The 144,179-nt window shown below is 45.2% G+C and overlaps 2 protein-coding genes and 1 long non-coding RNA gene across 8 annotated transcripts; 1 reads left to right on the top strand and 2 right to left on the bottom strand.

Annotated features, from left to right (window-relative positions):
- Nucleotides 1-26,234: 26,234 nt before the first annotated feature.
- rfc5 (replication factor C (activator 1) 5) lies at nt 26,235-98,696 on the top strand. Of its 3 annotated transcripts, none has more exons than XM_038791099.1 (11): nt 26,235-26,363; nt 34,407-34,471; nt 52,104-52,240; nt 58,005-58,084; nt 58,610-58,683; nt 66,159-66,318; nt 72,530-72,611; nt 72,700-72,829; nt 78,991-79,068; nt 84,803-84,857; nt 98,535-98,696. In XM_038791099.1, exons 1-11 carry the CDS (start codon nt 26,323-26,325, stop codon nt 98,629-98,631), a joined length of 999 nt encoding a protein of 332 aa, XP_038647027.1. In that variant the 5' UTR covers nt 26,235-26,322; the 3' UTR covers nt 98,632-98,696. The 3 variants fall into 3 exon arrangements, with proteins under 3 accessions (XP_038647027.1, XP_038647035.1, XP_038647045.1); XM_038791117.1 differs by lacking the exon at nt 26,235-26,363 and adding an exon at nt 27,120-27,139; XM_038791107.1 differs by lacking the exon at nt 34,407-34,471 and having other exon boundaries at nt 26,287-26,363.
- On the bottom strand, nt 84,695-90,208 carry LOC119962889. The gene is made up of 2 exons (XR_005459987.1): nt 90,084-90,208; nt 84,695-84,904 (listed from the first exon to the last, which is right to left on the bottom strand). It is a non-coding gene; the product is annotated as an uncharacterized LOC119962889 (long non-coding RNA).
- Nucleotides 98,697-104,266: 5,570 nt separating the features above from the next.
- Nucleotides 104,267-136,616, bottom strand: wsb2 (WD repeat and SOCS box containing 2). 4 transcript variants are annotated; one of them, XM_038791060.1, is made up of 9 exons: nt 136,314-136,616; nt 134,102-134,276; nt 130,347-130,567; nt 125,562-125,693; nt 115,951-116,051; nt 114,196-114,368; nt 113,426-113,539; nt 106,100-106,207; nt 104,267-105,784 (listed from the first exon to the last, which is right to left on the bottom strand). In XM_038791060.1, the coding sequence occupies exons 1-9, from the start codon at nt 136,348-136,350 to the stop codon at nt 105,622-105,624; spliced, it is 1,224 nt and encodes a 407-aa protein (XP_038646988.1). In that variant the 5' UTR covers nt 136,351-136,616; the 3' UTR covers nt 104,267-105,621. The 4 variants fall into 4 exon arrangements, with proteins under 4 accessions (XP_038646988.1, XP_038646994.1, XP_038647004.1 ...); XM_038791066.1 differs by having other exon boundaries at nt 134,102-134,273; XM_038791076.1 differs by lacking the exon at nt 125,562-125,693.
- Nucleotides 136,617-144,179: the final 7,563 nt, after the last annotated feature.

Here is a 144,179-nt window from a genome sequence, read left to right as displayed (position 1 = left end):
AGACAATGGATATTGGAATTGAACCTGAAATGGTGGCCTTCCTGCTAGAGGGCACAGCCCTGGGGGATGCCCTGCGACTGTACAAGCTGGCGCTGCTTGTGGAGGAGAAAGTTGAAGCAGCAGAGCGGGCACAGAGTGGCATGTGGCAGCCGCCCAGGTTGGAGAGCCGGCTGCCCAAAAGAGCGAGGAGGAAGAGGCTTTAAGGGGGCGTCGCATGAGGCCTCGTGTGCATTGGCACCATCTGTCATTCGAGGACCTGCCGGACCAGGAATGCCGTCAAAGTTTCTGGTTAAGCAGAGAGACAGTGCGACATATTTGCCAGATGTTGGCACATCTGGTACCGCGGCAGTATGAGGGAGAACACCCGCTCCCAGTGGCCGTCAAGGTGATGACTGCCTTGAGCTTTTACATGATGGGGTCCTTTCAGGTGCCCAGTGGGGACCAGTCCGGGATCTCACAGACCTCGGTGCACAGGTGCATCCGTGCTATCACAGAGGTCCGATATTCCCAGGTGCCTCAGTACATCCATTTCGATGTGGACCGAGCAAATCAGGATGTCTGGGCAGTGGAGCTTACCGCCATCGACAGGATTCCCCGGGTCCAGGGGGGGGGAGATCGACGGGATGCATGTCCCCTACGGGCACCTGTGGATAACAAGTCGCTCTACACAAGCCGAAGGGGGTTCCACTCAATGAACGTGCAGCGTTTAGTGACCATCAGCTGCCCATGATACACGTCTGCGCCCGACACCCGGGCGGTGTGCACTACTCCTTCATCCTGGCACACTCGACGATTCCTGACATGTTCGAGACGTCCCCCCGGCTGGGGGATTGGCTACTGGGTTACAGTTGTTATGCACTGCGGTCGTGACTGATGACACCTATCCAGAGGCCACAGATCAACAGGGAGACCCACTACAACAAAATCCATACAGCAATCAGGAGAGTGATTGAGCAGTGCGTCAGCCTCCTGAAGGTGCGGGTCAGGTGCCTAGACCGTTCTGGAGTGGCCCTCCAGTATAATGCTGAGAGGGCCACCTGCATTGCATCCTCCACAACAGCACACAGCAGAAGGGCGATGTGTTGGAGGAGGAGGAATGCCAGGCCTCGTTCGGCGAGGAGTACATGAGGGAGTTTGAGGGTGGGAAGAACATGGAGCCAGGCAGGCACGGGAGGCCGCACGTGTGCCATTGCCAATGCGCACGGGATGCTCTGATCACCTCCAGGTTCACAGACTATGGGGGTGGGGGTGGGGGACTGGCCAGAAGCATGGACAACGCATCCCAACAACCCCCCCTCACTCCAGCCATCACCCTCCACCACCACCACCCTCCCTCCCCCCCGCCACTGAAACCCCCTCCAGTGATACATATCTGCCACACTACAGGTTGAGGGCCTTGGGTTGGCAGTAACAGCGTGTCTGGTCGATGGGATGGAGGATGATGGCAACTCCCTTTACGATGAGCTCTGGTGCTCTGCATCGTTTGACAACGTGTGACTCCTGCCCACTGTGCAAAATTAAGAGCAAGAGTAGGCCACTTGGCCCTTGAGCCTCATAAGACAACCTGCCTATCCCTGGTATTAGTCCAGCAGACCTTCTTTTAACTGCTTCTAACGCATTTACATTGTCACTTCAATACGGAGACCAATACTGTACACAATGCTCCAGATGTGGTCTCATCAATGACCTGTACAACTGAAGCATAACCTGCTTTTGTAACCAATTCCCCTCACAATAAATGACAACATTCTGTTGGCTTTCTAATTACTTGCTGTGCCTGTATACTAGTCTTTTGTGATTCATGCACTAGGACACCCAGATCATTCCACACCTCTGAGCTCAGCAGTCTCTCACCATTTAGATGATATATTTCTTTGTTGCCACAAAGAGAAAAGCTATGGAGTTGCCCACACTCTGGACTCTTGTAAACATGGTGAGAGGTTTATTAAGGGTGTTGCGCATACAATCAAGATTGTGATCTTCCCAAAGCCCACGCAAACACACTGTTGATGACGCTGCACATTACACGATGCATAACCAGCAGGAATGTATTCCCAGATACATAACACCTTCCTCCTTCACTTCATTACAGTGCAATGACAGTAATTAACATTTATCCAGCAGAATCACTGATATGTTATTTCTATACATATATACAATAAGACAGCCTTTATGGTGGACATCTATTCCTTTTTGGTAGAATGCTGCCTTCTTGAACTTGGCTACTTGTGACCATGGAAGTGTCCTCATTCCTTTCTGTAAATGGCAATTCTACAGTAGTAATTTTGGTGGCTGTCGAAACCAACCTGTTGGACTTTAACCTGGTATTGTAAGACTTCTTACTATAGACACTGAAAAGTCCTCAGAAACAGAATCTGAACTTGTCATTGTCTCTGGTTCCTGTTCCAAAGTATAGCTCTCTAGATCTTCTAAAGGTAGAACCTCTTGAGAAGTTTCTGCAACTCATTTTTTGCGGCAAGTAACTCAGCATGACATCGCAAAACTCTAACATCACCTGTCTGTACTATAAAAGACATTGGATCTGGCTTTGTTAGGGTCTTTTCTCATTGGAGATGTAATTCCTAGCAAACACTCTCTTGCTGGTTGAATACTCACTTTTTAGGGATTTTTTTTCCGCCTAACAATTTGTGCTTGTTGTCATTTGACAATTTCTGAAGTATCAGGTAGAGTTAACAAATCAAACTGTTTGTAGTTTCCTCTCGAACAACAGCATTGCCAGTAACCTTTGCATGACAGCATGTACGGTGCTCCAATTTATGGGTGGCATGGTAGCACAGTCCCAGGTTCAATTTCCACTTGGGTCACTGTCTGTGTGGAGTCTGCACGTTCTCCCTGTGTCTGCGTGGCTTTCCTCCGGGTACTCTGGTTTCCTCCCACAAATCCCAAAAGTTAGGTGAATTGGACATCCCGAATTCTCCCTTTGTGTACCCAAACAGGCGCCGGAGTGTGGCGGCTAGGGGATTTTCACAGTAACTCCATTGTGGTGTGAATGTAAGCCTACCTGTGACAATAATAAAGATTATTATTAAAAGATTAGACATTTGTTTACTCTTCATCATAATGTTCCATATGCTTTGATGCTTTGGCAGAATGCTTTCATGATTACACAAAACGCTTAATCAATCCCTTTGCTACGGGATGTTATGGAGCTCACTTGATATGGTCCATACTGTTCCCTTTCAAATAGTCCTCAAACACCTGACAATTTGCCCCGGTGTTCCGAATCTTGCGAATAGTTTGCCTAGTTTTTCAATGGTCTGTTCAGTTGTTGTTGACTTCATTTTGACTGAGCATCTAAAATCACCAAGAACATGTGATGCTCCAGTGAACCAACATAATCAATGTGTATTCTCTGCCATGGTAGAATCAGCCATTCCCACTGATGTAATGGTTGTAATGGTGGAGTGTTCCTTAGTTTTGCACAAATTGGCATTGGCCAACTTTTTCTTCAATTTGAGCATCTAATCTTGGCCACTAAAATAGCTGTGTGCCAATTCCTTCATCCTTACTACATCAGGATGTGCCTCATGTAGTTGGTAAAGGATTCTACTCGGCAAGTACGAAGGAATAATCACACAGATTCCCCACAATAGAACTCCATTCTGGACTGTCAACTCAAATCTTCACGTGATGTCGGGCTTGAGGTCTGGCTTTTTCCTATGTCTGACATCATTCTTTTTTGGACCAAGTCCATCACCTTCCCCATCACTGGATTGGTTCTTGTATATCTTTGAACTTGAGATGAACACGGGTACACTATCCAAAAGCGAGAAATACAAAATATTGATTAAATGTTCTTCAGGGTCATGCTTGACTTATAAAGGCAATCGTGATAAAGCATCAACATTTGCATGCTGCTCTGACTTGTGATACTGTATTTCGTAATTGTGCATCAACAATATCAATGACTATCTCTTCAATTTACTAGCTGCCAAAGAAGGTATACCTTCACATGGCCCTAAGATTGTAATCAAGGGTCAATGTCCATCAAAAGAGGAAAATGACCTCCATAAAGGTAACACCGAAAATAATTCTCAAAGCTTCTTTTTCTAACTTAGCGTAATTCATTTCGATGCTAGTGTGTGAAGCAATGTTATTGGTCATTCCTCGCAGGAAGGCATGATGTTCAAGACAACTGCACCAACCCCACAGGGCAAGGCATCGCAAACTAGCCTGAACTTCATTTTGGGATCATAATGAACCAACAGTTCTGACTTCTGTAAAGATTTTTTCACTTCTTTGTATGCATTCTCATATTCTTCTGACCAGTGTGTAAAGGTTTCAATTGTGTTGCTAAATTCACACGGATATGCCATAATTGATCAATCCTAAAAACAATCTTAATTGTGTCACAGTTTGAGGATGTGGTGCTTCTAAGATTCCTGACATTTTCTTTGATTCTTTGTGTAAACCATCTTTGTTCATAATTTGACCACGGTAATTTATTGGTGACTTGAAAATGTCATACTTTTCCTTCTTAACTCTCAACTTGTCGCTCTGTATCCGCTTCAGGGTTGCTTCCAAATTCAGCAAGTGTTCCTGTTCACTCGAAACGGTAATCATAGAATAGAATCCTTACAGTGCACGAAGAGGCCACTTGACCCATCGAATCTGCACTGACCCTTCAAAAAGCCCCCTAACTAGGCCCACTCTCCCACCCTATCCCCATTACCCAACCTTTGGACACGAAGGGCAATTGGCAAGGCCTATCGACCTAACCTGCACATCTTTGGACTGTGGGAGAAAACCGGAGCACCCGGGAAAAACCCACGCAGACACGGGGAAAACGTGCAAACTCCACACAAACAGTGACCAAGGTCGGAATTGAACCTGGGTCCCTGGCATTGTGAGGCAGCTGTGCCATTGCACCGCCATCAAAGTATGTAATCGAAATAACATTGCAGTCCATCCAATCCACTTAGAATTTGATCCATGGATCTTTGAAAATGAGCAGGTGCAGATGTTTTTCCAAAAGGAAGTCTTCTGTAATGAAACACACCCTTGTGCATGACATAACCCCCATGAGGCCAATGGAGAAACCATAATCAATCTCCCTGTGGGGCTTGTGGAGTACAACCTTTCCCGGTGGCAGGCCTCCTGGGGCTTGTAAAACCAAGCATAAAAACCGATCCGAGCAGGGACTGGCATGTTTTTTTTTATTTTTCCAATTAAGGGGCAACTTAGCATGGCCAATCCACCTATCCTGCACATCTTTGGGTTGTGGGGGTGGGAACCATGCAGACATGGAGAGAATGTGCAAACTCCACATGGAGAGCGACCCGAGACCGAACCCGTGTCCTCGGCAGTGCTAACCACTGCACCACCATGCCGCCCTGGGACCGGCATGTTGGCTGTCCCATCTAGGACTGTGATGAGTACATAGTTACTGCCGTGGGCAACTTTATGCTTAATTAAATAGATCTTTTGTCATTCCTATCATTGGTCTCCTGGTCATTAAAGTGCATCACAATGGTCAGTAGTGGCTGTGATTCGACAGCCACGCACATCTGTAGATATGCCGATGAAAGATCAATTTTACGGTGACGTCCGGTTGCGGCTATGCGGAGCTAAGCCGCACGTTCGGCAGCTCCCGCCTTAAGAGGATTTGTGGGCTCTTTTAAGGGCCCCAAACGGCGCTGATTCGACGATTCCCGGTGGATAAAGGGGTCTGGAGCAAAACCGCCCGGGATTTATGGTGTGGACTCGAAGTGGGGCGAGGAGAAAAACGGCAGCAGCTCCCCTGGAAAAGCGGGTGAAGGTGGACAAAATGGCGGCTGGTGGAGCCCCTGAGGAGTGGAGGAAGTGGGCTGAGGAGCAGCAGGCGGCCCTCCTGTGCTATTTCACGGAGCTGAACGGGGAGTTGTTGGAATCCCTGAAGGTGACGACGAGTAAGCTGCTGGAGACCCAGACAACCCAGAGTGCAGCGATATTTGAGTTGCAGCAGCAGGCCTCTGAGCGCGAGGAGGAGGTTTCGGCCCTTGTGGGGAAGGTGGAGATACACGAGGCGCTTCATAAAAAGTGGCAAGATCGGTTCGAGGAGATGGAGCTTCGGTCACGGAGGAAGAACCTGCGGATCCTGGGCCTCGAGGAGGGGCTGGAGGGATCGGACCTGCCGGCCTATGTGGCCGTGATGTTGAACTCGCTGGTGGGGGTAGGATCCTTCCATCTGTCCCTGGAGCTGGAGGGGGCCCACAGAGTACTGGTTAGGCGGCCTAAGGCGAATGAACTCCCGTGGGCGGTGCTGGTGCCGTTCCATCGGTTTGTGACCGGGAGTGTGTTCTCCGATGGGCCAAGAAGGTGAGGAGTAGTAAGTGGGAGAATTCGGTAGTGCGTATCTACCAGGACTGGAGTGCGGAGGTGACCAAGCGGAGAGCCGGGTTTAACCGGACGAAGGCGGTGCTCCACGGAAAGCAGGTGAAGTTCGGCATGTTGCCGCCTGCGCGCCTGTGGGTCACCTACAAGGACCGGCATCACTACTTTGAGTCCCCAGAGGAAGTGTGGGCCTTTGTGCAGGCTGAAAAACTGGACTCGAACTAGAGATTGGGGGCTGTGGGAGTTTTTCTATTTCTGTATAATTGTCTATGCTGTAGCGGGCACTCAGTTTGTTTCTGTTTTTTCTCTCGCTTTCGGACGATGTGGGTTATGGTTTCGTGTTCTAAGGGGGGTACTGGGGTTTGTGGTTGATCTGGGTCTTTGTTTGTATGGAGTTGGTGGTTGGGTTGGGACTGCGGTTTGGGAGCTTCGTTGGTGGGGTGGGGCAATGTGAAAGTGCGGGCTTTTCTCTGGTTTTCCGCGCTGCGGGACGAGGGGGTGGAGCTGGTGGCGAGGGGCGTGGTTATTAGACCGGGTTTCCCGCGCTGAAGCGGTGCCAAGCAGCTGATGCAGGGGAGGAGGGGGGACCTCATATTGGGAGGGGTCGGAGTTAGAGCGGGAGCTGCCGGGGCCAGCACAAGTCAGCTGGCTCACGGGAGTACAGTGGAGGGAGAGTCGCGGCTAGGAGGGGTCCTAGCCTGGGGGGGGGGGGGGAATACCGGGTTGCTGCTGGATTGGCCAGGGAAGAGTTGGTGCGGGTCGGGGGGGGGGGGGGGTCGGGGGGAGATTCTATCGCCGTGGGAAACGGGCCGAATGGGTGCTGGCCAGGGGCAAGCAGTCGATGGGCTATGGCTAGTCGACGGGGGAGGGGGGCGGGGTGCCCCCTGATCCGGCTGATTACGTGGAACATGAGGGGGTTGAATGGGCCGGTTAAGCGGGCCCGGGTGCTTTCGCATCTCAAGGGGCTGAAGGCGGACATGGCCATGCTCCAGGAGACCCACCTGAAGGTGGCGGACCAGGTCCGTCTGAGGAAGGGGTGGGTGGGGCAGGTTTTCCACTCAGGGCTCGACTCAAAGAACCGGGGGGTGGCGATCCTCGTGGGGAAGAGGGTGGCGTTTGAGGCGTCAGAGGTTGTGGCTGATAGTGGAGGCAGATACGTGATGATCAGTGGTAAGCTGCAGGGGGAGAGGGTGGTGTTGGTTAATGTGTATGCCCCAAATTGGGATGATGCTGGTTTCATGAGGCGTATGTTGGGCCGCATTCCTGGCCTGGAGGTGGGGGGCTTGATCATGGGGGGGGACTTTGATATGGTGCTGGATCCCCTACTGGATCGTTCTAGTTCAAGGACAGGCAGGAGGCCGGCGGCGGCCAAGGTGTTGAGGGGGTTTATGGACCAGATGGGAGGAGTGGACCCCTGGAGGTTCGGGAGGCCGAGGGCTCGGGAGTACTCTTTTTTCTCCCATGTGCACAGGGTGTATTCCCGCATTGATTTCTTTGTTTTGAGTAGGGGACTGGTCCCGAGGGTGGAGGAGGTCGAGTATTCAGCTATTGCGATTTCGGATCATGCTCCGCATTGGGTGGATCTGGAGATGGGGTAGGTGCGGGACCAGCGCCCGCTTTGGCGTTTGGACGTGGGGTTGTTGGCTGATGAGGAGGTGTGTAGGAGGGTTCGGGGATGTATCAAGAGGTACCTCGAGGTCAATGATACTGGGGAGGTCCAGGTGGGGATGGTGTGGGAGGCTCTGAAGGCAGTGATTAGGGGGGAGCTGATCTCCATCCGAGCCCATAGGGAGAGGGGGGAGAGGAGGGAGAGGGAGAGACTGGTGGAGGAGCTGTTGAGTGTGGATAGGAGGTACGCGGAGGCCCTGTAGGAGGGATTGCTGGGGGAGCGACGAAGCTTGCAGGCCAAGTTTGATTTATTGACCACCAGAAAGGCAGAGACACATTGGAGGAATGCGCAGGGAGCAGTCTATGAGTATGGAGAGAAGGCGAGCAGGATGCTGGCGCACCAGCTTCGTAAGCGGGACGCGGCTAGGGAGATTGGTGGAGTGAAGGATAGAGATGGGAAGGTGGTGCGGCAGGGGGCAGAGGTCAATGAGGTCTTTAGGGACTTCTATAGGGAACTGTACCGGTCGGAGCCGCCGGCGGTGGGAGGGGGAATGGAGAGTTTTTTGGACAGGCTCCGATTTCCAAGGGTGCAGGAGGAGGGACTGCGGGTGCCGATCGAATTGGAGGAGCTGGTTAGTGGGATTGGCCATATGCAGTCGGGGAAGGCGCCGGGACCAGATGGGTTCCCGGTGGAATTCTATAAGAAATATGCAGACCTGCTGGACCCCCTGTTGGTTAGGACCTTCAACGAGGCATGGGGAGGGGGTGTTCTGCCCCCGACGTTGTCTCGGGCGCTAATCTCCCTGATCCTGAAGCGTGATAAGGACCCCTTGCAGTGCGGATCATACAGGCCGATTTCACTGCTGAATGTAGACGCCACATTGCTGGCGAAGATCTTGGCCACTAGAATAGAGGACTGGGTGCAGGGGGTGGTACATGAAGATCAGACGGGTTTTGTGAAGGGGAGGCAGCTGAACACTAACGTGTGAAGGCTGCTAAATGTGATAATGATGCCGGCAGTAGAAGGATAGGCGGAGATTGTGGTGGCATTGGATGCGGAGAAGGCCTTTGACAGGGTTGAGTGGGGGTATTTGTGGGAGGTGTTGGAGAGGTTCGGGTTTGGGGTTTATTAAATGGGTGTGGTTGCTGTACGAGGCCCCGATGGCGAGCGTAGCGACAAATGGGAGGAGGTCCGAGTACTTCAGGCTCCACTGTGGGACGAGGCAGGGATGCCCCCTTGCTTCTTGCGCTGGCAATTGAGCCTCTTGCCATGGCTCTTAGGGAGTCGAGGAGGTGGAGGGGTTTGGTGCGAGGTGGGGAGGAGCACCGAGTGTCGCTGTATGCGGAAGACTTGCTGTTGTATGTAGCAGACCCGGTGGGGGGAATGCCGGAGGTGATGGAGATTCTTGCTGAGTTCGGGAGTTTCTCGGGATATAAATTGAACCTGGGCAAGAGTGAGCTGTTTGTCGTACACCCGGGAGATCAGGAGGAGGGGATTGGTAGGCTCCCGCTAAAGAGGGCAGTGAGGAGTTTTAGGTACCTGGGGGTTCAGGTGGCTAAGAGCTGGGGGACTCTGTACAAACTCAATTTTACTAGTTTGGTGGAGCAGATGGAGGAGGAATTTAAAAGGTGGGACATGCTGCCGTTGTCATTGGTGGGTAGAGTACAGTCCGTTAAAATGACGGTGCAACCGAGGTTTTTGTTTTTGTTTCAGTGCCTCCCCATTTTTGTTCCGAGGGCCTTTTTTAGGAGGGTGAACAGCAGCATTCTGGGATTTGTTTGGTCGCACGGGACTCCGAGGGTAAGGAGGGTCTTTTTGGAGCGGGGCAGGGATAGAGGGGGGCTGGCGCTGCCCAACCTCTCTGGGTACTATTGGGTGGCTAACGTTTCGATGGTACGTAAGTGGGTAATGGATGGGGAGGGGGCAGCATGGAAACGGATGGAGATGGCGTCCTGTGGAGGCACGAGTCTGAAGGCACTGGTAACGGCGCCGCTGCCGCTCCCTCCAACGAGGTACACTACGTGCCCGGTGGTGGCGGCTACTCTCAAAATTTGGGGGCAGTGGAGACGACACAGGGGGGAAGTGGGGGGCTCGGTGGAGGCCCCGCTGCGGGGGAACCACCGGTTTGTCCCAGGGAACATGGATGGCGGGTTCGTGGGGTGGCACAGGGCGGGCATTAGGAAGTAGGGAGACCTGTTTATCAACGGGAGGTTCGCGAGCCTTGGTGAACTGGAGGAGAAGTTTGAGCTCCCCCTGGGGAATATGTTCAGGAACCATCAGGTCAAGACGTTTGCTAGGCGACAGGTGGAGGGGTTCCCTGTGTTGCCCCCGCGGGGGTAAGGGATAGGGTGCTTTCGGGGGTGGGAAGGTGTCTGACATCTACCAGGTAATGCAGGAGGTGGGGGAGGCGTCGGTAGAGGAGCTGAAGGCTAAGTGGGAGGTGAAACTGGGGGAGCAGATTGAGGAGGGGACATGGGCGGACGCCCTGGAGAGGGTGAATTCCTCGTCTTCATGTGCGAGGCTTAGTCTCATCCAGTTCAAGGTGCTGCACCGGGCCCACATGTCCGGATCTAGGATGAGTAGGTTCTTTGGGGGCGAAGACAGGTGTGTCAGGTGTTCGGGGAGTCCAGCGAACCATGCCCATATGTTCTGGGCATGCCCGGCACTGGAGGAGTTCTGGAAGGGGGTGGCGAGGACGGTGTCGAGGGTGGTGGGATCCAGGGTCAAACCAGGCTGGGGAGTCGCGATATTTGAGGTTGGGGTGGAGCCGGGAGTGCAGGAGGCGAAAGAGGCCAATGTCTTGGCCTTTGCGTCCCTAGTAGCCCGGCGGAGGATCTTGCTGCAGTGGAAAGATGCGAGACCTCCGAGCGTGGCGACCTGGATTAACGACATGGCGGGATTCATTCAGCTGGAGAAGGTCAAATTCGCCCTGAGGGGGTCGCTACAAGGGTTCTTTAGGAGGTGGCAGCCTTTCCTTGACTTTCTGGCTCAACGATAAGGTACTAGGTCAGCAGCAGCAGCAACCTGGGGGGGGGAGGGGGGAAAGGCGGGGGAGGGTTTTAGGGGGATAGTGTTTAAGTTAATTTGCTTATTGTTAATTCATTCTGTTGTTTATTGGGGTTGGGGGGGGGGGGGGGGTGGGGGGGGGGGGGGGGGTTTGTTATATGCGTTGTTACGTGTGCCAGGGGGTGTTTATTACTATTATTGTGATTATTGTTTTGTTGATATATATTTTTCAAAAAATTCCAATAAAAATTATTTTAAAAAAAAGAAAGATCAATTTTACTGATTTTAAGTCCTCCAGAAAGTTCAGCAAACAAGTCTTCATTCAAGTTTCCACAGACAACGTGAAGAGGCAACTTCGCCATCTGTCCATTTCCTTCTACTTTCACCATAATGCATCCTTTTAATGGTGCAACCTCTTCAGTGTATATTGTTAGGATCACATTTGATGGTTTTAAAGTCAGATGCTTCAGCTTTTAATGATTAGTGATGCTGCTGTGCCCGCATCCACTTCGATTTTAATTTCATGACCATCATGTTTTGGATTTGCACAAAAATATTGTTGATCGCCCTGCATTGACAAAGCACCGAGCTTTAGCTCTTGTAGTAGCTCAGTTTTGCTATCTTTTGAGTGATCTTGAGCTTCATCCACTAATTTGTAGACATGACTAGATCGTTTTACTGTGCTGTTCTTCTTGCCCTTCCTTGGTGTAGAAGTTTTCTAAACCCAACATACCTTGGCAATGTGACCCTTCTTGCTGGAGTATTTGATTTACTCCAGCATTCCCCGCTGAGTGTCCAACCTACGTACAATGATAACATGGTTGCACCTTTGCGGCCTTGTTCCTAGAAGTATCCATTTTGTAGATCTTTGCTCTCGCCCCTATCTGCAAAGCTTCTCTCGTACCAAGCTCCATTGATGTGGCAACTTCCACTGCAGTTTTTAGAGTTAAATCACTGACAATAAGCAGCTTCATCTGAATAGGTTACAGCGTAATGCACAAACCAGCCTGCCTTGAAGAGTATCACCAAGTATTGTACCAAATTCACAACATCTATCTAATCTTCTTAAAGATGCTACAAATTATAAAATGGTTTTGCCTGACTATGGCTGTGGAATCAAAATCTTTCTTCAATCAATAATGGTCTTGAAGAGAAATGCCCCTCGAAAGTTTTCATTAATTCACTGAAGGATTTGTTTCATGGTTTTGTTGCGTGAACAAGATTCTGTAGCAGCATAAACGTTTTTGGGCTAACCGTACTGAGAAATGTTGCGACCTTTAAGTCCTCCGGTCTCAAACGCATCCATGGCACCTGTTTTTCCCGCTATTTTTGGATCTTGACTCCTGGGTTTACCCTTACTACCTTACGACTGTGTTGCAAAGTATGGCACAAACAATCTCTTGAACAAGCAACGAGGAAATCGTTCCCGTTATTGCCTGAGCATTTTGACTTTTTTGCCTGAGTTGTGGCCTGTACAGTCAGCAAGGTACCTTGAAAACAACTTGAAATCTTACCTCAGCAAGTGGAGGTGGTGGCATGGTGATATTGTCACTAGGCTAGCAACCCCAGAAATCCAGGGTAATGTTCTGGGGACCCAGGTTCAATTCCCACCACTGCAGATGGTGAAATTTGAATTCAATAAAAATCTGGAATTAATAGTGTAACGATGACCATCAAAGCATTGCCGATTGTCGTGAAAACCCCTCTGGTTCACTAATGTTCTTCAGGAAAGGGAATCTGCCGTCCTTACCTGGTCTGGCCTACATGTGACTCCAGGCACACAGAAATGTGATTGACTCTTAACTGTCCCTTCAAGAGCAATAAATGCTGGAACAGCCTGTGCTGCTCCCATCCCATGAACAAATTTTTTGAAACTGAAAAATCCCCGTTCTGGCAGCCCAGATCCTACTGCATCGATAGAGCTGGTCTGCCTGAAAGACCCCTCTGTAAGGCCTGACCCCATTGGGAGCAGGTGTTAAGGTGATATGAGTGCACTCCTGTCGAGGTAAGATTTCAAGTTGTTTTCAAGGTGCTATGCATATGGTCATGGAAAAAAAATTAATTTAAATTTACAGGTGCCCAAGGTCGCTGGAGAAGAGTGCTGTGCAGGTTCCAATATGCGGATTTCGAGCCAGCACAGTTTGGTGCATGCAAAGGATCAAACCAGCAAGAGGCCACACTTTAAGTAATGCAATTGAATTCAGTCATCATAAATCAAGTTACATAAGAGCAAAATGTAATGTTGGTTGCAAAAAAGGAGCTGCAGCTTGCCAGCTAGCAGAGGATAAAAATCTTAACAGTAAAGGGAATATATCAGCAGCTTATTCTGCCTGGAACCTGTTAGCTATCAGATTGACAAGGACCTCTCTGTTGTGGCGTATCCTTGCAATGGCCTGTGCACTTGCCGCCATGACATTATGGACTTTGTCATCATCAGTTCCTTCACGAACCTCATCATTGGAGGAGACATTTCGCCCCTCCACGGCTTCCTCAGTCGAGACATCTCCCCTTCATAGCAAGTGGCAATGCAGACCGCAGCAAAGCACAGCAGACAATTATGATCCAGAACACGCTCCTTGGTGAGTATTGGAGAGCCCCACCTGTGCAGTCCACACATCTATACCTCAGCTTGAGGAGGCTATCATCTGCTCAATCATAGCTCTTGTGAAGACAGGTACAGCATTTCAGCTCTCTTCAGCAGTATTCTGCGGATGACAAACTGGTGCCATGAGCCAGGTCTTCCTGGGATATCCCTTGTTCGCAAGGAGCCAGCCCTGCAATCACCGAGGTCCTTCAAAAACTTGTGGCCACCGGGAGGCAGTTCACAATGGGGCATCATGAGAAATCCCTGGGAAGAGAGCACAAATGTAAAGGATATGCCTTCCGCGATCACTTTCAGTGTATGCTCAAGTGGAAACTTCCTATTGATGAGTGACTGGCTGATGCTGGGGGCTCTCAACGCCACCTGTGTGCAGTCAATAGTTCCTTACACTTGTGGAAAACCTGCGATTGCTGCGAAACCCAACAGTCTGCAGCATGGCTTTCAGGATCCAGGCAGAATTGGACAAATTGGTGCACTCTCCCAAAGAAGGCTTGGCACCTCCCATAGGCCCTTGTGCGTCATTGACTGGGAAATGCCAAATGGGTGGAATGGAGCCTTAGAAAGAGCCACTAGAAAAAAAGTTTAGTACAGCAGTAATCGAGGGCGGCATAATGGTGCAGTAGTTAGCACTGCTTCCTCATGGCGCTGAGGACCTAGGTTCGCTCCCGACCCCGGGTCACTGTCCGTGTGGAATTCTCCCCGTGTCTGTGTGGGTCTCACCCCCACAACCCAAAGATGTGCAGGTAGGTGGTTTGGGCATGCTAAATTGTCCCTTAATTGGGAAAAACAAAATAATTGGGTACTCTTAAAAAAAAAATTTTTAAGTACAGCAGTAACATTTAATGCCGCTGGCATAGGATTGCCTCCATCTCCTTGCAGCCACAGATCCTCATGGAGAAGTTGGCAGATGTGAGCAACAACATTCCAGGACAACCTACCTCCGGTATTGCCTTTTGCTTAACTGTAGATAGTTGTACCACCTTCCAAATACTGGAGATTAGGCCAAAGCTCACTGTCATACTGGCTCCTAGTCGCAGCAGCCTGACCTTTTTGAGGGCCTGCTGCCTTTTGCTGCTCAGAACGTTGCTCCTCCTGATCCTGTGCTAACCTGCGCCGGTTCTCTCATCTGGATGAGAGCCAGGAGAAAGGCAGGGTAATCTGAAGCTTGCATCATTGGGACCTCATTCTTTAATCTATGTAGTGAGCATATGCTTTGTAGATTAGTCTCCATCTCTGAGCCATCAAGCCAGTGATCAGCTCTGTGCCTGATTTCCACCTAGATATGGCATCCCCACAGCACACCTTCCAGGTGAAGGGCACCTTGGAGAAGCAGAGGTGAGTGTTCCTCCCATTAATAGTTGACTGCATGGAGACATTGCGCATTGACCTGGGTGAAGATGGCCAAGATACCCTCCCTCAGACACTATTCAACCTGTCTCCATTACAGTTGAGACTTTTTTGAGAGACCTTTGTCTTAGTGTCATAGAAAGGTTAACCGCATGAGCCCTTGTTAGCCACGACCATTTACCAGGGAGAATATAGGTTTGGAGTTGGGTGTTTTCTGTCGTCCACCACCATTGCCCCTTGGAGGTATTCACCTCCCTTCCTGCCTCGGACAACAGTAGATGGCAAATCGCAGAAATTGAATGGCAGCTCCAAACCTTGATGGGTTCTCATGGAAACGCAAGACATTAATCATGGAGCAATGCTGCTTTATTGAGCGTTGCAACCGTGGGAGCATAACTCAGCTAAGCCCGGTTCCTCATGGAGTTGACTAATAATTAATTTGTTTGGCCCAGAAAATGAGGCATTAATTCCTCCCAACCATTTTGAGACCTCTCACATATCAAATTCTTAAGACGTTTTACGAACTGCAACCACCTCGAGAGCTTTAGCATGACACGTGAGGTTCATCAGTGCATTGAGGGCCTTCTACCCTCCCCATGTTACATAGCAAGGTCCCTCCATCCTCCTCCAAAATCACTGCCTTCTCATTCCTCTCACTCCAATAACCATTCAGCCACCCAGCTTACCCTGGACCCAATTATTACTTACATTGCCATTCCTGCTCTCTCCAATGTTATCTTCACTGTTAACGTATCTGTCCCCCTCCTAACCCTGACCCCTCGATGTTAGCTGTACGACTTTCCACAACAACCCTCCCCATGAGGCCTGCCATTACCCCCCTGCCCCTCCCCCCATGAGCTAAGAAACTTCACCCTACCTGATCCAACTCCCTGCTGACTGTGACTGTACCCTCTGAGTCCCAACACACTCTTTCAAACCCCTTGCGACAAATTCAAAGCCTCACGGACCATGTTCTTAATTCACATATCTCTACGGACAATGAAATGAAATGAAAATCGCTTATTGTCACGAGTAGGCTTCAATGACGTTACTGTGAAAAGCCCCTAGTCGCCACATTCCGGCGCCTGTTCGGGGAGGCTGGTATGGGAATTGAACCGTGCTGCTGGCCTGCCTTGGTCTGCTCACTGCCCAGAGAGTCCTTCTGCTGCCATACAACGGGACCAGACATGCATGATATGCTTATCCTTCAAACACCAAAACAGTCCAGTTCTCTTCCCTATGTATCCTTCTAATGAAGGACGGCCACTTTGTCTTCCTTCCCTAGACACCCTTCAAAAAAAAAACCCTGATACTCTATTTTCCTGCCACAAACACCCTTTTAAATAAGCCCTTCCTTCCCAGAAGAGCCTCCCAATCTTCTTTGTTTAGCCTCCCTCCCATGTCCAGCTTTCATGTAGATCAGCCAAGAGGCTGACATTTGTGAATGGTCCATAAGATAGACAAAGCAGAGGCTACTCACTTCAAAGTAATTGAAAGAGTCAACTTCATCAGGACCAAGCCACTTATGCACAGTTGTAAAAGTGAACGTTCTAATTTCTGACTGGTGGGGAATTTATATGGAGGGGAAACTTTATTCCAGTGAGCTGGCCTATTGACGAGCATGCATTAGCAAAAAAAAAGGCTTCCCGACATTGTTCATTGGGAAATTCGACCTGCCTTTAAAGTCCCAAGAACATACGACCGGCGGGATCTTCAAATCATTTTGGTGGTCTGACCGCATCTGCCATGGGGGAACCCGCCGCAATGAGGCCAGAAAATCTGGACCAAAATTTCATCCCACCATGTGAAATTGGTTTTTGGCCTCACGCTGTATTACGTTTCCCCCTACTTCCCAAGCTTCCGGAAGATTCCAAGCAATGATCCTTGTGTGGCCCTTTACCATGCTCTTGTTGATTCACAAGAAAAAAAAGAGGTCCACTTCTCTGGAAGTTTATTCCGCCCAGTTGAACATCCAGGTCATCCAGACTCGCAATGTTGGGCACGATTTAACTGAAAGGGTTCTAAGGGCGGATTTACTGGTTGTTCACGCTGGCAGAAAATTCCGGTCCCACATCGACGCACGGGTTTTCAGGCAATGAAGGGTGCTGTCACTAGGAAATCCCGCCCATGTGGAAGCCATGTGTTGTTCCTGCTGCTCCTACTTCTGTGGCCTGGACCAGGTGCTGACTGGAGCAGGTAACTGGATGTTGGGACTGTTATATTACGTGATTGTAATACGTCGTCATTCTTTGCTTACTCCCAGAATGGTCTGATGGTTGTGGTTCAATGAAACTATCAGTCTTCACTGTAAAGCAAATAACATTTAATGAATAACAAATATAAATACTAATGTCCCATTAGTTTTTTTTATTAGTTTGTTCACTCTTCACAACTATAACTGATGATAAAGTAAATCAGAAGAAGTATTAACTATGTTTTACTACATGTGCCAACTAAGCCATATCTCTTTAACACTCTGCTGTCTAGTCACTCCTGGTTCGAAGAGGTGGGAAGATCCTGAGTTCAGTTTATATATATGGATTTAGTGCTGCCATCTAGTGGTTCTCTGACACTATGATACAGTTGTTAACCCTTTACATACCAACAGATATACAGGTCACTACATTCCCCTTTTTCTTTAACATATTTTCTGTGTATCAAAGGAAATTGTATAACTATGTAACAATGAATAATGAGATATTTGTACAAAGCAAAAGTAAGTAATGACTATACACAACAATTGATATATTACACGTTCAGTCTGTTTGATTTTTTTTGTCGTCTTGTCGATCTTCTGAGCTGACAAGGTGGTGAAAGTGATGTTTTCACTGGCTTGTGCATCTCATCAGTATTTCAGCTTTACATCAAAGTGTCACGAAAAATTGAATCCGTGGAATTTAAATTAGAAAAAATTTGTTGGTGTCGATGAATTTTCTGTAATGCATGCCTATTCCAGCGTAGAATCGTGCCTTCCGCTGATTTCGCTATCTAGGAGCATGGAGCTGCTTGCCTTATGATTGTTGCTGGAGCAGACCAACCTCCACTTGGAATTTTTATACTTACAAAGTCATCTGGAATGAGTGGTTCCAGTTTAGATGCATGCCTGTTGTAATATGACTGTTGATGTGAATGTTGCTTTTCTATCTTCTTCAACGCTGGCAAGTGATCTGGATTCTGCAGTTGGTAAAGTTGTTCTGAGATCCCGATTCATTCACATCTGAGCCAGTGAGTCCAGAAGATAGTGGTGTAGCTGTATAAGATAACAACGCAAGATGGATATCCGATGTTGAATCAATAGCTTTACTGATTAATTGTTTGACAATGCGATCACCCTTCTCTGATGTGCCTTTCTGCTGATGTAAGATCGGCGGGGGGGGGGGGGCTGGGGGGGCGGGAATGGTGGTTAGTGTGTTCTGGGTGCCAAGTTCTTGGTATCCTTGTGGTACTGTCTTCTGTATTTTGATAATGTTAATAAACTACAATAGTTTAATTACTCCTTACCCCTTTATAACTTACCACTCAAACTCCCAGTTTTCACCCAACTCCAAGAAAGACTCTCACTCAGCCGAGCCCAGGCAGCACTCCCAGTACTCCTCTCCCTCCTTGCTCTCAATTCCATTGCTGAGAGGCTATTACAGGCATTTGTAAAAGAGAGAGAGAGAGGGACAGAACATTATGCTGGTAAGGCCTGGCCTGCAGTTCAGCCTATGGCAAGATTTAACAATTGCCATGCCTCCCTTTCTGCTTGTTTGATGGACTACTGCTGCTGACACTTGGAGGAAGGAGAAAAGGGTAGTTGCTGGTTCATCTGAATGACTTGTTGCAGGAGAGGGAGGAGTCAGGTGCCCTGCTGCCGGTGCTTCGAGTGAAAGGGTGGCGGCCGATTCAAATGCAACATGCTGGAGGTTTGGAGAATTGGTTTACCATCTGATAATGCTTTTGTTTGGACTGTTGACTGTTCACCGTTTCTAAGTTGGGAGCCATGTGTTGTTCCTGCCGCTCCTACTTCTGTGGCCTGGACCAGGGGCTGGGTGGAGCAGGTCACCAGATGCTGAGACTGCAGGAGGAGGAGGGTGGATGGTTAACCTCAACTGGACACCTTGAAACCGTGAAGACGTGTCTTTGAAGGATGTTCACAGCTTTTGTGTGATAATGACTGTTTTGTTTCAAGTTTGGAGGCCATGTAAATGGCTGGTGACTTTGGTACTATTGCATATTGTTGTTTAATGTTCAGAACTCATATGCTTGTTCTTATATTGTTGCTGTTTCTCGTTTAATGTTTGGGGCATGTCTGTTGCGACCCACCTCACTTTTATGGCCGTGTCCCCCTGGCGAATAGCCAGTGCTGGAGAAGGGGTGGGGTTCCCACTCTCCTTCCTCCGTTGTGCCCCGTGTCCACGTGATCTTTTCCTGTGGTCTGTGCAGCTTGTTTTCACGCACATCTACTCTAACAGGCATCCATGCGCAGTCATTCACTTATATACTCTATAAGCATGCACATTCTCACTGATGTGCACGCACTCGGCGCATACCTTCCTGTACATGTACTGAGCGCTTTTCCACTGATGTGTGTCCACCACTGGGCGGAGGGGTAGTTGACTCGACAGCTGGTGAGATAGTACTCCTTTTTGTTTTTGTCTCAATTTTGTCTTTGCTGGGCAGCTGGTGTCTTTGTTATGTTTCTGCCCGTTCTGATGCTGGTCGGGTTAGGGGTATTCCCACTCCTTCTTCCACTATACCCCATGTCAGCGAGACCTTTTCCGGTGGACTGTGGTGATCGTTCTAACGCACGCATACTTGGACAGGCATGCACGTGCAGTCATTCATGTATATACTCTATATACATGCACAATCTTATGTATTTTCACAGTAACTTCATTGCAGTGTTAATGTAAGCCTACTTGTGACAATAATAAATATAATTATTAATAATATGTGTCATAATATCCACTCATGTATATCATGAGATGCAGAAAGGCAGTGATTGACACACAGGATAACCAATGAACACACATGACACAGAACAACCAATCACCAGACAGGACACCACCACTATAAAGCCCACAGGGCTTAAGGCTCTCCCTCTCTCACAGGACACGGCTAGGGAGATAGTCACAGTGCACAGGCCAATGAACATCATCACCATACGGTAGAGAGCTAGTCTGGTCAAGCCAGTAGGAGGTTATCAGTTAGTTTAATAGAGTGTCAACCCACAGCAGATTATGTACAGCAATCAGCAGGTTCAATAAAACAGTGTTGGAAAAACTCCTGTGTCAGAAGCCTGTTTCTCGTTTTACTGCATCCAGTTGCAGTCGATGTTAGACCAACACAGATGACACATCATGGTACCAGGGAGCTATTAACTCTAACAAACCTACCTCGAGTGAATCTGCAACGGCCAGCATGCAGCAATCCAGTGGCATGGAAATGATCCAACCTCCTCCGCAGCTCCGGATCTCTGGCAACCTTGGCGCCAACTGGAAAGTCTTCAAACAGAAGTTCCCCCTATATAATCGAGGCCTCCGATCTCGAGGCAGCATCGGATGCCCGAAAGATCGCGCTGTTCCTGTTGACTGCGTGGGGATCACGCCATCCACATCTATAACTCGCTCACGTTTCCCGATGACGAAGACAAGATGAAGTTCAAGACGGTTCTGCTGAAATTCGACAACCACTGCAACATTGAGGTGAATGAGGGCTTTGAACGGTACATCTTCCAACAGAGGCTTCAGGGTAAGGAAGAACCTTTTCAGTCCTTCTTGACCCATCTCCGCATCCTAGTGCAGTCATGCAATTATGACTCGACGGCTGATTCCATGATCCAGGATCAGATCATTTCTGGGGTCCAGTCTGACTCCCTGCAGGAGCAGCTCCTCAAAATCAAACAGTTGACAATCTTCATCGCCATCGAAACGTACGTTATCCATGAGCATGCCAGGAATCGTTACTCCCGCATCAGGGCGGCAGAAAATGCAAAACTAGCCCCCCACGAGGCAGAAAGGGTGCAGGCCATCGCAAAAATGCAAGGCCTGAGCATCGAGGAGAGTGTCCGTTTTGCGCGCTTTTCCCGGGTCCCTACGCATGCGCTCCACGACCGGGTGGACGACGATGCCAAAGACCCTGATGCGCCTGTGCAAACGTCGGCCGACCACACTGCGCATGCTCGATGGCGCACAGAATGCGCTGACGTCAGCGTCATGACGTGTCCAAATTGTGGCTCCGCCCATTTAAAGCAGCAATATCCAGCCAAAGGAAGGCAATGTCTACAGTGTGGAAAGCCTGGGCATTACACGGCCTTATGCAGGTCCGCTCCACCGACCAACAGCCAGTGATCCCAGCTGCAGCGCAGACGTGTCCGCTGTGTACAACAAGGCATGCAGGATTCGGATCCCGACAGCCCAACGGACCCTGATGCTGACTGCCTCGAGTCTACATACAGGGTGGGCATAATCACCACGCGCGAGCTGGTTTCCACCGTGCCTGCAAACTGCCTTTCAATCCTCACTGTGGATCCTAACGACAAGTGGTGTGCTGTCATCAGGGTTAACCAGTCTCGCATCCGATTTAAATTGGACACTGGCGCATCTGCAAACCTCATATCACAGTCGGACCTCGACAGTATCCGAGACCAACCCAGCATTCTTCCACCAGCCTGCCAGCTCCTTGACTACAATGGCAATGCCATAGCTGCCAGTGGATCGTGTCAGCTAGGTGCATCTCACAAGGCAATCAAAGCGACGTTACGATTCGAGATCGTCCGGCCTGACAAGGCATCCCTGCTCGGTGCTCGCGCATGCAAACTCCTAAATCTGGTCCAGCGCGTCCATGCCATGTCCTCGATACCGGCGACTGCCTCGCCCAAAGTAAATCTCCAGGCTGAGATAGACGACATTCTCATGCAATACCACAACGTGTTTGATGGAAAGGGCACGCACCCATATCGTTACAAGATCTTGCTCAAACCGAATGCCATCCCAGTCATCCATGCACCATGCCAGGTGCCGGCTCCTCTCAAGGATCGTCTGAAAATGCAGCTACGAGAGCTCCAAGACTAGGGTATCATCTGAAAGGTCACGGAACCAACAGACTGGGTCAGCTCCATGGTCTGCATCAAGAACCCCTCTGGTGAACTCCGCATTTGCATTGATCTCAAAGAACTGAATCGCAACATCATGCGCGAGCACTACCCGATCCCAAAGCGTGAAGAATTAATCTGTGAGATGGCTCATGCTAAATTCTTTACCAAGCTGGACGCCTCCCGTGGGTTCTGGCAGATACAGCTGGACGAGTCCAGTCGGAAGCTGTGCACGTTTAACACTCTGTTCGGCAGGCTTTGCTACAACCACATGCCTTTTAGTATCATATCAGCTTCCAAAGTATTTCATCGCATAATGGAGCAAATGATGGAGGGCATCGAGGGGATGCGAGTCTATGTGGACGACGTGATCATCTGGTCGACGACGCCCGAGGATCACATAGCTTGCCTCAAACAAGTTTTCCAGAGGATTAATGAAAACGGCCTCCAGCTCAACAGGGCCAAATGCTCATTTGGTAGGTCCGCTATCAAGTTTCTGGGTGACCACATTTCACAGCAGGGTGTGCAGCCTGGCGCTGACAAGGCGCTGGCAATCAATGCCATGAAGACCCCAGAGGACAAAAAGGCAGTCCTCCTTTTCCTCGGGCTGGTGAATATTCTCAGAAAATCCATTCCCAATATGGCAACCCACACCACAGCCTTCCGGCATCTCGTTAAAAAGTCAACAGTGTTCCAGTGGCTTCCCGCACATCAAGCTGAGTGGCTTGAGCTGAAGGCGAAGCTCACCACAGCCCCTGTACTGGCATTCCTTGACCCAACCAAGGATACCAAGATATCCACAGATGCAAGCCAGGACAGCATTGGGTCGGTGCTCCTCCAGTGAAACGACTCCTCGTCCTGGGCTCCAGTGGCATACGCCTCCAGGGCCATGACTCCGACCGAACAACAGTATGCCCAGATCGAAAAGGAGTGCTTGGGTCTCCTGATAGGAATAGTCAAGTTGCATGACAGCCATGCCAAAGTTCACAGTGGAAACAGGCCACAGGCCTTTAGTCCACATAATCCAAAAGTATTTAAATGACATGACACCTCGGCTGCAGCGAATTCTTCTTCGTCTCCGCCGATATGACTTCAAACTCGTCTACACACCGGGTAAGGAGCTGATCGTCGCGGATGCCCTATCCTGATCCGTCACCACGCCATGTGAACAGGGCAACTTCATTCGCCACATTGAAGCACAGGTGCAGTTGTGTGCCAGCAACCTCCCAGCCACTGATGAACGAGTTATACAAATATGCGAAGAAACTGCCAAAGATCCTCTACTGCAGCGCGTGATGAAGCACCTCGCCCATGGCTGGCAAAAGGGGCGGTGCCCCCAGTTCTTCAACGTTAAGGACGAGCTGATGGTTGTTGAGGGGATCCTTCTTAAACTAGATAGAATCATCATTCCACAAAGCATGCAAAACATGGTGCTCAGACAGATCCATGAGGGTCACCTGGGGGTCGAGAAATGTCGCTGCAGAGATCAGCAGGCAGTTTACTGGCCTGGCATCAGCCAGGACATTGCCAACACAGTCCTCAACTGCACAACATGCCAGAAGTTTCAACTAGCTCAGCCCAAAGAAACGCTGCAACAGCACGAGATTGTGACTTCATCATGGTCCAAGGTGGGGATATACCTCTTTCACACCAATGGGCGTGTTTATGAGCTCCTGGTCGACTACTTCTTCAGCTACCCGGAAGTGGTGAAACTGTCAGACCTCACGTCCAACCCCATCATCAAAGCCTGCAAAGAGACGTTTGCCAGGCATGGGATACCACTCACGGTAATGAGTGACAACGGTCCATGTTTCTACAGCCAAGAGTGGTCCGACTTTGCACGATCCTACCACTTTAGTCATATCACATCCAGTCCCCATTACCCGCAATCAAACGGGAAGGCCGAGAAAGGGGTCCATATTGTCAAGCGGTTGCTGTGCAAGGCTGCAGACTCAGCCTCGGATTTCAACCTGGCTCTATTGGAATACAATGCAACCCCTCTGTTGACTGGTTTGTCTCCGATGCAGTTGCTCATGAACCGCAACCCGAGGACGACTGTTCCAGCCATCCAATTGTTCCAGACCTTGACCACCTCACTGTGCTGTAGAAGGTGCAGCGATCCAGGGACCAGCAAAAGATCACGTATGATGCTCATGCCAGGGATATGCCTGTGCAGGCTCCAGACGATGTTGTTTGCGTTCAGCTGCCTGAGGGAGGTTGGTCAGCCCCCGCTGTTGTCGTCAGACAGGCTGCTCCCAGGTCTTTCGTTGTCCAAATGACTGATGGCTCCATTTTACGGCGTAACAGGAAGGTGCTGCGTAAAGTTCCCTGCCCATCACCCGACCGCACTTCTCTACATGTCATCATGCCTCCTCCGGACGTCTTGCACCACGAGGCCACCGATCTGGCAACGGTCCCACCTGTCCACAAGGCCACCGAGATGGCAGCCATCCTGCCTGTCCAGGTGCCGGCGTTCCCCCCTCCTCCTCTGCGGCGATCGATAAGAATTCATCGCCCACAGCAGATTATGTACAGCAATCAGCAGGTTCAATAAAACAGTGTTGGACCATCTCCTGTGTCGAAAGCCTGTTTCTCGCTTTACTGTATCCAGTTGCAGTCGAAGTTAGACCAACACAGATAACACATCAATATGCACGCACCCATGTTCAACACACACTTTCCTGTACACGCATTGGGCGCCCTTCCACCGATGTAGGTTCCTGCAAGGTGGGGGCAGAGGGAGGAGGGTGCACTTCCTTGACAGCTGGTGCTGTTGTTCCTTTATTGTTTGTAATGCTCTGTACTTGGTTTGGTTTATAACGTGCCGGAGCTATTGTGCCCCTGAATTGTGCCCCTCTTGGGAGGGTTGCAATGTTTTTCTCTCTCTCCCCCGCCGTACTCCATGTTGGAGTGGCCTTTTCCGGTGGGCTGGGCTGGTGTGCCTTTCCGCTGATGAAGACTGGGGGGTGCAAGGTGATAAGTGTGCTCTGGGTGCCAAGTGTTTGGTGTCCTCCTTGTACTGTCTTCTGTATTTTGAAAATGTTAATAAACTAAAATACAACTCTGAAAGCATGTTTAATTACTACTTACTCCTTTATAACTCACCACTCGAACTCCCAGTTTTCACCCAACTCCAAGAAGCACTCTCAGCCATGGCAGCACTCACCGTGACAACGGCGGGTTCGGTTAAGATTGCTGGTGGGCCACTCCTGCCGTCAAAAAACACGTAGCCGGTTGGTCGGTAAATCCCGTCGGCCAGAACTTTTTCATCACTGGGGAGCTGAACTCAGAGATCAGGCGGCTATTTTGAAAGGTTGCCCCGCTCTCAAAGTGAGCTAGTGGGTCCATGACACCCCCACACACTGATTGGCAATACCCCACACTCCGCCAAGTGAGGACACTCCACTATGGGGCTTCTGGAGGCCGCTCCTCTACAGGCCCTCCCAAACTCCCCAAGAAGCCCTCCCCTTCCAGGGCCCTCACCCATCATCCGCCCCCCCCCCCCCCCAACTTACAAGACCCCATCTCACCTGCCCATGACCCTTCATACCTCCTTTCACCCTGCTTTCATGGGCATGGCCCCCTTTGGGCCCTGTCCCTTGATAGAGCTCCTGGTGACTTGGCAGTGCCACCTGGGCACCTTGCAGTGTCAGGGTGTCAGCCTGGCAGTGCCAAGGTGCCTGCATTCAAGGGGTCACCCTGCACTATCCCTGGTCAACCAGGGGCCTCGGATGGCCTGGGCAACCCCCCCCCCCCCCCCCGGTGCTGTTCCAATGTGGAACAGTACTGAACGGTGCCTGGCTGCGGCCTCCCTAGCAGGGCCGATAGATCCTGCGAGGCCGGGAGATAGCGGGTAAGTCGGATTTATGCGGCTTGGACCCACCCACTCTGGCCAGTTCCTAATCCAGCGAGGCATTGTGCCGTCGGGAAGCCCGCGGGAAGCTTCACCCGGGATCTGCCAGCCACGTTGCGCTCCCGTTAGGGCACAACATGGCCGGTAGATCATGTCTGCTCGCTCCCTTCTCTTTCCACGGATGCTGTCAGACCTGCTGAGATGGTCCAGAATTTTCTGATTTTGTTCTTATAGATTCCAGCATCCCCAGTAATTTGCTTTTGTATTATGATCATTTTTGCGTCCGTCTGAAATTATTTCAACCCTCACTCAGCAGACACTGCCACATGTCATTTTTTTTGCCCGCTCAGCTGCTTCACGTCTGTCCTGATCTGGTTGCCACCTGTTCACGTGTACGGTGCGGGCTGAGTTAGCGCGAGGGGCGGCCGAGCGAGCGGTTTAAACTCGCGCGAGAGCTCCGTCTCCGCATTGGGATTTGGCGCCAAACCTCGGTCACTATGGCGACTGTGAAAGAGCCCAGGAGCAGGAACCTTCCCTGGTAAGAAGAGCAGGGGCGGGGGAAAGTGAGCGGTTAAGAGTTGATGGCCCCGATAAACTCCGGAAACCTTTTTGTCTTGCATTGCATCCTACCGAAGCTCCGGGGGAGGGAGGGGCTGCCTGTATGCGGCCCTGAAGGGAGTGAGCGACCGCTGGGGCCGGCGCGAGCCAGCTGCAGATTTGAAATGAAACGGAAAGTCCGCGCGCCCGGCTGCTCGGCGCACCCCCCCCCCCCCCCCCCCCCCCACCCCCCACCCCCCCATCGGAGCCGATGTAGCGGGGACGGGTCGGCACCTCCCCGGGGTACAATACACATGTGGCTCCCAACAGCTTACTTTACTGCCAGCCACGGAAGGCCTGCTCCTCCTTGTGGGACATGCAGACTCCAGAAAACTCTGGTGTTTATATCTGTTCATTGCAATCCCCTGATGCACACAAGCGCTTTAAAAAAATCATATCATTTATGAAAGTGCATTACAAAATGTAAATTCGACATTGTATGACATGAGCTCAGTTCCCTTCAGTGCAGCATATCGTACTATAAATTACTAGACGTCATCATATATTGGGCAGTTCACACTTCTGATGCATCCAGTCTGAGCAGGATGACCGGCTGATCGGTATTTTAAAGAATTGGCCCCTTTTTTTTGATTGTCCTGTCCCGTGATTCCAGGACAGCCTGTGTGGAACACGGATCTCGGGGAATTTGAGCTTGATTGATCTGAACGGGTACCACAAGTGCGTTGGCCAGCAGAGAGATGATGATGTTCTGACTCAGTAAGATGCACTGTATTTTTTAATTGATGTTTACCCTCCCTCTTGCCACTATAGTCTCAAGACAACAACCCCCTTCCCCACAGTCACCAGCAAATCCCACTACCAGCACCTGCCTCCCCCCCTCCTGTCAAAATGACCCTGATTTATATCAGCAGGAAATTTCTGATATACATCCAAGCAGGTTGACAACCGGAAATCTCTGTTCGAGCACAACGGTTGGGTATCCCGAAACTAAATACCAGCAACCAGTACTGGGTGTGATCCCTCGATTTCCATCTACACTCCCGTTCTCCCCATTCAGTATACTATGCCAGGAGGACTTTAGACTGTGGCTTTTCCCCGTTGAGCTTATGAAGTGCTTTAATGCATCTCCGAGCACATATATCAGCATCTTGTAATATGCCAGTCTGCACCAATTTTCCAAACAGTGGAAGGTACCTTTCGCACGTTACCCTCTTTCAGAATTTTGAAGCCGCTATTGGATCTGACTTTACATTCTCTGTTCCAGTGAAAAGAGCTCCAATTTATTTTGGGTCTTTCTTGAAAATTACAACTTCTGAGTTCCCTCTCAGAAGGAAGTGACAGACTGCTGTGTGCTCTGTTTCACAGAGGTATGGCTCACTCTTGCCTCACCCGATAGGGCCATACAACTTGAAGGCTTTTCAATACACCGGAAGGACTACACGGCATCCTCGGGCAAGATAAAAGGTGGAGGGTTTTACCTCCTGATCAACTCTTCCTGGTGCTCCGACATGGTGACCCTGGCAAACTACTGCTCCCCGGACCTGGAATACTGATTGTGAAGTGCCGCCCATACTACTTTCCACGGGAGTTCACTTTTGCCATCATCACAGCGGTCTACATCCCACCCGAGGCGGAAGTGAAGAAGGCGCTTGATGAATTATACACCGCTATAAATAAGAACATAAGAACTAGGAGCAGGAGTAGGCCATCTGGCCCCTCGAGCCTGCTCCGCCATTCAATGAGATCATGGCTGATCTTTTGTGGACTCAGTTCCACTTTCCGGCCCGAACACCATAAACCTTAATCCCTTTATTCTTCAAAAAACTATCTATCTTTACTTTAAAAACATTTAATGAAGGAGCCTCAACTGCTTCACTGGGCAAGGAATTCCATAGATTCACAACCCTTTGGGTGAAGAAGTTCCTCCTAAACTCAGTCCTAAATCTACTTCCCCTTATTTTGAGGCTATGGCCCCTAGTTCTGCTTTCACCCGCCAGTGGAAACAACCTGCCCGCATCTATCCTATCTATTCCCTTCATAATTTTAAATGTTTCTATAAGATCCCCCCTCATCCTTCTAAATTCTAATGAATACATTCCCAGTCTACTCAACCTCTCCTCATAATCCAACCCCTTATTGGGATTAACCTAGTGAATCTCCTCTGCACACCCTCCAGTGCCAGTTTGTCCTTTCTCAAGTAAGGAGACCAAAACTGAACACAATACTCCAGGCGTGGCCTCACTAACACCGTATACAATTGCAACATAACCTCCCTAGTCTTAAACTCCATCCCTCTAGCAATGAAGGACAAAATTCCATTTGCCTTTTTAATCACCTGTTGCACCTGTAAACCAACTTTCTGTGACTCATGCACTAGCACACCCAGGTCTCTCTGCACAGCGGCATGCTTTAATATTTTATCGTTTAAATAATAATCCTGTTTGCTGTTATTCCTACCAAAATGGATAATCTCACATTTGTCAATATTGTATGCCATCTGCCAGACCCTAGCCCATTCACTTAACCTATCCAAATCCCTCTGCAGACTTCCAGTATCCTCTGCACTTTTTGCTTTACCACTCATCTTGGTGTCATCTGCAAACTTGGACACATTGCCCTTGGTCCCCAACTCCAAATTATGTAAATTGTGAACAATTGTGGGCCCAACACGGATCCCTGAGGGACACCACTAGCTACTGATTGCCAACCAGAGAAACAGAATACCCAGATGCCTTGTTCATCATGGATAGGGACTTCAACTCGACCAACCTCAAGAGTGTACTGCCAAAATTCTACCAAAACATTTCCTGCCCTACCATGGCCCCCAACATCCTTGACCACTGCTACACAAGCATCAAAGGTGCCTACCGATCCATCCCTCAACCACATTTTGGAAACTCAGGACACAAGGCGTTGCTCCTCTCGGCATATAAGCAAAAATTTAAGCTTGAGAATCCAGTTAAGAAGGTCATGCAGTGTTGGTCCAAGGCAACATAAGAGCTCCTACGTGACTGCTTGGAGTTAGTGGATGGTCCATATTCAAGAACTCAGTGGCCAACCTCGATGAGTATGCCTTCATGAATAAGTGTATCGAAGATTGCATGCCAAAGAAGGTAGAATGTTTGTTCCCCAACCGGAAACCATGGTTTAACTGGGATATCCACTCCTTATTGAAGTCCAGGTCTGAGGCGTTCAAGTCAGGTGACCCTGACCGAGACAAGAAATCTAGATATGACCTCCGCAAAGCCATCAGGGACGCCAAGAGACAATCCCAGACTAAGTAGAGTTCCAGACTAACAACATGGGGCGCGATTCTCCGCTCCCACGCCGGGTGGGAGAATCGTGGGAAGGCCGCTCTGGCACCCCCCCGCGATTCTTCCACCACTCCCCAAAATGGCGTGTCGTGTTTTGCGACACGCTGCTCGGAGAATCGTGGGCCGCTGTTTTCACGGCGATCCGCGATTCTCTGACCTGGATGGGCCGAGCGGCCTGCCGTTCCCGACCGGTTCACGCCGGCGGCAAGCACACCTGGTCGCTGCTGGCGTGAACATGGCGCCAAAAACTGTTTTGTGGCTTGTGGAGGGAGGAGAGGGGAGTGAGCACCACGACCGTGCTCGGGAGGGGACTGGCCCGCGATCGGTGCCCACCGATCGTGGGGCCGGCATCTCAAAGGGATGCACTCTTTCCCCTCCGCCGCCCCGCAAGATCAAGCCACCACATCTTGCGGGGCAGCGGAGGGGAAGATGGCAACCGCGCATGCGCGGGTTTGAGCTGTCGTGACGTCAGCCGCGCATGCGCGGGTTGGAGCCGGTCAACCTGCGCATGCGTGGCTGACGTCATTAGGCGCGCCGGCTGCGTCATTCTCGGCGCGCTGGGCCTTGACGCCAGCGACAAGGCCCTGCGGCCGAGATTTACGGCACGGCCCTCCTAGCCCCCTGGTGGGGGGGAGAGAATAGGGGGCAAGGAGCGGCCTCCGTCGCCGTCGTGAACCTCTCCGGGTTTCACGACAGCGTCGGGCCTTTCCGAGAATTCCGCCCATGGACTCTCGTTGATTGTGGCAAGGCTTAAAAAACAATATAAAGAGCTACAAAGCAAAGCCGAGTAGAATCATTGGCAACAAAGCACCCATCTCCGATGAACTATGCATTCTTTGCTCGTTTCGAGCAGGAAGCCAACAAACCATTGTCAACTGTCCCAACAGCCTCGGGCACACCCATACCTACCGTCACAGACTCAAGTCAGATCTGCCTTCTTGAAAGTGAGCCCACAGAAAGCAACGAGTCTCGACGGAGTCCATGGTCGTGCTCTCAGATCCTGTGTGAAGCAACTGGTGGGTGTGTTTGCAGATATCTTCAACCTCTCCATATTCTTTTCCGAGGTTCCTCCCTGCTTCAAGAAGACCACTATCACACCGATGCCAAAGAAGAACTAGGAAATGTGCCTCAACAACTACCTTCAGGTGGCTCTGACATCTATATTATTATGAAGTGCTTTGAGAGGTTGATCACAAGACAAATCAATGCCATACTCCCAGAATGCCTTGGTCCACTGCAATTTGCACACCGCCACAACCGGTCCACAGCAGACACTATCTCCCTGGCCATACCGCCACAACCGGTCCAAAGCAGACACTATCGCCCTGGCCCTACACATCCCTGGAACATCGTGACAACAAGGACTTCTACGTCAGACTGCTGTTCATTGACTACAGCTCTGCCTTCAACACCATAATCCCAGCCAAGCTCGTATCCAAACTCAAAAACCTAGAACTTGTTTCCTTCCTCTGAAACTGAATCCTCAACTTCCTGACCCATAGACCACAATCAGTAAGAATAAACAACGACAATTCTTCCACGATAGTCCTCTACCGGGCCCTGCAAGTCTAATTACTTGGCCCTATACAATACTCCATATGCACACACGACTGTGTGGCAAAATTCGGCTCCAACTCCATGTACATGTTTGCTGGTGACATGACTGTAGTGGTTCGGATCTCAAATAATGATGAGTCAGAGTTTAGGATGGAAATAGAGAACCTAGTGGTATGGCGCAATGACCACAATCTATCTGCATCAATGGTGCTGAGATGAAGATGGACGACAGCTTCAAATTCCATGGTGTAAACATCGGCAACAATCTCCTGGTCTACTCATGTCGGCGCGGTGACCAAGAAAGCACAACAGCGCCTATACTTCCTCAGGAAACTAAAATTTGGCATTGACTCTTACCAATTTTTACAGGCACACTAATAGAGAGCATCCTATCTGGCTTCACAGCTGGGTGTGGCAACTGCTCGGTCCAAGACCGTAAGAAACTACAGAGTCGTGAACACAGCCCAATCCATCACGTGAACGTGCACCCCATCCATTGACTCTGTCTACACTTCCCTCTGCCTTGGGATAGTAGACAGCATAATCAAAGAACCCTCCCACCCGGGTTATTCTCTCTTCCAATCTTTTCTGTCGGGCAGAAGATTCATAAGTCTGAGAACACTCATTAAAAGATTCAAAAACAGCTTCCCCACTGTTACCAGACCCCTGAGTGACCCTCTTTTTATGGACTGAACTGATCTCTCCATGCATTTTATCTACTGTGTAGCACTATACTTCACGTGATGTCTGTGTATTTACATTGTATATTTATCGTATGTAATACATGAATGTTCACTGCACACATTCAATGTCTCAATGTCCTTCATTTAATGGAGTAGCCAGAATTGCAGGCAATGCACAAACTTTAGCCTAGCCAGTGTTTTGTACAAAACTAGCATCACTTATGATGCTAGTTTGCTCGAGCATGCTAGAGGAAAACTAGAAAACATGTCTGACCTGGCTGTCATAAATATATTTAAAAACATTTGTACTCAACACAACCCATGGCCAAAGTAATAATTTAGGATTGCTCTTTCCTTCCCTCTTTTCCGGTTTTACCATTGAAGAATGGACGCTCACTCATCTGAGATCATGGTTCAATATCTCTGAATATAATTAGAGTTGTTACGGTGCAGAAGGAGGAATTTAAAATAACAGTTTAGACAATCACAAATAAAAGCCACCGAATCACTCCTGGCCACTATATGGTGCTTCTCTTTGTAACTTGCGATGAGCTGGCGGCACCCTGCTCATATGTGGCTGCTTGCGGCTGAGATGCGAAGGACAATCATCCTGATTTTGGTGGTGCCAGTGGGGGCACGTCCAAAGGCTACTGCATCGGTGTCAATGCAGGCGCGACCTTCGTCACAGGGCCTTTGCTCAGAGGGACCAAGGAGACTGCTACATAAGGAGTGGCATTATCCTCCTCATCAGTGAGTGCCTAAGCCATTTGGTGCTCGTGATCACTCGAGGGAATCAGCAACTGGGCCACCAGTAGATCCACACCATTAAAACTACTAACCGCATCAGTTCCTGCATCTATTTGAGTACTGCTGCATGTGGTTCTCCATAAGGGTTGCCACTCTCTCGATGGAGAAGCTCATCTGTTCAAACCCCAAGCCATGATAATGCACATGGGTTGAATAGACTCCTTCATTCTTAGCCCAGGGCTCCACATTTGGCGCGATTCTCCCCAAAAATGTTGAAGTTAATTCATGTTGGGTTTTTCAGGCGAGTTCCCCACTGCTATTCAATGGCGCCTAGTCACTTTTTTGGGCTCGAGAGTTTCTCACTGGTTTAACCCACACTTAGAATTTGTTTCAGCACTAGGGAGCTGAACCCAGAGATCGGGCCTCCATTTTGAAAGGGACCCCCTACACACATGGACACTACCCATACACCCCCCCCCCCCCCCCCCAAGTGAGGAAACCCTGCTATGGGTCCCTGGGAGTCGTGTCCCCCCCACCCCCTTCCCGGGGTACCGTTCCACCTAGTCCACATTTGTGTGGACCAGCACTGATAGATGTCTGGATGCAGCCTCCTTTGGGAGGCCAGTGAGTCAATGGAGGGCGGACGGTAACTCCTGAGTAAGTAGGTTTACGACCTACCCCGAGAGCGGCGTTCGGTCATGTCTATTTGGGGCGGAGTTCTGATTCCGTCATCTCGCGGGACTTTAGTGAATCCTGCAAGGCATGAAGGCTGTCGGGAGGCTCTCTGCATGCCTCTATAATCTCTGACTGCATTGTGCTCTTGCTTGAGTGCAACGTGGCTGGAGAATCACGGCGACTATCTTTGGGAATTCCGACATGTGGCCAGATATCTCATGCTGCAGTCAAAGCAGACCTGCTTTGTATGTGATTCTCAATGTTGTGCTTGTGTCCAGTTGAGTCTGACTCCTCCACGTGTCCGATCCCTCTCCCTAGCATTGTGTGCCATTTTCTGCAAGAACAAAAGAGAGAGATTTGGCATTGCTGGCCTCCCCAATTCCAATAGTTAATGTAAATGAGATGCTATATTTATCAGTGCTGCCAGCTTCTTAGTAGCGTTCGGGATTTCACTTTGCTGGGAGGTCAGCAATTACCCATGTTCAGAAGCATCCGCATCCTCCGTCTACACCGCTAGTGTGTCCTGGTGGCTGCACGCCTATCATCTGTGTGTTGTGCTGCATCTAAAGGGCGACGTCACTAAACCATGGGGCAGTCCTGTCACAGTTACCTAGTCTCTAACTCTCCTCCTCCCTTGTACCTACCATTGCAAGACGAATACCACAATACTGGCTGCCATTGTCTCTTTAAATTGGGCCTGAGCTCTCCGCCTCCACTAGCTGCCATACCAAATTGGTCGTTGAACCTACCTCCAGAACATTATGGCCAAGCTACAGGAATATTGTTTTCTTCCTCCCTCGAGTGTGGTCAGAACTTGGAAGTGGTACCAACTGGTTGCAATCCCAAACAAACATTCCTGATCATTACTCTCTTTGTGTTGAAATGTCTTTTCAGCTGTTTTAATATTGTGGAACTTTACACGTATATGTCATGGTGTATATCATACATCTGTTTATCAGATAGTGGGTCTTCCATGCATCCTTGTCCTGGTGATTTAGAATCATGAAATTGATTTTATCTACCTTAAATTCAATACCTTTATTCCAGGGTGGAAAAGTATCGTCCCCAGACCCTGGATGATCTTATTTCCCATCAGGACATCCTCAATACAAGTGAGTTGTTGTCATTGACATAGGGCGCAACCTTGCTGTCAACTAAAGATTGAAATTACCTATAATAAAAAACAGAAAATACTGGAATTGCTCAGCTGGTCAGGCAACATCTGCAGAGACAAATAGTGAACATTTCATCAGAACTCTGCTGAATACTCCCCTCTTCACAGATGAGTATTTCCAGCATTTTCTGATTTTGCATCTGCAGTATTTTGTTTTTGAAGTTACCCAATATGTTTCTGTCTAAGACAGAAGAAAATGATCTGCAACATGTAAATATTTATTTAATTGGGATATTGCATTGCTGTAGGTATGTGTGGAGGGACATCTTAAGTTTAAGCACTAATTAACATTTGAGTAACAATTTAACAACATATTTGTGGCAAAATCTGATTTAATTGTAGATTTGTATTGGGGATTAACTTTCAATGTATCACATTGTGCATCATGAAAACTTTTGCTACTAAAGTATGTATAGTTCCCCTGCAAAGTGTTCAAGAAATGTAACAATTCTATCTCGTGCTTTTTAAATGTGTTGAAGATACTGCAGGTACTTTTGATACATGACTGCTTTACAAGAAGCTGGTGACATGTGAATTCTTCTTCATCTGACAGTGAGAGGCTGTATTCCATAAGCTCCAATATGAAATATAGTACAAAATATAATAACTGAAATTGGTATGTTTCTTGGACATCTTGTACCGATACTTTTTTTTTGCACTGCTTTGAATTGTCTATTTAACCTATGTAACCTATTTAACCTATTTGTCTATGTAACCTCCAAGGAATAAAGCGTCTCAAAATATTGACAGTAAATATTGTCTCTGCATCCATTGACCCTCTTTATCGCTAAAGATTGATGTGCTTCACGATTGATGTACTTCACCGAGATATTAGTGCCATACACTTTTTTAAAAATAAATATTTCATGCTTTGAAATTTTTCAGCATAGAACCAAAGGTGAAATTATACACTAACAAACTTCATGAATTGATCAAAATATTCTAATCGAAAGGAGTAATTTCAAGACTTTTATTAGAATCTTCTCTAGGTGAACCCATGTTTTGTGTGATTATATTATAAGCTCATTATTTTAAAGTTCTACTTGTGCCAAAAATCACCGTGTCTTTTGATGCTGATTTTTGGTTGTGGTATTGGTAGGACAATCCAGTGGGGCCTGAAATATTAATGGGGGGAGGGGGGGGGGGGTGCACAGAACTGGTTGAGAGATGAGCCAACTGTTAGTCTGTAAATGGAAAGATAGTGAAGATGCAGTTTAATAATCTTGGGTGGAATTCTCCCAACCGCCCCCTCCCCCAGGACCTTAGTAATGGGGGGGCCCTCTCATAGGGGGGCACGCCCACAGGGACCCCTCTAATAGAGGAACCCCCCTCCCCCAAACGGGCACCTCTAAGACTGCCCAACCACAGGGACACCTCTGATGGGCGGACCCCCTCACAGGGACTCCTAAAATAGGGGGACTCACCAGAAGGACACCTGTAAGAAGGGGACCACCCACAGGGACCCCTGCCTGAAGGAACCCCCTCCACCTGCAGACAACCCCGCCCATAAATATATTCTTCCCCCCCCCCCCCCCCCCCCTTGCCTAGAAAAGGGCCCCTGTCTGGAACCTTGCAGCTCCAAGTGTCCATTCCTCGAAGGAGAGCAGCTGTGCGTGCGTCTGGTTCCCACAGATCCATTATCTGCAGGCTATTGATAGCATTCGAGTAGTGGTCTGTGATTGATGGCTCATAAAATACACCTGCAGCTTTGATCCATTCATGTTCCCTCTAGCTTCCAGACAGGGGCCCCTTTTCTGTGAGGAGGAGGAGGGTCTGTGTATGGAGGGGGGTTCCTTTAGGCGGGGAGTACCTCTACTATAGGGGTCCCGAGGAGGACCTCCCCCTGTAACAGGTGTCCCTGTGCGGTGGTGGGCCCCCCTGTTACAGGAATCCCTTTGGGTGGGGGTCTGATAGAGGGGGCGTGGGCAGGTGGGCAGGCAGTGTATTGTTGGGGGGTGGAGAATGGGGTGGCCTTGGATGATCTGTACCAACATGGCCCTGGCGTGGTGTACCTCACGGTGGACCCGGGTCCACTACGTCCGGGCCAGCTGCTGGAGATCACAAGTGGTTCACGCCCACGGGGAGCGGAGAATCGCTGGAGGCTGGAGCTTAGGGCGCTGGGTCCACTAAACAGGTGCAAATGGGTCATTAAGAACCATTTGCATTTATTTACATTGTCCCCCCCCCCTCCAGCGTGCATGGTTGACCTCATTCATAATGCCAGCAATCCTCTGACTTCTCCCCCCCTCCCCCCCCCCCCCCTCAAAATGACTGATTGTCCATCCCATCGGAATGCGTTCCAGGAATCCTGGGACGGAGAATCCGGCCCATTATGTTTTAGGAAGTTGTAAAACCTGTCCAAAAAGTCATTTATCTTTTCCCTTTCAAGGTGTGTTTGATTTAAGAGCACGTTTGTGTGATTTCTCCTTTTCCAAGACAATTAGCTGTGTAGGAGGCACACAAGACAGTTTCTGCACCGTAAATATAATTGCAAAGATCTGAGTGGGTGAGGGAGAAATAAGTTCACAGTTGTTTAAAGATAAAGAGTGGAATTTTCTTCCTCCTGTTCTGAAGCGGTGGAGGGCGGGTGCCAAGTGGCAGGATCTTCTGGTCCCACCAATCATGCACCTCGACAGGGTTGCACTGTCAGCGGAACTGTAAGATCTCCCCAGCATGAACACCCAGAAGATTCTGTCAAAGGACAATTAGAATTTTCCATTCTAGATTATGATGCAAGGGATGGGATTCTGCTTTCCCCTCCGCCCCTGCAGCTCTGTCCTGCTCATCTCTGCATACTGTGGCCCACTGCTGCGCAAACAATATGTCAGGTTGAAATTTGAGATGTGTTTTGACTTCATTGTTGCGCTCCAAATTATCTGAGAATTTTTTGAAAGGTCATTAGTATCACTTTATTGTTGGTTTCAAATTTGTTTTTTCGGTAATGGTCATGTTAAACTACATTGCTTTTGTTGCCTATTTAAATCTTTTATAATATATTTTTGTAAAGTAGTAGGTCAGGAGGAAATTGATACTATGTGCATGAATTTGGTTCAATCAGTCATTAGTCCTATTTGTTTTCTTCATAAATGAGATGAAAAGATAACCTTTTCCAGGTTAGACATTTAAATTTGTCTACAGGAGTTAGGTGCTGCTGATATTATTAGGTTCATAATGTGTATCAAAAAACCCTAGCTCTTCGGTGCATAGAACATAGAACGATACAGCACAGTACAGGCCCTTCGGCCCACGATGTTGCACCGACATGGGAAGTCAAAAACTAAAGGCCATCTAACCTACACTATGCCATTATCATCCATATGCTTATCCAATAAACTTTTAAATGCCCTCAATGTTGGCGAGTTCACTACTGTTGCCGGTAGGGCATTCCACGGCCTCACCACTCTTTGCGTAAAAAACCTACCTCTGACGTCTGTCCTATATCTATTACCCCTCAATTTAAGGCTATGTCCCCTCGTGCTAGCCACCTCCACCCACGGGAGAAGGCTCCCACTGTCCACCCTATCTAACCCTCTGATCATTTTGTATGCCTCTATTAAGTCACCTCTTAACCTTCTTCTCTCTAACGAAAACAACCTCAAGTCCATCAGCCTTTCCTCATAAGATTTTCCCTCCATACCAGGCAACATCCTGGTAAATCTCCTCTGCACCCGTTCCAAAGCTTCCACATCCTTCCTATAATGAGGTGACCAGAACTGTACGCAATACTCCAAATGCGGCCGTACCAGAGTTTTGTACAGCTGCAACATGACCTCATGGCTCTGGAACTCAATCCCTCTACCAATAAAGGCCAACACACCATAGGCCTTCTTCACAACCCTATCAACCTGGGTGGCAACTTTCAGGGATCTATGTACATGGACACCGAGATCCCTCTGCTCATCCACACTGCCAAGAATTTTACCATTAGCCAAATATTCCGCATTCCTGTTTTTCTTTCCAAAGTGAATCACCTCACACTTCGCTACATTAAACTCCATTTGCCACCTCTCAGCCCAGCTCTGCAGCTTATCTATGTCCCTCTGTAACCTGCAACATCCTTCCACACTGTCGACAACTCCACCGACTTTAGTGTCGTCTGCAAATTTACTCACCCAACCTTCTGTGCCCTCCTCTAGGTCATTTATAAAAATGACAAACAACAACGGCCCCAGAACAGATCCTTGTGGTACGCCACTCGTAACTGAACTCCATTCTGAACATTTGCCATCAACCACCACCCTCTGTCTTCTTTCAACTAGCCAATTTCTGATCCACGTCTCTAAATCACCCTCAATCCCCAGCCTCCGTATTTTCTGCAATAGCCGACCGTGGGGAACCTTATCAAACGCTTTACTGAAATCCATATACACCACATCAACTGCTCTACCCTCGTCTACCTGTTCAGTCACCTTCTCAAAGAACTCGATAAGGTTTGTGAGGCATGACCTACCCTTCACAAAACCATGCTGACTATCCCTAATCATATTATTCCTATCTAGATGATTATAAATCGTATCTCTTATAATCCTCTCCAAGACTTTACCCACAACAGACGTGAGGCTCACCGGCCTATAGTTACCGGGGTTATCTCTACTCCCCTTCTTGAACAAAGGGACCACATTTGCTACCCTCCAGTCCTCTGGCACTATTCCTGTAGCCAATGATGACATAAAAATCAAAGCCAAAGACTCAGCAATCTGTTCTCTGGCTTCCCAGAGAATCCTAGGATAAATCCCATCAGGCCCTGGGGACTTATCTATTTTCACCTTGTCCAGAATTGCCAACACTTCTTCCCTACGCACTTCAATGCCATCTATTCTAATAGCCTGGGTCTCAGCATTCTCCTCCACAACATTATCTTTTTCCTGAGTGAATACTGACGAAAAGTATTCATTTAGTATATCGCTTATCTCCTCAGCCTCCACACACAACTTCCCACCACTGTCCTTGACTGGCCCTACTCTTACCCTAGTCATTCTTTTATTCCTGACATACCTATAGAAAGCTTTTGGGTTTTCCTTGATCCTACCTGCCAAAGACTTCTCATGCCCCCTCCTTGCTCGTCTTAGCTCTCTCTTTAGATCCTTCCTCGCTTCCTTGTAACTATCAAGCGCCCCAACTGAACCTTCACCCCTCATCTTCACATAGGCCTCCTCCTTCCTCTTAACAAGAGATTCCACTTCTTTGGTAAACCACGGTTCCCTTGCTCTACCCCTTCCTCCCTGCCTGACTGGTACGTACTTATCAAGAACACGCAATAGGGGCTGGTTTACAGGGGCTGGTTTAGCACAGGGCTAAATCACTGGCTTTGGAAGCAGATCAAGGCGGGCCAGCAGCAGTGTTCAATTCCCGAACCAGCCTCCCCGAACAGGCGCCGGAATGTGGCGACTAGGGGCTTTTCACAGTAACTTAATTTGAAGCCTACTTGTGACAATAAGCGATTTTCATTTCATTTTCAATAGCTGTTCCTTGAACAAGCTCCACATATCCAGTGTGCCCAACCCTTGCAGCCTACTTCTCCAACCTACACATCCTAAGTCATGTCTAATGGCATCATAATTGCCCTTCCCCCAGCTATAACTCTTGCCCTGCCGGGTATACTTATCCCTTTCCATCACTAATGTAAAGGTCACCGAATTGTGGTCACTGTTTCCAAAGTGCTCACCTACCTCCCGATCTAACACCTGGCCTGGTTCATTACCCAAAACCAAATCCAATGTGGCCTCGCCTCTTGTTGGCCTGTCAACATATTGTGTCAGGAAACCCTCCTGCACACATTGTACAAAGAACATTTGTGTTAACAGTAGTTTTACTTGTGAGAGTAATTAATCAAAGTTTGTTGATGATAGGGGAAGAAAAGCTGTGGGGAGGATACAGAGAGAGACTGCAAAGAGATATGGGCAGATTATGTGAGTGAGTAACAGACTGCAAAGAGATATGGACAGATTATGTGACTGAGTAACAAAATGGCAGATGGAGTATAATGTAAGGAACTGTGAAATTATTTAATTTGGTGGGAAGAATAGAAAAGGAAGGTGAAACCTGAATGTGCTTGTACAAGGAACGCAGAAAGTTAGTTTGCAGTTGCAGCGAGCAAATACCATGTTAGCCTTAGTGCAGCAAGTTGGAATACAGGAATAAAAACAATTGTACATGGTTTTGGTGATATCACCTAGAATATTGTGTGCAGTTTTCGTCTCTACATTTAAGAAAGTATATTCTAGCATTAGAGACGGGACAGTGAAGATTCACTAAATTGCCCCTGGGATGAGGGAGGTTTTCTATGATGAGAGGCTAAGTAAATTGGATTTATATTATCTGGAGTTTAGAAGAATGGGGTGATGACACAGTGGTTCGCAGGGACTCGGGTTCAATTCCAGCCTTGGGTGACTGTAGAGTTTGCACTTTGTCCCCCGACACTGAGGGAAGGGTTGCGTGCTTTGCATAGGGAACTGCTTTTCAGGATTTTCGGTTTAATATCCCAGCTGTTGTGAATTCTCATCGTTCATCTAACACCGTGGTCACGTTGCTGCACTGTTCAAGTTGAGAGATGTTGATCTTTATCTGCACACAGTGTAAACACGCCCTTTGCTGCGCATTCTTCCATGTAAAACACTGAAATGTGGTCTGTCTTAAAGCATTTTAATCTGCACATAGCAACTATACAACGTGTCCGCCTCAAGTTACTTCTAATTTATGCATTTAAATTGAATTTTATTTTAATGCAATGTAACTGACCTGTATGCAGCAGGGAAATCATTATGGGTTTGGAATCCATTTGTAATTAAAATAGGCTTTGTCATGGCTTTTTTGCTTAGCCACAATGTTAGTATCCTGCTTCCGGGTTTCCTAGCCAGTCAGAGAGGGTGGGCAGAATGATGTGCTGAATCTGTCAAAGAAAGTATTTCTAGTTAAAAATAATCCTGGCAGGGGTCAAAATATTGAACTGTTCATTGATTCCTGTAGCATCAGCAACTACAGAAGTGGAAAGGACTTCTGCGAGGGCTACCTCCACAGCTCCCTTCCTCTTCAGAGTCTCACTCATACCTGAGGTTCTGCTGAGGAATCCGAAGCACTGAAATAAGGTGATATTTGCCAAGGATGGGAAAACTTGGATAAAAGTGGCCATGGATGTGACCCACAGGTCCCTTGAACCTGGAGGCAGTGCCCGAAGTGTTCAAGGATCTCTGATGTCAGGCCCCATACTATGGTGGATGAGGAGCACACAGTAATCCATCAAATTGTTATCCTTCTTGGTTTCCACACAGAAGTTTGAATTGATGAGATTCCAATGGCAAGTCATTAAGGAATAAGACGTAGGCTGAAATAATGAAGCACCTTTATTGTCTGGGCTTGCTCAAGGTGTGGTTGAATTTTGCAAGACATGTCACACATGTCAGTTGGTTGGGAAACCCCAGCCATCGATCAAGCCAGCTTCATTGATCCCAGACCTGCTTTGGTGAGCTATTTAGAAGGGTTCTGATGCCAGCTCTAGGACGGGTAGGAGGCCGGTGGCGGCCAAGGTACTGAGAGGGTTTATGGATCAGATGGGTGGGGTGGATCCATGGAGGTTTGTGAGGCCGAGGGCACGCGAGTACTCTTTCTTCTCCCACGTACATAGGGTCTACTCTCGAATAGATTTCTTCGTGGTGAGTAGGGGACTGATTCCGAGAGTGGAGGAGGCCGAGTATTCGGCCATTGCAATCTCCGACCACGCTCCGCATTGGATAGAGTTAGAGATGGGGGAGGTGCGGGACCAACGCCCGTTGTGGCGGTTGGATGTGGGGTTGTTGGCGGAGGAGGAGGTGTGTAGGAGGATCCGGGCAAGTATTGAGGGGTACCTCGAAGTGAATGATACGGGGAGGTTCAGGTGGGGATGGTCTGGGAAGCCCTGAAGGCAGTGATTCGTGGGGAGCTGATATCCATCCGGGCACACAGGGAGAGGAGTGAGAGGGATAGACTGGTGGGAAAGATGCTGGAGGTGGACAGGAGGTATGCAGAGGAGGGACTGTTGGGGGAGAGGCGCAGCCTGCAGGCTGAATTTGATTTGCTGACCACTAGAAAGGTGGAGGCACAGTGGAGGAAGGCACAAGGGGCAGTGTACGAACATGGTGAAAAGGCGAGTAGGATGCTGGCTCATCAGCTGGCTCATTCCGCAAGCGGGATGCGGCTAAGGAAATTGTGGAGTGAGAGACAAGAGTGGGAATGTGGTGCGGAAGGGGGTAGAGGTGAATGGGGTCTTCAAGGACTTTTAAGGGGAACTGTACCGGTCGGAGCCAACGGGGGAGAGGAGGGGAATGGAGAGGTTCCTTGACGGGCTTTCTTTCCCGAAGGTGCAGGAGGAGAAGGTGGAGGGTTGGATGCGCCGATTTGAGCTGGAGAAGCTAGTTAAGGGGATCGGGTAGATGCACTCAGGGAAGGCACCGGGGCCGGATGGGTTCCCGGTGGAATTTTATAAAAAGTTTGTGGACCTAATGGGCCCCTTGCTGGTGCGGACACTCAATGAAGCGTGGGAAGGGGGGACTTTGCCCCCGACGATGTCGCGGGCGCTGATCTCTTTAATTTTAAAGAGGGACAAGGACCCCCAGCAGTGTGGTTCATACAGGCCCACATCTCTCCTCAACGTGGATGCTAAGGTCCTGGCAAAAATCCTGGCCACCAGGATAGAGGACTGTGTGCCAGGGGTTGTGCACGAGGACCAGACAGGTTTCGTGAAGGGAAGGCAGCTGAACACTAATGTGCGGAGATTGTTGAATGTCATCATGATGCTGGCGATTGAGGGGGAGGCAGAGATAGTGGTGGCACTGGATGCGGAGAAGGCCTTCGATAGAGTGGAATGGGGGTACCTATGGGAGGTGTTGGGGAGGTTTGGATTGGGTGAAGGGTTCATTAGATGGGTAAGGCTGCTATATGAGGCCCCAATGGTGTGCGTGGCCACGAATAGGAGGAGGTCGGAGTACTTCCGGCTTTACCGAGGGACAAGGCAGGGTTGCCCCCTGACCCCCTTGTTTGCACTGGCAATCGAGCCCCTGGCGTTGAGGGATTCAGAGAGGTGCAGATGCTTGGTGCGAGGTGGAGAGGAACATAGGGTGTCGTTGTATGCCGATGACCTGTTACTGTATGTGGCGGACCCGGTGGGAGGGATGCCGGGAGTGATGGAGTTGCTAGCTGAGTTTGGGACCTTTTCAGGTTATAAATTAAATTTAGGCAAGAGCGAGGTGTTTGTGGTGCACCCTGGAGACCAGGAGGAAGGAATTGGTAGGCTCCCGCTTAGGCGGGCAGGGGAGAGCTTTGGGTACCTGGGGGTGCAGGTGGCCAGGGACTGGGGGACTCTTCACAAGCATAACTTCACCAGACTTGTAGATCAGATGGAGGAGGAGTTCAAGAGGTGGGACATGCTGCCATTATCGTTGGCGGGGAGGGTACAGTCCGTCAAAGTGACGGTGCTTCCGAGGTTCTTGTTCCTCTTTCAGTGCCTGCCCATCTTTATCCCCAGGGCCTTCTTTAGGATAGTGACTGGCAGTATTTTGAGCTTTGTGTGGGCACATGGGACTCCGAGAGTGAAGAGGGTGTTCCTGGAGCGAGGGAGGGATAGAGGCGGGCTGGCGCTGCCCAACCTTCTGGGATACTATTGGGCAGCCAATGTGTCAATGGTGCGTAAATGGGTGATGGAGGGGGGAGGGGCGGTGTGGAAAAGAATGGAGATGGCGTCATGTAGAGGTACGAGCCTGGGTGCCATGGTAACGGCACCGTTGCCGCTCTCCCCTAAGAGGTTTACCACGAGCCCGGTGGTGGCGGCGACCGTAAGAATCTGGGGACAGTGGAGACGGCATCGGGGGGAAACAGGGGGCTCGATGGAGGATCCACTGGGTGGCAACCATAGGTTCATCCCGGGGAACAAGGATGGGGGATTTAGGGGGTGGCAAAGGGCGGGCATCAGCAAATTGAGGGACCTGTTTATTGGCGGGAGGTTTGCGGGCCTGGGGGAACTGGAAGATAAATTTGGCCTTCCCCAAGGGAACATGTTCAGATACTTGCAGGTAAAGGCGTTTGCTAGGCGACAGGTAGAGGGATTCCCTCTGCTGCCATCGAGGAGGACGATGGACAGAGTGCTTTCGGGGGTGTGGGTCGGAGAGGGGAAGGTGTCTGACATCTATAAGGTAATGCAGGAGGTGGAGGAGTCGTCAGTGGGGAAGCTGAAGGCTAAATGGGAGGAGGAACTTGGGGAGCAGATAGAGGACGGGACTTAGGCGGATGCCTTGGAGAGAGTCAACTCTTCCTCCTCATGTGCGAGGCTTAGTCTCATCCAATTTAAGGTGCTGCACCGGGCCCACCTGTCTGGGACTAGGATGAGTAGGTTCTTTGGGGGTGAGGACAGGTGCACCAGATGTTCGGGGAGTCCAGTGAACCACGCTCATATGTTCTGGGCATGCCCAGCACTGGAAGAATTCTGGAAGGGGGTGGCGGGGACGGTGTCGAGGGTGGTTGGATCCAGGGTCACACCAGGGTGGGGACTCGCGATTTTTGGAGTTGCGGTAGAGCCGGGAGTGCAGGAGGCGAAAGAGGCCGGTGTCCTGGCCTTTGCGTCCCTAGTAGCCCGACGAAGGATTCTGCTACAGTGGAAGGATGCAAGGCCCCGAAGTGTGGAGACCTGGAACAGTGACATGGCGGGATTTATAAAATTGGAAAGGGTCAAATTTGCCCTGAGAGGATCAATACAAGGGTTCTATAAACTATGCAGCAGCAACCGGGGGGGGGGGGGGGGGGGGGGGGGTGTTCCTTATTGTAGTGTCTATTCTGTAACTTTACATTGTGTTAATTTGCGTTGTTGTTAAAATGCTGTGTTGTTCATGGAGGTGGGGCGAATGTTTATGATTGTTAATATTATTGTTATTTTTGGTATTTTACTATGGTGCGTTATTGTTATATAAATTCAAAATTTTTCAATAAAAATTATTTCAAAAAAAAAAAGAAGGGTTCTGATGGATTATGTGGGCCCCTATCCAAGATTTAAAAATCTCGTGGATTTGTTTACCCGATTCCTTAAGAAAAAATACTGGAAACATAATTGAAGGGTTAATTCAGTTTATCATCAGATATGAGTCACACAAAGAGGTTCAGTTTTATCAGACATCAAATTTTGTGTCACAAATGTTTGTGCTGGGGAGGGCACTGAATGATGGGAGGCCATTGGATTTGGGGTGGCTCATGTTAATTGTATGGAATTAGGGCTTAAGTGGTGATAATTAGTTTCTCGCCACTACGGCGCGATCCCAATTTCACTTACGAGAGTGGGCCCGTTGCATCGCAAACTGTTTGCCGCCTGGCGCAGTTCTCGTTATTGGCCTCTCCCGAGATTCATCGGCCTCGTTTCGTTTGAGCGAGAGCATAACGAAGCTGGAGAATCGTTGGTATAGATGGACCAAGGCAAACCGCTTCAGCTCTGCATGATGTTGATGAGGGAAATGCTGTACCCATCAAACAAAACTATTACTGATTCAAATCCTAAAAAATTGGTTTCAGCCCAAGCAGAAAGTGCATTTTTGTTGGACAGTGATACATTGAATAAAATCAAAGTAGCTGGGGATCCCCAGTCATACTGCCACCAAAACTGATGAACCACTAAAATTCTACATTGGTTATAGGCATGCTAATGCTGTAACAAAAAATGATTCTTGTCTAATTTCCCAACTTCAGGATTGCATTGGTAAAATTGGAATTTCAGACTTTGTTAACAAGACCAATTTGCTAAAAGGTTACTGGAAAGCCCCGCTAACCCAAAAGTCAGTACCAATGTACGGTTCTGACATTTGGAATGAAGAATGCACCAGCTACCTTTCAAAGATTGACAAACCAAGTGCGTATCAATGATCATTGATCACCCCGACCATAGAAAGCATCCTATCTGGCTGCATCTCAGCTGGTATGGCAACTGCTTGGCCCAAGACCGCAAGAAACTTCAGAGAGTTGTGAACACCGCCTAGTCCATCACACAAACCTACCTCCCATCCATTGACTCTATCTGCACGTCCCACTGCCTTGGGAAAGCAGGCAACATAGTCAAAGACCCCTCCCACCCGGCTTACTCACTCTTCCAACTTCTTCCATCGGGCAGGAGATACAAAGGTTTGAGAACACACACAAACAGATTCAAAAACGGCTTCTTCCCCACTGTTACCAGACTCCTAAATAACCTCTTGTGGACTGACCTGATTAATACTACACTCCTGTATGCTTCACCCGATGCTGGTGTCTAAGTATTTATATTGTGTACCTTGTGTTGCCCTATTATGTATTTTCTTTTCATGTACTGTTTGAGCTGCTCACAGAAAAATACTTTTCACTGTCCCTCAGTACGTGACAATAAACACATCCAATCCAATCTAATCTGTTTGTCTAAGGAAACACTTGGGAAGAACCTATGAAACATCTATGTGCTCGATTTGATAGACAAAAAAAAGTGAATTTGACCAGACCAAAGTCGCAAATTTGGAACATGAGATGTGGTAATGTCAAGTGTTGCCCAGAGAACCTAAAGCTCAAGCGATTATAGATTTTACTATCCCAAAACCATAGAATCCCTACAGTGCAGAATGTGGTCCTTTAGCCCATCAAGTCTATACTGACCCTCTGAAAGGGAATTTTACCTCGGCCCACTCTCCTGCCTTATCCCCATAACCACCTAACGTGCACATCTTTGGATTGGGGAAAAAAATTGGGTACTCTAAATTTATATATTTTTTAAAAATACTGGTGTAGAAGATCTGGTCAGTTTTTCTCAAGAAAATACTCCACAACTGACGGTTCAACATTTTGAAGTATATGTTTTGAATAATCAAGGAGAGGCATTAATTTATACTGATCATAATACATTTACATTTTTGTAGAGGTTCTTGTTGTTCGTTGGAGTTTGATGCAGCAGCCCTTCAACCTAAAATTTTAACATCTTGCCAGGAAAAACAATGCAATTGCTAATGCTCTGTCCAGAGCTTAAAGAAAGGGTGTTGGAGATGAGGCAAGCTTGTATTTTGTGAGACAGTCTTTAATTGAAAAGGGAAATTGAGGCAGCACGGTGGCGCAGTGGGTTAGCCCTGCATCCTCACGACGCTGAGGTCCCAGGTTCGATCCTGGCTCTGGGTCACTGTCTGTGTGGACTTTGCACATTCTCCCCGTGTTTGCGTGGGTTTCGCCCCCACAACCCAAAGATGTGCAGGCTACGTGGATTGGCCATGCTAAATTGTCCCTTAACTGGAAAAAATGAATTGGGTACTCTAAATTTATTTTTAAAATATGTTGTGAGGGAAAAGGGAAACTGAGAAAGGAAACTGGCCGTCCCAGTTTCTAAGGAAACCAACATTTCTGGAGAGACTGGAACGGGTCGAAACGAGTATATGGAAGGATACAGCCATTGGAACACAGTTGATGATGATCCCAGTGGTGCAGTGAAAGGAGACAAAGCCTAGAATAGAGGTCAGAAGCTGATAAATAATATATAAATGCTGCAATTGTTTCTCTTATTTGAAGATAAGATTGTTGGATCTACACTATGCAGATCACTGTAAGCAGAGTTGAGGAGTTTCTGCAGACGTGTGCCATCTTTGGTGAAGATCATCCCCATGAAACTTGGGTTTGTTGTGTGCAACCGTTTACTGGGGATAGGGCTTATAGTATTGAACCCGAAGGAGGAAACTCTGGTCTCACTGACTAAGTTCTTCTGATCTTCTTCTGGATTGTTGCCACATCATGGAGCAGATTAAGCTTGTGTTGATGTTTGTGTTGTCACAGTCTGTGTTGCAGATTAGGTTTGTAGCTAAAATTGCTTCATCAGAAATAATTATAGAAATGGTAAGATTAATGTACTCGGTGTTGCAGGACCAATTTACTCCAGAGTACTCCGTGAAAGAAGGAAGGTTGTATGTGAACCACTAGCTTACGTATTCAGTAGATCTTTGAGACCAGGATTGTTTTCCATGGATTAGTGGGTGAATTATTTGACCCCATTATTGTGATTGAAGATATACCTTAAGTACCAAAAGCTGTTTGGTAAAATACCACAATGGGAGAAGTGGGGGGAGGAGGAGGATGGAGGTGGAGGAAATTTGATGTTCAGGAATTTTAATCTTAGAACATTTATTGAACCCATAAAAGCAGAGGGTTGTTAACTGGAAACTATCTGTTTACATAAGAGTTCAACAGGGCTCTGTATTGGGACTTTATAATGATCTAGCGGGCAGAAGGTTTACATACAATCAATCATTCTTAAATTTATGGAAAATGTAGAAATACAACTCAAACCACCTGAGGAGGTTGTAGCAAAATCTCAGGGGATCTATCAATAGGACCATTCAGCAAAAGTGAAGATTACCAATCTTGGATTATCTAAGGCTCTCCTATGCTTGTACCTGTATTTGGACTGTTTCTTTCCAGTTTTATTCACTTCACATGCTAAATGCAGTGAAGGGCACTGGAGACTACCAAATTGTCCAGCTCTTTGTTATGCCAAGTATTGTGGTTATTTACTTTGGAGACAAGTAGCCTTAACAAGAGTGGTTATTGAAAGATTTTAAACCATGATGTAACCGCATAAATTCCAGCTAAATGTTATTTGAAATGAATAGGGTTTGAGGCTAAGGGGCTGTGTTTAAAATCGGTTGGCAAAGAGTTGGGTTATGTTAGATATTTAAACAGGGAGTTATTGCCCGCTCGAACCAACTGGTGAGTATGGAGTTTCCACAAGAGCATTTCATAGTTAGAATAGTTAATTAGTTGTGATTTGTGGTAAACCATGGACAATCACAGTCTGGAAGTTTGCTTGAAATGATCAGAGAATAGGGCGGCATGGTAGCGTGGTGGTTAGCACCGCTGCCTATGATGCTGAGGACCCGCGTTCAATCCCAGCTCCGGGTCACTGTCTGAGTGGAGTTTGCATATTGTCCCTGTGTCTGCATGGGTTTCACCCCCACAATCCAAAGATGTGCAGGTTAGGTGGATTGGCCAAGCCAAATTCTCCCTTAATTGTGAAAAATAATAATAATTGGGTACTCTAAATTTATAAAAAAAGAAATGATCAGAGAAGAATTTCTCACGTTTCTTCTGAAGCGGCTCCAACTTTCTGCCCTCCGGGAGGCAGTGAGAAAAGGGAGTAATGTGGTGAATAACTGTCTGAGCCTACTCTGCTGACGGAATGGGCTGGCGTCTGGGCTTAATGGTGTTTGTTCACCCTTGCACGTCTAGGAACACGTGAGAGGATTGAGGCTGTGGTCTGCTGGCACAGGCTTAAGGTTGTCACTGTATGTGGTTTGGGGGAGGTGGGGTGGAGGGGATGCGATGGGAGAAGACTGCAAGTACTTTGGTACGATGGTGTGAATTAGAAACACTTTTGGAGAGGTTTTGAAGCCAACAGTTTGTGAATATCATAGTGAGCCTGTCAGCATAAGGGCAAGACCAGAGGGCCTACATGACCCCATATCCATCAGTCCTTATTCATTTCAAATAACACCTAACTGGCCTGCATTGTTTTTTTAAACATTTCAGTAATAAGTCCTGTTAAGCTCACCTTTCTCCAAGTAAAGAACTAACTTATAGAGCATTTAATTAAGTGTTTCACAATTGGGTGTAATCCTGGCTGCCCTACTCTGAAGCCTGTACAATGTCTCAATATCCTTTAAGATTTGCAGCAAATAAACCACAGGACTCTGGTCTTATAGGATCTTGACTAAACAGTTAGAATCCCTCTGTGATTGGAGCTGTGTGCCCAAAGAAGCCTGGATAATTACTAATGATTGATCCATCAACCTATTTAATGCCACACGGTGGGTTAGATCAGTGTTTTCAAACTTTTTTTCCGATTGCCCAACCTTCAGGACCCACGCCGGCTGACCTTCGCGACCCACCATTTTCTCTTACCTTGTTGCTGCTGACAAAATGGAGGAATCGCAATTGCGCCCAAAGCATGTGATGGCGACGTTCGGGGGCCATGACCAGCTCTCTGCCTCCCTCGGGCAGGAAGATTACATAGGATGTTTTTTTTAAATCTTCTGTGTCTCTGATTGCGCAAATTTGCGGTCTTCAGTCGCAGCAGCCAGCGTTTATATTCAATTTTTATTTCTTTTTTGTTAATTGTAACAATGTTGTTGCACGGCACGTTTAATCAAAGAGATCAAAGCCCATGTCATCGTCAGACTCTTCAAATTCTTCCTGTTTCTTCTCTTCATTTTTCTCTTCAGCAGCAACAGGGGCAGCGGTGGAAACAACTGCTGCAGCAGCTGGGGCACTGCTACCAGCACCAACGTTGCAGATCAGACTATTGACGTCAATATTAGCCAATGCCTTGGCCGAGCACTTCCAAACCAGGCAGAGCGAGCAGCAGCCGGCTTTTAACTATGCTGTGTGCGAGCAGCGTTTTTACCATATGAAACAAAAATGCAGCCGCACTGTGCCTGCGTGTCCGTATTGTTTTATATGGTAAAACGGCCGCTCGCAGCCGGCATAGTTGAAAGCCAGCTGTTGCGCACAAATTAGCACAATCGGGAGTGCCGCGACGGACGGCTCCCCGACCCTCGCGACACACGCCCACGACCCACCCGCAGGTCGCGCCCCTGACTTTGGAGATCACTGGGTTAGATTCATCACTGACTGCTGTAATATTACCCACTCAGCTCCAGATAACCCCTGCACAATAAAGGGTTAATGAATAGGATGATCTCGGGTGAATAAGCAGTAAGTCACTCACTAGTGCTTTGTTCTGATAAACTGCGTGTATAAATGATTTGTAGGTTGTAAATCTTAGCTGATAATTTGTATCTAAGTTGTGTCTTTCTGGGAGCGGTGACTCCGGCTCCTGTTAACACCTATCCCCAGAGCGAAAATTAGACCACCCGACCTTCTCCAAAGTCGGGTTTGCAGAACCAGGAATTTTCCCGACACTTAAAGAGGCAGTCTGCTAATGGAAGTGCTAAGTTATTGCCCTTCTTGGGTAAACAGATTTTTGTGGCTGAGATTTATTTGGGAATTATAATGTAAATTAACAATTAAAAGATTGTTGGTGATGTACTGAGAGGTTGGCTAAAACCACTTTCAAAAATTATTTTGAGCTATTTAGCTAGTTGGCTTTAGGGCAGCACGGTAGCGCAGTGGTTAATACTGCTACTTCATGCCGCAGATGTCCCAGGTTCGATCCTGGCTCTGGGTCACTGTCCGTGTGGAGTTTGCACATTCTCCCCGTGTTTGCGTGGGTTTTACCCCCACAACCCAAAGATGTGCAGGGTAGATGTATTGGTCATGCTAAATTGCCCCTTAATTGGAAAAAATGGATTGGGTATGCTAAATTTATTTTTAAAAACTAGTTGGCTTTATGTTACCCGTTGGTTATCTGTTTCTTACCAGACCCCTTGACAGCATTGCTCAGCTAACAGTGATGTGTTGTGAAATAGAAACAGAAAATGCTGTACTCAGCCAATCAGGCAAGACTTTTGGAGAGAGAAACAAAGTTAATGTTTCAGGTCCATGACTTTTCATTTGAACTGGCTGATCTTATTAAAATGACATCTTTTGAATTTGCTTCATTTCAGTTCAGCGGTTTATCAGTGAAGACCGGTTCCCTCATCTTTTGTTCTATGGTCCGCCAGGAACTGGGAAAACATCAACTATTTTGGCCAGTGCCAAATGTCTGTATAAGGACAAAGAGCTAAACTCGATGGTTTTAGAGGTAACAGCTGAACCTTTCTGAATCCTAAAACACTAAATGTGAAATGACACCACACAGTGGAATGCAGTTTTAATTATCCTATCAGCAGTCCTTCCAAGCAGGGACGCATTAAATGACATTCTATTTAAGAGAGGAGGGGTGTGAAGAACCAAGTTGTCTCAGGGCCACTATCATGACTCTTAATGCCTAGCTGACAGCAACATTAGTGAGGCTAGGGAGCAGGTTGCCCACATTTCACCTAGGAGATCTTGAGCAACCGGAAGGGTTAGCAATCTTTAACAAAAATGAAAACTGTGCTAATTCGAACTGATGCTGAAACAAACTAAAACTGTATGTGTGGTGCTGCATTGTGTTGAAAATTTGTAACTTGGGCTTTAATTTCCGATGAAACATTCTTCCTTGGATTATATTCTATATATCAATGCAGATTTAGTTTGTCCTTAAACAAGTGGCCAAGTCATGAGCTGGTTTTTAAATTCTATGGAAGTAAAGTAACTAATTTGGTAATCATTAGGAATATTACAACCAGCCTAACTTGTGTGGTGGGTTGTTGCCTGAAAATTTGTTGAGAATCATTTTGAGCTCGCTGTGATGCTCTTGATGACGATCCAAAAGTTTGCCAACATATGCTAACTAGACTCGGATGTGATAATAATAATCTTTATTGTCACAAGTAGGCCTACATTAACACTACAATGAAGTTACTGTGAAAAGCCCCTAGTCGCCACACTCCGGCGCCGGTTCGGGTACACAAGAAGAATTTAGAATGTCCAATCACCTAACAGCACATCTGTGGACTGTGGGTGGAAACCGGAGCACCCGGCAGAAACCCGTGCAGACACTGGGAGAACGTGCAGACTCCGCACAGACAGTGAATCAAGCGCGAATCAAGCCTGGGACCCTGTAGCTGTGAAGCGTTGTGCCAACCACTGTGCTACTGTGCTGACCCTCAACACGTCTTTCGGGACTTGTGGGAGGAAACCGGGGCACCACGCAGACACCGGGAGTACGTGCAGATTCCGCACAGACAGTGACCCAAGCCGGGAATTGAACATGGGACCCTGGCACTGTGAAGTAACAATGCGAACCAGCCACTACACGACCTTTTGGAGGGGTGCTAAGTAATGAGCCAAGACCTTCCAGAAGAGTTGCTAAGAGATAAATTATCTGTTTTATGCATTTAAATAGGTAGCCGTAAAATATTTTTAGTGCAGAACATTTTTTTGTAAAGCAAGACAACGAGAGAGTATTTTAATAATTCAAGTAAGACCTAGATGAAAAGGAATACTGGATTTTAAACTATATCTTATTTTACATCCTGGATAGTCTTTTCAGTAAGAAAAAAAAATCCTATTCATCAGATAATTTTCAACCCCAAGGGTATGAAATTTTAATTACCTCTTTAATTACATTAATTGCTCATACACTTAAACCACAGATCCTTATTCTGATCCAAACTTTTGAATCCCAAGTATGTGTAGAGTCTCGAGGCTGATTATTTTTTTCTAAAATGTGTATAATAATTTTGGATTTTATATGAACTAATAAAATTCCACGGATGGTTTTACAAAGGAATCATCTGCGTGGATCTCACCCCCACAAACCAAAGATGTGTATGGTAGATGGATTAACCACATTGCCCCTTAATTGGAATTTTAAAAAAAATCTTTAAGAAGAAAATACAAAGGAATCAGCAGGTGGCGGGTTGGCGCTGCCCAATCCTTTGTATTATTATTAGGTGGCAAATATAGAGGAGATTCGGCAATGGTGGAAAGAGGTATAAGCGGAATGGTACAGGTGGAGGAAGCATCATGTAAGGGGGCCAGCTTGAAGGCTTATCTGTGGCCCCACTCCCATTTACCCCGGGGAAGTTTACAGAAAGCCTGGTGGTGGCATCTTCCTTAAACATCTGGAGCCAGTTGAGATGGCCTTTTGGATTGGGAACATGTCTAGTGCTAGCCCCTACTTTATGGAAACCACCAATTCACCGTGGCAAGATTGGGTACAACATTTAAACAGTGGTATAAAGGAGGGTAAAATACTTATTCTTAGAAGGTGGGCTTGCAAACTTTGAAGAATTGAGTGAAAAACATAAAATGCAGAAGGGGAAGATGTTTAAATATCTTCAATTATGAAATTTGGTGAAAAAGGAGTTGACTTCTTTGCCTCGACTGCCAGATAACAACTACTTTGATAAATTACTCTTGCCAGAGAAGTTGGGAGATGGGAAAATTACAAACGTTGATAAATGGCTGATGGACACAAAGATAACAGTGATTGAAGAAATAAAACATAAGTGGGAGGAAGAGTTGGATATAGAATGGGAATGGGGAATATGGAGTGAAATTATGCACAGGGTCAATACTAATCTTCATGTGCTAGCCTGATCTTAATACTATTCAAGGTATATAGGACCCAAATGACACAGGAAAAAAATGGGCAGATTCTTCACTGATGTAGAAGATAAATGTGAAAGGTGTAAAGAGGACCAGCTAACTATGTCCACATGTTCTGATCATGTCCACAATTAGTGGGGTTTTGGATTCAGTATTTAAAACAGCAGTGTTGCTTCACAGCGCTAAGATCCCGGGTTCGATTCCCGCTTGGGTCATTTTCTGTGCGGAGTCTCCCTATTTCTGCATGGGTTTCCTCTGGATGCTCCGATTTCCTCCCACAAGTCCCCAAAGACATGCTTATTAGGTGAATTGAACATTCTCAATTCTCCCTCTGTGTACCCAAATAGGTGCCAGAGTGTGGCGACTAGGGGACTTTCACAGTAACTTCATTACAATGTTAATGTAAGCCTACCTGTGACAATAATAAAGATTATTATTAAAAATTATGGAGATGGAAATATTACCGGGACCTCTTGAGGCAATGTTTGGAGTGTCGGATGTATCAGGGCTACTAGAAAGGTTGGGCCGGTGGCACAGTGGTTAGCACTGCCGCCTCACGGCGTCCATGTCGCGTTTGCACATTCTCCCAGTGTCTGCGTGGGTCTCGCCCCCCACAACCCAAAAAGGTGTGCAGAATTGGCCAGGCTAAATTGCCCCTTAATTGGGAAAAAAAGAATCGGGTACTTTAATGTTTAATAAAACAGGACAACTGGAAGGGAAAGGAGCTGCTGTGGTGGCCTTTGCCACATTGATTAGAATGGAAGTCCGAAGATCTGCTAAAAATATCAACATGGTTGGGGATGTTGCGGAATTCCTTTAAACTTGGAAAATTAAGTTTTTCCTTTCTGGCTAAGATGGGGCATTTAGGACGAAGTGGAAGCTGTTCTTGTCTCTATTTACAGATTTGTTTATTGCAGTGGATAAAGGAAGAGTGGTGGGGGAGAGGGGATGAGGGGGAGTGAAAAAGGGAAAGGTTTACTGGAAATAACAGAAAAAAAATCTCAAATTAGGAGAATTGTATTTTTGTTATCGATTGATTATTTGTATGTTATGTATATCCTTATTTGAATAAAACATTTTTTTTAAAAGGCTGATTATTTTGCGCAGGTCCCAAAATTGGAGTAAATAATAATTATTTTCAAAACTTCTTTTAGTTGTACAAAATTTGTACTGTTCAAAATTTCCACTTCTGTTTTTCATTCATATGTTCAATTTCTGAGAGTGAACAAACTCTCCTGAATAAATGCATAGTAAGATAATCTATGATACTGTGCTGGTCGTAAATGCTAGGAAGCCAGTATAGCCAAGGAACACTTGATGAAAACATGTCTGACCCCAAAAACCACCTAAATAAATACCTATAAAAGCAAATTACTGCGGATGCTGGAATCTGAAACCAAAGGGAAAATGCTGGAAAATCTCAGCAGGTCTGACAGCATCTTCAGGGAGAGAAAAGAGCTGGTGTTTCAAGTCCAGATGACCGTTTGTCATAGCTACAAAAATAAATACCTATATTTATTAAACACGTGCAATGTGTATAGTTGGTGCAATTGCTTTCCATAACACAATCATTTGTAAGGCAACACCAGAAAATTCCACATGTGTAATTCCTTCAGTTCAATAGAAAATCCATCGTAACAGCATGATAACATTTAAGTATATCTCGCACATTGGTCCAGACAATCCTCCAACTTATTACATAATTGGTTCCTGAAAACCACATCATAAGTCGAAACATTGTAAGTCAGACCCACGTTTCCCATTGGTGCAATGTTGAAAATGGGTGATTGGTTCATGAACACATGTTAACGTCCAGTCCTTCAGGTTTTTTTTGTATGCGCTTGGTGGCCCCAGGTGGTGATAAGCCATTTGTCCGAAATTATTTGTCAGTCAATAATTCACAGTAGGAGATTAAACTGTACCGATACGCTAGGTGATGAGCTTAATGTGAGACCATGGAAGACAGTAGATTTGCCAGCACCAGTGTAAATTTATGTCTAAACTAGGCACGCAAAGCCAAGATGGATTCTTTCTGCCACTTTCTCTCCACTGTTTCCTGTCAGTCTACTTTCTTGTGTGTCTCAGTCTCCATGGGCGGAATTCTCCGACCCCCGGGGGGTCTGAAAATTGCCCGGGGTCAGCGTCAATCCTGCCCCTGCCGTGTCCCAACTTCTCCGACCCCCGAGATTCGGCGGGGGCGGGAATCACGCTGCGCCGGTCGGCGGGCTCCCCGCAGCGATTCTCCGGCCCACGATGGGCCGAAGTCCCGCCGCTGACAGGCCTCTCCCGCCGGCGGGAATCAAAACACCTACCTGACCGGCGGGATTGGCAGCACGGGTGGGTTCCGGGGGGGCTGGAGGGGAGGCGCGGGGCGATCTGACCCCGGGGGGTGCCCCCATGGTGGCCTGGCCCGCGGGCGGGGCCCACCGATTGACGGGCGGGCCTGTGCCGTGGGGGCACTTTTTTTTCTTCCGCCTTCGCCATGGTCTTCACCATGGCGGAGACAGAAGCGACTCCCTCCCCAGCACATGCGCCAGTATGACGTCAGCAGCCGCTGACGCTCCGGCGCATGCGCGGACTTACGCCGGCCGGCGGAGTGGGAACCACCCCGGCGCGGGCCTAACCCCTCAATGTGAGGGCTTGGCCCTTAAAGGTGCAGAGAATTCCACACCTTTGGGACCACCCGACGCCGGAGTGGTTCACGACACGCCGGGACCCCCTGCCCCGCCGGTTAGGGGAGAATGCCGGCCCATACCTCTTAAGCTGTAAGGCCACATTTCCTACTAGAAAATCAGAAAGGTGGTTTCTCTGCCTCCACTGGCTTGTTCGGACCAAAAATATAAAAGGCAGGTGGCGCAGATAGTTGTAAAGCCGAAACCGACATGGTAAAGCTGAAATAGAGTGTAAATTTATAAATGTCACAAGTGCCACTTGTAACCCGAACATCGTAACGTTGAAAATTTGTTTTGGGAAATAATTGTACTTAATAGTATTGATATGTTAATATGCTGCTTCTGTGCTGCTGAAATTGTTCCCAGCGACAAACTCAAATACTTCATTGTGTCTACAGAGAAATCTTCTGAGCTATGCATTCAGTGGGTGTTTTTCACAGTTCAAAGGTTTCATATTCTACTTTACTGCTATTTCAGTAATAACACTGGCCCAGTTCTATGATTTAGTTGAGTTGCAACAGTAATAATGAAAATTTGTATTTCTTTGATAATGGAATAATGACCTAAAAATGGCACTGGTTATTTTGGTTACGGTTAATTTATCAGCAAATTTTATTCAATCTGTTTGCCTATTAAAGGGATATAATTCATTTACTATGAAGCCGTTCAAAACTGTTATTTTATTTTTCTTTGTAGCTGAATGCCTCAGATGATCGCGGTATTGACATAGTACGTGGACCTATACTGAATTTTTCCAGTACCAGAACAATTTTCAAGTAAGCACTATAATGGTTTCAGTTCATGAAGAAAAGTCTATTTACAAACAGTGTTGCTTCTGTTATGAAGTCTGATGGTTCTGATGTTGTGAGGTGACTTAAGGAACAGCAAGTAACTTTAGCTGAACTTTGTAACACAGCTCCTATCTCTTTTTTCAGACGACTAGAATATGGTGTCAGTGGCCCTGTACTAAATGCTTCAGTTGGCATTCTTTGTGTGTAAGCCTGGTCACTGAGTGTTTACGTCTGGTTATTCACTTATTAGGTCCTCGTAACGACTCTGTCCATGTTCACATGAAGTACGGCCAATTCTTTGCCGAATAAAGGTTATTTGCATTTTTGTAATCCAGCAATTATTTATTCCTTTATTATTTTACGGTATCCTCCACATACTTTCTGTAGTAAGCTTGTTTGTGAGAATTAATGTAGAATGTTTGGAGTGTTAATCCCACTCATTGGCCAACGAGTTTTATTAACCTTCAACCATTCACAAGAAACGATTCAATTATTTTAATATTCTTTCAGAAAAGGTTTCAAGCTTGTTATCCTAGATGAGGCAGATGCCATGACTCAAGATGCTCAGAATGCTCTCAGAAGGGGTAAGAGCTGGAAGTCTTGATTTTATTGGAACAATTAGCTTGTTTCGTGTTTTCTTGTTATACATTTAAGATGAGCATTATTGGTGCTGTGATATATGTTCATATTTTCACCTGTTTTCCATAATTGCAGCTATGCAAGGCACTGCTTTAATAACTTCCAGTAAGCTAGCTAGAAGTGTATGGTTTACAGCATTGCAGAGATAGCGAGGGGGTGGCAAGGGAGGATTTTTGATCATGTATAACACAGCACAAATAATCCTTTTTTCTTTGATATTTATTCCTTTTTTAAAAATCTTGTTTCAGCTCTCCTAAACATCACACGCTAATCTCTATACCTTAAGACAGGGAAGTAACCTGTTCATGGGCATGAAGCAGCATTTGAATACAATTTATTTACAACCACTGTCTCCGGATCATGCATGTGTGCGCACACTTCCCAGGGAACGTTCATGACAGCTACATCCTGGGACACTTGGGGAATAAGGGGTACCTGCTGAGTTCCTGGCTAATAATGTCAATGTGGAGGCCGGAATCCGAGGTGGAGACCTGATAACGAGGCCCACATTGCCACCCATGCTGTTCTTGAGCGTTGTATTGGACCGCTCAAAATGCAGTTCAGGTGCCTGGACCGCTGTGGTAGTGCACTGATGTATGCCCCCAAGTGGGTCTACTGCTTTTGTGGTGCTCTGTTGTGCACTCCACAGCTGGCACAGCAGCGGGGCGACATGCTGGAGGAGAGGAGGGACGTGCAGCCTTGTCTGATTCACGCCCCCCCCAACACCACACCAATCCCTCCTTCGTTTGATTTTGGACCACTGTGCCCAGGGGGTTGGGGCAGCGGAGGACAACGGGGAGGGGATGCAGGTAGGCCTGCTGTAAAGATTAACGTGACAGATACTTCACGTATAACATGTTTTAATTGTGAACATTTGACATTTCCATTCCCTAAAGGTAGTGTCCTCCTCCAGCGCCCACTCAATGATCCTCACTCTTCTTGAACTTTGTGGTCTACTGCTACGTCAAGGTGTGGTCCCCAGGATGCACATCAAAGGTGGCGGCAACCTACTTATTTCCACACCCTGTGGCGTTTGATGCCCTTGGTGGACATCCACTGGCAGGCCTGGAGCCGGAATGCCCCAGCCGACTTGGGTGTCGCCGTGACACCTGTTCTGCCTGCTGCCCTTGAGATGCTCTGGTGTCAGGAGGGGGGGGTTTCCGAAGAACTGGAGACCGCACGGCCTGGGTTGACCTCCTGTGCATCCTCCTCCCTGATGGTGCCCGTCGGGCCCTGGGATCTCCGTGGGACGGAGGCCAGCTGGAGTGAGCGCCAGAGGCCACTGCGTCATCTGGCTCAACCAGACCTTCAGGTTCCCATTGTCTGTGACATGGTATCGACGCCCTATCTCAACGATGCTTCTCAGTGACTTGAGCCTTGCACAGGATTGCCTTGGCAATGTCCACCTGTGTCTGGACAAGTCACTCATCGACTGGGACATGATTTTGAAACCCTCAGTCATGGTCGTCACAGACCGAACCATGCCTTGGGCACCGCCACTCAAGAAGCTGACATTGTGGTCCAGGCATTCCACTGTGGTCGCCACCCTAGCAGTGTTGGCCTTGGTGCCACTCATTATTGGCATTGTCTTCTGCGCATGTGGCCTTTAGGACTCTTCCAATCTGGAATGTCACTGACTTCCCCTCCTGAACCTCACAGCCGTGCCCTATTATCTGCTTCAACTTTGTGATAACCTTGTCCAGAGGCTTGGCATCTGACTGGGAGTCAACTGAGTCCTGGGATCCAGCAGACCTCTGACTGCTGACTCCTTTGGATGTTCCTGACTCCCCATGATGTGCATCAGCAACTGTGTGGTGCTCAGCAGATTGTGCGCCAAAAACCTGTCCGATAATGTTGCCCACAGAGGTCTGTGTCTCCCTGCTGGCGGAAAGTGGGGATGATAGCTGTGATGCGTTGATGGTGGTCTCCTCTGAGCTCTCCTCCGAGATGGTCTCTTGGGTGGCGGTGGTGGAGTAGGGTGGTGATGAATCCGGATGGCCATGTGGTCCGTGAAAAGGAAGGATAATTTTGTCTGACATGAAGACAAAATGTAGTAGAAACGTAGATAATAGGCGAAGGGCATCCTGCCCTTCGAACTTGCTTTGTCATTCAATATGATTATGGTTGATCATCCAACTCAATAGCCTAATCCTGCCCACCCCCCCCCCCCCCCCCGGCATATCCTTTGATCCCCTTCGCCCAAGTGCTATATCCAACTGCTTCTTGAAAATATTAATATTTTACCTCGGACTATTTTGGGCTGTACTGGGGGATAAGACAGGGATGTCGCCTCTCCCCGCTGCTGTTTGCGCTAGCCATAGAGCCGCTGGCAATTGCTCTGAGAGCTTCTAGGGGACGGAAAGGGCTGGTTTGGGATGGGGTGGAGCATAGGGTATCGCTGAATGTGGACGATTTACTCCGATTTGGCCGGTTTTCGGGATATAAACTGAATATGACGAAGAGTGAGATGTATGTAGTCCAGGCAAGAGGCCAGGAGGGTCGGCTGGGGGAGCTACCGTTCAGGTTAGTGAGGGACAACTTTAGATATCTAGGGATACAAGTGGCGCGCGACTGGGGCCGGTTACACAAATTGAACTTGTCGCGGCTGGTTGAGCAGATGAGGGGCGGGTTTCAGAGATGGGATGCACTCCCGCTATCACTGGCGGGGAGGGTGCAGACGGTTAAGATGACTATATTGCCGAGATTTTCATTTGCGTTCCAATGCCTCCCGATCTTCATACTTTTTTTAAGAAGATCAACAAAATCATTTTGGGCTTTGCTTGGGCGGGTAAGTCCCCACGGGTGAAAAAGGTGATGCTCGAGAGGAATCGGGTGGGGGGGGGGGCTTGCACTGCCAAATTTTGGTAATTATTACTGGGCGGCCAGTATTGCGATGATAAGGAAGTGGGTGGTGAGGGCGGGGGCGGCTGGGTCGGATGGAAGCGGCCTCATGCAGGGGCACCAGCTCAGGGGTGATGATAACGGCACCATTACCGTTCCCGCCGGCAAGATATTCCACCAGTCCCGTGGTGGTGGCGACCCTGAGGATCTGGGGTCAGTGGTGCAGTGAGGGTGTCGGTTTGGTCCCCAATATGCAACAATCATCGGTTCACTCCGGGGAGCTTAGATGGGGGGTTTCGGGTATGGCAAAGGGCGGGGATTGAGAAGATGGGGGACCTGTTTCTGGAAGGGAGCTTTCCTAGCTTAAGGGCGCTGGAGGAGAAGTTCGGGCTGACAACAGGGAATGATTTCAGATATCTGCAGGTGTGGGACTTTCTGCGCAGGCAGGTACCATCCTTCCCACTCCTGCCACTAAGAGGGATTCAAGATAGGGTAGTGTCTAGGGGATGGGTGGGGGAGGAGATCATCTCAGACATCTACAAAGAATTAATGGGGGCGGAGGAGATGCATACAGAGGAGCTGAAGCGTAAGTGGGAGGAGGAACTGGGGGGTGAGATGGAGGACGGCCTATGGGCGGAGGCGCTGAGCAGGGTCAATGCGACCGCTACATGCGCAAGGCTCAGCTTGATCCAGTTTAAGGTGGTGCACCGACCGCACATGACAGCGACCCAGATGAGTAGATTTTTTGGGGCGGAAGACAAGTGTGTCAGATGTGTGGGTGGACCAGCGAACCATGTCCACATGTTCTGGGCATGCCCAAAACTTAGGGGATATTGGCAGGGGTTTGCGGATGTCATGTCCAGGGTATTGAAGACAAGGGTGGAAATGAGTCCAGGGGTAGCGATCTTTGGAGTGTTGGAGGACCCAGGTGTTCAGGAGGAGGGAGAGGCAGATGTTCTGGCCTTTTCCTCCTTGGTAGCCCGGCGACGGATACTACTGGCTTGAAGGGAGTCTAGGCCTCCCAAGTCAGAGGCCTGGTTAACCAAAATGGCAAGCTTTCTCGGCCTGGAAAATATCACATTTGCCTTGAGAGGGTCGGTGTCAGGGTTCGCCCGGAGGTGGCAACCATTCATTGACTTCTTCGAGGGGAATTAATCGTCAGTGGGAGGGGCTAGGGTAGTATAGAGTAGGCGGGCCTTGAGGGACGGATGTCGGCGATTGCTTTTTGATTACTGTTCTTTGTACTCTATTGTTTTTTTTGTACTGTGGTTGTTTGTTGTGCCAAAAATACCTCATTAGAAATTGTTTGTTTGAGAAAAAGAAAATATAAATATTTTGATCTCAACAACTTTCTGTGGTAACAATTCCACAGGCTCACCATTCTCTGGGCGAAGAAATTTCTCCTAATCTCAGTCTTAAATGGTCTACCCAGTATCCTGAGACTGTGACCCCTGGTTCTGGACACCCCCACCATTGGGAATATCCTTTTTGCATCTTAGAATTTTATAGGTTTCTATCAGATTCCCCCCCTCATTCTTCTTAACTCCAGCGAATATAATCCTAACTGCCTCAATTTCCCTTCATACGTCCATCCTGCCATTCCAGGAATCAGTCTGGTAAACCTTCACTGCATTCCAGAACAAGAATGTTCTTCCTCAGATAAGGAGACCAAGATTGCACAGAATATTCCAGCTGTGGCCTCACCAAGGCCCTGCATAATTGCAGCAAGACATCCCTGCTCTTGTATTCAAATCCTCTTGTTATGAAGGCCAACATACCATTTGCCTTCTTTACCGCCTGCTGTATCTGCATGCTTATCTTCAACACTGGTTTACGAGGACACCAGGGTCTCATTGCACACTCCCCTCTCCTAATATATGGCCATTCAGATAACAGTCTGCCTTCCTGTTTTTGCTACCCTGTTTTTACTACCAAGTGGATGACCGCGCATTTATCCAAATTATACTGTCATTCATTTGCCCACTCATTCAATTTGTCAAACCACACTGAAGGATCTTTGCATCCTTCACACAACTCACCCTACCACCCAACTTTGCGTGATCTGCATATTTGGAGATATGGGCTGGGATTCTCCAATTCTGCGGCCAAGTTCTGACGCCGGCGTGAAAAGTGACGCAAGCCACTCCGGCGTCAATGGACCTCACCTGGCAGCTATCCACCCTTTCCCAGTACGGGTTAGTACGGTGCTGGAGTCGTCTCTGCAGCTCCGGCGCCCTAAAGCTGGTGTGCCACGGTTGGCGCGAGTTCGCGCATGCACGCCATGGTCGGCGTGAGTTTGCGCATGCGCGCCACATATCCGGCGCGTGTTCGCCAATGCACACGAGTTCTCATGTCCAGGCAATATGGTGGAGCCCTACAGGGGCCTGGCACATAGGCCTGCAGAATCAGCCTGCCCACCGATCGGTCAGCCCCGATCGTGGGCCAGGCCACAACCCCGCGTCGGATCCCCCCCCCCCCCCCCCCCCCCCCCCCCCCCCAGAATCGCTGGGGGGGAGGCCCTTTCAACGGCCCCCAACCGGTGCTGTGGCGATCCCGCGGGCGCCCGAAAATAGGCGCTGGAGAATCGTTGGTGCGGCGTGGCACGATTCTCGCGCCCCCCCTGGGGACTCTCCGACCCAGCGCGGGGTGGGAGAATCCCGGCCCTTAGATTTTGTTCCCTCATCCAAATCATTAATATATATTGTGAATAGCCACGGTCTCAGCACTGGTCCCTGCAGTACCCTACTTGTAATTGCCTGCCATTTGGAAAAAGACCCATTAATTATTACTTTGTTTCTGCCTGCCAACCAGTTTTCTATCCATCTCAATACACCCCAATGCCTTGCATTTTAATTTTACACGCTAATCTCTTATGTGGGACTTTGTCAAAAGCCTTCTGAAAGTCTAAATAAACCACATCCACTGGCTCCCCCCCCCATCAACTATGCTAGTTACATAATTAAAGAATTCCAGTAGATTTGTTAAGCATGATTTCCCCTTCATAAATGCATCGACTAGGGGCTTTTCACAGTAACTTCATTGAAGCCTACTTGTGACAATAATTTATTATTATTATTATTATTCTGACAATCCAATCCTGTCACTTTTTTCAGTGCTCTGCTATAAAATCTTTGATAATGGATTCGAGAATTTTGCCCACTACCGACGTCGGGCTTACTGGTCTATAATTCCCTGCTTTCTCTCTCCCTTCCTTTTTAAGCAGTGGGTTACATTAGATACCCTCCAATCTGTAGAAACTTCCAGAGTCTATAGAATCTTGGATGATGATGAATTCTAGCGCCACTTTCTTAAGGACTCACGGATGTAGATTATAAGACTCTGGGAATTTATCAGCATTCAATCCCTTCAATTTGCCCAACACCATTTCTCTGCTAATATTGATCTCTTTCGGTTCCTCCCTCTCAGTAAACTTTGCGTTACCCAACATTCATCTGGGTGAAAGATCCTCACCTCTGCGGCACAGGCCAACCTTGCTGACAGTGACTGCTCTCTTCTCAACGACTTCCAGATCCCATTCCTCATACGGGGTGAGGACTCTGGTACTCTGCCCTCCGTCTTGGCTCTTTCCGCTTATTACGGGCTATCTCCTCCTGCAGGGTCAAAGAGAGGGCAGCAGCTCACAATGGGTCAGCAGGAGTCTATAGCAGGTGGCATGTGTGGGCACTGCACCTGGTCATGAAAGGGTTAACCCTGCTACTGGTCCTCTGAAACCCCGGGGGAACGGGATGTCCCGTCTCGCATCCACAGCGTTGAGAAGCCCGGCCAGGTCGGCATCCCCAAAGCGAGAAGCAGGGCTGCACACTGCCATGCTTGTGTGTTGACTAGTGAGTGATGAGGGAGCATTTAAAAGCAGTTTCCCCTTGTTAGCGGCGAGACGTTGTAGTGAATCAGAAGACGAGACAGGCAGTAATGGCGAGAGACTCGTGAGTGCTCACTTCCAGCAAAGGCCGTGATCTCACCAATGTGTCTGTTGAGAAACACCCCACCATCGCGTCCAAAACGACACTCGGAAGTGTTTCCATTAAATCGCGCCCAATATTGTTGTCCACCACGTACTCATTTTAAAAAAAAATAATCTTTATTGTCAAAAGTAGGCTTGCATCAACATTGTGAAAAGCCCCTAGTCGCCACATTCCAGCACTGTTCGGGTACACAAAGGGAGAATTCAGAATGCCCAAATGACCTAACAGCACGTCTTTCAGGACTTGTGGGAGGAAACCAGAGCACCCGGAGGAAATGCACACAGACACAGGGAGAACGTGCAGACTCCAACAGACAGTGACCCTGGAGCTGTGAAGCAACCGTGCTACCCACTGTGCTTCCATGCCACTATAAACTTTTTTTCGTAATATATTTGTATTTGGTCTTGTAAAAATATATTCTTTGAAATAAATATGATTGGATGTTATTTTAGTTAAAGTAGCAACTCATTTTTAAAGCTGATTAAGAAATATTTTCTTTCAACGTCAAAATCCAATCAAAATGTTATATTGCCTAATACTACATGTACTGTTTTTCTACATTCTAAACTCATTAACAATTCATTGTTGTCGTGCAGTTATTGAAAAATTTACAGAAAACACCAGATTTTGCCTGATCTGCAACTACCTGTCAAAGATCATCCCTGCTTTACAGTCTCGATGTACCAGGTTCCGCTTTGGTCCACTGTCACCGGAGCAGATGATTCCAAGATTGGAATTTGTCATCAAGGAAGAAAAGTGAGTCTCTTAATCCTATTACTCCACATAATGACTGTAGAAAATTAAGGCCAAAATTATACTGTCCAATGTACTTTTTAAAGTAGTTTCCATCATTTTCTGCCTTCAGTTATCCTGTATTGAAATCTTACCGAGCAGAGCTGTGCAAAAGACATTTTAGCAGAGATAATTTTAAGAATCTGTTGGGTTTTTTTTGTCCTTTTCCCCCCCCCCCACACTTGCTCTTCATCAAATTGCTTTCAGTTGTAACCCAAGTAGACTCTAATCTTATGCAAAGTAGCATTTTTACAATTTCCGGTTGTATACTCCATACTCCCAGTTTATATAGTTTGTAAGCTGCACATGTTTTCGACACACTCCTGTGCTATTAATAAAAATGTTCCCACCATTCCTGTTTACTTAATTTTTTTCTAACTTTTTAAGATGTCTTCTGTAATTTAGCTATGTGGAAATCTAGCCTCACTTCTCATTTTTAAGGTGGGAGTAGATGAAGTGGGTGCTGAACTAAAATGCCATCCAGCTGATGTCTGTTCATGCTATTTATTGCAAACTGTTTTATTTAAAAGAGAATTAATCACTATCTATGTGCTGTTCCTCAATTAGGTGTCGCTGCAATCACATTATTTGCTGAGAAGGCATGTGCACCTGCTCTGAATTTTTCAACAGTGGTAGTCTGAAATGCATCGCCAGTAATCATGTAATTGCAGTGATTTTCTTTCTGATTTCCCTTTCCTGTGGGGAGGTGCCTCAGCCTCCACTTAATGTGTTCCTGAATCAGCATGTTTATGACCCAAGATTTAAACAGTTGTGGGAATCAAAATCGAGTTCACTGGACTTGAGGAGTAGGCTTTCCTGACTCAATTAAAATCATTGTATTCAAGTTAAATTGCAGAAGTATTATCCCATTCCTTCTTCCCACTAACTAATCAAGTATTCATTCTTGTGTACATGTTGCATGAATAGAGTGATCCTCAGTCATGAATTTGTGATCAATCAAAGGAAATTAATTTTTTAAATTCTGTAATCAAACTTCCATGTTTTGAGGAAAATTTGAATTTGAAGGGACTCTATCTTCATTAAATCCTGACCATCATTAAATCCTGACCACACATTATTTTAAATATTAACAAACCCCGTTGTCATTTACCTTCAGAGAATAAAATTATTCTTGTGATATCAATAATGATTTGTAATAACATACACTTTATTAATACTATAATCAGGCGGCACGGTGGTGTAGTGGTTAGCACTGCTGCCTACAGTGAAGACCTGTATTCGATCCCGGCCCGGTTCACTGTCAGTGTGGAGTTTGCACAGTCTCCCCATGCCTGCGTGAGTTTCACCCTCTCAACCCAAAGATGCGCAGGTTCGGTGGATTGACCTTGCTAAATTGCCCCTTAATTGGAAAAAAATAATTGGGTACACTAAATTTATTTTTAAAAAGTTAATACCGTGATCAAATTTGAAATAAAATTGCATATCAACACTTAAATCTGCCACATACTCAAAAGATTTATCATTCAGGTATACAGATGTGGTTTTTGGATTATAGGATTCCATGACACTTGTTGTAACAGCTCTAACCCTACTCCATAGAAGTTATGATTTGACAGGACTGTCCTTTTTTTTTTGTTCATTTATAGTTCACCAACATCTGTCCTGACTGATTTAAGAAACTTTATTAAGAAATTTGTTAACAAACGGGTTTAAGTGCCATCCACTGTTATCTGAGTTGAGAGACAAGTATGAAACTACTGGATTGTGATAATTTATCTTCTCCTTTACTGGCTTGTAGTTAAAGGATTATTCCCCTTCCTTCTGGCCACTTCTTTTTGGACAAGGGTGTAACACTTGCAATCACTCGGCCCTCTGGCACCTGCCCAGTATCTAAGGAAATTGAAAGATTGTCACCATCGGCAACCTATGATGCATCCCGCCCAGGCCATATGACTTGTTAACTTTGAGTGATGCAAACCTATGTAGCTGACCAATTCTATGTAGATAACCAATTCAACCACACAAATCACCATTCAAGATGTGATTCGATTGAATCGGAACATGCCAAGTTATAGGCCCTTAATTATTCATTTTTTAGTCCTTTATCTGTCTAATAAAGAAATATTGTTTCTAATTACCATTCTCTTCCAACATATACATAGAATCATAAAATAGTATGGCACAGAAGGAGTCCACTTGGCAAATTGAACCTGTGCCAGCTCGTTAGTTAGTCACACATAGTCCTGCAATTTCTTTCTCTCGAGTTTTACTCCTTTTTCCAAGGTTAGAATTGAATCTTCATTCACCAGCCCCTCAAGGAGTGCATTTGGAATCATAACCCCTCACTGCATGAAGAAAGGTTTTCCTCATGCCACTTCTGGTTCTTTTTATCAGTCGTCTTAAATCTATGGCCACTGTTTTTCGACCCTACTGCCACTGGAATCAGTTTTCTTTATTTACTCTCTCCATGCCCTTCATGATTTTTTTTCCTATAAATTTAGAGTACCCAATTCATTTTTTCCAATTATGGGTCTATTTGGAGTGGCCAATCCATCTACCCTGCACGTCTTTGGGTTGCAGAGGTGAAACCCACGCAAACACTGGGAGAATGTGCAAACTCCACACAAACAGTGACCCAGAGCTGGGATCGAACCTGGGACATCGGCGCCGTGAGGCAGCAATACTAACTACTGAAATTAAATGAAAATCGCTTATTGTCACAAGTAGGCTTCAAATGAAGTCACTGTGAAAAGCCCCTAGTCACCACATTCCGGCACCTGTTCGGGGAGGCTGGTACAGGAATTGAACCGTGCTGCTGGCCTGTCTTGCACTGCTTTCAAAGCCAGCGATTTAGCCCTGTGCTAAACCAGCCCCCTACTACTGCGCCACCATGCTGCCTGCCCTTCATGACTTTAAACACCCTTATCTCCTCTCAACCTACTCTGCTCTAAGGAGAGCAACCCAGTCTATGCACGCAACTGTAATGCCTCATTCCTGGAACCATTACATCCTTCGTATCCTATCTAATGTGTGGTGTCCAGATTTGGACACTGGGCTGGATTCTCCATTTCAGCGGCTTGGTGCCCACTCAAAAGGAGAATTCGCGGTCGTTTTACGACCCGGAAATCGGCGGCGAACCCCTATTCGCAGACTGGTGAGGGGCTAGCAGCGGCGTCTGGTGAAACTCCCGGCTCCCGCGCCGAAAACGGACAGAGAATGACTGGGTCCTTCGCTGTGCATGCACACAGCAAAGCCTGCAGCAGTTGCGCCCTACAATATGGAGCCGGCCTTACACGGACCCAACCCGCCATCCGCGACCCCGCAGGACACCCCCTTTGCACCCCTCACCTGTCCCATCAGCCTTTACGGAAGCCCCCCTGGCCAACGGCATGGATCCCGCCCGGGTGCGGCGGTGCTGGACGTAGTCCACAGCCACCACACCAGGTTCCCGACCACTGGGACCGCACGGTCAGGAACTCAGCCCATTGGGGACGGAGCATCACGGGAGGGCCTGCTGATGACGCGCCAATGCCGTTGCAATGGTGCGCGACGCGATTACGCCATTTCCGAGGGGCCGGAGCACGGCTGACCGGAGTCAAACCGGCGCCGGCCCCGATTTGGGCGTGAAAGTTCATTCTCCGCCTGATCGCCGATTATGATATCGGCGTCGGGAACAGAGAATCCTGCCCACTGCTCCGTCTGGTGCTATTAATTTTTTTAAGGTTTCACATAGCTTCCTCTATTTACAAGGCCCAGAATCCCATATGCTTTATCAACTGCTTTTGTTAACCTGAACAAAAACCTATGCCACTCTGTTCTTGCACACCCTTTTAAAATTAATTTCTATTGTCTCTCCTCATTTTTCCTACCACAATATATCACCGCACACTTTTCTGCCATGTGTCCTCCCATTCCACCAGCCACGCCTATGTCCTCTTCAAATCTTTTACTATTTTCACTGTATACTACATTTCCAAATTTCATGTAAAATTTCAAAAATGAGCCCTGTAGCCCCAAGTCCAAGTTAGAAATGTATACGTTTTTTCAAAATCAGCAATCCTGGGGGAATGCAACTATGTACTCCCTTCAACCTAAAAAGCAGCTATGTACCACAATGGTCCCCATGACAATTTGTACAATATGCGCTGCTGCTGCTTATTTTTTCCGTTGAGCTTCAAATTTTCTGATGAACATAATTTGTGGTAACTTTTGAAAGTCCACATACACAACATCAGGCTAGTTTAGCACAGGGCTAAATCGCTGGCTTTGAAAGCAGACCATGGCAGGCGAGCAACATGGTTCAATTCCCGTACCAGCCTCCCCGAACAGACGCTGGAATGTAGCGACTAGGGGCTTTTCACACTAACTTAATTTGAAGCCTACTTGTGACAATAAGCGATTTTCATTAACTAGACCACCCTTATCCACCCTCTAGTACCTCACCAAAAAACTCAAATTATCCAAACACAATTTGCCATTAACAAATCAATGGTGGCTCTTTTAGTCTATGCTTCTTCAAATAGTTAATTTTCTCCTCAATTATTGTTTCTAAAAGCTTCACCACCGCTGAGACTATCCCATAATCACTAGATTTATCTTTTTTTTGAGCAAGCGTGTAAAATTCACAATCCTTTGGCACCATCTTGTATTTAAGGACCATTGGAAGAATATGACCAGCCCCTCTTGAAATTTTCTACCTGACCTTCCTCCGTAACCTACGATGCATACTACCTTGTGTACCTTGTCTTGCCCTATTATGTATTTTCTTTTCTTTTCATGTACTAAATGATCTGTTTGAGCTGCATGCAGAAAAATACTTTTCACTGTCCCTCCATACACGTAACAATAAACAAATCCAATCCAAACTAATACTATCCAGATGACTTATCTATTTAAGTACTTCGGGCCTTTTTAATACTCTCTCATTATCTGTCTTTTTAAAATCTCGCCTAGTATACTGACATCCTCTTTATTTGCTGCAGCTTTGGCAAGCACTTCTCCCTTGACAAATACTGATGCAAAATACTAATTTTAGTACCTCAGCCAAGCCTGCTGCCTCCAACAATAAATCTCCGATTTTGGTCCCTTATTGGCCCAATCGCTCATCTGAGAGCCCTTTTAGTATGAACATGCCTGTAGATGGCCTTTTGGATTTCCTTTTATCTTAGCTGCCAGTCCATTCTTGTACTGCCATTTTGTCCCTCTTATTTATTTTTTCACTTCACCTCTGTATATTTTATATTTATCCTGATGTTCCCATATTGTTGGGATTGTCCAGGAATGTACTCTGGGTAAACCCTGAATCATAAGAACATAATAAATGGGAGCAGGAGTGGCCATTTGGCCCCTCAAGCCTGCTCTATTATTCGATAAGATCACAGCTCATTTGATTGTGGCCTTAGCTCCACTTTCCTGCCTGTAGATCAAAAATCTGACTAACTCTGTCTTGAATATGATCAATGACCCCCATTCTCCCCTGCTCTGGGTTAGTGAATTTCAAAGATTAACAACTCCCTGAGAGAAGGATTTCTGTGTACCTTCTCTCTGAGAAAAAAAATCCTCCTATCTCCATCTTAAATGGTTGGAAATGTGTTCCCTAGTTCTAGATTCTCCTGTGAAGGAAAAATCCTCTTGGCATTTACCCTGTCAAGCCCCCTCAGAATCTTTTATGTTTGAGATCACCTCTCATTATTCTTAACTCCAGTGAGTATAGGCCCAACGCGTTCAAGCCTTTCCTCACTTTGCTCGTGGTCCTACTGAGGGCTATTTGCTCAAAGAATGTAACCTTTTTTTCTAGCACCAGTTCTGATTTCACCCAAAATGTTAAATCTGCTTCTTTCTCCACAGATATTACCTGACCTGTTGAATGTTTTCAGCATTTTTTTAAATGTCAGATTTCCATAATTGATTTGCAATATACTTTTGTTAGTACTTTAGCATATCTTTGTACCCTTTTAGTCAAGCTGAGTCCAATGTTACAAGGTTACTAAATAGGACTACTTGATTACAGCAGAATATATGAATGCCGTTTATATCTCAAGAAACTCGGAATGTAAAAATTAACTTTTTTCAAGCAAGCATATCCTAGAAGACATGTCTTGCCCCCATGCGAGTAGTTATATCACTGTTAACCTATATTGTACATTTTGGCCATAATGAACTCCTCCCAGAAATTTTCAAGACAACCTAACTGAAATAATATATATCATTACAGTGTCAACATAACTACAGATGGACTGAAAGCCATTGTGACACTTTCCAATGGTGACATGCGTCGATCTTTGAATATTTTGCAGGTCAGTTATTTGTTTGCATTGTACACGCGTTATAAGTGCTGGCATTCCCTCGTTTGACACTAATCAAATTGTGTATTGAATCAAACAGAGCACAAATATGGCATATGATAAAGTGAGCGAGGATACGGTGTACACTTGTACAGGTCATCCACTAAAATCAGACATCGCAAACATCCTTGACTGGATGTTAAACAAAGACTTCACCACTGCATACCGAAGTATCCTTTGGAATTCAAACTAGAAGAGATTGCATGCAATATTGATGTTTTTACTGATATTGGCCAGAATTCTCCCCTACCCGGCGGGGCGGGGGGTCCCGGCGTAGCGGAGTGGCGCCAACCACTCCGGCGTCGGGCCTCCCCAAAGGTGCGGAATTCTCCGAACCTTTGGGGGCTAGGCCCGCGGCAGAGTGGTTGGCGCCACACCGACTGGCGCCAAAACCGGCGCCAGCTGCCTTTGACGCCTGGGGCTAATGTCACCACCGGCGCATGCGCGCTGGGGGATTCCCTTCCGCCTCCGCCATGGTGGAGGCCGTGGCGGCGGCAGAAGAAAAAGAGTGCCTCCACGGCACTGGCCCGCCCGCCGATCGGTGGGCCCCGATCGCGGGCCTGGCCACCGTGGAGGCACCCCCCGGGGTCCGATCGCCCGCGCCGCCTCCCCCCCCCCCCCCCCCCCCCCAAGGACCCCGGGGGCCCGCTTTCGCCGCCAATCCCGCCAACCACCAGAGGTGGCTGAAACCATGGCGGCGGGAGAGGTATCTCAGCGTCGGGACTTCGGCCCATCGCGGGCCGGAGAATAGCCACGGGGGGGGGGGGGGACGCCGATTGGCGGGGCGTGATTCCTGCCCCCGCCAATTCCCGGGTGGCGGAGAATTTCTGCCACGGCGGGGGTGGGATTTTTGCCAGCTCCGGGCGATTCTCTGACCCTGCGGGGGGTCGTAGAATTTTGCCCATGATATTTATACATTGTTTCTGTTTAGATCTGACTCATGAATTACATAGAAATTAAAACAGAATTCAGCTTGATCTTTATCCTCCAAATAAGCATACTCCAGAAAGTCTGTCTGATTCTTGCAGCCCCTTCTTTCCTTCAGCTACATACCTAACCTATTCTTTAATGTTGCCATGATCTCCATTTGAATCACTAACTCTATTTGTGCGTTCCACAGCCTGATTACCTTGTGAACAAAAATTTTTTTTTTATAAATGTTTTTATTCAGTTTTCGTATTTTATATTGAACAAATTACAAATTGTTAGGAGAGAGAAACAAAAAAAAAACAAACAAAAACAAACACGCAAAAATTAACATACATATTTACAGGTAAGCATCTTCGTAGTAGTAACTGCGCCCCCCCCCTCAACATGTTTATTTAGCTTGGTTTTGGGCCTTAGCTAGCCATCGAACCCCCGTAACGAACCTGTAGCCCCCCCCCCCCCCCCTCCCGCTACCTTCCCCCGACTATTCTTCCTCTTGTACATTGGCCACAAATAGGTCCCGGAACAGTTGCATGAATGGCTCCCACGTTCTGTGGAAGCCGTCGTCCGACCCTCGGATGGCAAATTTGATTTTCTCCATTTGGAGAGATTCCGAGAGGTCGGACAGCCAGTCCGCAGCTCTGGGCGGTGCTGCTGACCGCCAGCCAAACAGGATTCTACGGCGGGCGATCAGGGAGGCAAAGGCAAGGGCGTCTGCCCTCCTCCCCAGGAATAGATCTGGCTGGTCTGAAACCCCGAAGACCGCCACTATCGGGCATGGCTCCACCCTCACCCCCACCACTTTGGACATAGCCTCGAAGAAGGCTGTCCAGTACTCCACAAGTCTGGGGCAAGACCAGAACATGTGGGCGTGGTTGGCCGGGCCTCTTTGGCACCGCTCACATCTGTCTTCCACCTCTGGGAAGAACCTACTCATACGGGTTCTTGTTAGGTGGGCTCTATGTACCACTTTTAGTTGCGTCAGGCTGAGCCTTGCGCACGTGGAGGTGGAGTTGACCCTATGCAGTGCTTCGCTCCAGAGTCCCCACCCTATCTCCATCCCCAGGTCGTCCTCCCATTTCCTCCTTGTTGCGTCCAGTACGGTGTCGTCCCTATCTACCAGTCGGTCATACATGTCACTACAGTTCCCTTTCTCTAGGATACTTGCGTCCAGTAGGTCTTCCAGTAGTGTCTGTCGTGGCGGTTGTGGGTACGTCCTTGTCTCCTTTCGTAGGAAGTTTTTGAGCTGCAGGTACCGTAGCTCGTTCCCCCCAGCTAGCTGAAATTTCTCTGTCAGTTCGTCCAGTGTTGCGATCCTGTCGTCCGTGTATAGGTCCCTGACTGTCAATGTTCCCCCGTCCTGCCTCCACCTTTTGAAGGTGGCGTCGGTCAGTGCTGGTTTGAACCTATGGTTGTTGCAGATGGGAGCCCTGTTCGACATTTTGGTCAGGCCAAGTTGCTGCCGCAGTTGGTTCCAGGATTGGAGGGTGGCTGTCACCACTGGGCTGCTGGAGTGTTTTTTGGGTGGGGATGGGAGTGCTGCCGTGGCGAGGGCCCGGAGGGAGGTTCCCATGCAGGAGGCCTCCTCCGCACGCACCCACTCAGCTTCTGGCTCCTGGATCCATCCCCTTACTCGCTCGGCTGTTGCTGCCCAGTGGTAGAATTGTAGATTCGGGAGGGCTAACCCTCCCCTGGTTTTTGTTTTTTGTAAGACCTTCTTTGGGATCCTGGCATTTTTACCCCCCCATACGAACGCCATGATGAGTTTGTCCAGCGCTTTGAAAAAGGCCTTGGGGATGTAGATCGGAATGGATCTAAACAGGAAGAGGAACCTGGGCAGTACGTTCATTTTGATCGTCTGAACTCTCCCCGCGAGGGAGAGCGGGAGTGTGTTCCATCTTTGCAGGTCCTTTTTAACTTCCTCCGTCAGGCTGGTGAGGTTCCATCCTTGTGAACAAAAATAAAGATTTTTTTTTTCTGCTCTCTTTCCTAAGTCTTACATTTAATTTTGTATCGCTTTCCTCTCATTCCTAGACTCCTAGTCACAAAAACAAACTGTTTCAATCGCCCTTTCTCATTCCTTCTATGGCTAGAATGCTTAACAGACCTATCTGAAAGCGTGTAAGATCGTGTGAGAAGATGTTGGGTGCAGATCCTGCTGTCATCACAGCCTCGTGCGATATTTGTGACAGCGCACGCGTGTGGGAGTCTGAAACATGCCCGCCAACAACCAAAAGGCCAATTTAAATGAATTAAACAGTAGTTGACTGGAATTTTACGCTGCCTGTCTGCCTTTACAGTTGGATGGGGAGCCGATTGGCATGATGGCTTTTATATTTAAGCTGTAACCTCGATCCAGGTCCAGGGAGATGAAAGTCGGGGCTCAAAATTAACAAATGTAACTGGGAACTGAGGTCTGTGTATGATTGCGCTGCCCAGAGCCTCGTTTTTACAGGTCAGCAGCTTCCCTCAGGCAGCTGTGCAGCAGCTGTCGCCCGGAGGGAGCACATTGTAAATGCCAGCCCACATGCTCCTTTTACTCGGAACCTGGCCTCCTCCCACCCTCCCCGGCAGTGCTCAGCCTATCACCGAGCACATTTCACGCTGGATAGCATGATATTGTGTTACCAATGTGACCTTGGGCGGGAGCGGGTTTCACATGACCCGGCGCGCCTGAACTCAAAATTCAGGCCTTATATTTAAACCGCTTTCATCAAATCAATCTTTTGTCTTCTCTCCTAATGAAAACAGCCCCAATTTTTTCATCTTTACCTCGTACTTCCTCGTAGCAGATAGCAACCCAATTAATCTGTGCTGTATCCTTTTGGTTACCTCAACATCCTTTTGTGTTGAGCAAAAAAATAGCACATACTGCTCAATGTGCCAGGGTCACCAATATATCTTGACTTTAATTAATCATGAATCATTCTGCTGTGGTTGCTGCATATTTAAACAATATTTAAAATAAAGGTGGCCTAGTGGTTAGCACAACCGCCTCACGGCACTGAGGTCCCAGGTTCGATCCCGGCTCTGGGTCACTGTCCGTGTGGAGTTTGCGTATTCTCCCCGTGTCTGTGTGGGTTTCACCCCCACAACCCAAAAATGTGCAGAGTAGGTGGATTGGCCACGCTAAATTGCCCCTTAATTGGAAAAAATAATTGGGTAATCTAAATTTATAATAAATAAATAAATAAATAAAGGTGGCGAGGACCTGTGGCTTATTAATATAGGTGAAAAGCCATGCAGAAGGAAAATGTAAGCTTTTTGACCGTCACTGAACTCGCAGCTTGGACTGTAAACAGCATTGATGGAGATTATGGAGGAACCTGAGATTCATTGTTTGATGTCCTGATTGCCATTTGTTTATTAATTCTACTCCAAAGAAAGAAAAATTAAACATACATTTTAAAAGCAACAAAATTGTCTTTAGTGTTAATTATACCTTGTTCCCAGCAAAAGCACAGTCATTGATGCAAAATTCAAGCTAGCGATGAATGGAATTATTCCTCACTGCATTCTGTCACCAAGATTGAAACCATCTAGTCAACTGCCTCTGCCCAGTGCACTGTACCAAACTTATCATTAAAATTATTTCCTCCGCCAGTTTCTTTCCTGTCTTATCTCATGCCTTCTCTGAGCTCCTTTGTCCATGAGAACCCTTGGCTCTATTCCCACGAAACCACTGATCACCCAGTTTCCCTTCCTGGCTCTGATGCTAGCTGACATTGTTTTAATGGATCTCTCTCTTCAAGTTCTGTTGTGCTCTCCTTCAAATCAGCTGTCATCAGCCCTTTCAAAATGCCAACCCAACCCCCTCCCCATTTCTCTCCAAAATCCTTGAACATGTGTTGTCACCTCCCAAATTTATCCCCAGCTTTCTTGGAACACTGTTTGAATTTCTCCATTAGATCTTTGGCCTGCCGCAGTACCAAAACTGCTCTTAACTATGTCACTGTGGCAAAGGTTAACTTTTCTTCCTCATGCTGTCTGAAACTTTTGACACACAGCTGACCGCACTATCCACCTCTAATGCCTCTCCACTGTTGTCCAGTTTAATGGGCGGACACAGGCCTAGGTCGTATCTGTATAATTGTGGCCCAAGAATCACCCCAATGGCTTCTTTTCCCATTCCTGCACTATTACCTCAGTATCCCTCGACGAATTATCCTTAACTCCTCCAGTTTCTTATTTACATGCTGCACTTTGTGGCATCATCCGAAAACACACTAGTTTTCACATATAAGCTAATAGCATCCATTTCTACTTCCCCACCACCACCTCATTAGAATGTAAGAATATTAAAAGAGGAGCTGAATAGGGCAGCACGGTGGCCTAGTGGTTAGCACAACCGCCTCACGGCGCTGAGGTCCCAGGTTCGATCCCGGCTCTGGGTCACTGTCCGTGTGGAGTTTGCACATTCTCCCCGTGTCTGCGTGGGTTTCGCCCCCACAACCCAAAAATGTGCACATTAGGTGGATTGGCCACGCTAAATTGCCCCTTAATTGGAAAAAATAATTGGGTAATCTAAATTTAAAAAAAAAAGAAAAAAAAAGAGGAGCTGAATTGGACCGTAACGTCCCTAATGCACTGCCATTCCGTACTATTCTGAAACCTTCATCCATGCCTTTGTTACTTCTAGCCTTTGTTACTTCTAACGGACTCCTGGCTGGCCTCCTACATTCTATTGTTTGTAAACTTGCAGAAATCAAAAACTACTACCCGCATCCTAACTTGCACCTCTGTACATGCTATTAACCTATGCTCATTAATCTACCTTGTAGTGTTGTTTGGCTCCAAGAGCCAATTACAAAATTCTCATTCTAGTTTTCAAATCATTCCATGACCCAGACTCCAGCTATCCGTGAAATCTCTTCCAGCTCTGCAATCCCCTGAGATATCTGCACTCGAACTCTGGCCTGTAGAGCATCCCAGATTTTAATTGCTCCAACCTTTGGTGGCTGTTCTTTCAGCTTCCTAGGCCGAAATTCTAGAATTCCTTGCCTACACCTCCTCTGCTCTCTACATTACTTTTCTTTTTAAAGCCTACCTCTTTGACTAAGCTTTTGGTCATCTGCCCTAACATCTCCATTTGTGACTGTTATATTTTGTTTTCTAATGCCTCCGAGAAGTGACATGCATGTTTTATTTAAGTTAAAGATATATACAAGTTGCACTGTACAGTGCCTTTCCAAAACATATACATGCAAAACTTTGAGCAGTTGAGAGAATTGATTAGAAAGTTTCAGTATGTATGATGGCATAATAATATGTTGTACAATGAGTTTATACTGCAAGCCGAAGTTTCCCAGGTTATTGTGCTACGGTTTATTTTAATAAATGAGTTGGTAGGATATTTAGTTGACGTAAAGATGCTGTTTTTAAAATCCCTTAACTTTATCTTCAGATATCATGGAATTAAAGACCTTAAAAGGTTTAGCCCTGCATGACATTTTGACTGAAATTCATACTTTTGTGCACAGAGGTAAGAGGTCTCGATTTAACAAAATTGAACTATTATTAAGTACAATGCCGCTGTCAAGAATTTGCCCATTGCATTGCCTTTACGAAAGATATATCTGTATTTTTGCAGATTGGAGAACATTTCCTAAACACTCATTCTAATTTTATATTCGAATGTCTTTCATTCTGGTTATATTTTATTAAACTGGGGATTAGTATAATTTCCTACACCAACTGAGAAAACGTCAGAATGAAGTCCCGATGAGGGCAATGATACATTTTGAGTTGTCGTTTCTGTTCTATTTTACTCTCTCACAATTGTGCAAAGAGGAGACAAATGTTTTACTAGCTTTAATTGAAAAGTTAATTTTTTTTTGCTGAATTCAAGAGAAGTTATGATGTATCTCTCCGAGAGTATTGAATAAACAATTTTTCTCTATTAAGCAAGTTCCTGGGAAAATGTGATTACTTGCAGTCAAAGGACTGTGATGTTAGAGAGTGGTATGTTTAATAATGCTATCTTGGCTCAGCAGGTAGCACTCTCACAACTTGAGGTATAGGTCACACTGCAAGAATCAATGACATAATATTGGATGTCAATTCAGTCCAGCACTTTGTTTTTTCCCATTTTTTAAAAAACATTTTTTTCCCACTAAAGGGGCAATTTAGCATGGCCAATCCACCTACCCAACACATCTTTGGATTGTGGGGGTGAGACCCACACAGACACAGGGAGAATGTGCAAACTCCACACGGGAAGTGACCCGGGGCCGCGATCGAACCTGGGTCCTTGGCGCCGTGAGGCAGCAGTGCTAACCACTGTGCCACCGTGCTGTCCCGTGCAGCACTTTGGACGTGCATCTCATCTTGTGGATAAGATGTTAAACTGAGGCCGTGCTGTCTTTTCAGGTGTAAACAACATTAAAATATCCTATGACACTATTCCGATTGGTGCAGGGATTCTTCCTGGTGTCTTTTAATTTCATGCTTAGATTATGGTATTGTTGGCATGGCTGGTATTTTATTCATTCCTGGCACAGCTCAGTGGCTTCTGAGACTATTTGAGGAGGTGATTAAAGATTACAAATAGGCCAGACCTTGCCCCTTGAGGGTTGTCTTCAGTCCAATTGCTTCATTGTTTTCAAATGTACCAATTAATTGTTTTTAATTCTATGTGCCGCCACCCTGTCATGGTCAACTCTTCTCAGCAGCCCCGCCCCAGATCAGTCGCTACTCAAGCGGCCTCTCAACACTGCAGTGTTTGGAGACAAGGATTTCAACAGAACTATTTTTGACCAACTGAAGTTTGGGGTTCCGGTAAAAATTGGCTCCCCATAACTTATGATGTCGTAGCAGCAAACATCTCTGCTGTCACCGCTATTGGGATTGGAAGATTTGGGCCTTTTTTGTTTTGGGCAACCAATCTCAATTTGGACTTTGTTCCACTCACACACCGCTGCTTTTGAAATAAATACAACATGCCTTTTTTTGTGAGCATCCTCAATAAGGGAAGAACCTGATAGCCGAACATAGAGCATCCTGAAGGGTATGGTTAACGTCCAAAAATTAGATCCAACTTTTAGTAATTAGAATATTTTTAATCCACAACTCGATAAAATAAATGCAAGTACCCCAGTAAGATGCTGAACACTGCTTAAATTATGCCAAAATCAATGTTTAAGGCACTTTTTGAAGCTAATTTGATTCTCCAAATTTGGTCTGTAAACAGAATTTTGTTTGTGTAAAGTACTATTAGTTCTATTTTTATTGAGAATTTGGGAAGAATTGTTTCAGTCTGACTTTTATGCCATGTAAACTGGGTGTTGCATGTTGCTATATATTAGTCAGGAGATGTTTTGGGAAATCTCAAGGGTGCATTCAGCAAACAGTGTAGTTGATAGCTTTGTTACAGCTGTGTGCATTCAAATACTCAGCAGAGACCAGGTCTTGATGACACCATCTGCTAGGTGATGCTGGATGTTTTCTTGCTCTTGTTTCCTTGGAGACCGTTGGTGTTTCCATAACAACAAGATGTTCTCTTGTTGGAGGAACCACTTGGTGGATTTTGAGTGTATGATCTAATAAGTTATTAAAGTGTGCTTCATGTAAATAAACAGTAAGATTTGCCTTTAGTAGATTTTGATTTGCATCAACCTTGGTCTGTTGCCCCGTGTCAGGTTACTGCTGCTGCCAGTTTGTTTCAGGAATATACTGTTTTACTTGTGTACAACAAATTAACTTGTATGCATCAGAAAGTCCACAATTGGATTCAGTATTGAAACTGAAGTTTTTATGGTAGCTTGACCTCTCCTGCTCCGTTCTCCATGTTTCGTACATTAGGCTTTTTCAATTTTGTGTTTTGCATCAAATAGAAATTTCAGCTTAAATCTTGCGGTTACGATAGAAAAATGTACCATTTCCAAATCCTAAAGGTTGGTCTTATTCCACATGTGAATCTCAGGCATCATGATCTCCCATCTGCACCCATCTCCACCTGCTATCTGTCCTTCCCAAATCGGTGGCTATGCTGACAGCTGCCTGTCTCCCACTCTAGAATGTTCACCCTGGACATTACTCTGCCTCTCCATCTACTTAAGGCCCTCCTTAAACCTCACCTTTGACCAGGCCTTTGGCTACCACTTTTAATTTCTCTTCCAGCTTTGTGAAGTACCCTAATGCTTTTTCTGCATTTTAAACGCACTATTAAATGTAATTTTTAGTTCAAATTCATTCATTGATATGAGCTGATGAGACTGTCATTTATTGACATTCTAGAATTGCCTTAAACAGGGTAACTTGCTCAGCCATTTCAGAGCAGCCAAGCGTTAACTTCATCAAGATCAAGAGAATTGTAATAAAGGAAACTATGATGGCACAAAATGTGAGTTGGCTGTTATGGATTGGGAAATGTTACTTAAAGGGATGACGGTGGATAGGCAATGACAAACATTCAAAGAGTGCATGGGTGAACTGCAACAGTTTATTCCTGTCTGGCACAAAAGTAAAGCGGGAACGTTGGTCAAACCATGGCTGGCAAGGGAAATTAAAGATAGTATTCGATCAATGAAAAGGCATACACATTAGCCAGAAAAAAACAACAGACCTGATAATTGGGAGCAGTTTAGAATTCAGCAAAGGAGGACCAAGGGATTGATTAAGAAGGAAAAACAGCAAAGGAGGACCAAGGGATTGATTAAGAAGGGGAAAACAGTACGAGAGTAAGCTTGTGGGGAACATAGAAACTGACTGTAAACGTTTCTATAGGTATGTGAAGATAAAAAGGTGGGTGAAGACAAATGTTAGGCCCCTTACAGTCAGAAACAGGGGTATTTATAATGGGGAACAAAGAAATGGCAGACCAACTAAATACATATTTTGGTTCTGTCTTCAAAAGGGAAGATACAAATAACGTATCAGAAATGTTGGGGAACATCAGGGTTTAGTGAGAGGGAGGAACTGAAAGAAATCAGTATTAATTGAGAAATGGTGCTGGTGAAATTGATGAGATTGAAGGCTGACAAATCCCCTGGGCCTGATGATCTACATCCCAGAGTAGTTAAGGAAGTGGCCCTGGAAATAGTGGATGCATTGCTGGTCATCTGCAGATCTATAAAGTCTGGAACAGTTCCTACAGATTGGAGGGTAGCTAATGTAACCCCACTATTTAAAAAGGGAGGTAGAGAGAAAACAGGGAATTCTAGACCAGTAGAGTTTGTTATAAAACATTTAATAGCAGGGCACTTGGAAAACAGTGGCAGAATCAGATAGCGTCAACATGGATTTACAAAAGGAAAATCATACTTGACAAGTCTCCTGGAATTCTTCGAGGATGTAACTAGTAGATTTGCTTCGGGGTGCCAGTGGATGTAGTTTATTTGGACTTTAAGAAGGATTTTGACAAAGACCAATATAAGAGATTAGTGTGTAAAATTAAAATACATGGGATTGGAGGTAATTTATTGAGATGCTTAGAAAACTGTTTGGCAGACAGGAAACAAAGAATAGGAATAAACAGGTATTTTTCCGAATGGCACCCATTGACTAGCGGGGTACTGCAGGAATCAGTGCTGGGACCCCAGCTATTCAAAATACATGTTAATGATTTAGATGAGAGCTAAATGTAATATCTCCAGATTTTCAAATGACACAAAGCTGGGTGGGAGGATTAGCTGTGAGGAGGATGCAGAGATGCTTCAGTTTGATTTCAACGAGAGAAGTGAGTGGGCAAATCAATGGCGGAGCAGCATAGTGTGGATAAAAATGAGGTTATCCACTTTGGTAGCAAAAACAGGAAGGCAAATTATTATTTGAGTGGCTATAAATTGAGAGAGGGGAATGTGCAACGATACCTGGGTGTCCTTGTGCACCAGTCACAAGGTAAACATGCAGATGCAGCAAGCGGTAAAGATGGTAAATGGTATGTTGACCGTCATAGCGAGAGGAATTGAGTACAGGAGTAGGGATGTCTTTCTGCAATTATACAGAGTCTTGGTGAGAGTACGGATGGAATATTGTGTGCAGTTTTGGTCACTTTATCTGAGGAAGGATGTTCTTGCTATCGAAGGAGTACAGCGAAGGTTTACCAGACAGATTCCTGGGATAGTGGGACTGACAATTGAGAGATTGAGTCGGTTAGGATTATATTCGCTGAAGTTCAGAAGAATGAGGGATGATATAGAAATCTATAAAATTCTAACCGGGCTAGACAGGGTAGGTGCAGGAAGAATGTTCCCGATTTGTGGGGGAGCCCAGAACCGGGGATCACAGCCTCAGAATACAGGGTAGACCACTTTGGACTGAGATGAGGAGAAATTTATTTATTTCGAGAGTGGTGAGCCTGCGGAATTTGCCACCACAGAAGTAGTTGAGGCCAAAGCATTGTATGTTTTCATGAAGAAGATAGATATAGCTCTTGGGGCAAAAGGGATCAATGGATACGGGGAGAAGGCGAGAAGAGGCTATTGATTTGGATGATTAGCCAGGGTCCTAATGCATGGTGGAGCAGGCTACAATGGCCAAACGGCCTACTCCTATTTTCCTATGTCTATGTTTCTATGTAACCACATCGCTGTAGATTTCGAGTCACATATGGACAAGAATGGGTAAAGATGGAAGATTTCCTTCACTAAAGGAACCAGATGGGTTTTATAACAATCTGGTAGTTACTTGGATATCATTACTGTTACTAGCTTTTAAATTTCAGATTTATTTAACTCACTGATTTTAAATTCTCCAGCTTCCAAGATGGGCTTTAACCTCATGTATTTTGATCATTATTCCAGGTCTCTTGATTTCTCATCTAGTACATAGAGACTTGTGCCCCAAATGTAAATTGATGCTGTTGTTTTTACCTTAGCCCAAGGAGAAAAAAAATCAAACATAATTAATTGGGAGATTATTAAAATCATCTCATCTATTTGATTGAAAAATGTTCCATGTATAAATGTTCGTAGTCTGCATGTATTCCAGCTGTGATAAAAGTAACAATGGAGATGTTTTAACTACAATTCTGGTAAGAATTTGTGAACTAAGCAAAGTTGTCAACCTATTGCAGTTTGTTTGGAAAACTAGTATGATTCTATGATTTGATCCTGTTTCTGAGCACATAAAATTGGCCATTAGGAGATAGATGACACCAGTCATTGCAATTTGCTACCAACAGCCCATTTATTTTCTTGTTTCATCCCTCTGCAACGATTTTTAAAACGAAAAAAATATCACTTTGCGATTATATGAATAGTATTCCTGTTTTTCAGTTGACTTGCCACCTTCGGTTCGTATTCATTTATTGATCAAGATGGCTGATATCGAGTAAGTATTATTTCATATTTTTCTGCTTAAATGGATATTCCTAGGACCTGCATATGAAAATGTAAAAGTACATGTGCTTCTTTAGGGATGAAATTAGCAAGTTGGTGACATCCAAGGGGTTTTTGTAAAACTTTAATTTGCTGAACGTATTTTAAATTTATTCAACAACTTCATTAAGATTAGGTTATAATCTTTGAAAGTTTGTGCATCGTTGCATGGTGAAATATAAATGACCTTTACCTTCATGACATGAACAAGATTACTTTTAGTATTGTCACCCTTTTATTATGGGAACTTCACAAAATAACTCAATCCCTAGATATGTAAACAGTGGAAATATCCTGATCCCTTAGCAAGCAGTTCCCACTGTTTTGAAACTGCATGTGCACTGGACAATAGTATACAACAGGAATAAAATTGGGGCATCTTTGATAACCTGTTACAAGTACTGAGCTGTACATTAGTTTTAATTGTTAAAAAATACTCATAAAAGCTGCTGACTAGACTGTGAGATGCAGGAGTTTCTAGATGGGTTGGAGTACCTGAGGTTAGGGGAGGGGGACAGGGCTACATTAACAAAGAACAGTACAGCACAGAACAGGCCCTTCGGCCCTCGATGTTGTGCTGAGCATTGTCCGCAACCAAGATCAAGCTATCCCACTCTCTATCATTCTGGTGTGCTCCATGTGCCTATCCAATAACCGCTTGAAAGTTCCTAAAGTGTCCGACTCCACTATCCCAGCAGGCAGTCCATTCCACAGCCTAACCACTCTGAGTAAAGAACCTACCTCGGACATTCCTCCTATATCTCCCACCCTGAACCTTTATAGTTATGCCCCCTTGTAACAGCTACATCTCCTGAGGAAATAGTCTCTGAACGTCCACTCTTATCTATCCCCCTCATCATCTTATAAACCTCTATTAAGTCGCCTCTCATCCTCTTCCGCTCCAAAGAGAAAATCCCTAGCTCCCTCACCTTTCCTCATAAGACCTATCCTGCAAACCAGGCAGCATCCTGGTAAATCTCCTTTGCACCCTTTCCAATGCTTCCACATCCTTCCTATCGTGAGGTGACCAGAACTGCACACAATACTCCAAATGTGGTCTCACCAGGGTCATGTATAGTTGCAGCATAACCCCGCGGCTCTTAAACTCAAGCCCCCTGTTAATAAACGCTAACATACTATAGGCCTTCTTCACGGCTCTATCCACTTGAGTGGCAGCCTTCAGAGATCTGTGGACATGAACCCCACGGTCTCTCTGTTCCTCCATATTCCTCAGAACCCTGCCGTTGACCCTGTAATCCGCATTCCAATTTTTTCTACATAAATGAATCACCTCGCACTTGTCAGGGTTAAACTCCATCTGCCATTTTTCGGCCCAGCTCTACATCCTAAATGTCTCTTTGCAGCCTACAACAGCCCTCCATCTCATCCACTACTCCACCAATCTTGGTGTCATCAGCAAATTTACTGACCCACCCTTCAGCCCCCTCCTCCAAGTCATTGAAAAAAATCACAAATAGCAGAGGACACCCCAGCACTGATCCCTGTGGTACACCGCTGGTAACTGGTCTCCAGTCTGAAAATTTTCCATCCACCACCACCCTCTGTCTTCTATGTGATAGCCAGTTACTTATCCAATTGGCCAAATTTCCCTCTATCCCACACCTCCTTACTTTCTTCATAAGCTGACCATGGGGACCCTTATCAAACGCCTTACTAAAATCCATGTATACAACATCAACTGCTCTACCTTCATCTACACACTTAGTTACCTCCTCAAAGAATTCAGTCAAATTTATGAGGCAAGACTTACACTTCACGAATCCGTGTTGACTATCCCGGATTAAGCTGCATCTTTCCAAATAGTCATAAATCCTGTCCTTCAGGACCTTTTCCATTAACTTACTGACCACCGAAGTAAGACTAACCAGCCTATAATTACCAGGGTCATTCCTATTCCCTTTCTTGAACAGAGGAACAACATTCGCCACTCTCCAGTCCTCTGGCACTATCCCCGTGGACAGTGAGGACCCAAAGTTCAAAGCCAAAGGCTCTGCAATCTCATCCCTTGCCTCCCAAAGAATCCTTGGATATATCCCAACTGGCACAGGGGACTTGTCTACCCTAAGGTTTTTCAAAATTGCTAATACAGGAGCGATAGTGGAGCAGGAGATAAAGGATGCGATTGGGAGGATGCAGTCGTGGAAGGTGGCAGGACCGGATAGGTTGCCGGTGGAATATTATAAAATATTCAAGGATAAGTGGAACTTCTGATGGTGGGGATGTTTGAAGAGGCAATAGGGAACGGGATGTTGCCACAAACCTTGGGGCAGGCATCGATTTCCCTGTTGCTAAAAAAAGATAAGGATCTGACGGACTGTGGGTCATATAGGCCCATATCGCTTCTGAATGTGGACGCAAACGTATTGGCGAAGGTACTGGCGGGTAGGCTGGAGGAGTGCCTCCCGAAAGTGATAGGTGAATATAGGTGGGAGGGAGACAGCTCTTCAAACGTTAGAAGGGTATCGAACGTCGTTACGGCACCGGCAGAAGGGAAGGAAACCGCGGTGGTTGGGGCATTGGACACTGAGAAGGCGTTTGACTGGGTAGAATGGGGGTTCTTGATGGCAATTCTGGAGCGGTTTGGGATTGGACCAAGATTTGTGAACTGGGTAAAGCTACTATATAAGGAGTGTCCGCACAAACCACATCAGCTCGAGATACATTTCTCTCACCGTGGGACTGGGCAGAGATGTCCTATGTCCCCCCCCTGCTGTTTGCACTTGCGATCGAGCCGTTGGCCATTGCATTAAGAAGTTCGGGGGTGTGGAAAGGAATAGTGCGGGGGAGGGGGGGGGGCAGATAGATCATAGGGTGTCCTTGTATGCCGATGACTTGTTGGTGTACGTGTCAGAACTGTGTGTGGCGATAGGGGGAATATTGGAGCTGCTTCGAGTGTTTGGGTCTTTCTCGGGGTACAAACTAAATGTAGACAAGAGTGAGTTTTTGTGGTGTCTCAGTCGAAGGTGGGGACAGGAGTGGGGGGGCTGCCATTCCGTAGGGCAGGGACTCACTTTAGGTACCTGGGGGTGCAGGTTGCCCCCGCAAGTACAACATTCCTAATTTGGTGGGGAGAGTGAAAACTGATTCGGCAAGATAGGATGGTCTCCCTCTGTCACTGGTGGGTCGGGTACAGGTGGTTAAAATGAACGTGTTGCCGCGATTTCTGTTTATTTTTCAATGCCTGCCGATTTTCCTGCCAAAGGCTTTTTTCAGAGAGATTGAGGGAAAGATTATTTCGTTCATATGGGGAGGGAAGGTGGCCAGAGTTAGAAAGGTGCTGCTACAGAGGGGAAGGCAGGCAGGGGGTTTGTGTCTTCCGAACCTGATGTATTACTACTGGGCGGCGAATGTGGAGAAGGTGCGGAGCTGGGTCAGAGGGGTTAATACCCAGTGGGTCAGAATGGAGGAGAGTTTGTGCAGGGGGTCGGATTGAAAGCACTAGCAACAGCACCGCTCCCGATAGCCCCGGGGGAAATACCCGGGGAGCCGGTAATAATAGCTTCATTGAGAATTTGGAGACAATTTCGCCAACTGGGAGGAGAAGGGGATCAAGACACTAAAAGATTTGTTTCTTAGGGGTCGGTTTGCAGGATTGAAGGAGCTGGAAGCGAAGTATGGGCTGGAGCAGGGAGAAATGTTTAGATACATGCAGGTTCGAGATTTTGCCAGAAAGAAGATACAGAGCTTCCTGGTGGAGCCGGACCCCACATTCCTGGAAGAGGTGCTGACGACAGGGGGACTGGAGAAGGGGGTAATGTCAGCAGTGTACGGAGCTATTTTAGAAGAGGAGAAGGCACCACTGGAAGGGATCAAAGCAGAGTGGGAGGAACAGTTGGGAGGGAATATGGAGGAGGGGTTCTGGTGTGAGGTGCTCCGGACAGTGAATGCCTCCACCTCGTGCACGAGGTTGGGCTGATGCAGCTTAAGGTGGTATACAGAGCACATCTCACGAGGGCGAGGATGAGCTGATTCTTTTGAAGGAGTATAAGATGTGTGTGAACGTTGCAGGGGGGGCCCCGCTAATCATGTTCATATGTTTTGGTCCTGTCCAAAACTGGAGGATTACTGGAAGGAAGTTCTTAGGGTAATTTCTAAAGTGGTGCACGTGAAACTGGACCCGGGCCATATTCGGGGTGTCGGACCAGCCAGGTTTGGAAACTGGTGCGGAGGCAAATATGAGCCTTCGCCTCATTGATCACCCGAAGGTGGATCCTGGTAGGTTGGAGAGCAACCTCTCCACCCTGTGCCCTGGCGTGGTGGGGGCACCTGTTGGAATTCTTGACTCTTGAGAAGGTTAAGTTTGAACTGAGGGGAAGGATGGAAGGGTTCTACAATTCATGGGCATTATTCATTATGCACTTTCAAGAACTGGATAACATCGAACGTTAGTTGGGGTGTGTGGGTGGGAGGGTTGGGGGGAGGGGTGCTGTGTGTGTTAATGGCGACTATGGGTGATCCCTAATTTCTTTTTGTCATTCGTTTGTTTGAACATGCGGGCTAATGTTTGGGGTTTGGTGAGAGGATGGGATCGTTGTTATTGATATGGGGATTGACATATTTGTTACTGATTATTGTTTATTGTTGGTGGGTGTGAATTTGGGAGAAAATGTGAAAAAGGAGAATAAAAATATTTTAAAAAAATTTTTTTTTTAAAGCTGCTGACTAAGTTCTAAATAGACTCCTAACAAAATAACATCGAACATAAAATCAGCAATGTGGTTAACATTCTTAATTAAATGGTTGTTTGATTTTATTGTACAAATAGATCAGCAGGATCCTGCATTGAATTTATGGCTGGATTAAGCTAATACTATATAACTCCATCTCTACTCTGCTTGCACAACTGAACCTTCCACAATTAGAAATCCACATGGAAAATGAGAGGCTGGAAATTAGGGAAATCTGAAAAACTAGCTAAGAGCAAGATCTATAACTGCCTTAAATAGACTTGTTCATGGAACAGTACTTCTGCATTGTTTTGTTGCCAATCATTAGAAACCAATGTTGCAGATTTTGTGAAATTTAACAGGTTTCTAAAATGTTAATAAGCATTTTAACACTCATTTTCTAAATGGAAAAGTGTTGCCACTAGAAATCTTGTTTCAGCCACAAACATTTTTGATCAGCCTTGCAATGTTCACACAGAAAAATACCCTACCTGTCCTTTTAACATTATTCTGCGCAGTAAAGTGTGTTGATTACTTGAAAAGCAAAATGCCATGATGCGGGAAATCTGAAATAAAAACAGAAAATATTCCAGGTCAGATAGCATCTGGGAGATAGAAGCTAAATTTACATTTCAAGCCAATGGCCTTTCATCAGAACTGGAAAAAGTAAGAAATATAACAGATTTTTAAAGCACATACTAAGCTAGCAAATGGGTAGAGGAGGAAAGAACAAAAGGGAAGATCATAGTTTCTGACCCAAGTTTTAAAATTAAGTAGGTTAGAATGCTGCAGAAGTCCTAATTGTAATCCTCCAAATTTCTCTCTTCCAGAATTGTTCCTTTTAGATTCACAAATTGTGCATGTCACTCTGCTATTTGAGAAAGGTGACAGATAGAAACCAGAAAATTGTAGACTAATGTTTGTTGTTGGGAAATTGCTAAAGTCTATAATTAAGAATAGAATGACTGAATCCTTTGAACATTTTCAGCTGATGAGATTTTATTTTGAGGATGTGACTAAAGTAGTGGACAGTGAAATGTCTAAGGCTGTGTCCAGTGGAGTTTCGTGGGGGATCAGTGTTGAGGGCCTTTGCTGTTTGTGGTTTATATAAATGATTTAGACTTGAATGTAGGAGGGTTGATCAGTAAGTTTGCGGGTTATATGAAAATTGGTGGGGTGGTAAATAGTGAGGATAAACTTTGACAAGGAGGATATAGATCTTGGTCAGATGGGATGATCGGTAGCAAAAGGATTTCAATCTGGATAAGTGTGGAGGTGATGCACTTGCGGAGGAAAAACAAGGCGAAGGAATATATGATGAATAGCAGGACCCTGGGAAGCACTGAGGATCAGAGGGGCCTTGGTGTGCAAGTACAACAGTCCCTCAAGGCAGCATGGCAGGTGGATAAAGTGTTTAAGAAGGCATATGGTATACTTGCCTTTATTAGCCAAGGCATAGAGTTTAAGAGCAGGAAAGTTATGCTGGAATTGTCTAAAACATTGATTAGGCCACCGCTAAAGTATTTTGTGCAGTTCTGGGATCCATATTATAGGAGGGATGTGATGGCACTGGGAAGAGTGCAGAGGAGATTTACCAGGATGTTGCCTGTGCTGGAGAGTTTTAGATATGAAGAGAGATTGGATAGACTTGGATTGTTTTCCTTGGAGCAGACGGAGCACATGATTGAAATGTATAAAATTATGAGAAAACAGGAAGAAACCTTTCCCCTTGGTGGAGGGATCAATGACAAGGGGGCATAAATTTTAAGATGAGGGGCAGGATGTTCAGATGGCATCTGAGGAAAATCTTTTTCATCCAGAGGGTGGCGGGAGTCTTATTTGAAAGGGTGGTGGAGACAGAGACCCTAATTTAAGAAGTATTTAGATGTTCACTTGCAATTGCGAAAGCATACAAGGCTATGGACATGGGCAAAGTGCTGGAAAATGGAATTTGAATAGTTAAGTGGTTGTTCTTGACCGTCGCAGACCTGATAGGCCGAAGGGCCTTTTCTGTGCTGTAGACCTCTATGACTGTTGAGGCTCATGCAATTCAAGAAAAGTTATTGACTTGATTAAGAAATGGACTGAGTGGAAAGAGAGAATAGGGTAATGGGCAGGCACTCTAACTGATAGGGTGTGACTGACCAGTGGTGTCCCACAAGGATCTATTGTGTGACCTTAACTATTAACACTGGATAAAAGCAAGTTACTGTGGATGCTGGAATCTGAAACCAAAGAGAAAATGCTGGAAAATCTCAGCAGGTCTGGCAGCATCTGTAGGGAGAGAAAAGAGCTAACGTTTCGAGTCCAGATGACCCTTTGTCAAAGCTATAAGACAGAGAAAGCGGGAAATATTTATACTGTGGAAGATTATTTGGTTTAATAAAGTTTGCTTATAAAATAACAAAGCCCTATTTCTTATGTATCGCTCCTGGAATCGATCTTTCTGCTTAGTCTTAAAACTTAAAAACGTTATGGTTCTGGTCCAGTCTCTTAGTCATTGTTAAGAGCTGACCAGGTGACCATAACGTTCAGCTACAAAGAAAAAATTTAGGCTTGCATTCACTGGAATTTAGACGGTTGAAGGGGTGATTTGATTGAATTTTAAGGCATTAAGGGAACAGAGTAGTAGAAAGATTTTGCACTCATTGGGGTTCTAGGGCTGAGGGCATAGTCTAAAATTTAGAATGAGAAACAGTTCTTCACAGAAAGGGGTGTAAAGGTTTGTAACGTTTCAAACTAGATCAACTGTTATCTTTAAAACTAAGATTGATTTGTCTTAACCAAAGGAATAGGAAGCAAATTCAGATATATGGAATTTTTGTCACCATGTATCCATGATCTAATTGAATGGTGGAAAAATCTCAAGGGGTTAAATGGCCTACTCCTATGCCTGTGATAGGGTGGAAGGTAAGAGAGATACAATGACAAATGGGATGATGGTGTAAAGAAAAAGGGAATGGCAAAAGAACAAGTAGAAGAAAAAAAGGTGGTTCTGGCAGACGTGTAAATGAGAATAGCAATTACCAACAGTTACTTCTCTAAGATTTCAGAGATGTATCCAGGAAGGCTTCTTGATGCAATATGTAGATAGTCCAAGTAGGGAAGGGGCAGTATTGGATCTGATATTGGGTAATGAGCCTGGAAAGGTGGTTGAGGTTTCAGTAGGGGAACATTTTAGGAGTAGTGACCACAATTCTTTAAGTTTTAGGGTACTTTTGGCTAGGGATAAGGGTAACCCTCTCCTTAAGGTGCTAAACTGGGGAAAGGCAAATGTGATAACATTAGACAGGAATTGAAGAATTTGCATTGGGTGCGGCTGTTGGGTGCTGCTGTTGAATGATAAATCAACATCGGAAATGTGGGAGTCTTTCAAGCAACAGTTGATTAGGATTCAGGAAACTCACGTTCTTGAGAGAACGAAGAATAAGAATGGGATGTTTAAGGAGCCTTGGATAGCAAGGGATATTGTGAACCTCGTCAAAAAGAAAAAGGAGACTTTTTTGTACGGTCTAGAAGGGTGGGGACAGTCAAACCCTTGAGTATAAAGAAAGTAGGACGGTACTTAAGTGGGAAAGTAGGAGGGCCAGGAGGGGTCATGATAAGCCCTTGGCAAGTAGGATTAAGGTGAATCCCAAAGCTTTTTATTCATATGTAACCAGTAAGAGGGTGGCCAGAGAAAGGATTGGATCACTTGAGGACAGTGGAGGGAATCTATGTGTTGAGCCAGGGGAAATGGGCGAGGTACTAAATGAGTACTTTGCATCAGTGTTCACTAAAGAAAGAGACTTTGTGGAAGATGATTCTTGGGACGGTGTGTGGGCAGTCTGGATCATGTTAACATCGAAAAGGAGGAGGTATTGGGTCTTTTAAAAGATATTCAGGTGGATAAGTGAATAGTGGAGAGAGCTGTTGTTGGCTGAAAAGAGACATAGATAGGATGCAGAGCTGGGCTGAGAAGTGGCAGATGGAGTTTAACCCTGACAAGTGTGAGGTTGTCCATTTTGGAAGGACAAATATGAATGCGGAATACAGGGTTAACAGTAGGCTTCTTGGCAATTTAGAGGAGCAGAGAGATCTTGGGGTCTATGTTCATAGATCTTTGAAAATTGCCACTCAAGTGGATAGAGCTGTGAAGAAGGCCTATGGTGTGCTAGCGTTCATTAGCAGAGGGATTGAATTTAAGAGCCGTGAGGTGATGATGCAGCTGTACAAAACCTTGGTAAGGCCACATTTGGACTACTGTGTGCAGTTCTGGTCACCTCATTTTAGGAAGGATGTGGAAGCTTTGGAAAAGGTGCAAAGGAGATTTACCAGGATGTTGCCTGGAATGGAGAGTAGGTCTTACGAGGCAAGGTTCAGGGTGCTAGGCCTTTTCTCATTAGAATGGAGAAGGATGAGGGGCGACTTAATAGAGGTTTATAAGATGATCAGGGGATTAGATAGAGTAGACAGTCAGACTTTTTCCCCGGGTGGAACAAACCATTACAAGGGGACATAAATTTAAGGTGAATGGTGGAAGATATAGAGTGGATGTAAGAGGTAGGTTCTTCACCCAGAGAGTAGTGGGGGCATGGAATGCACTGCCTGTGGAAGTAGTTCAGTCGGAAACATTAGGGACCTTCAAACGGCTATTGGATAGGTACATGGATTATGGTAGAATAATGGAGTGTAGATTAATTTGTTCTTAAGGGCAGCACAGTAGCATTGTGGATAGCACAATTGCTTCACAGCTCCAGGGTCCCAGGTTCGATTCCGGCTTGGGTCCCTGTCTGTGTGGAGTCTGCACATCCTCCCCGTGTGTGCGTGGGTTTCCTCCGGGTGCTCCAGTTTCCTCCCACAGTCCAAAGATGTGCAGGTTGGGTGGATTGGCCATGATAAATTGCCCTTAGTGTCCAAAATTCTATGATAATCTATGATTAACCTCGGACAAAAGTTTGGCACAACATCGTGGGCCGAAGGGCCTGTTCTGTGCTGTATTTCTGTATGTAATCTATAAGTCTCCTGGGCAGATGGATTTACCCTAGAATACGGAGAGAAGCAAGGCGAGGAAATTGCTGGGGCCTTGACTGACATCATTTTATCCTCATTGGCTACAGGTCAAATCCCAGAGGACTGGAGAATAGCTAATGTGGTACCGCTGTTTAAGAAAGGTAGCAGGGATAATCCTGGAAACTATAAGCTGGTGAGCCTCACGCTAGTAGTAGGTAAATTATTGGAGAGAATTCTCAAGGACAGGGTTTATACCCATTTGCAAACAAATGGACTCATAAGCGATAGCATGGTTTTGTGAAGGGGAGGTCGTGCCTCACTAACTTGATTGAGCTTTTTGAGGAGGTGACAAAGGTGATTGATATGGGGAGGGCGGTGGATGTTGTTTACGTGGACTTCAGAAAAGCCTTTGATAAGGTGCCTCATGGCAGACTGGTACAAAAGGTAAAGTCACACGGGATCAGAGGTGAGATAGTAAGATGTATACAGAACTGGCTCGGTTACAGAAGGCAAATGGTAGCAGGAGAAGGGTGTTTTTCTGAATGGAAGGTTGTGACTAGTGGTGTTCCATGGATCTGTGCTGGGGCTCTGTTGTTTGTAGAATACATGAACGATTTGGAGGAATAAATAGCAGGTCTGATTAGTAAGTTCGCTGATGACACCAAGGTTGGTGGAGTGGCAGATAGTGTTGAGGATTGGCAGAGGATACAGCAGGACATAGATAGGTTGGAGACTTGGGCAGAGAAATGGCAAATGGAGTTTAATTCGGACAAATGTCAGGTAATACATTTTGGTAGGTCTAATGTAGAGGGGAAATATACAGTAAATGGCAAAACTCTTAGGAATATTGAAAGTTAGAGTGAAAGTCACAGATCTTTGAAGGTGGCAACACAAGTGGACAAGTCAAGAAAGCATACGGAATGCTTGCCTTCATTGGACGGGGCATCGAGTATAAAAACTGGCAAGCCATGCTACAGTTGTATGGAACCTTGGTACGGCTGCACTTGGAATATTGTGCACAATTCTGGTCGCCACACTGCCAGCAGGATGTGGAAACTTTGGAGAGGGTGTACCGGAGGTTTACCAGAATGTTGCCTGGTCTGGAGGGTGTTAGCTATATGGAGAGGCTGAATAGACTCTGACTGTTTTCATTAGAAAGACAGAGGTTGAGGAGTGACCTGATAGAGGTCTACAAGATTATGGGGTGCTTGGATAGAGTGGATGGGCAGGCACTCTTTCCCAGGGTGGAGGGGTCAGTCACCAGGGGCATTGGTTTAAGGTCCATGGGGCAAGGTTTACAGGAGATGTGCAAAGAAGGTTTTTTACGCAGAGGATGGTGAGTGCCTGGAACGCATTCCCAGGGTGGATATGGAAGCAGGTACATTAATGGCGTTCAAAAGCATCTTGACAAACACATGGATAGGATGGGTATAGAGGGATATGGCACAAGGAAGTGCTGAGGGTTTAGGCAAAGGTTGGTATCATGACCAGTACAGGCTTGGAGGGCTGAAGAGCCTGTTTCTGTGCTGCACTGTTCATGACAATAAAACATGTGACAATAAAGATTATTATTATTATAAATGTAGTTACTATTATGGATATCAGTCTCTTACTTGAGTGTCATCAGATTGGTAGCAGGGCTGGAAGATCCTACATCAGCTGCCTGGTCTATGTTGAGAACTCTTTTTGTTTTAATTTTATACAATGCGTTTATACAATGTCGACCACCAGTACAACAGATTTTTCAAAGCTGAAAGATGTACTGACAGGGTTGATTAGAAGTCGTAGTTATGAAGCTGTTTAAGTTTAAACCAATGGATTGCTGGCTTCCTCATTGCACCCTGTGTCAGATACAGTGGCTGTCCTTCCGAAAGTGTTCAATTAACAGAAGGTGTGCCCAGGGCGCTTGGCTAAGGTCCATCTAATCCTCATTATTGATGCTGTCATTTCCTGACCTCAAATACTGGAAATACATAGACGATATGACAGTTGCAGAGTCAAGGCCATGTGGTGTGGTCAGTGAGGTTCAGGAAACATTTAATGCCCTCAATGAATGGCGAGGAGAAAGCTGCGGTTAAATGCTACTAAATGTAATGCCATCAAAGTCAACTTCGGAAGACATGGGCACATGCCCCTTGACACCCTGTCACAGATGAAAACCTTGAAAATACTGCGTATATACATTCAAGCCTTGAAGTGGGATAGCTCATTGGACAATATGCTAAATGGATCTTCTCCCACAGATCCCTCATCCTCCAATCCTTTTAGACATCCTGTGATCGTTTGTTCTCAATCTGATTGCTTAACCGATAAATTAATTTTTTGATGGAAGCTACACTGCAATTCAGTCTTTGGACTGTGAAAGTCTTTGAGTAAAATACCATTCTTAAAAAGCTATTGACCTAAAAAAAAGAGCAATGGTTGTGATCTGCAATTAGTGAACTCGAAGAGTCCACCAGGCTGTAAAGCGCCGAATGAAAAGCTGAGATGTTGTTCCTCAAGCTTGTGTTGAGCTTCATTGAAACAGCATATGCGTTTGAGGACCGAGGTTAGAGCGGGTGTGATGGGTGACTAAGCTCTGGGTTATGTTTGCAGGCTGAACAGAGGTGATTGGCTAATCGTAGAACCATAGAATAGAACCATAAAATCCCTACAAGTGCAGAAGGAGGCCATTCAGCCCATCCAGGTCTGCACCAACACTTCGAAAGAGCATCATACCTATTCCCACATCCCCCACCATCCTCATAACCACCTAACCTTTTGGACACTAAGGGGCAATTTTAACCATCTACCTAACCACATCTTTTGGTTTGGGGACGGAAACCGGAGCACTCTGAGGAAACCTACACAGACATGGGGAGAATGTGTAAACTTCACACACCAGAGATCGGAATTGAATCCGGGTCCCTGGTGCAGTGAGGCAGCAACGCTAATCACTGTGACACCATGCCCACAATGTACATGTGGTTTCCCTAATTTGAGACAACCATGTTGTGAGCAGTGGAATGCAATACAACAATGGAAAGAATTACAAGTTATTCGCTCTGCTCTTTCACCTGGAATGGGTGCTTTGGAGCCCTGGATAATGAGGGTGGAGGTTTAAAAAAAGACAGAAGTTACATCTGCATTTGCACAGGTGGTGAATTGAAGAATAGATCAGGACATTGCAGAAGGAACAGTCTCTTCTGAAAGGTGAAGGGGAGGTGTTTCTGGTGTGGTGGGAAAGGTGCCTGATTGTGGTTCTGGAGAAGGAAAAGGGAGAGTCAAAGTGCAGGCAATGGAATGGACACAGTTGAGAGCCCTGTCAATAATGATTGAAGAGGGAAAAAGAAGACATTTGGGGAACACTGGTATATGAATCATCAGAACAGATGTAATCGAGAAACTGGAGGAGAGTCCTCACAAGAAGTGGGATGGTAGGAAGTGCAGTCCAGACAGCTAAGGAAATCAGTAAACTTATAGTGGCTATTGGTCAATAGGCTATTGTGTTAATTACCATAGTAGTTGCAAATAACTTGGTAAAACATAGGGCAGTCAATAACAACTGCTCGTAGCAACGGGGTTGCTATGGTTAAACTAATTTGGACTGTTTATTGTTACACATAAGAACCCAACAAATGGTAGATTGCCATATGTGCAATGTTAGTGAATATTGTTGCCACTGTTACGTAAATAATTGTGGCTTGTTTTTCCCCAGTTCTTGCTTCATTTGAGTTAAGCGGTTAACACCACAAACCGCTTTCCAGAGTGGCGTAACGTGGGTCAGAGCAATTGATTTGCCTATTATTGACTACATTTTCCTGATGCACTGCTGGATATCAAAGGGAGCCAAACAATATTTGAGGAACACACTGTGGATAGCCTTTTCAAGTTACATAGTTAATTTGAGTGAAAAGAAACAAAAACTCTCAACAGTGGAATTAACTTGACTTCTTACTTTACTTTCATAGGTACAGGCTGGCTTCAGGAACTAGTGAGAAAATTCAAATGAGCTCACTTATTGCTGCATTTCAGGTTGCCCGTGATATGGTTGTTGCTGAAGCCTAGTGAGTTTGTTATCTATATGAAAAATGTAATGGTTTGATTAAAGTTAATTTTTTCTTGTTTGGAAACAGAGGCTCTCTTTATGTTTTGTCCAACATTGTTGAAACTGAATTTTTTTAGCACAAAGCAACAAATTGTAATCATGACAGATACTGTAATTAAGACAAGAATTCAGAAACAGAACTCGACTTGCATTCATGCACGTTTCCATGGAACCGAGGGAACGCAGAACTCTGCACTGAGCATAAGCCACAAGATTCACTCCAGTGGGCATTAACCATTGGTTTGAAAATTGATCAACATTTCCAGAACATTTTAAGCTGCTTTTGAGGTGGCACAGTGGACCGTGGTTAGCACTGCTGCATCATGGCGCCGAGGATCCGGGTTTGATCCTGGCCGCGGGTCACTGTCAGTGTGTAGCTTGCACATTTTCCCAGTGTCTGCGTGGATCTCACCACCGCAACCCAAAGATGTGCAGGGTATGTGGATTGGACAGGCTAAATTGCCCCTTAATTCGGAAAAAAAATAAGCTGCTTTCCCAAACTACTCCTGTTGTAGCTACCAAATAATTGGAAGATTTGTGATGGCCCTGGTATTCTCACGTCAAGAAACCACCTCTTGTACTTCAGCTTTCTGTTTATTTTTCCCCCAGTGGGTCTCACTTCAAATAGGCCAATAATGTGCCAATATTTAAAATTTTAATATTCTAAATTAGAATTTTGTTATTCATCAATTTTTAAAAATTATACTTGCAGCAGCCATAGAGAAAATGCAATTGATTCTGTTTCCACACTGAGCTTTGCGTATTAAACAAGTGCCACCTAATGGACATTTTACAATGTTATTTTGAGTTTGAGTTGTAGGAAATATATGGTCAGAACATATGATAGCCAACTTAATACAAGGTCGTAATTGACAGGAAGAATCCGTTTTTTAATTTGTTACTCAAATCTCAAGTCTGTTTTTTACAAAGTAATGCAATTGTCTATTTTCATGATACACAGTGGTTTGTTGCTGGCATTATTGACTTAACAAGATTAAACTGATTTACAATTTTTTATTGTCACAAGTAGGCTTACATTAACACTGCAATGAAGTTGCTGTGAAAAGCCCCGAGTCGCCACAGTTCAGCGCCTGTTCACATACACAGAGGGAGAATTCAGAATGTCCAAATTACCTTACAGCACATCTTTAAGGACTTGTGGGAGGAACCTGGAGCACCCGGAGGAAACCCACGCAGACACAGGAAGAATGTGCAGACTCCGCACAGACAGTGACCCAAGCTGGGAATCGAACCTGGGATGCTGGCACTGTAAAGCAAGTGTTACCCACTGTGCACCATCACGGTTCACTTTGGTGGTGACACGTCGACACAGTGGTTAACACTGCTGCCTCACAGCACCAGGGGTCTTGATTCAAATACAGTCTCGGGTGGAATTTGCACATTCTCCCATTGTCTGATTTTCTGAATGGGTTTCCTCCCACAGTTCAAGGATGTGCAGATGTGCAGTTAGATAATTAGCCATGATCAATTCACGGGGCTGCGGGGGATAGGGTGAGAGAGTAGGCCTAGTTCCTGTGCCCTTTTGGAGGGTTGGTGCAGATTCAATGGGCGGAATGGCCTCATTCTGCACTGTAGGGATTCCGTGGCAGTATCTATTTGCATTTATATAGCAGCTTTAATCTAGTAAATCATCCCAAGGCACTTCAAAAATACGGTAAACAGAACTTGAAAGAGAAACATGGGGTGAAATTCTCTGATAATGGGGCTATGTCCCCACGGGCATGAATCACTCTGGACTTTTTTCTAGAAAGTCCGGAGTGATTCTCCATTTTGAAGGGTGCGTGCAGGGCCCCGGAATAGTCCACGCAGCTCTGACTGCCGATATGGGGCCCTGCACTGCTGGCTGCGGGTCCACGCAACATGGTGGACCCACACAGCGGGCTGACTCCCACAATATAGGCCCCCCCCCCAGATCGCACGTGCCTGCCGATTGTTGGCTCACGATTGCGAGCCTGGCCGTCCTGGAGGCCGCCCCCCCCCACCAGAGCAGCCGCGCCGGGTGGAACCATGACTGAACCACGCCGGCGGGAACTCGGCCAGTTGCCAGCGGAGAATCGCTGCGGGGGCCTCTTTCAATGGCCCCCAACCGGTGCCGCGTCGACCGCGCAACTGCCGACGATTCTCGGGTCCGCAGAGAATCGCCGAGAAGGCATCAGATCTGATCGCGGATCTGACGCCCTGTTCTCCGGCCCAGCGCAATTGCGGTGCGGAGGCTCGGAGAATCCCGCCCATGATATTTGGAGAAATAACTAAAAGCTTGGTCAAATAAGTCATTTTAAGGAGTTCCTAAAAGGAGATTAGAAGGGAATTATCGAGCTTTGGTATTCAACAATTAAAGCCAGAATTGGTGAAGTGCGATATGAGGGTTTTAGAGCTGAAGTAAATTAGAGAAGCGAGGTTGAGGAATGATTTTAAAACCAGGCTGGGAATTTTAAAATTGCTTAATTGGGAGTCGGTGTAGTTTAGCGAGAGGGGTTGATAGGTGAACGGGACTTGGAGAGCAGAGCTTCAGATAGCAAGTTTACACAAGGGGTAGGCCGGCCAGGATTATGTTTCTTATCTCTAGGTTTAGCTGTTCAAAGGCACGAAGCGGTTTGTCAGCAGCAGATGAATCGTGGCGGGAGCAGTGTCAGGTGCTGTTATGAGGTGGAAATGGGCAATCTCAGTGATGACACAGATGTAGTATTGTTAAGTTTGCAATTCTCTAAAGCACAGAGGCATCTTGATTTTTTTCTATCTTCACATATGAAATTGGCAAAGTTTAGTTAAACAATCAAAATGTAAACTGCCATATCCCATCAAATCTTTAGGTAATTTGTAAAGAAATGACTTCTATAGATAAACCTGCTACAGTACTGCTGATAAACACAGTTAAAAGTAAAGTTTATGCTCAATAGATTTATAGCAGAAAAAAATATTAAATATTCAGATTTTGCAGCAAGGTAGCATAGTGGTTAGCACAGTTGCTTCACAGCTCTTAAGGTCCCAGGTTCGAATCCAAGCTTGGGTCACTGTGCGGAGTCTGCACATTCTCCCCGTGTCTGCGTGGGTCTCCTCCAGGTGCTCCAGATTCCCCCCACAAGTCCCGAAAGACATGCTGTTAGGTAATTTGAATATTCTGAATTCTCCTTCTGTGTACCTGAACAGATGCCGGAATGTGGTGACCAGGGGGTTTTCACAGCAACTTCATTGCAGTGTTAATGTAATCCTACTTGTGACAATACAGATTATTAGGTTAGATTATGAATCATTGAAGAGTTTATCTTTTTTAAATATTGTCTAAAGAAAAATTTCTCTACAAGATTGGAGCTCAGGTTCCTAACGTATGGCACAAGGCAGAGACCTAATTAAGCTATGACTGCAGACATCATGAAATCTCTCTAATGCAACATTAATCAGTAATAGTTTCAAAAAAATCTGCCACCTGAATGATAAATCCTCATTTTGTCCAAAATGTTTGAGGAAAATTATTTTTTTTTAAAAATACTGCTGTAATTCTCATGTTCAAACAGAATAAGTTTCATTGGGTGCGATTCAGCGGACTCTAAATCTGCTGAACTGTTCAGCAAGGTGTTTCTCGATGGCTGAAGCTTTGAGAAACCCGGCTATTCAGTGGAACTTTGCTGTTCTTTTTTGTCTCTGGTAGATTCTCTCTGCCGAGGCTGTACTTAGATTTACTGCTGACCGGCTTTGGGGCGCCATTTTGATCAGCAGCTCCGATCTCCTTCCACAACCCCCCCATGTTTTTAATCCTCACACACCCCAACCTCAGGGAAGTTGCTAGGAAGACCCCCTTTCCAGGTGGCAACGCCCCCTGGGTCTGACTCCTGGCAGTGTCAACTTGGTAGTAGCTGGGTGCCACCCTGTTCTGCTCACAACCACCCAGGGGGTCTCAAATGGCCTGGGAGATCCACCCAGGTGCCGTCACGGCTGGTCCACATTTGTGTGGACCAGTACAAAACGGCACCCTAGTGAATAAAAGCAAATTACGGCGGATGCTGGAATTTGAAACGAAAGGGAAAACACTGGAAAATCTCAGCAAGTCTGGCAGCATCTGTAGGGAGAGAAAAGAGCTAACGTTTCGAGTCCGATGACTCTTTGTCAAAGCACCCTAGTGAGGTGTCTCAGGTGTGGTCGCTGAGTTCAGGGCAGCAGGTGAATCCAGTGTTCAGGTATTTAAATGTGCCTCCGGGCTCATTTTAAATATTCAGATTTGGATTTTTAAATGTGTCACTGGGCTCATTTAAATATTCAGATCTGGATCTTGCCCAGCGAAGGTGAGATTCAATTGCACCGGGTGGAGGAGTCTGGTGACTCTCACGGGGAGCCCAATCTGGGGCCCGTGCATGATTCACCCATTGTGCCCTGATCCATATCTGGCCCTTGATGCCACACAGCAGAGACATGGACACCCAGGAGATATTGATCCAGTGGCCAGTTTGTCGTACAGGTCTTTTGCTATACCGCCTTCATCCGTGAAGATCGCCAAGCCAGTGCCTGTAATGTGTGTATGTTGATGGAATCAACACTGACAGCTTCGCCAGAAGTTTTTCATTCAAATCTAAATTAATTTTCACCTGAAGAATAGTTTTTGAATAGCTTGTGAATAACATTTGTATAAATTTTTACTGCTCTTTTGCCACACTTGAATTCCATCATTTCATCTCGCAAACCGTAACTGGTAGAGTGACGTAGGGATCAGTATTACAATCTCTACTATTTTTGATCAATACTCAGTGACTTGGATGAAAGGATTGTAGGCAAATTTGCCAATGAAACAAAGGTAGCAAAGCCAGTCAAGTGGGCAAAAAAAAATTGGCAGATGGAATATAATTTGAAAAATGTGAACTTGTCCACTTTTGGCAGGAAAAGTAAATCAGAAAAATGCAGAATACTGTCCTTGGAGATGGATCTGAAGTTAGCATGCATGTACAGTAAATAATGAAGGCAAATGGAATTTTAGCTTTTATTGCAAGAGGGATGGAAATGTAGGGATGTTTTCTACATGGTACTGGTGCAAACACCTCAAGAGAAGTTCACCGATTGTTCCTGCAATGGTTGTCTTATTTGCAAAGTTTGAGTAGTTTGGGCCTACCATATACTCATTGGAGTTTAGAGGAATCGGAGGTAAGCCTAAGATTGGGAGGGGGCTTGATAATGTAGATGCGCAGATGTTTCCTCTCAGAGGAATCCAGAGGGTACAGGTTAAAAATAATGGTAAATAAAAGTAATACCGAGTAAAAATGTATTTTTGATGGTTATTAGCTTTTGAAAGACTGGGTTAAAGATATTTTTGATTGGATGAGAGTTGAGGGTTATGAATGACAGACAGAAATGTGTAGTTAAGGCCACAATCAACTCAACCATGATTTTATTGAATGGCAGAGCAGGTTCCAGAGGCAAACTTCTATTGCTTCAGAGATATGGGCACTGCTTGAGGTGAAAAGAGCAGTGATGTTCGTATCCTGGGCAACGTAAATTGGTTGAGCAAAGAACCCCCCACATCTTGCTTGGCCTTCACTGGCAACTGGGAAATTTGGCGAAACCTCAAAAATATGCAGCCAACATCAAAAGCAACTTTAAATTGTTTTATTTCTAAAAGTTAGACCACAGTACTGAAAATATATTCTATTTTTTTTTAAATATCATGAAAATAAACAGGCTTGTACAAATTATCAAACCTTCTCCAGTGGCGATATTTTGCACTTGTTAAATCTAATTGGAGGTATAAAACATTTTGGTGCAGTGACAAGACTTAATTGTATGGAGTTAAATAGTTGTACGTGATTTCTTAACCCAAAATGTGACAACCCTTCCATTCCATGAAAATCTCATCATTGATCATAGCTAACCTGCAAAATCCATTGATACAAAAAAAATGCACACAGACCTAATAGCATTGTACCATTGTTAATTTTGTTCAGAATTTTGCTTGCATCTCCACATTTGCCAGTTCTTATCATTTTTTGTTTGGTTGACATTTGTTTAATTTTTAAAACATTTTTTATAAAAATCTTGTCACTTGCAATTCTTCACTGGATTTAAACCTAGTGCATGTGAAAAATTAGAAGGCAGACTAGCCCAGAGGTGGCATAGGTACAATGAGCCAAAGAGTATTTGCTTCTGTACTGTAAAATTTGGATTCTAGGGCAAGAAAAATTACTAATCCACAGAGAAAAAGGTGTAAAGTTACAAAGGGACGGTACGAAAATACAAACCGGAAGGAACGTTAACCAAATCCCAAACAATGTTTAAAAATGAAGTGTGGTTACAGCTTGCAGTTAAGAGATTTCAATTGGAGAAGAATTTAAAAGATAAATCTAGAATATTCTTTTAACCAACTGCCAAGATAAGGTACAAATTAGTAAAAGGAAAACTTTAATTTTTTCAGACCAATGAACACATTTAGAGATTTGATTAGTGAAGATAAATTATTTAAAGGAACAATTATGACCATAGTTAGTGTCTTTTGAGATGGATGGATAAAATGAACCTCCTTGTGCAATTCTGAACCACATAATTGTTGTGAATACATGATTGGTTTTCGAAGTATACTGGAGACAAGGTGGCACAACATTTGTGGATTTTGTTTCTCTAAATAATTGGAAGTTTCAATAACAAAAACATTTCAATCTTCAGCCTGATTTTTGAACACATTCATGGTGTCCTACCTTGATCATTCATATGACTCTTTACAAAGTAGAATGTTCCAGAGGTTTGCAAAAGATTGATTGCTCCAGATGGCTCAATTTCTAATTGAACATATGCTAAGCAACTTACAGAAAATGTGCACGGCTCTTTTGTTTTTTTAAATCACAACAAATCAAAAATACTCATTCAAATAAATCTTGGTAAAAAAAATATTAATTGTCTGATATTATTGATAAGATTTTCCTCCCATCCTGTTACATTGCACTTCCAGGGGCAAACTAGAACTTCTTGTAAACCAAAAACTCTTTTATTTTCTTTGGAATGGGCAAGAGCATAACTTGGTGGGTCGTCATCACACGGCGCAGAGCGTTGCGACAAACGTCTTGCAGAGTTGGCAGCACCCTAGATATTGTCCAGAACTTAACATGACCATCTCTTGTCCTGGAACAGTAAGGAGGGAAAAATGCAAGTTGAAAAATAGTTTGTATAAATACATATAATGAAGAATCTGCAGAGAATATATTCTAATAATTTTTCAGCCATTTTCCTCTAGAATTCACTGCCATTATAGATGAATGTCTGTGGTTGTTCTTCTACTCAACTGCTATCAGCATCTTCCAATAGGACAGCTAAGATTTGGGTCTCACCAATGACACCATTTTGGTTATACAATTGATCAATATACTGTTCAAAAATACACACTAAAATCCTACAGATCAACAGCTAAACCCTTTCATAATATCAAGCCTCACTTACCCTGTTGCCAATACGCTACCATGTGGAGAGAATGTACAACAGAGCCCATTGGTCAGAGGAGCAACATAGATTGGCCTTTGTAAATCCAAGCACCAAATTCTCAGCAACCTAGGAACAAAAATGATTTTAATTAAAAGTTATGATCTGCAGATTTCATATTGAACAAAGAACAGATTTGCCTTTAACCCAAGTAGCACAAACAACGGCAGGTTAGGTGGACGCCATGAGTAAATTGGCAATGCAAAACTTATCTAAAAAAACTACAAATTATCAGATTTAATGATAGAAGCCCAACTTGCAGAACCTGAAATTATATTATTACTGAAGATGTCACACCTGTTGAATGAAGTTCTACAGTACTGGTTCTTTTGTTATTCACCTTAAATCAGCTAAAGACAATATAAGGAAAATTTCCCTTGGTCAGTTAGTGGGATTTGATTTGATTTATTATTGTCATATGTATTTGTATACAGTGAAAAGTATTGTTTCTTGCATGCTGTACAAACAATGCATATCGTACATAGGGAAGGAAAGAGAGACTTCAGAATATAATGTTACAGTTACAGCAAGGTGTAGAGAAAAGATCAACTTAATACGAGATAGGTCCATTCAAAAGTCTGATGGCAGTAGGGAAGAAGCCGTTCTCGAGTCGGTTAGTACGTGACCTCAAACTTCGGTATCTTTTTCCTGATGGAAGAAGGTGGAAGAGAGTAAGAAGGTGGAAGAGAGTATGTCTGAGGTGCGTGGGGTCCTTAATTATGCTGACTGCCTTCCCGAGGCAGCAGGAATTGCAGACAGAGTCAATGGATGGGAGGCTGGTTTGCATGATGGATTGAGCTACATTCACGACCTTTTGTAGTTTCCTGCGGTCTTGGGCAGAGCAGGCTCCATACCAAGCTGTGATACAACCATAAAGAATGCTTTCTATGGTGCATCTGTAGAAGTTGGTGAGAGTCGTAGGTGACATGCCAAAATTCCTTAGTCTTCTGAGAAAGTAGAGTCATTGGTGGGCTTTCTTAACTATAGTGTCAGCATGGGGGGATCAGGATAGGTTGTTGGTGATCTGGACACCAAAAAACCTGAAGCTGTTTACCCTTTCTACTTTGTTCCCATTGATGTAGACAGGGCCATGTTCTCCACTACACTTCCTGATGTTGATGACAATCTCCTTCATTTTGTTGACATTGAGGGAGAGATTATTTTGTTGTACCAGTTCACCAGATTCTCATCTCATTCCTGTATTCTGTCTCGTCATTGTTCTAAATCAGACTGTGGTGTCTACTGTGGTGTCATCAGCAAATTTGAAAATCGAGTTGGAGGGGAATTTGGCCACACAGTCATAGGTATATAAGGAGTATAGTAGGGGGCTGAGGACACAGCCTCGTGGGGCACTGTGTTGAGGATGATCGTGGAAGATGTGTTGTTGCTTATCCTTACTGATGGTGGCCTGTGGGTTAGAAATTTTAGGATCCAGTCGAAGAGGGAGGAACCGAGGCCAAGGAGTCTGACGTAGGAGTCTGACATGGGTGTCTTTGTTATCTAAGTGTTCCAGGGTAGAATGCAGGGCCATGGAGATGGTGTCTGCGTGGACGTGTTGCAGCAGAAAGTGGAGAACGTAAAGAGGCAGATTGATTCAACCGTGGCTTTCAAAGGGGTATTGGATAATCTGAAGAGAAAATAATTGCGAGGTTACAGAGAAATGATGAGGAAGTGGCACGAACAGCTGTTCTTGTGGCAAGTAGGCATAGACACAGGGCTGAATGGCCTCCTTTTGTACTTGGGCCTGAATAGCAAAAATAGTTGCAGAGTTGTGAATCCGAAGTCCCACCCGTGAACCCTGCTCCTGCCATTTCACATGGGGGGAGGGGGGAAGAGAGAGAGAAAGAGAACGGGGCAGATTCTAAATAACACATCCATGGTCACAGCTACCTTCGTCAGATCTGACTTCCGCTTGTGGTATGTCTGTAACATGACTTATGCACTTGAGACCCGGTGGACCTGGTAGAGGGTCTAAACTTACCAATTTTTTTTTTTTTTTTTTGGAGAGGCAGTGTACCCTTTGGATATTCTCCCAGGACACTTTTGGGAGCAGTCAGATACTCCATGCTCTTGTTAAAGGTAGACATGAATGTATGTAAAATGTGCGTTAAAATAGTTGGATCAGTCAAAAGGCTTTAATCCTATCCTGCTTACCAAAAGTGCTTGCTATTTCACTGTCTGCTGATATAAGCCTGAGGGCTACCATTATAGGTTAATGTTACATGACTTATTTCAAGGGGCGGCACATGGCACAGTGGTTAGCACTGCTGTTGACACACTGAGGACCCGGGTTCGAATCCCAGCCCTGGGTCACTGTCCGTGCAGAGTTTGCACATTCTCCCCATGTCTGCATGGATTTCACCCCCACAACCCAAAGATGTGCAGATTATGTAGATTGGCCAAGCTAAATTGCCCCTTAATTGGGTATTCTAAATTTAAGAAAAAGTAAATGACTGATTTCAAAAACTGTCATCACAATGGGGGCCTGATAGTTCACAGTTTGATTAACAGTTACAAGAGCTTACAAGTCTTTGAAGTGGGACCATGGATATAAATGCTCATTTTTAATAGGGATGAAAGGAAGTAAAATGGTGTTAATTAGATAGTTTTCATTAAAACAGTGCGTTGATCATTTAATACTCAAACTTTATTTAATCTCAGCATGGGTCCGGAGGTTTGTCCATAGTGGTTACTGGGTGAATTGGCCTGGTGGAAATAAGGGCAATGGGTAGTATGCAGGGTCCATGGACTAGCATGAGCTGATACTAAGTCAGCATAGTGGGCTATATGGATCAGTGGGTGGGTGGGGGGGGGGGGGGGGGGGGGGGGGGGGGCGGCATGGAGGGTATGAGGTGGCAAGGGTTAGCATAGAAAGAGAAACGTGTGAAGGGCGAGTTTGGGTGTGCTGTTTTTTTGTTTTGTTATTCAAAATAATTTCAAAGTGGGAGAGCCTTTTGCACCGTCCATGTCAGCAGCCTCCAAACTCTTTCCGGCACACAAAACATCTAGTTCTTTGTTAATAACTATCTTACTGGTCAAAATGAACATGTGGAAAGATAACTAATGAACTATAATGCAAATGATGACAGATAATTTAATTCTCCTGGAACTAGCTCCAATGTGACTGTCCTAGAGTACAACTTACGACCAACTGCCAGTTCTGTGGAGTCACATGGTAGATCTCCGTCCCCACCTGCTGGTCGGAGGTCGTACATAAAACTATATACATTACTATGCATATCACCACATCCCCCTTTGGAAATGGGAATGTTTAACAAATATAACTGCTTTACAAAAAAGGTTATGCAGAATAATTGTGAGCATGTTACATGTACAAGTCTGACTGCTTTATAAAACATGATATGCATAACAATTTCAAACTTGTCCCTTGTACACAGTTCATTACACGTTCAGTCTTTCAAGTTAACGACACCTTCTTGTTGGTGTCCTGAACCTTGAACGAATAAGTGATCTTGTTTAATCTTTTGAAAGACTGTTTTACTGGCTGGTCTTGGAGTCACCAACTCTTTCAGCCTTTTGAAGTGAAGCTTCCTCCCCGCGTGTTCTTGGATATTGGCCTTATGAGGCCACTAAGACCACTAAGATGAGTGGTAAAGCGAAAAGTGCAGAGGATACTGGAAGTCTGCAGAGGGATTTGGATAGGTTAAGTGAATGGGCTCGGGTCTGGCAGATGGAATACAATGTTGACAAATGTGAGGTTATCCATTTTGGTAGGAATAACAGCAAACGGGATTATTATTTAAACGATAAAATATTAAAGCATGCCGCTGTTCAGAGAGACTTGGGTGTGCTAGTGCATGAGTCACAGAAGGTTGGTCTACAAGTGCAACAGGTGATTAAGAAGGCAAATGGAATTTTGTCCTTCATTGCTAGAGGGATGGAGTTTAAGACTAGGGAGGTTATGTTGCAATTGTATAAGGTGTTAGTGCGGCCACACCTGGAGTATTGTGTTCAGTTTTGGTCTCCTTACTTGAGAAAGGACGTACTGGCGCTGGAGGGTGTGCAGAGGAGATTCACTAGGTTAATCCCAGAGCTGAAGGGGTTGGATTATGAGGAGAGGTTGAGTAGACTGGGACTGTACTCGTTGGAATTTAGAAGGATGAGGGGGGATCTTATAGAAACATTTAAAATTATGAAGGGAATAGATAGGATAGATGCGGGCAGGTTGTTTCCACTGGCGGGTGACAGCAGAACTAGGGGGCATAGCCTCAAAATAAGGGGAAGTAGATTTAGAACTGAGTTTAGGAGGAACTTCTTCACCCAAAGGGTTGTGAATCTATGGAATTCCTTGCCCAGTGAAGCAGTTGAGGCTCCTTCATTACATGTTTTTAAGGTAAAGATAGATAGTTTTTTGAAGAATAAAGGGATTAAGGGTTATGGTGTTCGGGCCGGAAAGTGGAGCTGAGTCCACAAAAGATCAGCCATGATCTCATTGAATGGCGGAGCAGGCTCGAGGGGCCAGATGGCCTACTCCTGCTCCTAGTTCTTATGTTCTTATTGCCGATGCTCATGTCTTCACTGTCACAGCTGCTACCCAATCGACCAACTGTGTCCTCGACTCTTCGCTTACCCTTCCTTCTCTTTTTTATAATCAGCTCTTTCCGTCTCCTTTTCTTAGCTTCATCTGTGAAATTGGTGCAGTTCACACACACATCTGCCTGTGCACCTAGAGCGTCATTCTTGCCAAGGGATTAGCTGTTTCTGGATCTCTTGCTGCAATAGCTGCTTTTGGATCATCTGTTTTGTAGCCGTTTCTGGACCGGCTGCTGTAATTGCTGTCTCTTGGTCTTCTGCTGTGAAAGCTGCTCCTGGCTCCTCTGCCACAATAGCTGATTCTGGATTGAGGAGTTTTGGTTGATCCTGGTGCTGGCACTCAAAGGCTATACTGCATGCCCATCAACTGGTGAGGCATTTAATGTTGGCATACTTTTGGAATCTTTTGAAGATGCAGGCTTGTGACTTCAGGAATGATCTGCAAACACTCGCATTCCGGTCTCTTAGCTGGATCAATGTCCTCAACATTAGGCATTACTTCTTCACTTTGTGTTTTATTCTCAATTATGCTTTGTCTGTTGTTGTAGAACCGCACGAAAATGTATCCATCTGTTCTTGCTGCATGTTTTTTGATGGACTGGCCTCGAGTATTTGGGAATCTACTGCAGGAACTTATGCCTCTGCTTGATCCTCATGGTTATGTTTTTTCCTTTCTACAAGTTGATTTGGCATCCTGTGCATCCTATCATTTGTGCTCCATCAAAACAGAAAAAAAATCTGACTCATCAGGTTGGGACTTCATTGTGTATATCTTGATCATGAGCAAACAAACTCCAGAGTAAAACTCATTGGCTGCCCTTGACCTGAAAATCTCACCTGTCTTGCAAATGCTTTAGGATGGGCTCATTATGCTCCTGTATGATGTCACTGACACAATCCACATTCTTGAAGATGGTTAACCAGAATTCGGGAGTCCCTATTGGCTCCTCCATCTGGTTTATCTTCTTTCACCTTGACTTTTGCTTTCATCTCATCGGATAACTGCGCCACTTCATCTTGTTGCCATTTGTAATCATCCTCTATAGTACTGTCTGGAATGTACAGCTGCTCAACAAGGTTCAGTGCCTCGCACGCTTGCACTCCTATGATGGACCCCTGTTCCGTGTCCACACTGGAAAATGTTATGGTGTGACTTCTGTTGTGTACCGATGCTTTGAGCTCACATGCGTCCCAACGTCGCAATCTCCTTCCCATTCTAGTCTCTCAGCAGTCTTGTTTGATTGACGCCCCTCAGTTTGACTCACGGCCTGTTCAAATCTGACAAACTGATGAGGTTGGCCCTCATTCCAGTGTTGAGCTTGCATTTAATTAAAGTGCCATTGATTATCAATGGAATTGTCTGTCTGGCTTCCATGGAGTCGCGATCACGATCACTGCTGCTGCATCTTCTTCACTGTGCATATTCGGACTCATTGTGTCCTCAGTCGAAATCACATGAACTGATCTGATTTGGTCCCCAGTTGGACGTGAAGAACATTACCTCGCAAAATGATTTGTTCTGCCACACTTGGAACACACCTTCCCAAAAGCTGGACATTGTCGTGGCCCATGGACATTGTTGATTGCCGCATCAGTAGCACAAAATGGCGGATCTGTTCATCCATTTTAAATGGCCACCCACACTGGAACCACGTTTCTTATTGGAATGAGTCACTAAGCTCATCGAATTGAAGCTCTTCTCTCAATAGCCTCTCACGTACATAATCATTCGATACCCAAATACTATCTGATCACAGATCAGTTGACGACTTTAACTGAAATTGCATGACTGCGCCTTCAACTGAAAGTCGGTTAGAAAACCTTCAAAAGATTCTCCTGCCTTCTGAGTACACGTCATGCTCGAACATTTCATTTTTCTTCAGGGAAGGTATTGCTTCGCTGTCAGTTCGAAGGTATTATACATTTCGATGGCTTGAGGACTTGCTACCATGAGCAGCAACGTAATACATCTCTCGTCAGGCCGTGTCTGCAGGCCAAGGGCTGTAGCGTAGAGTTTGAATTGCTGCTTAAAAACAGCAATTCTCTCTCCACTACCCGTGACTTGAAGCTGGTAGGTTCCTTCAGACCTTCCATCTCTAACCTCAGTCTTTCTGGGCATTGATTTTCAGTTTACCAGGTAGGTGGAAGAATTTTATTTTTTCTTTCTTCGGTCTGTTTCATCCCATCTTCTCTGTAGTTATCTTCAATTGCTTTCCACGCTTGGTACCATATTATGTTCTGTGTTGTGGCCATGGTAAAGATGCACACAGAACATTAGTTCTTTGACTAGCAAGATAACAAAATTAACATGTGGAAAGATAACTAACGAACTATAATACAAACGGTGACCAATAATTGAATTCTGGAGCTACTTCTTACGCGACTGTCCTCTAGTGCAACTTACTACCAACTGCCGGTTCTGTGGAGTCACATGGTACATATCTGTCCCCACCTGTTGGTCGGAGGTCATACATCCAGCTATATACATTGCTATGCATATCACCACAGTGGCCATGGCATCCATAGTCACCTATCCCGCTAGAACAAAAGTCCCAACTTCCAGGCTCCCAGGTTGGGTTAATGGGGCCACAAATTGTCTCAACTCTGCCCTTTTAGATCCAGGAGCAAAAATTCAGGCTTCAATGATCAGATTGTGTCCTTAATAAAAATTACATATACATCTCTTTTAAATAAAAACAATCCTCCCATTTAAGAGGGCACGTTTGATCTCACCCATCATCTGCTACCGAGGTAACATTTAGTCCGTCCTGGGAAAAGGAGACTGCTCGTACAAATCCAGTACTGAAAACATCATTAACATCCAGAGCTGCAAAGGTGGTACAATGCCTGCAATACAGGAGCTTTATGTTAACAAAACTTGTTCTGACTTATAACCAAGGACTTTATCTAATTTAGTGATGTATTTTCATTTTTAAAAAAACAAAACAATTTCTTCCCTAATTCATGGGGATGGAGGCTGCGTCCCAAAGCAGAAATCCAGCTTGTTCGCTCCAATTGGGCATCAGCTGTTGGGAGACAGGAAATCCACTTGAAGATTCTGGGAGCCCTGAATACAGGAAGGTAAGTGAAGTACCAGATAGTGCTTTCAGCACTCCCTGGAATGGCCAGTCACGGATTCTCTAGGCGGTGGATGGGCCTATCAATGTGGCCACTAAGAGTCAACCATGTTACTATGAATCTGGTGCCAAACCAGGTAAGGATTGCAGATTTCCTTCCCTAAAAGGGCACTAGTGAACCAGATGGGCTTTTAAGACCATCATTTCATCGTCACCATTAGACTTTTCATTCCAGATTTTTACTGAATTCAAATTCAAACTGCACTGGTGGGATTTAAACCCACCCCCAGAGTATTACTCTGTCTCTAGTTTACTAGTCCAGTGACAATACCACTATGCCATTGCCTCCCCTCATAAGCCAATATCATTCTCAACACCACGTTGCAAAATACTTGCAATATAATTTTGCACAAAATGCTTTTTTACCTCAGCTTCATCAGGCTCTCTCCAGTGTATGGGTCCCACACAATTACGTGTGTGTCATAAGATGCAGTAGCTAGTAATGCTCCATTGGAGGAAAATTCACATGATACAACATCGCCACCATGTCCTTCTAGTTTCTGAATCACTTTATATGATGCCATACTCCACAGCAACACCTGCAATCACCATACACTTAAATCGTACCACAATTTCTTAGCAATGTCATAGAAAAATGTCAAACCAGAAATATTTAGTTAGCGAGCGCACTGTTTAATGTTCATACCAAAGGTATAATCAGGGTAGTATTCCCAGTCCTTGCTTGCAATGAGTGCCTCTGCAAGCACACATCAAAATCCTGTGGGCCTACTGCCCTTACCAGAAACGTTTACACCATCATTAAGACTGATATCAGATATTGTAAGAAACTCCAGTTATCTGAGATTCACCCCTCTCTCACACACATACACACACAAATAGGCCGAATTCTGTGCTGTAAACATCCAGATGGACAATATTTCTTTAGCAGGACTGATGCTGGAACTATTGAAGCCAAGACAAAATTAGTTACCTGTTCATTTCAAATCAGTTTTCAAGATTCCTTCAAATTGAGTGACAAAATCTACCCCAAGACTTGCAGCAGCAAATACAAGAATTTGTACAAATGTCTTTCACAGAAAAAAACAAACATTCAAAAGATGCTTCAGGAATAATCAGGCAAAAGGATATACAACAAGGGCTGACCAAAGGCTTGTCAAACAGGTTTTACAGAAGGTCTTAAAAGGAAGGTGATACATATACAGAAGACCGCATGAGTGTACATAATGGAATAAAGCTAGGTCTGCAAACACATCCCAAACAGGTCTAGCATAGGAAGTAGACTCAGTGAAATCACTGACAAATTAAAATGAAACAAAGGGGAGGTGAAAACAAAGATACTGGTTCAGGTGTCTAATCTACCAAGAGAACTTTGTGTACTGAACTCTTGGGACACTGCCACACCTTCCTAGTAAAGGAACACTATGACGGTAGGTCATAAAATTCATTGTTGTGCAATTCTAACTTCTTCACAGACACAAACATCTTAGCTATTTCAGTAATGTCAGGACAGAGAGAAAAAAATATTGAAGGTGGTAAATGAACCAAAAGGAAAGTCTAACTAATGGAAAGAAATAAAAGACCCGGTGAAAAAGTTAAAATTAAAAATCAATTATGTACAGTACCCCAAACTCTGAAGATAGCCATAAAGAAATAGATTAATAGTCTTGCTGAACTTTATATCTGAATGCTTCCTCTGATTGAAAACAAATGCAGCCACAGCAGATGATCTAATAGGTCCAGCAAGAAAATATTGCAAATGACAGGTTCATTTGTGCTTACCCATGAGTCATAGACAACCTTTCATTGACTAATTACAGCTGCAACTAAAGTAGAGTCGTCAACTTTGATCAGAAGGGTGTGAATTTCCCAAACATCCCACAAATGTTAGTAATGGTTATTTATGGCCTGAAACTGGGTATGTAAGAAGAGATTGTGAACATTAAATAATGGGAGTTAACTTCTAGAATTCCTTCATAATGTTCAATAGAACATCCTACAATTATTTTAGAATTACCATGTACTTTTAATGAAACTAGTGTCACTCAGTAGCATCTTAGTGTCATTGAATAACTATCTACAAGCCACATCTTATGTAAATGAAATGTTCCTTGCCCAAAAGGCTCAGGCTGATTGAACTTTATAGTTAAGTTGGAAACTTACAGTCTTTCCTCCTCCCACAGAACAAAGCATGCTCGAGTCAGGAGTGACAGCACAACAATAAACCCATTGGTTGTGGCCATTTAATGTTTGCAGTAGTTTACCTGGAGGAGGGTGGAGAGAAAAAAATGTAGCAATGTATTATACTTAAACAACCCTCAGCGATGAAGCCAGAATTGAGACAATTGTGCAGTATATTCGGAAGTAGTAGACCGAGGAGCACCCAACTATGAGAAATATTTCCCACAACTGAGTGCGCTAGGAATTCTGATTGACAGAGATAAAGCATCTATTTAACAAGCGCAATTTTAGATTCTTAGTCATCATAGACAGTCAACTTTGAAATATGATTCACATATTTAGTTGGCATAGTTCATTAAAATACTGAATGTTTTAATAAAATGCACCTTTTTGATAATTAAAATATCAAAAAAAGACATCCATAGAACCAAACCATAATGGCATACAATAAAATCTTGAAGTAAAGACACTAATATTGCATAACTACAAATGAATATAGAGAACATTACATTTTAAAATTTGCTTCATGCACCAGCACTTCGGCCTTTTGGATAAGATCAAGCCCAAGGTGAGGTGCAATTTCTTTTCTTGTCAGCTTGGATCTTGTATATCTCTCTTGTGGAGACCATGAATTGGATTCAATTTGAATAGTTTTTTTTGGAGCATTGGCTTTGTAACTTTAATGGGATAAAAAATTAAAAAACTTAATGTGTTTCCTCTCTCACAATGCCTGCTGCTTTCGTTACATATAAACCAATCTAATAGGTGGGCATGAATGTGATTTGTCTTTCGATTTCCTCATCCCCTCTGTGCCGAACCACTATGTCATTGTCCAACCACCATCAGGATATCTATAGGTATTAATTTGCTTCCATTCACTGTAGAATATTTTGGATGATCAATATTCCATGCAACAAGCACATATGAAGTATGAATAAGTGGAGCAAAAATGTAAACCCAAAAATCTTTATAAACACACAGCAGAAGGATTGTTGAGAGTTGGATCTAATTAAAGACAAAAAATAAGGTTCTTGCGGGGGCAGAAGGCATGGCTGAGGTACCAAATGAATATGTTGCATGTGTCTTCACGAGAGAAGAGAATGCTGACAATATAGCAGCAAAGTGGAAAGTAGTAACAAATTTAGATAAGGAGGTGGTATTTTTAAAAAAAGGTCCACAGTTTAGAAAAGTCAACCAGTCTGGATGGGATGCTTCCTCAGTAAATGAAGGAAGTAAAAAGGGTGAATCTATAGAGGATCAGGCCACTAAACTGCCTTTGATATAGCAGTGATGCTGGAGGACGATAAATGTCATCATAGAACCATTACAGCACAGAATGAGGTAATTCAGCCCATTGTGTCTGTGCCGATTGAAAAATAAACAATAAACTAGCTTCCCCAGTCAAATCCCATCTTCCAGTACCCGGCCTGTAGCCTAGCAAGTTACAGCACCTCAGGTTCAGATCCAGATACCTTTAAAATGAGTTGAATATTTCTGCCTCCAGCACCAAACCAGGCAGCAGATTCTAAACACCAACACCCTCCGGGTGAAGAAGATTTTCATGTCCCCTCTAATCCTACTACCAACCACCTTAAATCTGCACCCCCTAGTGATTGCCCTCTCCGCTAGGGGAAACTGGGCATCCCTGTCTACTCTATTCAGGACCCTCATAATTTTGTACACCAAAATCAGGTCTCCCTTCAACCTCCTCAGTTCCAAGGTAAACAAACCCTGCCTATCCAATCTATCCTCATAGCTCCATTGTCAAGCACTGGCAACATTCTTAGAATATTTCTCTCTCCAGAGGAATTATGTCTTTCCTGTAATGTGGCAACCAGAACTATATAAAAATTTCAGCTGTGACCCTAACCAGCATTTTATAAAGTTCCATTATTACCTCCCTATCCTCCCATTTGTGCATTCCCTAGCTTGTCTGCCCTATCCAAATCCACATAGACTTCTCGGAATTGAATTCCATCTGCAATTTTCTCGCTCACTCAAGCTATCGATATCATTCTAGAGATAACAGCTATCCTTTTTCACCATCAAGTACATGGCCAATTTTTGTGGCACTAAAAATTTCACAATCATGCACTCACATTTAAGTCCAACAAACAGCAAGAGACCCAACATTGAGCCTTGTGGAACACCACTGGAAACCATTTTTCATTCACAAAAACATCCAGCAACCATTACCCTTTGTTACCTTGCACTAAGCCAATTTTGGATCCAACTCTCCACCTTCCCCTGTACCCATGGACTTTTACTTTTCTGACCAGTCTGCCATGTGGTACCTTGTCAAATGCCTTATTAATGTGGACAACATCTTCTGCGCTACCCTCAACAAACCTCCTTGTAAGACATGACCCTGCTGATTATCCCTGATTAATCTATTCCTTTCTAAGTGAGTTATTCCGCCTCTCAGAATGGAATAGAATAATTTGCCCACCATTCCATTAAACTGACCGGCCTATAATTATTTGACGTATCCCTTGCACCCTTTTTAAAATAATGGTACAACGTCCACAGACCTCCAATTCTCATGTACCTCGCGTGTATCTAGTGAGAATTGTAAAATGATCCTCACTGGCTGCCATGAACAGCCTGGGATACAATCCATCTGGCCCTGGTGATATATCCACCTTCAAGAATGTCAGTCCCTCCAGTAATTCCTCTCTATGCTTATTGTATTTAATATTGAAGGTCCTGATTAACTAGAATAAATCAGCATCATCCCCCTCCTTAGAGAAGACAGACAACGTATTCATCGAGAACCCTGCCCACATCTTCAGCGCACATGTTACCACATACATCTCAGATAGACCTCACCCTTTCCTTAGTTATTCTCTTGCTCTTAATGTACTGGTAAAATATATGTGTTTTCTTTGATTTTACCTGCCAATAATGTTTCATATCCTCTTCTTTACCTTCCTAATTACCTTTTTTATTTCACCCTTGGATTTTCTATATTCCTCTAGGCTTTCCATCACAAGCTTTCTTATCTTTTAAGCTTCTAGATAACCAACAGGCTCTAGATTTGGGGCATGTCTGCACTGTGCCCATAGGATCTCGCTTTTGAATGTCTCCCACTGGTCTGTCACTTCAGTTGCTGCAACCAATCCACTTTGATCACTTCTCAGCTTCATAAAATTTGTCTTTCCCCAATTTAGAACTGTCACTCCTGTTCTATCTTTGCACTTTTTCATAAAGATGCTAAATCTAACTGCATCATGGTCATCCACTGCTACGTCATCCACTTGCCAAACTTTATTTTCTAAGACTAAATCTAGAATTACACCCTATTTCTGGACTCGTTACGTGCTCGCTGAACAAAAGGTTCTCATGAATGCAGTTCAAGAATTTTGTGTCCTCTGTACCCATTATACTGTTCAGACCCCAGTTGATATTGGAGTAGTTGAAGTCCCCAACTATTCTTGCCCTATTGAGCAAATTGTCATAAGGAGTGACAAGGTACAGAACATATTAGCGGGCTTAAAAGTGGACAAATATCCAGGTCCGGATGAGATGTGACCGAGACTGCTGTGGGAGGCAAGGGAGGAGATTGCTGAGGAGATTGTCAGACCCAAATTTCTAATTCCTCTCTAGCCACGGGGGCGGTGTCAGAGGACTGTAGGACAGCTAATGTGGTCCCACTTTTTAAGAAAGGTTGTAGAGACAAGCCAGGGAACTACAGACCAGTGAGTCTCACGTCAGTGGATAGGAAACTACTGGAGAAGATTCTGAAGGAGAATCTATCTCCATTTGGAGAGGCACGGTTTGATCAGGGATGGTCAGCATGACTTTGTCAGAGGAAGGTCATGCCGAACAAATTTGATTGAATTTTCTGAGCATGTAGCCAAGTATATAGATGAGGGTAGTGCAGTTGATGTAGTTTACATGGATTTCAGCAAAGCCTTTGACAGGGTCCCAAATGGGAGACTTATTTAGAAGGCAAATGCACATATGATACAGGGCGATTTGATAAAGTGGATTCATAATTGACTTAGCAGTAGGAGACAGAGCGTGATGATAGACGGCTGTTTTAGTGTCTGGAAGCCAGTGACCATTGGTGTAACACAAGGATCAGTGTTGGGCCACCTATTGTTTGTCATTTATATAAATGATATAGATGACTACGTGGGAGGTAGGCTCAGTAAGTTTGTAGATGACACAAAGATTGGTCGGGCCTTACAGTGAGGTGGAGTGTCAGGAAAATATAGACGGGATGGTCCAATGTGCAGAAAAGTGGTAGATGGAATTTAACCTTCAGAAGTGTGAGGTGATACACTTTCGAAGGAGTAATTTAACAAGGAAGTATACTATGAAAGGTCTGACACTGGGAAGTTCTGAAGAACAAAGGGACCTTGCGTGTTTGTCCATAGATCTCTGAAGGCAGAAGGGCAGGTTATTAGGGTGGTGAAAAAGGCATATCGCTTTTATCAATCAGGGTATAGATTACAAAAGCAGGGAGGTCATGATGGAGCCGTATAAAACTTTGGTGAGGCCGCAGCTGGAGTAGTGTGTGCAATTTTATATCTATACTTCCTAAAACTCCTATACCAGGGATGTAGAGTTGTTATTTTTGACCCTTTTTAAACCAAGTCTCTGTTATAGCAATGATATCATGCTGTCATGCATCTACCCGTGCCCTCAACTCACTAGCTTTATTACACTCCTTCCATTTCAATAAATCACATTTTAACATTGCCGTAAACTTTTTAACCTTTGCTTCTCGATCTTTCAGTCATTTGCTGACATTCGGTCTCCCGTAACCTCCTCTGAATTTGTTCAATATGAATCTGCCCTCCAGTTCCCATTTAACTGCCAATCTAGTTACGCTCCTCAACAACACTAACAAATCTCCTTGCAAGGACATTCACCCTGTTCCTATTTAGGTGTAGACTGTGTGGCTTGTACAGATCCCACTTTCCCCTGGCCTGGTCCCAATGTCCTAGAAATCTAAAACCCTTCTTCCTGCGCCATCTCTCCAGCCACTAATTAATCTGGTGCATTCTCCTATTTATACTCACTCGCATGTGGCCCTGGAAGTAATCCAGAGATCACCACCTTGGAGGACCTGCTTGCTCATGTCTTTCCTAATTCTCTGATCTCAGCCTGTAGGACATTATCCCTTTTCCTACCTATATTCTTGGTACCGATATGAACCACAACCTCTGTCTGGACACCCTCACCCTCTAGAACAGTCATTTTCAAAGTTGGGGTCGCAACCCACGGGTGAAGCAGGTGTGGTGTTCCCAATCGCGGGAATTAATGCATAATAGCCGCAGTAGCTGGCTTTTAAAAATGCCTGCTGCGACCAGCTTTCAGAATGCAGGTGGGCTGCGCATGCTCACGCTCATAAGTGCGCATGCCCAGAGTCCAGCAAGAAACACGGCCTCCTCCTGACGTCAGCACGCTGACCAAGAGAAGATTTTTTTTTAATGCAATGTGTCTTCCTGCCTGGAGCGGCAGCAGAGAGCAGGTCACGCGCCCCGAACACTGACATCATGTGCTCTGGACGCTATTATGATTCCTCCATTTTGTCAGCAGCAAACAAGCAACAGGACTGTAAAATTTTAAATGGATCATTTTGTATTAAGGAAGAGAGACCCAGAGGCACAACAGGCCAGGATCTCCAGAGCTAAACCTGCTGGAGTGAGTGGCTCAGGAGAATCCACAACAGGACAAAGCAGTGGTGGTGTGAGTTCCAGGACCTCTGATGAACAACCCATACAGAAATCTAACATTGAATGACAAAGCAAGTGAGATCGTGAGGACCAAGCAGGCTCACCTGTCGCATTAAAAGGTAAGTGAAAATGGTGGTTCACGAAGGTCGGCCGGCAGGTAAAAATGGGTCCCCGGAAAAAAAGTTTGAAAAACACTGCTCTGGAATGTTCCAAAGACACATGATGCTATCCATGACTCTTGCATCAGGGAGGCAACGTACCATCCTGGAATCGCATCTTCTACCACAAAAGCATCCTTATGTTCCACTATCTATGGAATTCCCCCCCCCCCCCCCCCCCCCCCCCCCTCCTGTCTTTTCTCCTCCCTCCCTTCACAGCTGAGCCAGGTGATCTGGTCATGACTCTCGCTGCTCTCTCCAGAGAACCCCTCTTTCCCCCATTAGTACTCAGAATTGAGCAACTGTTAGAAAATGGGATGTCCCCAGAGGTCTGCTGCACTACCTCTGCCTTGTCCTTCTAGTCTGTCCAATGTTCACCCAGTCTCTCTCTGTTGACTCTTCCTTAAGCTGTGGGGTAACCACCTTCACTTGATATCAAGCAGTGCTTGATCAAGTGTGGCATTAATGACCTCTTAATAAAATTTAAGAATTACGATGGCACAGTGGCTAGCACTGTTGCTTCTTAATGCCAGGGACTTGGGTTTGGTTCCTGCCTTGGGTGACTATGTACGTGAAGTTTGCACATTCTCCCCGTCTGCATGGGTTTCCTCCGGATGCTCCCACAGTCCAAAGATGTGGTTACGTGGATTGGCCATGATCAATGTGCAGGGGAGTGGGCCTAAGTAGAATGCTCTTTCAGGGTTGGTGAAAACTGGCTGAATGGCCTCCTTCTGCACTGTAGTGATTCTATGGAATTAGGGAAAACTCTCCATGCTGGAGTCATATCCAGCACAAAGGAAGATGCTGCTGTTATTGGAGGCCAATCCACTAGAACTTCACTGTGGGAATTCCTCAGGGCAGTGTTCAACTACTTCTTCAATAATTTTCCTTCCATAACAAGTAGGGATGATTTGGTTGCATGGTGTTCAGTACCATTTGTGACTCCTCAGACACCGAAGCAGTCCATGCTCACATGCAATACGACACCATTCTGCCTTAGACTTAATAGGTAGCAAGTAATATTCATGGTGCACAAGTGCCAGGGAGGTCTAATCATCTCCCCTTGATATTTACTGTGATTACACATCACTAAATTTCAGAACCACCTGGGGCGTACCATTGATCATAAACTTAAAATGGACCAGCTACATAAATACTCTGGCTACAAGAGCATGGCAGAGTTCGTATTCCGTAACAAGTGGCTTGCCGAAACACATCCACATTCTGCAAAGGTACAAGTTAGGAATATGATTGAATACTCCCCACTTTAGTGAATTAACGCAGCTTCAACAACACACAAAATATTCATCACTTTCCAGAGCTAGATTGGCACCTTATCCATCATCTCAAATGGTTACTCCCTCCATACCAGTGTACCAATACAGTTTTCAACATCTACAAGATGCATTGCAGCAATTGCCAAGGCTTCTTTGTCAGCACCTCGCAAATGCACCTCGCAAAGCCATTATCTCTACTAGAAGAACAAGGGTGGCAGACGCATGTGAACATCACCACCAATTCCCCTCCAAGCTGCACAACATTCTGACTTGGAAATATATCGTCTGGTCAAAATCCTGAAACTCCCTCCCTAACAACACTGTGGGTGCATCCTCACTGACCACAGCATTTTAAGAAGATGCTCACCATTACCTGCTCAAGAATTAGAGATAGGAAATAAATAATGATCTTGACAGTGATGTCAACATTCCATGAACAAAAAGTTAACAGGCCAGCAAAGGATTTTAGGTGTTCAAGAATAGACTAGTGAAATGGACGGACACATAAAAAAAAGAAGAGAGATTTAACATGGAGAAGTGAGAGGTGACACATTTTGGTAGCAAGAATGAGAAAAATGAACTAAATGGCACAATATTAAAGAGGGTGAGGGTGCCAGACAGACACCTTGGCATGTATTTACAAAAACATTTGAAATGACAGGACAAGCCAAGAGGGTCATTTCAAAATATACGTTCAGAAGCCTTGGCTTTATCTGAGGCATTATTTTAAAAGCAGGAAGGTTTTGCTGATTCTTCCTAAAAATACCGATTAGGGCTGACCGGTGTTCAATTCTGGATACCACACTTTAGGAAGGATGCACACAAGCCGTAAAAATGCATAATGGATATTAAAGAGATGAGGGATTTCAGCTATGGTGGGGAAGTGGGGTTGTTCTCCTTAAGAGCAGGCAAAGGTCAGAAGAGATTTGAAAGTTGTTCAAAATCATGAATATTTTTCATAGAGTAAATAAAGAGAAACTGTCTCTAGCGGCAGGAGGATCAATAACCAGAGAACAGATGCAAGGCAGAAAGAAAAAGAGATAGTACAAGGAAAATAATTAATGCAGCAAGTCGTTGCGGGCAGGAGTGCCCAACCTGAAAAACTAGTGGAAGCAGATTCAGTAATAACTTTGAAAAAGGGAACTGGATAAATATCCCAAAGAAATATAATTACAGGGCTATGTGGAAAGAGTAAGGGAGTAAGACTTAAAGTTTCAAACAACAGGCCACCTCCTTTGCTGTATCATAGAAAATTTTGGTGACCTGTTCACTAAGCTAAAGCTTGTATAGTCCATTATATACTCCACCTCACCCATTTAGACTGTGTAGATACAGTACTACATATAAATACATCCTGATACATTAAACGGCATCAACAAAAACTTGAATTCTCATCTGACACTTTCATTAAGCATTTAGTGTTCTTTACATTGCGTCACAGAATCATAGAATTTACAATGCAGAAGGAGGCCATTCGACCAATCGAATCTGCACCGGTCCTTGGAAAGAGTATCTCAGTTAAGCCCACACCTCCACCCTATCCCCGTAACCCCAATTAACCTTTTTGGACACCAAGGGCAATTTAACATGGCAAATCTACCTAACCTGCACATCTTTGGACTGTGGGAGGAAACCGGAGCACCCGGAGGAAACCCACGCAGACACGGGGAGAACGTGCAGGCTCCGCACAGACAGTGACCCAAGACGAGGAATCGAATCTGGGACCCTGGAGATGTGAAGTAATAGTGCTACCCACTGTGCTACCATGCCGACCAAAGTGCATATATTCCACATTGACATCACTTTGCCTCCAGCTGCATGGATCAACAGCTGATTCAAATGTTGATTGAATTCCAAGGGCAATGATTCTTTATTTTAAATTTAGAGTACCCAATTCATATTTTCCAATTAAGGGGCAATTTTAGCTTGGCCAATCCACCTACCCTGCACATCTTTGGGTTGTGGGGCGAAACCCACGCAAACACGAGGAAAATGTGCAATCTCCACACGGACAGTAACCCAGAGCCAGGATCTAACCTGGGACCGCAGCGCCACGAGGCATCAGTGCTAACCACTGCGCCACCGTGCTGCCTTGTGCTGAGGAGTACAATCCAGGAATATAGGGGAAGATTTTTCTCACCCCATACTGTAATACTGCAATATCAGCAAGGTAATAAAAGGGAGAATTGAAAATGCTGTGAATTCATACTCACAACTCTTACTATTCAACCTGGAATCATTGTCCCCCACATACAACTTTGGAAGAAATTACTGATCAGGTTTGATATGGTATTGCTGGAGGTTTGTTCCACATGCATTCAGTTTTACATGGGGTGCGGGGGGTGGGACTATTCCGTCCCTAATTCATAGTCTCACTGGAGGCACTATGTGCTCACAACAAAAAGTTAATTTGCTGGTTTCTCTTTAACAATATAGACAGAAAATTATGTGCGCTTTTTCTTTCCACGTACCATCCTGTTTTAGATCCCATACACGCATTGTTGTGTCTCGTGACGCAGAAATCAACATGAAGTTTTCATTGGAGATAAAAGCAAAGCATCTCACTACAGACTGGTGTCCTTTTAAATTGAAGAGAAGATGTGCTGCAACAGAAATAGGAATGTTTAAAACTACATGCCGTGTAAAATTAAGAAGTTCAGTCCCGCCTCTGGATAAGGTTTTCAGGAGTGTCAGCTTTGCACTTTCTCACTCGAGTAATTGTTCCTGTAAATTCAGATGTCAAATGTTGGCAAGCTACTCAACTGCACTAATCATCACAGCCAAGACCTCTCCTGCCCTAACCCAACCCAACACATGCATCTAGTATATGGAGTGACTATAATAGCAATGATGAGGAGGAACCCTGGTCGATTCTGATTTATCTCTCAGACCAATGATCAGTGATACCCCAATGGAGAGACATCAGTTAATTACTGGGGATCAAACTGGTGAGCATCTTATTCTGAAGGTGTCAGTTCCAGACTTTAAACAATATATCAAGTGGAAGATTTGTAACAAGATTTGTAACAGGGTTGAAATACATACTGTAGGCATCTTTCCAAATAGAAAATTACTAAATAGTTTACTTTGGTGCTGGCCCATCATGATGTTTGCACCTTCAACTGCTACTAACCACACAAATGGAACATAAATTTCTCAAGTTACAAATGAATCAGAACAGGAACATGTTCCTACATGTTTTAGTTTTTAAATGACCATTGTTGAGGCAAGCTTAGGTACTTAGCAGAACTTTAAACACCATAGATCAATGAGGGCCAATCAATACTAGTTGTCCATGAAACTCGTAAAAGTAGAAATAGCCAATATTGAAACAGTCTTAGCGTGAAAACCATTGAAACATCTACCCTGGTTGTCAATCGAGACCATCAGTAATCTGTGAAAGATTAAACAGTTAGAAGCGTTGATAGTGATCTGAATGCATTGCCATTTTTCTCTTCATCTCTGCAAGCAAAAAAGGTTGATGACATCAATGGTTTGGTGGAATGAGTGCATTCAACAGGGAGAAAGAGAGCTGAATTAGCACATACCATGGTTCCTTTGCTGTCAAATTACCCAACTTATACAACATTCAACAATGTGCAGTTAGTACAGGCTACCTTGAGGACTGTGAATTTTCCCAGCTCTTTTCCCCACCCATGTTCGATAAAATGTTCCCACTCACCAGCAATAGCAGATTGAAAACAAGGGTCATCATCCGCAAAGCCAACCAAGAGTTTCAGAGCCTTTCACAAAATTAGCGGGGACTTGCATTAGGGGGTCACATCTGATGATGCCACTTGCCTCCAGAAGCAACATTATTTACTGCAATGAGTGAAAATTGCAATCTCACAGAAACTAAGAATGAACCAATGTTAACTTTGAGACCTCACACTGTCAATGGCACTCCTTCCAATTGGTTCCCATTAATAACATTTGTTTGCAAACAAAAGCTATGAAAAATAAAATAGACATTAATCATAATTATTTCAATGTTTTACACTGCAGAAGTCCAATTGTAGATGACCTCATGCCCGATGCTACAATACAATCCACTTAGCTGCTCTCCACTCCATTACTGCCAATTCCATGTGAAAATGGTTCTTCCCATACAATTATTTTCCAAAAATGATACTAAAAATCATCTTGAAGTCAATTTTTCTCATATAAGCGAGAAAATAAAATAGTAACCCTAGACAATCTCTAACTTACATAGAACACATTGTTTGAAACTAGAGAAATACATAGAATTTTGAAATTCTATGAAAAATTTTGAAAACACCAACAACACAGTACTTTTCAATCTGACGTCAGCCCTAAAATATCCACCTCTCCTCACAACTCAAACACAAGATTTTCATTTGTACTTTAGTAGCTTAGTCAAACACTGCAATGGGTATTTTTGCCCACAAAAACACCAATAAATAGCTATCACGCAGTACAGGACACTTTTACACAAGAGTTTACACTAGATGGTTTTCAAAAACATCTCTGAATTCAGTGACTCAGTATAACCCTCGTTTACAACCAAAATTTAAACAAGGAAATATTCTCCTTGCTGGTTTGTGAAACTTTAGAGCACTTCATGGAAACTATACATCAGAGAACTATATGCTGAACACAGCAAGATCATAAATTAAACAAACGTAGGTACAAGGAATATTAAAACAGTCAAATTTATAAACTGATCATTTGCAAATGCCGGAGACGATAACATTTTTTCTTTTTCTTTCTTTTGCACATGGGAAACATGTGGAAACTTGAACCCAATGATAATATTAACACAATTGGACAGAATCAGCCAAATTAGTACAAAATAAATCAGGAGAATTTTAAACATAATGAGTTATGGCCAAAACCACTTACAATTGTGTCACTGATAATCTTTTATGTTGGTTTCAAGATTTAAATTGCTGGAATCAGGCCCCGCTCACAAAAGCGGCCGTGGTCCAGACTCAGCTGTATTCATGTTCTTAAATCAGGCAGGCACATTGCGCGAAAAAAGAAATTACATCAACAAAGTATTTAAATTATGAAAAAAACACATTGTTGCACCATTGTAATTGTTGAATGGTTCAGCAGTTTATAACAGTCATTTTCAGTGATTTTAAATTGGATTATTTAGAGGTGGAAAACTGGACACTTATTCAAAATTATTATTTTTGTTGACAAGGCAATTTTCAACTACATTTTAAAAAAAATTTAGAGTGCCCAATTAATTTTTTCCAATTAAGCGACAATTTAGCACGGCCAATCCATCTACCCTGCACATCTTTGGGTTGTGGGATGAAGCCCATGCAAACACGGGGAGAACGTGCAAACTCCACACGGACAGTGACCCAGAGCCGGGATCGAACCTGGGACCTTGGCGCCGTGAGGCAGCAATGCTAACCACTGTGCCACCATGCTGCCCTTACCTTCAACTACATTAATAAAACTCAAATAGATCAAGGAATATTTTTGGGCAACAAATTATGTTTGATTATGCAACCTGATGCACTTGTTTATGGCACATTTTATGTTTGTGTTTATGAAAAACGATTTTAGCAGAAACCCGAAGCCAAACCAATGCAATTTAATGCGTATTTTGGACATAATTCCCAATTGAACACATAACTCACTCTTAAAAAGGACATAAATAAAGAGAATTTTTGATAATGTATTTCATTGTATAGCAACCTTCAACCCAATTAGTATTGGTTCAAACTGGTTTTTTTTTAAAAAAGCACGAGTGTTTTACAACTGTTGAATTTTCACATTTTCCCTTCATCAAGAGGACCACAATTTAGGAGTCTAGTTTTCAGAGGGAACAAAGAAAAGTACAGTACAGGAACAGGCTCTTCCATCTTCCAAGCCTGCTCTCACCATACTGCCCGTATAACCTAAAACCTTCTACACTTCCGGGGTCTGTATCTCTTTATTCCCATCCTATTCATGTATTTGTCAAGACACCCCTTAAATGTCAGTATCGTATCTGCTCCACCACCTCCTCCAGCAGTGAGTTCCAGACACACACCATCCTGTGTAAAAAACGTCCCTCGCACATCTCCTCTACACTTTGCCCCTCGCACCTTAAACCAATGTCCCCTAGTAATTGACTCTTCCACCCTGGGAAAAAGCTTCTGACTATGCCCCTCATAATTTTGACGACTTCTATCAGGTCACCCCTCAACCTGTCATTCCATGAGAACAAACCGAGTTTATCCAACCTCTCCTCATAGCTAATGCTGTACAAGTAGCGTAAGCGGAGAAGACCATTAGTAAGGAGTACCACAAGAAATTCCACCAATTTGCATACTTTTCTGACCTAGCTCCCTCCTTGACTTGTAGCTTAAGCAGGATTCAGGAGGCAGCCAAGTAAGCCTGGACACCTCTTCTCATTTCAATCCTCATCTTATTTCAATACTCACTTGCAATTCCTTTATTTATTTATTCATTCTTTCAAATTTTTTTTCCCAATTAAGGGAAAATTTAGCGTGGCCAATCCACGTACCCTGCACATCTTTGGATTGTGGGGGTGAGACCCATGCAGACACGGGGAGAATGTGCAACTCCACGCGGACAGAGAGCCAGGGCCGGGATAAAACCCGGGTCCTCAGCGTGGTGAGGCAGCAGTGCTAATCACAGTGCCACTGTACCGCATGCAACTCTTTTATTTAGATTATGGGAATAAAATTAATCTGTGGGGGGGTTGGGGGGGGGGTGGAAGAGGGGCGGCTTTGATGATAAATAAAAGAATTAATCAAAATGTTGCTCTTTGTACAAATAAAATGATTAAAATTCATCTGTACTGACCTCTGAAAGGTGCCCTCTTCTCCCTTGTTAGTTGAACTACTGAGCCGTACAGTAAATGCCAAAGCTTCTACCAAGTTAGCTGATTTTGACTAAGACCAGAATTGAAGCATTACAATTAACCTCAATGCCCTTAAATTAGCAAGAGGGAAAATCAGTCAGGATTTTCCACACAATCATTATAAAGCAACCCTGTTAGATGGGTGCGAATTAAGGGTGTAGACAGGATTAAGCTTGGCTGTGATCCACCTTATAATTGTAATCACTGACATCGCCAAACACACAAAATGGACAATTGAACAAACTGTTGCACCCTGAATCAATAACCACACCAAGAGTTAATACCTTGAGGAGCAAAGAGGAAAATAGTTACTGCTTTGAATGCAACTTGCTTAAAGTGACAATTACATTCTTTCAGCACTATGAGATCATTGGCCCGTGTTCAGAGATACCGCAAGATATTTTACCAGTAGGCACTTTCCACAACTTGATTTCTCCATTGGTGAGACCTGTGGCAAGGATTGTACCCGAACATTTGTGCTGGTTCTCAGACGACTGAATACCATTCTGAGATGGAGCTGCTCCAAATGATAACCCCCACACTGTTTGACCACAATCGATTATCCTTTCTCCACACTGGCCCTTTGCTCTTCCATCTGCTTTAAAAAGATGTGTACTTTTATAACTTCTGTCAAAGGAAAATAAGGATAAAGCATCAACAGAAGAAGGACTCACTGAAGATATGCTAACCAAAAACACACACATTTGTGATGCCTGCAGACATGCAACTTATGCTGGATCCTGGCATTTAACCCACAATTCAGCATTATGAAATGCCGGCTAACCTTTTGAAACATACTTATTTTTAAAAGCAATGATTGCGTAATTCATGATTAATGTGGCATGTCACCATTTTAATTGTAGTTTTCACTGGTAATTGATGTAAAACGTAAATGAAATTACAAAGGATATACCGTAACAGAACCAAGCCATTCTGTTTGGCCATTTCATGCCAACACTTATGTTCCACCCAAGCCTCCTCCCGTCTTCTTTCCTAATCAAAATCTATCAGTATAACCCTCAAATCTCCCCCCCCCCCCCCAACACCACAATGTGCCAGTTTAATTTCCCCCTTAAATGCATCTATGGCATCCATCTCAATGACTTCTAGTGATAGCGAATTCCACATTCGCACCACTCTCTGGATAGCTTCTTTAGAATTCCCTATCAAATTTCCTCATGATCGTCTTCTACTGATGGCCTCATGTATTACTCCTCCCCACAGATGCAAACATTCTCTGTTTACTGTCTCAAAACCTTTCACAATTTTAAAAATCTCCATTAGGCCTTCCCTCAGCCTCCTCTTTTCAAGCGAAAGAGACACAGGCTGTTCATCTTTTCCCAATAGGCAAGTTCAATCGCCAGTCCATGGTGGTTTAGCTGATCTCAGTTGGGGGTGATGGGAGAGGAGTCACATTGGTCTCAGCCCCCCGCCTCCAACAGAAGAAATTTTGTAGATATAAAAAGGGGGAAGGAACAGGTAAAACTTGGTGAATTGGTGAGGGGAGGAAAAGAAAGAAAATTGGCAGAAGTAGAGGGCATTCCCTATCTGTATTATTTAAATCACTATTAAATAAATTTGATCAACTTCAACATGACTTGCTTTTGTTTCAGTCCATGTGTTGAGAATATTTTTTTTAAACCGGTGATTGCCTATGACATCATCTAAAAGGAATATTGTGCTTCAAAACTTGAGGAAGTGAAACATGATCAGAACAGGCCTGAGGGTTCGTCAAGCCCAGCTTAAGAAAGGCAGGGAAGGAACTGAAGCGTAGCCCGATAATACTAATACTTCATCGAAATGATGATGCAAAGTACCTCTGGGGAATGGCAGTAGTCACATCTACATCAATTCTTGTGCAACTTGAAGTATAAAAGGATGCCAGAATAAGAGGATGGCATCATTCTGCTGGTCCCATCTCTTGGACCCCAAATCTACTGGATGCCGATATTGTACGTTACACCAGCAGAAATAAATCCCAAAGGATTGTTCCAAATTAAGATCATAGTTTTTTTTGAGGGCTTCATGCTCAGAGCAGCTGAATCAGTTAATTCTGTAGGTAGGCAGTAACCTAACACCGCATTGTCCCAATAAAGTGCGGTCAGTGATCAAAGACTATGTGGAGTTGAATCAGAATGAGGAGGTATTGACGGCACATTTTGGGAGGCGGTAGTACGAGGGGGGGGGGGGGGTAAGATTATCTCATTCAAGGCTCACAGATCGGAGAAGGAATATGGAGGTTGTTGGATGAGATAGTTGAGGTGGACAGGAAATATTTGAGGGCCCCCCCCAAGGAGGAGTTGGCGGAGAGAAAGAAGTTCAAGGGGCAGTTCGATAAGCGGAAGACGGGGTTGCACAATGAATATGGAGAGAAGGCAAGCCCTATGCTAGCCCATCAGCTACAGTGGCAGGCCGGGTCTAGGAAAATCCTGAAAGTATGGGCAGGGAAGGGGGAGATAGTGTCGGAGTTGGGGAAGATAAATGAGGCTTTTAGGGAGTATGGGAAGTTATGTCTGGCTGATCCTGATGGTGAGGAAGGGTACATGGGGCGGTTTTTGGATGAGCTGGAATTCCCACATCTAGATGAGGAGAGGAGGCAGGCGTTGCAGGAGCCTTTAGGATAGAGATAGGTGATGGATAGCATAAGAGGGATGAAGTGGGGAAGGCCCCGGGGCCGGAGGAGTTTGCGTCAGAGCAGCACATCTATTGGGGATGTTTAGCGAGGTGCTGGGGAAAAAGGAGCTGCTGGTGGCACTGACCCAGGCGTTGATCATGCTAATCCCGAAGAAGGGGAAGGACCCACTAGAGAATGTGTCATATAGGCCTTTGTCATTGTTTAATACGGATGTGAAGTGTTGACTAAATTAGTGGCGGGGAGGATGGAAGGATGCGTTCCGGGGGTGGTTGCAGAGGACCAAACGGGCAGGCAATCCAGCAACATTAGGCAGTTATTAAATGTGATTATGACCCTATCAAAGTGATGGGTACCGGATGTCGTGGTTTCTATGGGCGCGGAAAAGACTTTCAACTGGGTGAAGTGGCAGTACCTATTTGAGGTTCTGGGAAGGTTTGGATCGAAGTTTGTGGCATGGGTGCATCTGCTGTATGTGGCCCCAGCAGCGCATGTACAGACAAACGAGATGAGTTTACCGAGCTTTGGGCTGTACAGGGGAATGAGGCAGGGGTGTCCGCTGTTGTTCGGGTTGATGATAGAGCCTTTGGCTATGGCACTTTAAGGGGTCAGTAGAATGGCAGGAGATTGCGAGGCTCCACTATACCTATAGCAGTGCTGAATGACAGCTTTTTGGGCTCACTTGTGATTGATCTGCCACTTTAACTGGGTATTTTAATTTACCATCGTCCTCCTAGCAAGTTCTGAACAAGTGATTACCTTGGTCACAACTGGACTACTGACTAAGCAACAAATAATGACTACAAACATTTTAATTATTCTTCAGGGGAGTAGATGCAAAAACTCATTTGAAGTTATAGAAACCTTTTGCAGCTGTAAGAAGCGATACGGGCATGTTTACAAAACTGAAGGGAATTTCCATGCAAAGAATTACCTTATTAAATTCAGAACATCTTTTGAAACAATGCAAACAGTTACATTATAAACCCCAAAGCCTGCTAACATTCTCTTCAGAGGATCGGTGCAGACTCAATGAACCGAATGGCCTCCTTCTGCACTGGAGGGATTCTATGTAATACTTATCTCTCGCGTACCCAAAGTTAATTGGAAAATTATTTCTCGATAGCCTCATGTTTTGCAGTTCTGCCTTACAAAACGTGGTGCACATATATTAGCAGAATGTTATCAAGCCACACACAGCTGTTCAGTCACAACTGACATTGCTCAATTATTTTATCTTAAATTTTCTTGGTGTACAAAATTGCATAGTGCTCCTTTTGTTCACCTTTATTCCCATGCCTGTTTTATTTATACATGAGGCACCACATTTTCTACCTCTAATTTGATTTTTGTGGTGGGAGTACTCAATCAGAGAATAACGGGAATAATGGAGTTTTCAGTGCAACAGCTCTGCATACTTTCATTGAATAAAAAATGCACCACAGGAAAAAGGTCAAGCATAAATATTTGTAATAAAAGTTCCTCACTGAAGCGCATGGATTCCTCAAGCAATGAATTTGCAAACTTACATTTTATGACTTTCAAGTGGCCAGGGTACCAACTTCACAATATGGTGCCCCTGTGACCATGCAAAGTATAAGCCATCAGGGGAAAATGCCACACCCCAAGTCTCACAGCCTGATTTACAATCTAATTCACGAGATCTGCTGGGTATGAGCTTTGCCAGCAGGAGAGACTCAGCTGCTGTAAAACAAAACAAAGCATTATGCTGGTTATAACACAGGTACATAATATGACCCTCATTAAAATGTTCCTTACAACAAGCATGTCCTCTGTAACCAACACCATGCAGTCTCTTCACCCACATTATTCACATTTTCAGATCATATTTACACTCAAGTCTTCCTTTTATATTAAGAAATCACACCGTTTAAACATATTGTCCATACAAATTCACCAGACGTTTCAATTTTCATTAAAAATATCTTTTAAAATATACTAAAAAATGCACAAGCTATTATTCCCTCATGCTCAAGTTAAATGATCTCAAATGGAAAGTGAAACAATCATTTCTTGGTTCCTCTAGGAGCGATTTTAGTTTAAAATTTAAAACACATTTGCGTGGGTCATATTTGCTTTTTGATTGGTTTGTTCATTATTCCTCAAATAGTCATAATCCAAAATTAAACATCACGGTCAGCGGCTTATGGTTTAATGAGGCATCGCTCAGATGTTGTGCCCCCTCACTTTCTAAAACATTAAATAGCAAGTTTCAGAGCTTGGCTGAAGTCTCAGAATTAGAATCTTTAGTTGCCAATTCTTGCATTTTGTGTTTCCGTTTTGCCTTGGAAAAGTTATCAAGTGGAAGGATTTTAGCCTTGGGGAATAAAACTCCCCATTACAGTCACCTAGGGTCAGCATTGAGCATATGACATGGCTGCAGCACAGTGAGATGCAAGAGTTAAGACCTCTTGATTCTGTCCAACGAGGCACCTTTAAGCATGGGGCACCTTTAACCATGGAAGAGCAATCCTGCTATCCAGTCTAATCTTGAAAACAGAAATTCGAAGCACTTCTCACCCTTACAGGCACAGCGACATAAAAAAAATAGAGTAATGTGCACCAAGAAAATGGGTCCCTCACTATCCATTAGAAGAACCATAGAATAGAATTCCTCCAGGAGACCATTTGGCCCATCGAGTCTGCACCAACCCTCTGATAGAGCACCATACATTGGTACATTCCCTTGCCCTATTGCCGTAACCCCAACATCCCTGGACATCAAGGGGCAATTTAGCATGTGTAATCCACCTAACCTGCATACCTTTGGTCTGGGGGAGGAAACTGGAGCACCCAGAGGAAACCCATGCAGGCACAGGGAGAAAGTACAAACACCATACAGATAGTCACCCAAGGCCAGAAATGAACCCGGGTCCCTGGTGCTGTGAAGCAACAGAGCTAACCACTATGTCACCTAAGTAAAACATTTCATCTAACCTTGAGGGGTTGCTAATTACAATGTGCCTCAGTATAGCACTCTGGTCTTAGAATCAGAACATTGAGAGGTCACACCCCACTCCAGAGATAGGATCAAGGTAGTAGATCCTAGGTAGTGCAGTAGTGGCTGTGGGAGTGTCAAAGTTGTACTATCCAATCTATTTCAGAAGGGTACATTTATATACCACTTTTTACACCCAGGTGTTAATCGCAAAAGCACTTCACAGCCATTGAAGCACTTTTGAAATATAGTCACTGTTGTAATGCAGGGAGTTTGCACACAATAATTCAATTTCTACAAATAGCAATGTGAAAACGGCCAGAAGATCTGTCTTAGCAATTGTGATTGAGGGATAAATATTGGAGGGCGAGGGAGAACGCCCCCTACTCTTTTGTGGGAGGGCAAACGGGACCTCTCATCCGAAAGACTGTACCTTCCACAGTGCCGCGCCCCGTCCGTACTGAATGACAGCCGACAGTTGATGCTCAAGTCTCTTGAGTGGGACTTTGAATCCAGAACGTGATTCAGTGGCATACACCGAGCCCCGGTTGGTAACGGATTGCCGCCATGAACTCTGAAGGGTCAGTGTCCCCTTATGGTGAAACGCCTGCATGTCAATTAACTATCCCATTTACACAAGTGGCGACCACTTACCAACAAAAGCCTCAGTGTGTGTGTTTGAACCTTATGTGGCTTCCTGTGCGTGGTTACAAAGTAAACAAGTAATTCGGACGTGTCCAAAGGCGATTCCCAGGAACTTGTCCTCGCCAACACTCACTCACCTCCAGGCTGGGGGCTGCAGTCTGCAGATCCGTCCATCAATACAAGGTCAGTTGTCAGGCTGTATCTTCATGGAGATACAACAAACAGTGAACACCCTTTTCGTTTTGGTTTGGTTTCAACGCAGTTTCCAATCGTCTCCCTCACTCCAATCCATTCGAGGTTTTATTTTTTAAAGTGCAATTTTCCATGCTGTCTTATCACCAGTGCTGCTCTGGTGTTTAGCTGTGCTTGGGAGCTCTGGGCACAGGTTTCATTCTAGCAAAGCCAACAGCTGAGCACAACCAGGACCCTCCCTGTTACCAGCTGAGCAGCGCACGTGACCTGGCTCTTTACTGCCCCCTTGCAGCAAGGAGGACCAAATAAATATCCCAATGCGCTGAAAATTAAAACAAACTCCTTTATTCATTTCAATGACCCCCCCCCCACGATCCACAGCCAATTAATTATTTTCTGAAATGAAATTGCCAATGGCAATACTCCCACACGGATGGCCATATGGGTTCAAGTCCCACTCTTGGCAGACTAAATCTAGGTGGACAATCTATGCCATACCAAGACAGTGCCACACTGTTGAGGGTCCTGCGTTTCAAATGAGATGCTGAACCGAAATCCCACCAGCCCTCTGAGCTAGGTGTAAAATATTCTGTTGCAGCATTTGAAGAGAAACAGCGGGCTTCTTCCACAGTGTCCTGGCCACTATTTACCCAACAACCAGTATTGTTAATAAAGGTGATCTGATCATTGTCATATTTCCATTCGGTTTCATGCTATGTAAAAACCGGAAGGCACAGTTCATGCACTCCAATCGTCAAATAATGCAATAGCATTTTTTATACCCACCTAACCACGGTGCCTTGGAATAAAATACTTTCCGGTCTTCAGTACTGCATCAAATCTACCTATTTTTGTTCACCTCTACATCTTTCATCAAGCTTGCATCCGTCCTAGAATCGTAAAATAGTTCCAGCACAGAAGGAGGCCACTCTGCAACCGCAATTTAGCAACTCTCACTCCCTCCCTTTCCCTATAGCCCTGCATTCGTTTTATTTTCAGCTGCTTATCCAAATCCTGTTAGAAAACCATGATTGAACCTACCTCCACAACACTCAGGCAGTGCATTCCAGTGCCGAATCATTCAAAACCTTTTCCTCATATCACTGTTGGTTCTTTTTCAAATATCTTAAATCAGTGTTCTTTGCTTTCATCCTGCTAAAATGAATAGTTTATTCATTTTGAATATTTCTATCAAATCTCCTCTGAACCTCTCTTCTCTAACAAGAACTCCAGCGTCTCCAAACTATCCACATAATCCCGTGATCCCTGGAACTATTCTATCTCTTTTTTGCTCTGTCTAACGCCTTCACATAATTCCTAAATTGTGGTGCCCAGAATTGGACACAATATTCAAAGGCGGAGTGACACTTTTGGGGGGTCCACACTCTCCCTCTTTGCGGGGCCCCATGTCACTTCCCTCCCCGTGGTGACGTGGCAGCCCAAACCGAATGGCGACCATGTGTGCTCCTGGCTGGCTGCCTGCTACTGGCTATCTGGTCTGGTAGCCTCTGTTCTTTGTGGTGGTTGCCCACCTCCTCAGCCCTAGAGGTTGAGTCGCCCCGCTGCTCCCCTCGAAGGCCATTGACCAGTGCCTCCTCCTTGCCTCTCTGAATCCTTTGTGAGCTTTGTTAGGTCGGCAACCTCATTTTTGCTTCAGGCCTATCATACCGAATGCCAGAATCCTGGCTGCTGTTTTGCCCCATGACTCAATGAAAGTTTACAAAATTCACATAAATTCAGGAGATCCATGTCTGAACTGCGCTAAACAGGTAGGGAGGTGGTTTTGAGACCAGGAAGAGATCAGCCATGATCTGATTGAATGGAGGAGCAGGTTCGAAGGGCTGAATTGTCTAATTCTGCTGCTAATTCCTATATTCTATGTTTCGTATGGGCCCCTCGGCCCCTCACCTCCACTGTGCTACCATGAACATAGAACATAGAACAGTACAGCACAGAACAGGCCGTTCGGCCCTCAATGTTGTGCCGAGCCATGATCACCCTACTCAAACCCACGTATCCACTCTATACCCATAACCCAACAACCCCCCCCTTAACCTTACTTTTATTAGGACACTACGGGCAATTTAGCATGGCCAATCCACCTAAGCCGCACATCTTTGGACTGTGGGAGGAAACCGGAGCACCCGGAGGAAACCCACGCACACAGGGGGAGGATGTGCAGACTCCACACAGACAGTGACCCAGCCGGGAATCGAACCTGGGACCCTGTGACCCTGGAGCTGTGAAGCATTTATGCTAACCACCATGCTACCCTGCTGCCGCAGGATATAGAAAATGTAGGTGTTTAAGATGATTAAAGTAGTTAACAAGATAGTTGGAGAGAATCAATATGCTTTGCTGGGGGAGTCAAGCAACAAACTTAAAATTAGAGCGAGGTCATGTAGGAGTGATGTCACAAGATCAAAATTCCAGAACTCCCTCCCAAACAGCACTATGGATGTACCCACATCACATGCACTGCAGTGGCTCAAGAAGGCAGCTCATCAGCACCTTCGCAGGGGCAATTATGGATGGGCAATGAATGCTGGCTTGGCCAGCACAGCCCACATCCCATGAATGAATTTTAAAAAGCATTTCTTCACATAAAGGGCAGTGGAAATCTGGATATCTCTTCCCTCAAAACATTGTTGAAGCTTGGGGTGAATTGAAAATTTAAAAACTGACATCAGACAAGCTTTTCTCAGGCAAGGGTATTAAAGTCTATGAAACAAGGTGAGCAAATGGAATTTACATACAGATCAGCCATGATCGAAATTAATGACAGAACAAGCTCGAGGGGCTGAATGGTCGATGTCTGTTCCTATGTTAAAAAAATAGAGTGCTTTAAAGACAGGTTCCATTTTTATTAGAATGGACATCAAAGCATTTTCACAACATCCATCAACAAAGGAAAAGAGCAGCAAACTATCAACAGCAGAGGTGAGAGAGCACATTAGCAGCAGTAAAGATTGGAAGACCAAAGGAATTGAGCATGGAATGCAAAATTGACAAGGAGGTGTGTGGCAGCAAGGAAGTGTTTATTTCCCTCAGGGTAGCAGGTGAGAAATGTGGATTTGGAGATGATCTAACCAAGATTTTGTATGCTAGTCATAAAGATTCCTCCAGATTTCTGTCAGGTGCAGGAGAGCAAAATTCCTCTCTATTGGGGCCTCATTTATGAGCGAGCAAACATTCCAAATTGTGGTGTCGAGCAAGGTATTGGTTGATTGTCCACTGGCAGAGTTAGGTGGAATTAGAGGGGTGGACAGGGGGGGGGGGGGGGGGGGGTAGAGGTGAAGGGGATTGGGTTGTGTAATAGGAAAGGTTCATGTGAAAGAGTTAAGAAATGGGAAGAGGTTAACAACCATCTAGAAACAAGCTAGATGGTCACATAGAGCTATAGAATTTTATAGCACAGAAGGACCTTCGGCCCATCATGTCTTCACCAGCCATCAAGCACCTATCTTTACCAATCCCATTTTCTAGCACTATCGCACCGCATAGTCACTAAAATCAGTGGAAGAAAATGTTGGGAATGTATTATCCCATGCTTGTGGCAGGGAATATTAAGAGAGGTGTAGACAACATTGTAGGAAAGAGGAAGGGTTACATACTGATGTCGAGTGGGTGGAGGAATTGAGAGGGGTAATGTGCTGGGGAGTGGGGAAGCACAGTTAACGATAAAGAGGAGGAGAGCAGAGGATGAACAGAAATCGTCACAAACTAAAGTAGGGCTGGTGTCAGAGTTGGAACAGCAGCCAATGTTTGCACATGAGTGGACACAAAGATTGCATGGACCAGTAACAGAGTTGCAAGGGAAAATCTAACAGGAGAATCTTGACATGAATGTGTCCAGTTCAAGAGCTCACCTTAAGAGCCAAGGTAAACTTTACATAAAAATAGTTACACCTGCTCCTCATGGAAGATCCTTCAGCAAACTGGGTGTGCAGACATGAGATCATAAGATGTAACTTGGTTTCAAACCTTGCGACATGTCAAATAGTCAAGGCCAAAACTCACGTGACGTGTATTGTGACAGACTGCAAATTAGGTGGAACTGGACCCAGCATTAGTCATTTCCTTTAGGTTGTAAAGAACAGAGAAAACCTCCCTATTTAACATCATTTTCTCTATGCGTGCATATTGCCGCTTTATGCTTTGGCCAGTTGTTTTGTCAGGGCGAGTTTCTGGGCGTCAACAATTTTGCCAACTGCATCAAGGAAGCAGGGAAACAGTGACTTGTTGATGGAGTCCAGTTTCCAACACAACATTTAAAACTTCAGGAGTGATTCAGTTAAAAATTATGATTGAATTTAGAGTATTGAAGTGGTCCGTCCGAATCAACTGTAAATTAACTTCAGCATATCTCCATTAATAGCCAAATGATTCACCTCACAGAAAAACAGAAAATCTGGCATAAACCCATTTCAGTTAGCGAAGATCCTTGCATATAGTCAAAATCTACTGGTGCAATTCAGCCATTGCGTTGCACACAGCGCAGAGCCAGGCACAATGGGTGAATCCCGTGAGAGCCCCAAATCAGGCTCCGTGCTGGGCCCTTTCACCACACCTAGAGCAATCTGGATCATGCCCTCGCTGGGCGTGATCCATATAATGATATTTCAATGAGTCATTAGGCTCATTTAAATACCTGGATGACATATTCACCAAGTCAAAAGCTGTGCCTGCGCGACCTCAACCTGGCACCATTTAGCACTAGTTTCCATAAACGTGGACCAGGCTGGATGGCACCTGGGATGGGGTTCTTGCAAGTCATTAGAGCCCCCAGGGTGGTCAGGGGCAGGGCATACTGTGGCACTCCCACTGGCACCTTGGCATTGCCACCAGGGCACTGTCAGGGTGCCAGTGTTGCACTGCCAGGGGTCAGGGCCCAGGGGGGCCTTGCCCATGAAAGGGGGAGGAAGAGGGGGTTTGAGGTCATGATAAAAGGTTTGTGGGGTGGTCCTGAAAGTGAGGAGGACCTGAAAGTGGTGGGTTGTGGAGATCAGGGCAGCTGTTCAGAATGGCATCCCGATCTGCGAGGAGGCAGTCCTGCTGGCGAGTACAGCCTCCCTGTGCAGGTAATGTGTTTAAGTGGGGAGAAATTCCCCGTGGCCCAAAATACCGTCAAAGTGCAGTTGAATAGTAGGTTCAATCCTGGCACTGCAGCTGCCAAGAAACACCTGCCAAATGCATCCGAAACCAGACGTAGAAACGTTTTGGTTGAATCGGGCCCTACACTTCTGGTCTGCTTGATACTTGATCAGGAATGGCTCATTGCACCAGCCTTCCACAGAGATGACGCATAGACCCAATGATTGCAGGATAAGTTACTGAAGTGCTAGAAGCAGTGTGGAGGAATAAAAATGTAAAACATATTTTGCAGTGTTCCTAATTTAATCAGCATTGATGTATTGTTCTCTTGGTAGACTTGTTGATTTTACTGTTCCATGGGCTGGATTTTATAATCTTCAGTAGAGTGAGGGAGGTGAAATGGAAAGTGACTGGTCCACTCTTCTCGCCCCATCACCTCAGCTCATCGAATCAAGCATCAGACGGTCAATTCATAGCCCACTCGCAGGAAGGCAATCAATTAGAGGTGCAAATCGGGTCTCTGCATCTTGTCAGGCATTTAGGCAAGGATTTCATCCGACAGAGGGATTCGGATTTTGGATTTGTTTTATTGTCACGTGTATCGAGGTACAGTGAAAAGTATTGCTCAGTGTAGTGCAGACAGATTATTCCATACATGAAAAAAACGTAGGACATACATAAATACACAATGTAAATACATAGGGATTTCTGCCACAAACAGAAAGTCGGTTCTGGCTGAAAATTTAAAGAGCTCCCTGAATCTGCCCTTATTTTTTTAATTGAATGTTGAAAAAAAGAAAATGAACTCAGAAATCGTACAGATGCTGCCACATCCACCGGCAGACGTTACTGGTACATATAGCCATGGGTCCGGTGTCAGGATTTTCGTTATACCAGCCGTAAAGCAATCCCAACTTTTTTCCCATCTGACACATTTGAACACAATTTTTCATTGCCCACTCAAGTGTAAAGGAATAAGGCTGCAATATATCGGATAGATACAAGAAATTAAAGAACGAGTTTTCAGTAAAACACACAGCAAACTGAATTTCCTAAGAGAAAAGTTGACCAAGCTTACATGGTTAACTCCCTTCATATCAATGTGACATTGTTGATAAACATTACATACATCTAGAGACCATTATCTTAACAGTCCTTACAAAGGCAACGAGCACTAAATCACAAAGCTAGTTTGGATAAATAAAAGCACAATCTGACAAAGGAACACTCGGTCCCAAGTCTTACTATCTTACTGATCGCAGTACATTGACCAAGCAGATTGACCAGCATGATGCATAGAATCACTACAGTGCAGAAGGAGGCCATTTAGCCCATCAGGTCTGCACCAACCTTCCGAAAGAACACTCCACCCAGGCTCAAATCCCACCCTATCCCCAAAACCCCAGTTAACCTGCACATCTTTGGAAACTAAGGGGAAATTAAGCACGGCCAATCAACCTAACCTGCAAGTCTTTGGGCTGTAGGAGGAAACTGCAGCACCTGAGGAAACCAAGACAGACATGGGGTGAACAAGCAGACTCCACACAAAGTCACCCAAGGTCAGAATCAAAATCAATTCCTGGCGCTGAAGTTGCAATGCTAACCACTATGCCGCCGTGCCACACTAATTTTTCAAGAATAAATTCAGAAAAAATGTCTTCGAAATTGAATTGGCAACCTAATTACAATAGGTTTTCTCACCTAATCTAGGATAATGATTAGGGGTGGTTTATATTTAATAAATTACCATATTCCACACCACCTTTTAATTACACAACCCCAAAATCCATTATAAATATTTTCACATGACATGAATTATTTGTCTTTGTTGTGGTGGTAGTTGTCAACTTCACATGGGATCCACCTTAATGAGTCTCACACACTCAGAGATCAAGGGAATATTACATTGCTGTTTGATGGATATCCAAATCCTCTTTTAAGAACATAAGAACATAAGAACTAGGAGCAGGAGTAGGCCATCTGGCCCCTCGAGCCTGCTCCGCCATTCAATTAGATCATGGCTGATCTTTTGTGGACTCAGCTCCACTTTCCGGCCCGAACACCATAACCCTTAATCCCTTTATTCTTCAAAAAACTATCTATCTTTACCTTAAAAACATGTAATGAAGGAGCCTCAACTGCTTCACTGGGCAAGGAATTCCATAGATTCACAACCCTTTGGGTGAAGAAGTTCCTCCTAAACTCAGTCCTAAATCTACTTCCCCTTATTTTGAGGCTATGTCCCCTAGTTCTGCTGTCACATATTTGTATTAATAATAAAATATTTATTGTCACAAGTAGGCTTACTTTAACACTGCACTGAAGTTTCTGTGAAAAGCCCCTAGTCACCACATTCCGGCACCTTTTCGGTTCAACAGAGCGAGAATTCAGAATGGTCAAATTACCTAACAGCATGTATTTCAGGACTTGTGGGAGGAAACCCGAGCACACTGAGGAAACTCACGCAAACACGGAGAATGTGCAGACTCCACACAGACAGTGACCCAAGCCGGGAATCGTACCTGGGACCCTGGAGCAGTGCTACCCACTGTGCTACTGTGCTCCCCTGAAAGATTTGGCATTCTCTCATAGAAATAAGAATTATTTATATAGTGGGATATTATGTAAGCGACGCAATTCATACTCTGTACAACCCACCAAGTTGGATGCTTTTTCATAATATCAAATTTATATGTTTATTTGAAGCTTAAATTGTC

This window comes from Scyliorhinus canicula, chromosome 1 (genome assembly GCF_902713615.1).
Source record: "Scyliorhinus canicula chromosome 1, sScyCan1.1, whole genome shotgun sequence".
NCBI lineage: Eukaryota > Metazoa > Chordata > Chondrichthyes > Carcharhiniformes > Scyliorhinidae > Scyliorhinus > Scyliorhinus canicula.
This window is presented reverse-complemented; position numbering and strand designations above follow the sequence as displayed.

Bases quoted from the DNA above. Each gene is read 5' to 3' on its own strand.
- rfc5 (XM_038791099.1), top strand. From the start codon at position 26,323: ATGGCGACTGTGAAAGAGCCCAGGAGCAGGAACCTTCCCTG. The intron at 52,241-58,004 runs GTAACAGCTGAA...TTTTCTTTGTAG, and splicing joins TAAACTCGATGGTTTTAGAG to CTGAATGCCTCAGATGATCG. The intron at 66,319-72,529 runs GTGAGTCTCTTA...ATATCATTACAG, and splicing joins TTTGTCATCAAGGAAGAAAA to TGTCAACATAACTACAGATG.
- wsb2 (XM_038791060.1), bottom strand. From the start codon at position 136,350: ATGGACGGATCTGCAGACTGCAGCCCCCAGCCTGGAG. The intron at 125,694-130,346 runs GTAAAATATCTT...TTTCTGTTGCAG, and splicing joins GTTGTGGAAAGTGCCTACTG to CACATCTTCTCTTCAATTTA. The intron at 105,785-106,099 runs GTAAGTGAGGCT...TTACTGTTCCAG, and splicing joins GGTAGCGTATTGGCAACAGG to GACAAGAGATGGTCATGTTA.